The sequence below is a fragment of the Hydra vulgaris genome, chromosome 12 (genome assembly GCF_038396675.1).
Source record: "Hydra vulgaris chromosome 12, alternate assembly HydraT2T_AEP".
Classification (NCBI taxonomy): domain Eukaryota; kingdom Metazoa; phylum Cnidaria; class Hydrozoa; order Anthoathecata; family Hydridae; genus Hydra; species Hydra vulgaris.
The window spans coordinates 52,161,811-52,300,000 of NC_088931.1; the positions used below are offsets into that span (position 1 = coordinate 52,161,811).

The 138,190-nt window shown below is 27.7% G+C and overlaps 6 protein-coding genes and 2 non-coding genes across 10 annotated transcripts in view; 6 read left to right on the forward strand and 2 right to left on the reverse strand.

The window, feature by feature from the left end:
- Window positions 1-6,048: 6,048 nt before the first annotated feature.
- Window positions 6,049-6,486, forward strand: LOC136088184 (uncharacterized). The gene has a single exon (XM_065811862.1). It carries the CDS (start codon window positions 6,049-6,051, stop codon window positions 6,484-6,486), a length of 438 nt encoding a protein of 145 aa, XP_065667934.1.
- An 11,712-nt stretch (window positions 6,487-18,198) lies between these two features.
- On the reverse strand, window positions 18,199-18,525 carry LOC136088185 (ELMO domain-containing protein C-like). Its single transcript, XM_065811864.1, has one exon. It carries the CDS (start codon window positions 18,523-18,525, stop codon window positions 18,199-18,201), a length of 327 nt encoding a protein of 108 aa, XP_065667936.1.
- Window positions 18,526-20,530: 2,005 nt separating this feature from the next.
- LOC100206534 (putative diacyglycerol O-acyltransferase MT1809) lies at window positions 20,531-24,422 on the forward strand. Of its 2 annotated transcripts, none has more exons than XM_065813650.1 (3): window positions 20,531-20,745; window positions 21,782-22,668; window positions 23,693-24,422. In XM_065813650.1, the coding sequence occupies exons 2-3, from the start codon at window positions 21,798-21,800 to the stop codon at window positions 24,295-24,297; spliced, it is 1,476 nt and encodes a 491-aa protein (XP_065669722.1). In that variant the 5' UTR covers window positions 20,531-20,745; window positions 21,782-21,797; the 3' UTR covers window positions 24,298-24,422. The 2 variants fall into 2 exon arrangements, with proteins under 2 accessions (XP_065669722.1, XP_065669723.1); XM_065813651.1 differs by having other exon boundaries at window positions 20,743-20,792.
- Window positions 24,423-29,301: 4,879 nt separating this feature from the next.
- LOC124807635 (zinc finger protein 616) lies at window positions 29,302-32,878 on the forward strand. The gene is made up of 3 exons (XM_065811364.1): window positions 29,302-29,474; window positions 31,736-31,826; window positions 31,904-32,878. Exons 1-3 carry the CDS (start codon window positions 29,445-29,447, stop codon window positions 32,515-32,517), a joined length of 735 nt encoding a protein of 244 aa, XP_065667436.1. The 5' UTR covers window positions 29,302-29,444; the 3' UTR covers window positions 32,518-32,878.
- A 59-nt stretch (window positions 32,879-32,937) lies between these two features.
- trnav-aac (transfer RNA valine (anticodon AAC)) lies at window positions 32,938-33,010 on the forward strand. The gene has a single exon. It is a non-coding gene; the product is annotated as a tRNA-Val (tRNA).
- Window positions 33,011-44,499: 11,489 nt separating this feature from the next.
- Window positions 44,500-44,572, forward strand: trnav-aac (transfer RNA valine (anticodon AAC)). The gene has a single exon. It is a non-coding gene; the product is annotated as a tRNA-Val (tRNA).
- Window positions 44,573-68,408: 23,836 nt separating this feature from the next.
- Window positions 68,409-119,730, reverse strand: LOC100207141 (probable sphingosine-1-phosphate phosphatase). Its single transcript, XM_065813652.1, has 13 exons — window positions 119,491-119,730; window positions 117,871-117,956; window positions 99,581-99,675; window positions 97,757-97,832; window positions 95,812-95,879; window positions 92,353-92,397; window positions 80,915-80,994; window positions 80,391-80,540; window positions 80,132-80,217; window positions 79,234-79,333; window positions 79,108-79,161; window positions 78,430-78,599; window positions 68,409-69,123 (listed from the first exon to the last, which is right to left on the reverse strand). The coding sequence occupies exons 1-13, from the start codon at window positions 119,726-119,728 to the stop codon at window positions 68,950-68,952; spliced, it is 1,422 nt and encodes a 473-aa protein (XP_065669724.1). The 5' UTR covers window positions 119,729-119,730; the 3' UTR covers window positions 68,409-68,949.
- Window positions 119,731-126,143: 6,413 nt separating this feature from the next.
- LOC100214115 (pre-mRNA 3'-end-processing factor FIP1) overlaps window positions 126,144-138,190 on the forward strand; it is a 21,024-nt gene continuing 8,977 nt past the window's right edge. The window contains exons 1-12 of one of the 2 annotated variants that reach the window (XM_065813653.1): window positions 126,144-126,325; window positions 127,486-127,513; window positions 128,274-128,370; window positions 128,461-128,564; window positions 129,070-129,248; window positions 134,019-134,125; window positions 134,863-134,923; window positions 135,074-135,148; window positions 135,355-135,462; window positions 135,734-135,799; window positions 136,130-136,189; window positions 136,374-136,430. In XM_065813653.1, coding sequence (XP_065669725.1) covers window positions 126,244-126,325; window positions 127,486-127,513; window positions 128,274-128,370; window positions 128,461-128,564; window positions 129,070-129,248; window positions 134,019-134,125; window positions 134,863-134,923; window positions 135,074-135,148; window positions 135,355-135,462; window positions 135,734-135,799; window positions 136,130-136,189; window positions 136,374-136,430 — 1,024 coding nt within the window. In that variant the 5' untranslated portion in view covers window positions 126,144-126,243. The remainder of the gene's footprint in view (window positions 126,326-127,485; window positions 127,514-128,273; window positions 128,371-128,460; window positions 128,565-129,069; window positions 129,249-134,018; window positions 134,126-134,862; window positions 134,924-135,073; window positions 135,149-135,354; window positions 135,463-135,733; window positions 135,800-136,129; window positions 136,190-136,373; window positions 136,431-138,190) is intronic. The other variant, XM_065813654.1, reaches the window with a different exon arrangement.

A 138,190-nucleotide genomic window follows, 5' to 3' on the forward strand; every position in this document is an offset into this window, starting at 1 on the left:
AGTTCTTAAAATAAGAATGAAGTTCTTAAAATAAGAATGAAGTTCTTAAAATTAGAATGAAGTTCTTAAAATAAGAATCAAGTTCTTATAATAAGAATTAATTTTTTTTAAATAAGAATGAAGTTCTTAAAACAAGAATGATGTTCTTAAAATAAGAATGAAGTTCTTAAAATAAGAATAAAGTTCTTAAAATAAGAATTAAGTTCTTAAAATAAGAATGAAGTTCTTATAATAAGAATTAATTTTTTAAAATAAGAATGAAGTTCTTAAAACAAGAATGATGTTGTTAAAATTAGAATGAAGTTCTTAAAACAAGAATAAAGTTCTTAAAATTAGAATGAAGTTCTTAAAATAAGAATGAAGTTCTTAAAATAAGAATCAAGTTCTTATAATAAGAATGAATTTTTTAAAATAAGAATGAAGTTCTTAAAACAAAAATGAAGTTCTTAAAACAAGAATAAAGTTCTCAAAATTAGAATAAAGTTCTTAAAATAAGAATGAAGTTTTTAAAATACGAATGAAGTTCTTAAAACAAGAATCAAAATCTTAAAATAAGAATGAAGTTCTTAAAATAAGAATCTAGTTCTCAAAATAAGAATCAAGTTCTTATAATAAGAATCAAGTTCTTAAAACAAAAATGAAGTTCTTAAAACAAGAATAAAGTTCTCAAAATTAGAATAAAGTTCTTAAAATAAGAATGAAGTTTTTAAAATACGAATGAAGTTCTTAAAACAAGAATCAAAATCTTAAAATAAGAATGAAGTTCTTAAAATAGGAATGAAGTTCTTAAAATAAGAATCAAGTTCTTAAAATAAGAACAAAAACTCTTAAAATAAGAACATAAATTCTTAACCTAGAATCTTCGATTTTGCTGTGTAGAAAAAATAAATTATTAGGGTGTAACTAACAAAAAATTTTCTTGAATAAAAAGCTTACTGACTGAAAACAATATGTGGTAAATCCGGATTCTGGTACATTAAATATTCTGTGTGGAGTACCACAAGGTTCAATTGTCGGCCCTCTTCTTTTTTTAATATATATAAAGGACTTCTGTAATGTATCTGAAAACTTAAATTCAATTATGTATGCTGATGACACTAATTTGTTTATGTCCTATAGTGATATTATTCAGCTAAATGGTGAAATGAATATTGAGCTGTTAAAAGTAAGTAAATGGTTCAGAGCTAATAAACTCTAAATAAACATAGACAAAACTTAATATACATTATTTTACAAAAAAAAAGCAGAAAGAAAACCTGCCATTTAATTTACCCCTTCTTTCTATAAATAGTAAACAAATTAAAAAATAAGAATGTTTAAAATACCTAGGAGTCTATGTAGCTGAAAACTTATCTTGGTTTTCCCACATAAAATTAATTGCATCAAAAGTTAAAAAAACAATTGGTATAACGTATAGAGTTAGTCCTTTAATTAATACTCAAAGTCTTAAATTAATATACTTCAGCCTAATTCATAGCTATATTAATTATGGTACGTTGCGTGGGCTAGCACTCAACCTTCTAAACTTAAAAGGATATTTAGTGTACAAAAACATGCTTGCAGAATTATATACGGAAAAAACAAATTTGAGCATGCAAAGCCATTAATGAGGGAAATGAAGATAATGAATGTATACGAGATAAATACATTTCAACACATGATCTTATGTATAATCATTTAAAAAACTTTGAAACAAAATTTAAGATAAATCAAAACAATGACTATTCTCTGAGATCAAACGAGAGGCTCACATACACACAACCTCGTAAACTAACTAAATACAAAGAATATAGTATAAAATATCGAGGGCCTAAGATATGGAACAGTTTTAAAAGTAACCACACCAATATGGTGAAAACAGTAAATTCCTTTAAGTTTCATATAAAAATAGAAACTTTGAAATCAAATGACTGCTTTGAAACTTAATATATACACTATCGTTTTTTAACATCATTTTTTGATATATTTATAGGAATTTATTCCTCTCGTTGTCTTTTTATTACTATTACTTTTACGGAGTTTTGTTATTTATTTAAAGATTTTAACGGATTTTTTTTTTTTTTAATTTTGTTATACAAACTTTATTTTCTTTTGCACTTGTTAAAGCTCACAAAGGGGTTCTATGAAAAGATTGTGGTGACTCTGGTCATCCATATCTTCTTTAAGCCCCTGTCTGTTTATATAAATATATAAAGTAAACTGGAGTAAGAGTAAACGAAAAAAAAAGTGAACGGTTTAGCAATTTTGTTTCTTTTGCATTTATTTAAAGCTAAAACAAAAAATCTTTAAAAAGACGAGGCACCGTTTTGTAGAGAATTTTGTGCTCTATCTAAAGGTGTAAAAATTATTTTTTTAAAAAATTTAATTTTGCCTTAGCAAACCTCAAAACTCTCACTCTCGTAAAAAAAAAGTTTTTTTTCTAAAAAATCAACTTCTAAACTTCCAAAACTAAAATTAAATTTTACTAGACAAAAAGGCCATTTTGTAGAAAATTTTATGGCGATCAAGATTCTCTTTTCAAAATTGAGTTTGCTAGTTCCGGAAAAATGTTATGAGCAAAAAATCAATATAAACGTTTTTTGGGGGAAGAGTAAACATGCTAATTGCTCAGACTTATGCATTAAGGTGAGCGCTGTTAAAGTAATTAATAATTATTAATTATTTAAAACGTAAATAAATATGGCAGCCTTTGCTATTTATCTAAAAAATTTTGCTATTTATCTAAAAAATTACAAATTGCTCAAATATTTCATGTACCAGCCTGCTTCATTATCTTCATCCGAGCCTGTTTCATCATCTTCGACTGAGCTTTTTCATCATCCTCATCCTAGCCTATATCATAATCTAACATCAGTCAGCATCAAACTCTAACAATTCGCCAACTTCAAAATTTAATAACAACACAGTGACTCCTGCTCAAACATATAAAATTTTACAACACTTCACAGAAAGGCTCGAAGGCAATTTGAAAATTTTTTTTACCGCGTTACCATATTGACACGCAAAAAAAAACCAAAAGAGTTAGCATTTTAAGAGTTGAAGGCCAGTGTCTAAGTACATCGCTATTAAACGCTATTAAATCCTTGGATAACAAAGGGTATTCTAAAGTCGTCCAAAAAAAAACAGCGTTTATATAATAAATTTATCAAAAAAAGAACACTTGAAAATGAAACCAAGTATAAAAACTATAAACATCTTTTTTAATCAATTTTAAGACGTCCAAAAAAATATTATTATTCTGAACAGTTAAGTAAACACAAAAATGAAACGCAAAAGATCTAGAGCATAATTAAAGAAGTAGTTGGAAAAAAAATCTTGACCGTAATAGCCTTCCAATCAATCTTAAATCAAGTAATGAACTTATGACAGAAAAATCTTTAATTGCAGAACAATTTAATCAGTACTTTGTTAATGTAGGTTCTAACTTAGCATAAAAAATAAAAAACACAAAAGTAAAATTCGAATCTTTTTTAAATTCTAGTAATACCAATGTTATGGACAATAATGAACTTACGGAAAGAGAACTGTTGAATGCAATGTTTTCGTTAAAACCTAAAAAAAGTTTAGGATATGATGATATTAGTAGTCGCGTCATTATAAAATCAATAGAATATAACTATTCCACTATAGCACATTTTTAATCTATCTTTAAAACAAGGCGTTTGTCCTGAAAATTTTAAAATTGCAAAAACTGCACCAATTTTCAAATGGTAATGTTTCAAACGTTGTAACCTATAGGCCGATCTCAATTCTTCCTTGTTTCTCAAAAGTGCTAGAAAGAATTATGTATAATAGACTTTATTCCTTACTAAATAGTAATAACATTCTTTACAACAAACAATTCGAATTTAAGTCAAGACATTCCACTGACCATGCCATTATTCACCTTGTTCATGACATACTTAAAGCGTTTGATGAAAAAAAATATATAGTAGGAGCTTTTATAGATCTCAGCAAAGCGTTTGACACAGTTGATCATAACATTCTTCTAGCTAAACTAAAACATTATGGCATAAAAAACTCAAACATTGATTGGTTTAAAAGTTACTTAACAAATAGAAAACAATATATATCGAATAACGAAGGAAAATTAAAATATGCGACAGTCACATGCGGTGCTCCTCAAGGATCAATACTTGGACCACTACTCTTTCTTGTTTATATAAACGACTTACATAGGTTTTCTAATATTTTAACTTCAATTTTATTCGCTGATGAAACTTGTTTTATTCTAATAGTAACATCGACTTCTTATTTGAAACAGTCATTAAGGAACTGACAAAGTTAACTGAATGGTTTAAGTCGAATAAACTATCCTTAAATTAAAAAAAAAAAAAATACACTCTTTTTCATAAACTCCACGAAAAAAAAAAATTATTCCATTAAAACTTCCCTATCTTTGTATTGATAAATCTATTATAAAAAGAGAGCACTTTTTTATCTTGGTTGCGTTAAAAAACTACTCAGTAGACAAAAAATGCTATACGAATTATTTCAAACGTGAACAGTTTAACGCCCTCAAAAGGTTTATTTAACAAACTAAATATACTCAATGTTTATCAACTAAACATTTATCAGATACTGAATTTTACGTATAAAATTGATAATAAAATGACACCTCTAATATTTAATACCTTTTTTAACAAAATAAATCATGTTTACTCTACTAGATTTTCAAATCAAAACTACATTCAACCCAAAATCTATTATAAGGCCACCAAATTCTCTATTGCAAATAGAGGACCCAAGTTATGGAATTCTAAATTTATTAACGACATCAAAAGTACTACTTCCTTTCACAAATTTAAAATAAAACTTAAACAAAAACTTCTTACTATTGACAATGAATTGAGTTATTTCTAATTTTTTTTTTTTAAACTTTATCTTTATTTTTTTTATTATTTTCTGGTTTTTATTTTCTTTATTTATCTTTTTAATTTCCTTATGCGAACAAGCCACCTGGTTTGCTTTTTTCTGTTCTTGATATTATTAACTTAAACAGTGTAAAAAATAACTCTTAATCCTAATAATAATTATTGATTAACAATCAATAAAATTTTTTCAACAAATAGTTTTTTTTATAACTTTATTTCAAATCAGCTCTTATATATAATTTTGTTTTGTTTTGTTTTTTGTACACCTTGAGGTTTTTATTGTCTTTTATTAAATTGCGTCATATTTTTTTTGTTTTTTGGCTTTTTAAGTTAATTAAATAAAAAAATATTTCAATTAATTTTTAACGATATAATAAAATATTTATCTTATAAAACTACTGCTTTATAATGTAAAAATACGATGTAAACTACGGGCCTTAGTCAAAGACTTTTTGTCTTCTTTTTTTTTCCCGGCCATGTAATTATTTATTTATACATTTTGGTATTGTAGCATTTTTTAAAAGGCGAAATTTATACATAAAAAAAAAAAAGGATTGTCCAAAAGGAATATGTTGTGCAGCAAACATTACAGAGGATATTTTTATGTTTTTTTTTTTAAATAGTATGGCAGCAGTTCAAACATCATTGTTGTTTGTATGTCAAGACACAATCAAAGTTGCGTTTTTTTCAACGCAAGCATTCAACAAGAGCGGACGCAATTTTACTACGAAGAGAATTTAAAAAAAAAAAAAAAAAAAAAAAAAAAAACATTTACATTTGTACTTTGCATTTGGAAAAATATTCAAGTTTAATCTTAAGAAAAACTTATTTCTATTTTTATCACACGTATATACTATGGCAGTAACACTTAAAGAAATAAAAACAATGTTAAAAGAAATGTTTAAAGAATTCAAAAAAGAAACTGAAGAAATGTTTCGTAAACAAAAGAAAACTGTTATCGATATTATAGGCGCTAATATAAAAATCATTAACGACAGATTAGACAAAGCTGAGATAAATATCACGTGAATGTAAACAAAATTAAAGAACTCTCAAAGGAATTGGAAGATATTAAGGTTAGTCTAAACTACAACGAAGAACTAGTTGACAAAAAAATACGTACAACAATAAACAACTTGATAAAAAATTCGAACATACTAATATTGAAAAATATATGAAGGAAAAGCAACGAAACCTGGAAGATAGATCAAGAAGAAATAACCTACGAATCGATGGAATTGATGAAAATGGACAAGAATCATGGGGGAACTCTGAAGAAAAAGTTTACGCATTCTTCTGGCAAAATCTTGGACTGAAAAATATCGAAATTGAGCGTGCCCACCGCACTGGATTGAAGAAAGATGGACGACCGAGGACAATAGTTCTTAACCTGCAGAAATATAAAGACAAAATAAGAATCTTGAAAGAATCTCATCGACTTAAAGGCACAAATTGCTTCATTAACGAAGACTTTTCTCGTGAGACCGTTGTCATTCGGAAAAAGTTATTTGCGGAAGTTAAACAAAGGCGCTCAAATGGTGAAAATGTATCGGTAAGATATGACAAAATTGTTTATCTTAATAAAAATTTTGAAAACAATCTTAACAAATAACTAGCACTTCTAAAAAGAAATCCTTTTTTTTTTTTTTTTTTTTTTTTATTTCCATTTATTATCATGGCTATGACTAATAACTATGAATCCCTTTTTTTAAATTTATATGAAACAAATCTCTTTTCTTCAGAAGAAAACCTAGACCCTGAAAATAATTTTTATCGCAGTATTTTATCCGATTGTTCTTATCATTTTCCGAACCAACTAGAAGGGTTTCTTTTTAAGAATGCTCGCGAAAAAAGTAATGAGCAAATTGTAATTCTCCACCTCAATATAAGAAGTTTGAAATGCAATTATGAAAAACTTTTAGATCTATTAGAAGAAGCTAAACACATTTTTAATATTATTTGTTTAACTGAAACTTGGATCACAGTAGATGAAATAAATAGTAATTTTGATATTCCTCACTTTAATATAATTTCTATGGAGAGAAAAACGAATAAGCGCGGCGGTGGAGTATTTATTTATGTTCACGAAAATTTTTAGTATTGTTTTAGGAAAGATTTGAGCGTTTCTGACAGCGATAAAGAAGTTGTAACTATTGAAATTACAAATAATCAAACTAAAAACATTTTACTAAACTGTTGTTATCGGCCACCTGACGGCGTGAGCGAAAACCTGAGCATGTTCTTACAACAAATCGTAAAAAAAGGAAATAATGATAAAAAAGAAAACTATATAGTCGGAGACTTAAATATGAACTGTTTTCTCTATAATGACGACCATAAAATTAAGAATTTTTATGACGCAATTTTTGAAACAGGGTCAGTTACTTTAATAAATCGACCCACAAGAGTTACAATAAATACAGCGACTCTTATAGATAATATTTTAACTACTGATATTCTCAATAATAATATACAATTAGGTATCATAAAAACTGATATATCAGATCATTTTCCTCTATTTCTGAAACTTAATAAAATAAACTCAGAAAGAAACATCAATACCAAAAAAGTAATAAGAAAACGCATTTATAATGAGACTAATATTAAGTTATTTAAAGACCAACTATCATTACTGCATTGGAAAAATATAAATTTTGATGATAACGCTAATAATATTTATGAAACTTTTTTCAAAACTTTTTTTTCTGTTTATGAAGTTAATTTCCCAATCATAGAAAAAGCAATAACAACAAAGAATATCAATACACCCTGGATTACTAAAGGTTTTAAAAAATCATCCAGAATAAAACAAAAATTATATATAAATTTTTTAAAAACAAAAACAGCTTCAAGCGAAAAAATTTATAAGAACTACAAAAACCTATTTGAAAAAATTCGCAAAAACTTGAAGAAAAATTATTACTCCCAATTATTCAATACATTTAAAAACGACACAAAGCGCACGTGGCAAATAATGAAGGAAATTATTGGCAAAAAAAAATCATGCTCCGGTTTCCTGCCACAAATGGTTAGAGTCGATAACAAAAGTTTACATGAACCAAAAACTATAGCTCAAGAATTTAACAAATACTTCACTCATATAGGACCACCACTGTCTGAAAAAATCCCTAAAACCAAATCTTTGTTTACTGATTATTTAGAATCTCTGGATAATTGCATTTGTTCAGATGAGTTATCTTCCGAATTAAGTTTTGATGAGTTCGAAAGAGCCTTCAAATCTGTTAAAAAAAATAAGGCAATTGGAGCAGATCAAATTAATGGAAACGTGATTATAGATTGCTTTGAACAAATTAAAGATGTTCTATTTAAAATCTTTAAGGCTTCTATCCATCAAGGAGTATTCCCAGAACAATTAAAAATTGCCAAAATTATTCCTATTTTTAAAGAAGGGGACAAATCTGAAATCAGTAATTATCGCCCCATCTCTGTTCTCTCCACATTTTCGAAAATCCTAGAAAAAATTATGTTCAACAGATTATATAAATACTTTCATGATAATAATCTACTTTACATTAATCAATTTGGTTTCAAGAAAGATAACTCAACTGAACATGTTATTATCCAATTTGTACGTGAAATCTCAAAATCATTTGAAAAATCACAATATACACTAGGAATTTTTATTGACCTATCAAAAGCTTTTGATACGGTCGATCACCATATTTTGATTCATAAACTCAAATACTACGGAATAAAAAATAAAATTTTAAAATGGTTTAAAAGTTATCTATCTAATCGAAAACAGTTTGTATTATTTAACAATGGTTATCAATCCACTTTTCTTAATACTTGTGGAGTTCCACAAGGTTCAATTCTTGGAGCTCTCCTTTTTTTAATTTATATAAATGACTTAAATAAAGCTTCAAAACTAATGAGCATTATGTATGCAGATGATACAAACCTATTCCTTTCTAACTATGATATCGCTGAACTTTTTAAAACAATGAACGAAGAACTCAGACATATATCTAATTAGTTTAAGTGTAATAAGTTAACCTTAAATATTAATAAAACAAAATGGGTTTTATTTCATTCGATTACAAAAAAACGATTTCTCCCTACAAATTTACCTCAAATTTTTATCGATCAAAAGGAAATCAAAAGAGATTCTGTTACAAAATTTTTAGGTGTTTATCTTGATGAAAATATTACTTGGAATCACCATATTGATTATATAAGCACAAAAATTTCTAAAAACATGGGGATCCTATATAAATTACGAATCTATCTCAATAAGAAAGTCTTAATACAACTTTATTACTCATTTACACATAGTTATTTAAATTATGCCAATATTGCTTGGGGAAGTACTGAAAAAAGTAAGTTGCAACGTCTTTATCTCCGTCAGAAACGCGCAATCCGTATCAATTTTGCAAATCGCTTCTCTCATTCGAAGCATTATTTTATGGAAATGAGAATTTTGAATATATACGAGTTAAATGTTAGTAGTAAAAGTTAAAAATATTTTTTGGTCTACTTTTTTATTGTTTATATACATGTTTACGTTTATAGAATTTTATTCCTACTAATTTTATTTATTGTTCATATACTTTTTACTTTTTAACTTCCACATTGGTTTACTCTTGTATACAATTCTGATGACAAGATCATCTTGATCTTTCTTCAGATCAGATTACACTGCCCAACAGTGATTTTGTATCGGAACCAAAATTAGTTATTTCTTATGCGTTTCCACCTGCTGAATTCGAAAATGACATTAAAAATGACATATTAGCTCTAGTTTAAGAAATAAAAGCAAAAATTTTCTCTCAAGGCAAGGGTTGAATTAAATGATCGCGAAATGAAAAATCCGGAAAAATATCTGGTCTTCAAAATTTTTGTTTATGCAAAACCGTGTACTTTGTTTTCAAGGGCGAATCAACTTAAATTTGTTAGCGAAAAAGTTATAAAGTATAAAATAACAAACTTACAAAAGTAATAACACTCTAGTAACTTCATTATAAAAGTAATAACACTATATAAGTGTAATACTTTTACAACGGACTCATAACTTTCATAATTCATTCTTAGATCAAACAACATAAGTAATCCCAAATTTTAATTGAAGTAGAAAAGCATCTAAAAAAATAGAGTGGATATTTAAATAATATTTATAACGTATTAAAGAACTAAACAACTTCATAAAAACGCACTTTATAAAAAGATTAGCATTACGAAAAAAGCTTCTAATGGTCCGTAAAAGCGCGCGATTTAAAAATCAACCAAAAAAAACTTTTTATTGGTTGATTTTTAAATTAGCGCGCGTTTTTACGGACTGTTCGTAACGTTTCATAATGCTTAACCCTTTTATAAAGTTTGTTTTTATAAAGTTGTTTAAGTGTATTGTGGAAGTTCATGAAGTTTTTAATAATATTATATTATCCACTTCATTTTTTCAGATATTTTTTTACTTTGATTAAAGTTTGGAATTACTAATGTTGTTTGAACAATGAATGAACTTTAAAAGTTATAAGTGCTTTATAAAAATAATAATACTATTATAGTTTTATTACTTATATAATGCAGTTAGTGACTGGAGTGTTATTGCATTTGTAATCGCAAGTTTATTGTTTTGTTTTGCTTTTTTTTTTATAACTTTTTCGCTAACATAATAATTTGCTCTTTAAAAAGAAAGTAAACGGCTTTGCATAAACTAAAATTTTAAAGACCAGATATTTTTCCAGATTTTGTAAATCGCGATCGCTTATTCAACCATTGCAAGGGTAGAAATTTTCATTTTTTTTTTTTTTTTAATTTTTGTTTTTGACTATCCAAAATGTTTTGTTCATGTTTAAAACTTGTGATACTAATTATGTGTGTTTGCTAAAGTTTCTGGTCTAATCTATTCTTAGTTTTTTTATTTTATTTACTAGTGTAAAATTTTACAAATCAACATGCCAAGGAAATGTGTAAATTTAGTGGACAATTTTTGTTACATTTGTGGTGAAATAACATTTTCTTCACAGAAAAGAACTATGACAACTCTTGTGCAGACTGGTTACCAGCATTATTTCAATATGAAGGTAGGTTGAAAAATAAAAAAAGATCTTTGGCTTTTCCTGTTCCTATGGTATGGAGAGAGCCTAAAAACCATACAGATGACTGCTATTTCTGCTTGACCCCACCCATTAAAGCAGGTTTGTCAATGAAAAAAGTAGGAACAGTTAAATGTCCGAATCTTCCGTCTGCCATTCGACCTATTCCACATTCAGGTAATTAACCAGTTCCTACTCCACCACAAAGTTGTGAGTTAAAAGCAGAAAATTACAGATGTTGTGCCACACAGATTGAGTCAAGCAGAATTAAGTGATCTTGTTCGAGATCTGGACTTGTCACAGGAAAAGGCAGAACTTCTAAGGTCAAGACTAAAGCAGTGGAATCTTCTCCAACTTGATGTCAAGGTTTACAGAAAACAGCAGCAGAATCTGCTTTCTTTTTTTGAGAAAAAAAATAATCTTGCTGTTTGCATTGATGTTTTTGGATTAATGCTTTTTCTTAATTTGAACTGGATTTGAATGGAGATTATTCATAGACTCATCTAAGCTAAGCTTGAAAGCTGTATTACTGCACAATGGAAACCGTCTTCCTTCTGTTCCTATTGGCCATGCAGTTTACATGAAAGAGACTTATATAAACATGAAAGTTCTCCTCAACTCAATTAATTACAATAAACACAAATGGAAAATTGTGGTGATCTAAAAGTCATTGCTATACTTTTAGGAATGCAATTAGGGTATACTAAATACTGCTGCTTTTTCTGTATGTGGGACAGTAGAGACAGAAGTTCACATTATATAAAAGAAGACTGGTCTGCAAGAAATCTCAACACAGAAGAAAAAAGTGTTATTGCTGAACCACTTGTGGATTCAAAAGATGTTCTTCTTCCACCATTACATATTAAGTTGGGTTTGATGAAAAATTTCGTCAAAGGTATGAACAAAGAAGGACAGGCTTTTAGGTATTTAAGAAATAAGTTTCCGAAAATAAGTGATACAAAAGTTAAAGAAGGTATTTTTGTTGGGCCACAAATACGTCATCTTATGAAGGATTCTGCATTTGACGAAGTTTTGAAGAGGCCAGAAAAGGAAAGTTGAGAAGCTCTTAAGGGAGTGATTTGTGGATTTTTAGGCAACAAACGAGATTATAACTACATTCAATTGGTAGCAGTACTTCTGTAAAAATACCATCAACTTGGATGTAACATGTCCCTCAAGATTCATTTCCTCCACTCACATCTAGACCTCTCCCCCCCCCCCCAATTGTGGAGCTGTTAGTGATGAACATGGGGAAAGGTTTCACCAAGTTATTTCTGTAATGGAAAAAAGATAACATAGGGTCGTTGGAATGAGGCCGTGCTTGCAGATTACTGTTGGTTTGTGTGTAGGGATGCTCCAGAAAAGGAAAGCAAAAAAATAACGATTTTGTGACGATACCCCATAATCATCTTTAACCCCATCAACTTGATGATCATGATTTCTTTGTTTAAAACTATTAGAATATATCTGTAATAAAAAAATACCAAATGTACTTTAAATGTTATTAGAATATGTAAATTATATGTCATATTGCTCTGTTGCAAATTAACTGAGATATAAATTTATTGCTATTGTATATCTCAGAAACTAGAGCTAATAAAAAATTTTCGTTGTCATTTTCTTTTTTCTCAGCCCAAAAATAGTATAATTTGAATAAAATTGCTTGAGATACAAAAAAAAAATATTTTTTTGTTGCCCAGTGTTATTTACCTTGTAGTTTTGTAAAAGTTTATTAACTTTTTTTTATCTTATCTTTGTTAAATGCTTATTTGAGGTTCTGACGACAAGATCCTTGTGATCTTCTTTCAGATACCTTGTTTATATTTATTATTTTTTTATCATTGTAAGTTTATATTATTATTTTTACTATTTTTTATTTTAAGCTGTACAACGATTAACAAATGTAAACCGAAAAAAAAAAAAAAAAAAAAAAAAGCAGAGATTGTCGTTTTGAATCAAGAAATAGTTGCTATGAGAAGGAGGAAAAAAAGTAGCCTTTACCGATGCTGATAAAGAAACCATTAAAAAAAAAAAGACCAGGGTCCAGGAGCTCACGACTAATTTGAACAAGTTGATTGGCGATACGAAGTCAAAATAAAAATCAGGGTCTGAAAAGAAAACCGTCATGAATCAGACAATATTATCGCATCATATAGTAATAAGTTAGAATAATAATATTTTATAAAATGAGTAATAACTAATTTTTATAGATCTTTTTGAAGACAAGCTGTTATTTTATTTTTAGACTTCAACAAATTTGCATAACATACAAGCATATTATTACTAAATTTAAATATAAGATGTTATCTGTATATTATTCCTATTTAACTATAAAATTTTATTTATATTTCATATTACACTTGAGATAAAATTTATGCTTTAATTTTTATTTCACAACGTTTTGCGTTGCAACCGATTCTGAAAAATATTTATTTAACACCCTGTGATAAAATAATCAAACATTCTATTATACATAAAATGTTTAATTATTTATGTAGTGTCGAACTGCTGCTAGGTAAATAAAATATGATCCTATCACTTGCTATGGTTTACAAGATTTTTGGAAACGGACGTAACGAAAACAGTTTTTTACATTTTTATTTTATTAGATTTTTTACGCGCCAAGTAAACAAATTTGCTCTAAATAAAAATTCAAAATGGTTTCTGAACCATCTTTTTACCGATAAAGTAACCTACTATCAAATTCGTGGATAGACTCGATCCATGATGCATCTTATAATATAAAAATTCACACATGGGTATATCTAGGATTCCAGTTTACAACATATACCTTCTGATAACTGATGTCGTAAACATATATGTGTTTTATTAAAAAGCAATGATTTCTATGTCTGTTTTGCTTAAAACTACTATTTAACTGTAATTTAAACTTATAGTTGTAAACTGGAATTTGAGATCCAATTGAAATTTATCTTTATAAGTAATAATATTGATAGTTAAAGACACCGTGGTGCAAATGTAGCCTATAGCCACATCAAACTCTTGACAAAATTTCAGTCTAATTGGTTCACTGGTTTAGGGTTTATGGCAGTTTTAGTCTAAATTTTGTCAGTTTTTTGCTACTTATATCACAAAGCGTTACCGATTACTTTGATATTCGGTCACTATTTTTAAAATAATGGTTACATGAGTGTTCTACTATGTAATACCAACAATTTTTGTTATAAATATTTTTTGGTACATGTACCATTTTTATTTTATAGACCAAAATATTGATTTGCTACTTAAAGCGTGGCTTGAATCCGTCGACACGGCAAAGCTTGTGTGTGAGTGTGTGGGGGGGGGGGGGGGAGGATGAGGGAGGGGGGCAACTCCTCTAATTCTAAAAACAACATTTCTAAAAAAAGAGCCTACATTTGTCAAACAAAAGATCCTCAAAAAAAAAGTTGTCAGGCTATGGCCCCCTGGTCATGAATGCATAGCTTGAACATATTAACATTTCCTAAGGTATAAACTACATCTAAAATGCTATAAAAAGTGCAAAACCTGGTCAAATGACTACCAGTTGGTAAAACAAACAAAAAAGCAGATCTCTTAAATTTTTTTGTATTGACTCTTGAAACCATCTTAAATACATTTACTTTCAAAATTAAGTGAAAAAATAACTATTTAAACCCTATTTATTATATTGTATTACCATAAAATAGTATCTGATCACATTTTAAGTTTTTTGAATTTCTCCACAAAATATTTATTAATAAATAGCTCAATGTACTCTTTTTATACAAATACTCTATAATACTATTTTTAAGGATGGTAAAAATGTTCATTATAAGCCGTATGCTATGAATTTTAGCTGTCCAATCTTTAATAACTCAAATTGCTTTAGCAGTTCTTTAAAGATGCTTACTGTTTAGATCAATTATACAGCGCAACAATCTTTCTTTGTACTCTGAATGATTATTGTTTCGCTTATACCTCGACCAATGTTGATAAAAATTTTGATGAGAAGTTTCGACAGCTTGTTCACTATAGGGCCCCAAGGGGGATTCTTTGTGATAGATAAAATCCTTGATGTGGTAGGAGACAGCGTGAATTTTAGTTGGTAACTTCCACCAGTTATCATTAACTAACACCTTTTGAAATTTTTAATTTTTTCAGCGAAATCCGGCTGAAGGATGTATCCGAAGCAACTAAACTGATTTGAATGCTTCAATTATGCACAAAATGTTGGGAACCATGTTTGTACCAGCAAGTTGCTGCAGCACCTCCCCATTTTTAAGAAGTTTCCTGCATTCATTTCCCTAAAAAATGGCCCCTATGATATGGTCTCAGTTGAATGAGGAGGGCGGCTGGCCACTTAACCGCTTCTATCCAAGCAGTTTTAAAGATCTTGAAAAGATGGTTGATGACTCCTAAGAGGAGATGTAATTCCATCGGTAGGATGATTTCCAAAATTAGAACATTGACAGGCCCGCTGATGATTGGCTTTCGAATGATATTGCCGAACAGCTTTGCATTAGTAACAACCCCGCTAGATTGCTGAAAAGACTCGAGGCTTGAATTGATTGAGCCCAGTGTTCGCAAGTTTCCAGATTTGGAACGACACTTGGATTTGATATCACACCATGTGCACGGGTGCGCACTTAAATGGGTTTGAAGACCACAAATTATATTTGCAACTTTCATATCACAAGCCAAAATTAGTTCAACTCAATTTGCATTAATCAGTGACCAGATTTGTTCAATATTGGAATGTGTTTTTGGCAAATCTTCTGATACTCCAACAAGAGTTTGTCTCTTGACTCCAGTGTCTTTACCAGTCCTTTGAGTGAGAGGCTGTTGTTGTCGCGGTGAGCTGGTTTATTCTCGTTACGCAGTACCGACAATGTTTAGTTTGATGTATGATATTTGGTTTACTGTTTTAACAAGTTTCTTTAATTCGTTATTTGATAGGCCCGTATTTAATTGTACATTTACAAGGGCTATAGTGGTCAATTTTGGAGCGCTTGATGGTGGCTGAGCACTACTTTGACCTAAAACCAAAACATACATATTTTATAGTTACAATAAACTTTGTTTATAAACAAAGTTTATGGTGGCTATAGCAGATCAATATTTTGGTCTGTAAAATAAAAATGGTACATGTACCAAAAAAATATTTATAATAAAAATTGTTGGTATTACATAGTAGAACACTCATGTAACCATTATTTTAAAAGTACTGACCGAATATCAAAGTAATCGGTAACGCTTTGAGGCATGAGTAGCAAAAAACTGACAAAATTTAAACTTAAACTACCATAAATCCTAAACCAGTCAACCAATTAGACTGAAATTTTGTCAAGAGTTTGGTGCGGCTGTAGGCTACATTTTCACCAATTTTTATCAAGTTATATAGAGTAGTTCATATTCTTCAAGTGTTTTTATTGGCGCACTATGAAGTCAAAATTTTACTCAATTTGAACATTTAAATTAAATTTTTTTTCGCGGATAAAATTAGAAGATTTCAAAATTTGCATCACAGGGTACCTTGATGTGTACGCTATATTTCCGTATAAGTGGCGTTCTTGGGTAAGCTAGGTAGGCATTATCAGGATCCGTGCTAACCGTGTACATGCAAAGGTGCTTTTAAAGCAATTAAAAAAAAAGAATTAGTTGGAGTTTATATTTATAGACAATGGAACATCTCGCAAATTAAAATTTTTATAATTTCATTAACAATATCTTACCATTTTATTGAACTTTTTTCCCTGGAAGTTTTCTTCACTTATTTTTAGTCTAACAACACGTCTAATACAAAATCTTATTTATTTAACAAACAAATTGACTTGCAATAATTTATTTAGAAATTATTTTAAAAACATAAATCTCCTTTAATAAAATATTAACTCTAAAATTTAACTAGAAATTATTATGTATTCAAATAGAATATACCAAACAGAATACACGGCGATTTTTTTTACCTAAAAAGCTCCCAAAGCTTTTTTTGAAGAAATACGAAATTTGGTCCAAAACGTCCGCAATTTTTTAATTTTATGAAAAGTTGCAAAAAATTACCATCTTTAGCATTGAATTTGGGCTATAAATATAAACTTATGTATTTTTTTTAAATTTTTATTAAAGTGTAAATATATATCATGCGTTTTTTTATAAAATCTCCTCTTTAAAAGTAATATAGATATTAAAATTCAATTTATTAAAAAAAGTAGTACAAAAACTAGAAATAATCAGCTGGATAGACTAAATGACGGTTTCTTTAACTATCAATGTATTACTTATAAAGATAAATTTCAATTGGATCTCAAATTCCAGTTTACAACTATATGTTTAAATTACAGTTAAATAGTAGTTTTAAGCAAAACAGACATAAAAATCAATGCTTTTTAATGAAATACATATATATTTACGACATCAGTTATCAGAAGGTATATGTTGTAAACTGGAATCCTAGATATACACATTATGAATCCATGTGTGAATTTTTATATTATAAGATGCATCATGGATCGACTCTATCCACGAGTTTGATAGTAGGTTACTTTATCGGTAAAAAGATGGTTCAGAAACCATTTTGAACTTTTATTTAGAGAAAATTTGTTTACTTGGCGCGTAAAAAATATTAAAAAAATAATAATATAAAAAACTGTTTTCGTTACGTCCGTTTCCAAAAATCTCGTAAACCATAGCAAGTGGGAGAAAATCAATAAAAAAAAATCGCCGAGATAGATTCTTTCCCGAAAGTATTTTTTTTAAACGATAAAGTTCTTAGAATATATTTGCATGAAAAAGGAAAAAAACAGCCTTCAAGATGGGTGCGAAAATTTACGCTGTAAACGCAAACGATAGCGCTAGTTTATATAAATTTTAGTTTAAATTCACCAGTAATGGGCCAGCATTGACCCGATGTCCGTTGTTCTGCTTCGGCAAATCTTTGTTGGACCATTTATAGCTTTTTTGCGGCTACCCAGCTTAGGCAATTTTATGAAGGCTTGGATATGGCCCTGTTATGGCTTCCCAGAACTGACAATCCAAGAACGGAACTTTATCGCTCTTTTATAAACTTGCTGGCGTTGACTAGCCATTATTATTATTTTTTTTTAATTATTATTATCGGGATATTGATATTATATTATTTTTTATTATTATTATTAGTGTAAAATAATATATTATTTTGTTATTATTATTATTATTATTTTTTTTGTTATTATTATTATTGTTGTTATTATTATTATTGTTGTTATTATTATTGTTGTTGTTATTATTATTGTTGTTGTTGTTGCTGTTGTTTATGTTGTTTATGTTGTTTATGTTGTTGTTGTTGTTGTTGTTGTTGTTGTTGTTGTTGTTGTTGTTGTTGTTGTTGTTGTTATTGTTGTCGTTGTTGTTGTTATCATGATTTTATAATACAACAGTAAATTGCTTACATCGCTTAGTGCGTTTTTTGACGTAAAGTTTTTTAAACAAATGCAAACGGCGAGAAAATATCGCTTAAGAGAAAACACTTTGTCGTTGTTGATTTTGATAACAAATTTTGCAACCTTTTTGCAATTTTTTATGTTATTTCTGATGTAACTTTGTTGAGTTGTTTTATACTTTGGACTGTTATTTGTTATATAAAATATAAAAAACATAATAATAAAAAAGCAGGCTGATTTTTTTTTTAATTATTTTATTGTATTAACCTTAAGTTATATACAATTTTTTAATGTTTTGATTCAACTTTATGTACCATGGCATTTTGCAAAACAAATTTAGTAAGTTTTAAAGTGGATCTATTTCAAGTTTTAATTCATATAACACACTGGTTTAAGTTTACATTTCAATTCCTTACTATACAATTTATTTGTGTATTGCAAACTAAAGTATATTTAGCAACATAATTTATTTATTTTGTTTTTTTTTTAGATTTATTTAAACAAGTTTTAACCACGTTAGTACGTGTAAAATGATTGGGGTAAATATATATATATATATATATATATATATATATATATATATATATATATATATATATATATATATATATATATATATATATATATATATATATACCCAGACAGTAAAGATAGACTGGTCCGATAATAATAAAAAATAATAATAATAAAATAATAATATAGATAATAATAAAAATAATAATAATAATAACGATAATGATAATCAGTGACGAGTCCAACATTTTTTCGTGTTTGAGCTAACTTCCAGACGTGGAGCAAACTCCAAACATTTATATGTTTATACTTATATCAAATAAACAATTTTGATAGATAAGGCGCTGAAGTTTGGAAACGAGTTTTATTTAAAAAAAATTTTGTGGTGTCCAGGGCAGACTGATCCCAGTTAACACAAAGACGTTTAAAAAACGTACTAAGACGTACCAAGACGTTTAAAAAACGTCTTAGTACGAGACGTAACATTTGTAGAAACGCGTAGCATTTTAAAAAATAAATAAGTATCACTTTTTTTCAATTTTTAAACAAAGATATAATATTAAAACGAATGAAACAAAACACATAATCAAAATAAATTAAAAGTAATAAAAAATAATAACAAAACCACCATAGCAAATTAAGATGTTATTGTGGTTACGCTAATTCACGGTGTTTGCGATAAGACAAAAAAAATGTCTTCTTCTTACTCCGGCCATTATTTTATTTGTAAATTCATGTAGGTTGCAACATTTATTCAACGGTAAAATATAAAATTTATAAAGTATATTCATATTTACACACACACACACACACACACACACACACACACACACACACACACACACACACACACACACACACACACACACACACACACACACACAGTTTATATAAATTTTAGTTTAAATACATATATATATATATATATATATATATGTATATATATATATATATATATATATATATATATGTATATATATATATATATGTATATATATATATATATATATATATATATATATATATATATATATATATATATATATATATATATATATATATATATATATATATATATATATATATATATATATATATATATGTATATATATAAAATATCATTAAATAAAAATCTTTAAATTTATTTTTTAACACATATCACCATAAAACAGCCTTGGCGTAGTGGTTAAAGCGCTTGCTTTAGAAGCAAAGAGATCCAGGGTTTAAAGCGAGTTCTGGTAATATTTCGCTCAATCGGTAAAGAAGGAGGCGTAAATGTCCTAATTAAATGCTCTTCCGCGACGTTCTGTAACAAGACCGTTAGATCTTCTTGGGGTATCTAAAACAAAAATAAAAAATAGTAATAAATAAATGAATAAACTAAATAGCAAAAAATAAAGAATTGGAAATTATAAAGATATTTTATTTTATTTATGTGACCAAAAAATTTAATTTTGACATGCTCTGAATTTTGTGGTTATGTGTTGCCTAAAATAACGGATTTTATAAAATATTTAATTGATAAATGATGTATGAAATTACGAATAAAGTCAACAATATTTTATGGAAAATATTTACCTTGAATTTTGATTTGTTGTATAACAAAATAAAACGTTGAAGATTATTACAAAGAAAACGTTATCTTTAAAAGTTCTTATTAAAGAGTCGTAAAATCCGTTTTAATAATATCAATTTTAAGTTTCCGTTCAAATAAAAAAATATTTATAGATGTGAAAGTCTGCTTTTTTTTTTTTTTTCATTTAATTTTTTCGTTTTTCAATCTTGTTTATTTCCTCAAGTAACGCTTAAAAAGTTAGTAAATATTTAACAAACATCTTAAATAAACATCCGTTCTCAGTTGTTTTGTAATTAAATGATGACAGCAAAAAATTGAAAAGGGCAATACAGATGACAATAGAAGAGGTAAAAAATTTACATTTAATAGGGTAATAAACGTGACAACAGAAGAGGTAATAAGTTTACATTGAAAAGGTTGATAAACATGACAATAGAAGTTTAAATTGAATTTAATACATTTTATGAATACTTCTTTGTAAAAAATTTAATGTTTTAAATTTACATATGTATTATTGGATGTATGTACAAGGTTTATAAAAGTATTATTTTGAAGTGATTTGCCTGAATAGCTAAATGTTAATTAACTATTATAACGAATATCATTTTATATTACCGCTAAAAATAGGCACCAGAATTTAAATTGTGTACTATGCATAATTATAACCCTGGTTTTATTAATATTTAGTACACAATTATAAAGTAATTTCATAGATCACACTAAATTGTATAGTTTATTCAAATTGTCAAAATGCTATTTTTGCTTACTGTATACGATGAAACTCAACTTTTTTTTAAACAAAGAAGTGTTTACTTAGTTATTCTGTTATTTATAATTGACCACCCATACATCAAAGTTTTATCTTATCATAAAGTTTTATCATAAAACTTTGAAAAAACCGACATTACTAGCTTTCTTCAGATGTTTCTTTAAGTTTTATTTTTAGTTGTTATTGTAATTACTTAAAATTTAACAAATTTTTTTTATAGTCAACAGTGCATTTAAATATTGTTAATCTACATACATAAAAAATAAATTAAAAAAGAAGTTAGGTTACTTTTTGTTTTTTAGATACTATATAAATATATTAAATATATATATATATATATATATATATATATATATATATATATATATATATATATATATATACATATATATATACATATATATATATATATATATATATATATATATATATATATATATATATATATATATATATATATATATATATATATATATATATATATATATATATATATATATATATATATATATATATATATATATATATACACTGAATTTACAACATTTAATATTTCTGTTAAACAATTTTTATATATTTTTTTACATTAATCTGGCATTAAACATTTTTTTCAGAAAAATTCGGTAAAAAATGGCTGTGTTATACTTAAAATATATTGAGGGAAGTATTCCATTATTTATTCATGGTATTTTGTGTGCACTTGCATACGGTGTCTGGTTGCTATTTGCTGCGGTGTGCCTTCCACTCATTCTTGTGTTTCGATTTTATAGTACCTTAGAAAATTTTCTTATTACGTATAGAAAGTTAGGAACTGTGTTTACTCCATTCGACAAAGCATTCATTCACGAAAGTAAAGAAAATAGAAATTTTATTATTGGGATTTTTGAACTTGAAGGAGAACCAAATATTGAAAAGATTCGAAAGTGTGTTATTGCTCGCTTTCTTAACAAACGGCGTCTTCTTGATAAAACCTATGAACGTTTGTCACAGAGAGTTACAAAACGATATTTTTCATATGTATGGGAAGAGGAATCAAATTTTAACATTAGACAACATATTCCAATTTATAAAGGGGTTTTGCCGGAAACAAAAAAGGATATTGAACAGCTGTGTTCTAGATTAACAGATGAGGAATTTCCTAAGGATATATCGCCTTGGATGTTAAAAATAATTCCTAAAAAAGACAAGTCAGGATTTATTATTTTTGCTAAAGTACATCACGTTATTGGGGATGGGTATGCTCTGATAGGATTATTATCGGAACTTGTTGATCAAAAACCACAGTTTATGGATTTTCCACCGAGACCTCAGGGTTATTTGTCAAATAAAGTTGTCAAGATATTATCAATTGTCCTTACAGGTCCATTAGCTTTATTAACGATAGCTTTTTCACAGAATCTTAGAAACCCATTTAAAGCAACGAAGGGGCTAACTAGCAAAACAATAAGTTGGACCAACCCAATAAGTTTGAAGACGATAAAGAGGATAAAATCAAAAACAAGTAAACTTTTTATATATGTTTTAATATATAAGTTATAAAAAAAAAAATTTAAAGTAATATTTTTTATTAGTATAAGATTCATAACTTACATATATATTACAAATATAATATATTTTTTATTAAGTATATTCAATTAAAAAAAATCTTAACAAATTTTTCAAATAAATTTATTTTGTTAAAAATTGTTTTTATATATAAAGTTATACTTCAATTTACATACATTTAAATAATTTGTTTAACTATGAGTTTTCATCATTCAAGTTTATTTGTTAAGTATACTATATTTGTTAAGTATACTATATATTGTCAATTCAAAGTAAAAATCCGTTTTGATTGCTTGTTTTGTTAAGAACATTGGAGAGCAAAGTTTTTATGTACATGTAATTTATGCTCAATACATAATTTTTCTATCAAAAAGCTTGTAACAAGTAATAAGTCTCAGTGGTACCATGTTTTTTGCGCATGGCAAATAACTTAATAGTTATAAAAATAAAAAAACTTTTTATATTAATAATAACATAGTAATTTTACATAATAATTTAAAACTTGTTATTTTTAACCAAAAAAATGCTTTTCTGGTGGTGATGTTTTCCATTTGGCGTAATAGTATCTACTAAAAAAAATTAGCTATATCAATAAGCCATTCGCAACTGAATCTTGTTTAGTTTTTTGTCAACGTGCAAGTTTTTACACGTTGCAAACCAAAATCAAACAGTCACCAATGGTTCATTAGTTACCTTCAAGACCAATAAAAATTAAAATGCAAATAACCTCTATGCACAGATTGCTTCCATACAACTAAAGCATTTTTGACACGTTTATAGATAGTTAAAAAGAGTTAACTTCAAATATAGATAATTAAAAATACTTGTAAACTTTATTTTTCACATACTTTAAATTTTCTTAAAGCATAAAAATTAATATTATATTTATATATACCCCCGTTTAAATTTTGTGCAAACTTTTTATATTTTAAGATAAATATATTTATATTTTTAAAGATTAATGTTTAAATTAATTTTAGATACTACAGTTAATGATGTAATGATGTCTACATTAGGTGGGGCACTTCGAAGATATTTAACAGAGAGGGGCATATTTCCCGATGACCAACCTGTTGCTATGACTTTTAATTTGCGGTCAACGTCGGAAATGATGAAAACTAACATTCCTTTGGGAAATAATTCTGGTGGTTTGTTTCTGAACTTACCGCTTTCAGTTTCAGATCCTGTAGAAAGACTTGAAGTAACAAAAAATCGGATTGTATTGCTTAAAAAGCTCTCCCATGAACAAATGTTTTCATTTTTTTTCTACAACGTTGCAAGTATACTACCAGATTTTTTTAGTCGCATTACAGCTTTTGCCCTGCGACGAAATACAACACTAATTGTTTCTAATGTCCCGGGTCCAACCACACCATTGCATATTCTTGGATCACGCTTGAAATCAATTGTTTTTACACCCCCACTTCATGGTGGAGTTGGTCTTGTTGTATCTGTTTTCAGCTATAATGAAAAACTGCAGTTAGCTGTAATGACAGATGAAACTATCATTGCTAAGCCTGCTGAGCTTACAGATGCCTTTGAAAAAGAAATTACTTTGTTAGAAAATCGCGTATTAATAGAATGAAAAAATTCAAAAGATTCAATTTACCATTACACGAAAGTACTATAGAATTCTACTTTTTGTAAAGTAAAAATTTTTTATATTATTTAAATGATAACTATGCAAATATATGTGAACATGCGTACAAACCGTTTTGCATTAAAGGGTTTTAAGCGCTTTTATTTTCAATAAATATTTTTCAGAAAAAAACAACACAGTTTTATGAACACAATAATGAATAAGGATTTTACGAGGATTTATATTGAGCCCCAAAATAATCATAATCAATGATTTTATATAACTTAAAACAACATGAAAATATAGAATTAATAAATTGATATAAAAACATTTTAAAATAAAAAACGTTAATTTTTTTATTTTAAAATGTTTTCAAATCAAAACCCATTTTCTTTAACATTAAAGTAGAGAAAACGAGAACATTTCAAGATTTTCTAAAATCTTAAGCTCTGCTTATTCAGAAAATTTCAAAAATCATGGGAAGTTCTTTTTCCTAAACGTTAGGGTTCGTGATTTTTTAAAAAGTAGTATTTTTTAATACCTAATGTAAAATTTTAGCCATTACAAAGATTTTTTGCTAAACATTCTTTATGCTATGGTGAAAACTTTTGATGTTTGAGTTAAATTTAATGCAGGTGCTTATGTTCTCTACATACGGTCTTAGTGGTTTTAATATGTCTTTACATGCCCTTTACAATAAAATTTTATTAAGCTTGAATGCTGTCTCATATTTATCTGATAACAGATATCAGTAAACGACAATAAAATTTTATTGAGTTTAAATGCTGTTTCGTATTTATCTGATAACAGATATTAGTAAATGACAATAGAATTTATTGAGCCTAATTGCTATCTCATATTTATCTGATAACAGATATCAGTAAATGACAATCAAATTTGAATCATTAGAAGAAAAAAAAATTATTTGTGGGATAAAAAAACAACGCATTTTAGCAGACCATTTTGACATTGAGGGTTAAATTACCGTAAGTTAAGAATATTTTATAATGTATAGAGGATAATATATTAAGGATAAATTGATATAGTATATTAAGGATAAATTAATCCAAGTTAAAAATACTTTAAACTAAAGTGCCATAAATTCATATTTGTTTCCGTGTTCAAAGTTTATATGTTATTTGTGATACAAAAAACATTATTTTCGTTTAATTCTTTCGTTACTTCCAATTAATTATAAACTTTTCCTGTGCATATATTCTTCGCAATGTGAATAACTGACTTTCTGCTATTCTTTTTTTCCTGTGTCCTTTAACTTATTGAGTGTTTTGTCTGACATTAAAATGGTTTTGTATTATCTTTGTGTTGGTATCAGGTTTATCAAGTTAGTTTGAATAACAGGATTCTTATTTGAAAATTACTTATTAGTTTTTTTCTAAAACTGTGTTTTGTTTTTGCGATTTCGGTATTACCTTAATATTTACCGTATTTTAATTTAGTATTTGTAATATATTCGTATTTTAGCATGTTTTTCAAGACTATTTTGCGTGCTTGCTGCTTGTTTATTTAAAGTACAATTTTTTGTATTTACAGAACTTAGTTTACTAATTTGAAAATGTTTTCATATATTAGAACATTAGGTGGCGTGTTGCAGAAAATGCATAATCTACTGAACAGAGATCCATATGCGTGTTTGTCAAAATTGGGTTTCTAGTCAGACCTTTTTTAAATTTTTACTTTACTTTTAAAACATCTTTTTTGAAAGATGAGTTATCTGGATTAGCTGGAGCAACATTCAAGTTTTGATTTTTTTTTTTTTGGCTCTTACTGATTTGACTTTGATATAACTTATTCTATTGGAATATTTTTATCTTTTTGTAATTTTTGATACTATTTCTGCAAGGCATGTGCGCGGGTTAATTTTAAAATTGTTGTCATTGTATTCTTATAATGTTTTAGATAACGAAAAATTTACTTTGTTTGCCAAACTCAACTGGGCATTAGCTATAATTTTTACGTTATGTCTCTCCTACAAAAAGTAAAATAGCAGAACGAGCAATGCGGATTCAAAATTTTCTAAATAAGCTCTTACTTATACTCTATTGCTATCTGGATGTGTTTTAACAGATATAACCCAGAAGATACGTCCTTAAAACGCTCATACATTTGCCTTTGACATCTTAAGATTTTCAACATTGCATTAGTAAATTCTTTTCTCTCACATTAAACTTAGCTCCTCTTTTATTTCTTTAATTTCTTTTTGAATTATTTTTAGAATAAAAATTTGTCACTAAAATTATGAGATGACGGCTATTTCATTGTGAAAATATATTTCACTTATTTTCATCAAAGACAAGTTTTCTCTCTCTCCGTTGTTATAAATCTTTTGCAAAGATTTTTTTTTCAGCTGAATTTTTGAAGTTAAAAACTATAATATATTACTCTAAACTATAATTTATTTTGTATTTAACTGTTTGACCAACATTTATACGTTTGACCACCGTTTAAACGTTCGATCAACGTTTATACGTTTGACCGTTATTTTAGATTTAGAAACCTCAGATAAAAGAATTTTGTTTCTATAAATAAAATTTACATTTAAATTATATTTATATTTGGTAAAAACGAATACATACTGTTTGCAACGTTTTCAATTAAATTTTAATTGATATTAATAAAGTTATCTTTTTAGGAAGTTGAAGATTCAAAATATGTCATAACTTAAGTATTCTTGTTTTAAATATTTTGGACGCATAAAGTTAAAAGTTTTAAAGTGAATAATCGAATGCCTGAGATTGTACATTAAAGTTCATGAGTTTTAATGTAAATTCTCAGGCACTTAATTATTTACTAAGAGATAAATATCTAAACATATATCACTGTGTCTAAACAACGTTAACAATTCAGCATTATAAGCTTATATAATTCAAATTGTTTATTATTATTGTTGTCTAAACGCAGCATGAGTAGACCAAATTAATAAAGATGTGGTGATAATTTCTTAAAATCAAATTATTAATGTAGATTTGGTACTTAGATTATTACATCCTGATAAAAGTGCTTAGAATGACACCCAGCTTCGTTTCTTGTTTGATATTAAGTGTATTGCATCTGCATGTAAGTTTTAAAAATAAGATAATTTCCATATGTCAAAATACATCTGTAATGATGTAAGTAATATGTGTCTCGCCCATCCATGACTATAGTGTGAACTCTTTTAATTGAAAACTAAATTTAAGAAGCTCAAACTAGTTTCCAAGAACTAACTTACTTGCTGTTTTGAATACTTTAGTAAGCTATTGAATAAACTATTTTATACTCTTCTTTTTATAGACGCAATAATGGTTCGTAAACTACAAATCGTGACAGAATGACACTAATAGCGTTGACACATTTAACGACTATGTAATTAATTTTTTTGTTGCCACCACCAGTTCTAAAAAACGTCTTTTTTTAATTATATTGAAATAACTTGTTATTTTTTTTTTGTTACAACACAAAAAATCTGAGAGACAAAATGCTTGCTACTCTGACTCTTAAGACATCGTCGCTACGTGAAACCTTTATGCTGTTATCGTTTCGGTGTTTTGTTTGGTGAAAACATATTACTATGAATTGTAGATACGTAATGACTCCTAACTACTGCAATGATGTATGCTAATTTTTTACCAAACTTTCAATCAGATAAACTGATAAGTACTGAAATAGGAACAAATATTAATGTTGTAACCTTGCAACGGTTACTGTATCTCTACAATGTGACTGGAATTTGTTGTGAACACGCTTTTGCAAAAGAATCTTTTGACATGTTGTATACCTCAAAAACCTTTTGTCTTTTTTGATTTTTTTTAGTGTAATTTACAATTGCTCCTCAGTGTAAATTGTTTGCATTTTACAACTTAATTATGAGTAACTTGCTAACTTAAGTAAAACTGTGATTTTCAAAATCCACGGATAGCAACTACTTTTAACTAAACTATTTATAAATACCACGTGGGAAATACTAATCTGAATTAAAGTATTATAAAAAAATGAAAATGCACTAATTACGTCTATGGTGGTATACAGAAAACTCCGGTCCTACAGCACACTTTAGTTTTACAGAACACTCTAAGCTTACAGAACACTCCGGTCTTACATAACACTTTAGTCTCACAGAACACTTTGGTCTTACATACCACTTTAGTCTTACAGAACATTCTGGTCACAGAACACTCCGGTCTTACATAACACTTTAGTCTTACAGAACATTCTAGTGTTACATAACACTCTGGGCTTACAGAACACTCCGGTCTTAGAGAACACTCTAATCTTACAGAACACTCCGTAAGCAACTATTCTATTGTGTTTGGAATAGTTTATATTTTCCAAACGCTCTGTCTCTCTCTGTGAAAACGCTCCATTTAATATCCTAATATAGATACGCAGATGTATAGAATTTAAAATCTATTTTCAAAATTTCAGGAGATCCCCTGAAATTTTGACAGCTAATTTTACAATTAGCATTTGTCAACATTTTAACCTATTAAAGAAACCGAATCTGAAAAATTATGAATTTGAAGTTGAATTTAGTAAGACTAATAAAGTTCAATAGTTTGACTTGATTTATTGAACAAATACTAAAAGAAATTTGTGAGAAAACTAAACCTGGGATTTTATAACAATTTCTGTATTATTATTATTTTTTTATTAATAAACGCTTTATATATTTTTACCTTATATAACATTTATAATTTGAAAATAAAATGTCTTTAACAAATGCATCCGTTAGTTAAAATCATAAATCAAATACAATAAAATAATCCCGTTCTGACTTATAAATTGGAAAAAAGACCATGAAAATAAAATTTCTTAAAACTAACAAAAGAAAAATGTTTATATTATACGACCATTTTCAAACAGATGTATCCTAATATCATTGTTGTGTTTTTATATTGTTTTAAAATATCGTTTCGTTTAACATCGTGATTTTCTTAATTAGCAAATATGGCTTTTTATTTTGCCAAATTCTTCTTGATGTGAACTAAACATTTGCTAAAAATTTATTTTTAAAAAGGAAAGAAAAAAATGACGTTTTCTTTTAATATGAAAAATACCTATAAAAGCGATTTTAGTTGTAAAGTCTTCAGGGCAAGAGATAGGACTTTTTCAGACTATTCTGTTATTCGAGTATTCAAGGTGAGAAATAAGAAATCATGGAGTTCAGAAAAATTATGCATCAAAAGGTATCTATTTTAATTCTTTTATATTATGTAAGATTTTACGTATTCAAAAGACATTCTTTAACTAATAATTGAAATAAAGTTGTTTGTCGGGATAAAGCCGTTTGTCGTGATAATGTTGTATGGGTTTACATAAAACCCTGTAGTTTGATGGGATTGTAAACTTTACACGTTCATAAAATCTGAGCACTAATTGATTGTTAAACAAAATTTGAATTTTGTTTTATTATTTGTATTTTTTGATTTTGCTGTTTATACATAAGATAAATTACAAATAAATCTCAGAAAAAACAAAATTTAAGTAGAAATATATATAATAAACAAAGAAGAATATGGGCGGCTCAATACCATTAGGGGAGAGTGGGGTAATGGTGAACGCGGGGTAACTCCGAACATGGTCAAAACGGCACGATAAAAAAAAATAGTTGAGAATTTCTTTGTGCCTGCTAAGAAGGGGTCCCATACTCAGTTCCAGACGTGCAGTAGTGTAGCGATGCTGCGCTCGTTGTTCCCAATAAATTGATCCTAACTTTTTCTGATAGTTTCATGTAATTTTTTGCTTGAGAAATATTCCTGTTATAGCCACTATGGATATAAAATCCACTCTTTTTGTTGTTATTGTTATTGAATAGTACCATAATCAAGGAGTTTTTAACACGTATTATATTATGTGTCAATACAGCCACAATACACCAGTTTTTAACACGTATTATATTTTATGTCAATGCAGCCGCAATAGATTAATCGTATTTCATGTCTTTGTGTCCGCGGAGAAATAACGAACAATCTTAGTGGGATAATACAAAGATAGAATATAACTAAATCGTTTATATTAATTCTTTGTGGTAATAAAGAAGCCTTTATCTTATTTCTGCCGATTAATTATGAATTAATGGCCATGTTTATTTAATATCAAATTTGCGTTATGAATTTTTTTAAACTAACACAAATTTTTTGCGTTGAAAGTTTTAATTAAAATACTTATAACTTTTCTATAATTTTCATTCTATATATTTTGATTTTTAGAAATTTCTTATTGGTATTTCGTCGACTTACTATCAAAACCTCCTATTTTTTCATTTTTGAGGTTTTGACTTAAATTGACATAATCTAATTTTGACTTAAATTGACATAAATCTAATTGCCTCGGAAAATTTCCGAGGCAATTAGATTTATGTGGTTTTGCATAGAGCTGCGCATTAAGAAAACTAACCAATTTAAGTCAAAACCTCAAAAATGAAAAAATCGGACTTAGGAGGTTTTGATAGAAAGCCGACGATTTGTTTGCTTTGGGAACAATTTTTGAGTTCAGATGAAAAAAAGTTGTTAAATATAAATCTAGTTCGGAATTAATACTAAAAACATGTATGATATTATTCTATTTAACAATAATAACGCAATTTGTAAATGCAATATTTATTATATCTTACGCAATTTGTAGATAGAATATAAATCAGATTTATTTGGTTTTTTATGTATATATGAACGGACCGATATTTGAGTGTATGTATGTGTGTGTGTGTGTGTGTGTGTGTGTGTGTGTGTGTGTGTGTGTGTGTGTGTGAGTGGGTGTATAATGAAAATAAAAGTAGAATGAAATAGAGAATTAAAAATGCAAATAGTAAACTGATTGTTAAACCAGTTTTCTCTTTAGTTTCTTTTTTCCTTTTTCATTTTTATTGGCTGAACTTTTCAGTTATATTAATGGGGCTGGATGATAAGACCATGTCTTCTGCCAGCTCCGGTCGAAACTTTAATGTTATATTTTTACGTTGTAAAAACATTGTAAAAGCTTATTTTTTAATGACAAAATTAAAAAAATTAAAAAAAAAATTTGTTTTTAAATAGTAAAAATAATTTGTTTTCCTTGTTTTACATTTAGGATTAACCTAAAATGTGAGCTGCGAGCTCACATTTTAGCGTTTTGTTGTTTCCACCACCGCAATTGTTTTGTGAAGTATCTTTATTCCGTCTAAGGCATTAACATACCTTAATTTGAAATTTACTTAATGCCTATAAGATAATTATTTAACAATCTTTTTATCTGACAATCATAATTCTCTGGTCGTTTTTTTTCAAGTTTTCTGCTGTAATTCTATTGGTGCGCGAGCTGTGCAACCTTCTTTATTAAAACATAAAGTTTATTATTTTCTTACTAAATACTCACACATCTTTTTTATTGAAAAAATTTTAACTAATTTTTGACATTGTACACATCAAAGTATTTAATTAGTCATAATTTGGTGATACGCGTATTTTTTTAGATGGAAGATCTTAGAAGAACTTATGGATTAAATAGAACCTTTTACCGGAGTCCCAACCATTGCATATGTACTTGTACTAAGTCGAATCGAGGTAAATAAACGTTGCTTGGCCATTTTAACTGTGTTTTACTGTTTATCAGCAAAAATAAGCGTACAATTTTATTTTAGATCGCACTTTTTTTGAAGAAACCTTTGGAAAAATTCACCAGCATTTACATCCAAAAGAAACTTATGCAAAAGCAATTTTTCGAAAAAGAATTCTACCTCGTCAACTACACTATAATAACAATGTCTCATTTGCAGAACCTTTAGAAAAAAGTAAACGATTAAATAGATCAGTAAATAATGGATTTTATAGGAGTATTGTTTTGATTCAAAATGACGTAGCAACGGATTTCCGTATTGCTGCACGAGAAAATGAACGCATTAAAATAAATCACTTAACTAACGAACAAAACAGCCTTCAAATAAAACCCACAGTTTCATCTATAAAAAAGTCTAGGAGTGATCAAGCTTCTGTTGTCAATCAGAGAGGAAAAAGATTTCAATGTTTATATTGTGTAAAAAGTTTTAGCAAATCGTCACATCTTCGTGATCACCATCGTACACACAGCGGAGAAAAACCGTTTGTATGCCAATTCTGTGAAAAAGCGTTTTCTCAGTTTTCTAACTTGCGGACACACATACGCATTCACACAGGAGAGAAGCCGTACGAATGCTTTATTTGTAAAAAATCGTTTACACAAAGAGTGACATTAAAGAGTCATTTAAAAGTACATTAACATAATTAAACTTGACACTTAGTTTTTGTACTTTAGCGAACCCTTCTTATAAACCCGTGTCGCTTTAAAAAACCCGTGTTTAGTGCAGAAAACGTTTTGTTAATTATGCAGTATATACTATATGTGCACTTATAAGATAATATTCAGGTATTAGGACTATAATACGTTAAATTGTATTATGACCTATTGTGAAAGTATTTTTGTTTTTTCTAAAAACAACTTAAAACTAAAAGTTATTTTTATAATATAATAAAGAACTTTAAAAAAATTCTGTTTATTTACACAAATATAAATTATATATATAAACTTATTGTACATATTTAAATTGTTTATTGTATAAAAATATATCGTATAAAAAGTTTATTCATTATTATATATGTATAAATATATATACAATAAAAATTTTCCAAATGATCGTCAAGTTCCATAGTGTAGTGGTTATCACGTTCGCCTAACACGCGAAAGGTCCCCGGTTCAAGCCCGGGTGGAACTATTTTGCTTTAAACTACGTACAAATGGTCGACCAAATTTTGGCATTTTTTTTATTTTTTATTTTCTATATTATTTCATTAATTATTTATCTAATAGTTAACTTAATACAGTAACCTCTCATATACCGGGAATATGCAAATTGTAGAAATGCGAAAATGCTGACATTTTTAATGGGTAAACTTACCCATAAAAATGTCAGCATTTTCGCACTTTCTATATTCAGCAAATTCGCACTTTCAATCCCAGGACTTTAAAATGCTGGGATAAAGTGTGGAAATACGGTTAGAGGCTTGGAAGCTTCAATAAACACATCGACTGATTTAAGGAGAATATGGAAAGGAGTGCTGCTACAAAGCTGAGAGTTTGGGTTGGGACATCAGAATGGTTATGGGTGGTTAATGGGTTAGGAGAAATTTTCTGCACTTGATTTTTGCAATTTACTTGTCGAAAATTTCCGCATTTGCACATTACCTAGGTTAGGAAAAGAAGTAGATATTTTATATAAGATGCATGCTAAGTCCTTGTAAAATATCAAAAGATTACCAATTTTTTAGATTTTAAAATTTTTTATATAATACATAATATGTATTATATAAAATTTTTTGACTATACAAAGTTTGAACCTCAATTTGAGGGGATTACAAATTTTATGTCATAGCTTTTGAACATTAAGAAATTACTGCATGAAATTTAAAATTTGTTTGAAATTTAGGATTGAGTGGATTTTGTCTCTGTAAGTGCGTTAACTACTTTATTATCAAACATTGTAAGATCAACTCTATAGCTAATATTAAAGGTCACCTTTCTTCCGGCAATATCAAAAACTTTGCAAAACGTCTTTAAGGTATTTATTTAATTTTTAGATAGAGTATTTACATTGAGAATATACATTTTGCAGAAATTTCAGAAAAGTGTATATTCTCAGGATAGCATTTCAATTTTTCCTCAAAATATCGTGCAAGGTAGGATAAATATGTACATTGTGTACAAGAGCTGAGTTTTTGATCATTTGATATTGTTTATCGCTGAGATCAGTGTTCATTTTAACGCAAGAGCTTCCTCTACACTCATATAAATGGGAAAGGTTTTATACAAAGTTTCATCTCTAAAACATTAGAAATATTGTTTTTTTAAATAGAGGCTTTTTTTTCTTCAGCATCATTTTCACTTTTTGCAGAAGCTAGAAATTGAGCTTCATGATGTTCAGTGGCTAGTTCTTTTATTTTTTTTCTTTTGCTTTGCTCTCCAAGAACACTCCATTGTTTATGGGGCCTTCCGGAACCAAAATGGCTATTTTTATTGTCCATAAGATTTCTTTAAAGCCAACGATTTTATTTTTGTATAAATGTATCATAATTTCGTCCATATTGTTTTAGTTTTTTCTTCACCATTGAAATAAATATAACTAAAGCAACCTTTACTTTATTTAAGTTTTCTTTGCGAATTTCTTCAGTATTGAATCCTTCCATAATCTTAATTTATCCACTCCTAATTCACGTATAATTGAGATAAGATCTAATCATTTCATTGTTATTGTTTTTAAGAACCATCAATATAATAAAACTAATATATCAGAAACACTTTAAATTACATTATATATTTTTTATTTACACTGTTTAAAATTTTATTTTGTTATGGCTTTAACAATTGTCACATTGTTACATCCTGTAAAAGCACTATATTACTAAGCTAACTTTATATTACAGGAAATAATAAAGTTGTTCAGTTAAGCTTTTTCAAACATGTTGTACTTATCGAGTAATAAATCGTTCTTTAAAATTTTCAATAAATATCTTAACAAACTATCAAATAGTATATAATGATTAAAGCATGTTTTTTAAAACTATATTTAATATTTATGATTTAAAAACTATATTAGAGCAAGTAATACAAGTAAAAAATTAAAATGTAAGTTTCCCGCCATTTTCATTTGTTTTAATTATAACAAAATACTTTCAATAATGGCGGAAAATAAGGTTTTTAAGTGTTTAACAACATTTGTATTTCTTTAATAACTTCCGATACCGCAGGAGACCGCAGTAATCCCTTTATATTTTAAAAGTAGAAATGTTAATTAACTAGAAAATATATGTATGTTTTTAAAACTCGGTGGAACATTTTTTTAGCTGATATATAAATCAAAAAAATACAATTACTTAAAAAAAGTCTTTAAACTTAAACAAAAAAATAAGACTTTTTTTTTTCTTTTTAATAAATTTGAAATATATAGAGCCAAAAGATTATCTTCAAAATAAATATACACTTTTATTTAAATTAAAAGTACTCTATTTTAGTTAAATAAAAATCTCACATTTTTCAGATTTCTTTGAAAATAGTAAGAAATTTGTTCACTTCTTTTTACTATAAAATACAAAATAAAAGTTTTATGAAACAATTTTTTATACTTTTGAAATAAAAAATTATTTCAATTTAATATTATTTAAAAAGGGGCACTTAATTTATAGAAAAGTTGTGAAGGGTTTATTACCATTTTTTTGTTGTTTTGAGTCACTGTGCAGCGCTTGAATCGAAACTGATATAAAAATAATTTTAGCACATTCTTTTTGGAAATTTAATTTTAATTCTGATAGTGTAATTTGTATGCAGCTAGAACAAAAAGTTAAATCAAAAATCAAAAAAGTAAAAAAAAATATTTTTTCTGATAAAACCGCACACTCGATTAATTACTTAGTTTAGTTTTTCGCAAGTGACTAAGCGTCTATCTTTATCTAATTAACTTAGTGTTAATTCCGGTTTAATTATGAATAAAATATAATGTTATTTGTTAATATAATAAACTCTTACTTATTAAAAACCAATTATTATATTATTTCTCAATATAATTACACTCACTCAACTCAATTTAACTCACTCACTTTAACATGCCAACTAAAAAAAAACAAAAGCATACAAGGAAGACGATATACTAGCCGCATTAACTGATATGAAAGAAAATAAAACATCACTGAGAAAAGCTGCATTCAAACATGGCGTTCCAGTTTCAACGCTTAAAGATCGCAAAAATAACAACAACAAAGGCTTCCATGGCTCAGGTACATCAACGGTACTCTCAAATGAAACTGAAAGATTGATGGTGCATGCGTTCCAATTACTTGGTGATTGGGGTTATAGTTTAACCCGAAATGAAATTTTAACCCAAATGAAATTGGTTTTATGTCTTTATGAAAAGATGATTAAAAGAAATTTCAACAAGAAAAGCGGATAACTTAGCATCTAAAAGAGCCGCTTCTTGTACGCCAGAAATAATTGATCGTTATTTTGAATGCGTCGCCAAGCAATACCAACAGACTGGTATAACTTCTGAGTCGCATATTTGAAATTGTGATGAAACAGGTTTTACGGGTGATCAAGGCAAAGCAACCGCAGTGTATCGAAAAGGGACAAGACGTGCATTTAACTTACTGGCAACAATGAAAAAAATTATTATACTGTGAACAATTGCTTCAACGCTGATGGGCATTTTGCACCATCATTTGTGATATACAAATCAAAAAGAAACTTTCGTCCTGACTGGGCAAGAGGAGGTCTAGTTGACACCAAATATTCAATTTCAAAATAAAATTGGATGGAGCACGATACGTTTATTGAATGGCTGAAAAAAGAATATATACCCGAAACTGAGCAATTTGGTGGTATTCATATTTTAGTATTAGATGGGCATATAACTCACATAGCTTTGGAAGCGGTATTGCTGTGTAAAAAGTACGATATAATCTTGGTTTGTTTACCAGAGCATTTTTCATATATTCTACAACCATTGGATAGAGGTGTCTAACGTTTTTAAAACGTGATTAAACAAACGTTTAATCAACCTTCATCAACTTTAGCAGCCTCCACAGCACCTACACCACCTTGCTTAGATACAGCTTTTTCATCTTCAACAGCCACCGCAGCACCTACTCCAACTACACACCAATTACCATCTTTCTCAACTACACCAGCTTCAAGTTTTGATAGGTATCAAGCATGTGTTGAGCGTTGCAAAAATAGTATTAAGATTGAAGCAGTTTTTTCAAGCAAGAAATCAATCGCATTTTAAGAAATCGAAGCAGTGCAACATGTCAAAACTTGGCATAGTATTACCGAAGAAAATGTGACCGAGTTCATCAAACAAAAAGATAAAGAAAAAGCAACAAAGAAAGCCATGAAAATTGCTAAACTTAACGCAAAGCGTAGACCCTCTATACCAAGTACTCAAATGCCTGAGTTTTACAATGCTGAGCAACCTCAGCAAAACAATAATAAAGAACAAGTAACAAAAGCCAAACGATTAAAAGTTGCAAAATGTAAAAAGTGTAGTTTACAGTTACACACAGAAATGTTGCAATGCGAAAATTTGATCTGTCGGGAACGGTTGTGCAAAGAAACATGTTTACCAAAGAAGTGTGTAGTTGGAACTAAATATTTTTGCTGCAAAAAATGTAAAAACTTTAATTTAATTTCATAAATATAAGTTGTGTTAAAAAAAATAATAAAAAAAAGTTAAAATTTAACAATTTGCGGTTTTATCAGAATGTCGTCTAAAACTGCACAGTTTTTTTTCTTTACATTTAAAATTTTCGATAATTTAATTTTTTTTTTTATATTTTATATTATCTTATGTAGTTTTTTATTACATATCTAATAAAAAATAAATAAAGACAAAAAATGAATAATAAAAAAATTATTTAATTTTTATTGATAAGTGTGCGGTTTGACCCGATTTTATTCTAATATTTTTAGTAATTACATGCTTTTTTTTAGTTATTAACCGCTAAGCTGTTATTTACAGCGTTACGGAACCAGGAATTCAGTGGTCTGGATAATTATATGTTAATATATTCAAAGATTATTCTTAAAATAGGTATGATAATGATTCTGTGATAGTTATCTGGATTATCAAGAAATTTTTTTATAAGATTTGACTATTGGAACAACAATGGATTTTGATAAGAACCGCTTCATTATTAAAGATATTATTATTAAACTTTGAAAGCCATATAAGGTGGTTAAAAGAGTACTTAAGATATTCTGCAGCAATTCCATAGGAACTATGTGTTCGATTAGACCTTAGTTTAAGAATACAAGTTTCTATTACGGAGCTTGGTGTGAGTAAGGAAGACCGGGACTAGTTGACCGAAGGGGTAAGTTGACGAACTGCGTTTATCTTCAGAGCCATTCATCAGAAAGTGACAAAAATGATACAGAACCTTCCTAATTGGCCATTTCATCATTCACTATAGTATTGTCAGGATTCGCGCATGCGCATAAGAGAAATTAAAATTTATGTGTTTTTCGGAAAAAAACGTAGTATTTGGAACATCACTTCCTTTTTACAAAGAAAATAGTTGGTCGAATGAAAAAAAAAATTATTGTAAAAGTTCCAGTCACAATTGGTTTACTATATGCAGTCAGACTTTTTTTCAAAGTTGCCGTTTTTCAAAATCTATAGACTGTTTATTGAAAAAAAGGCTTTCGGGGTAAGTTGACAAAATTTTCACTGGGTAAGTTAGCTCAGAGCATTTACTATGAAAAAAAAACATATATTTTTATAAAATTAATTTCTTTTTAACTTTTAACGATATTGAAAAAACTTACTCTTACAAAAAAATTAAAAAAAATTTTTTTTTAGCTTTTTTCACAGATAAAAAGTGGGCTACTGTTTTGGCTGTTATACGTACTAATATTTGGTACCAGCTAAAAGTAGTATTAAATTTTTGGCTTAAATTTGTTGCCAAAATTAATAGTAAAAAAGTATTTATTAGTTTTGCACTTAATAATACATTATTAATCATTTTTATAGTTTGCGTCAACTTACCACGTGGTGGGGTAAGTTTGCAAAACTTTTTTTTTTTTTGAGGGCCCGGGAAGTTCCCAAGAATTTTTTTTGTAAATGAATGCAAAATTTATCAGTTACCCAAATTCATACTCTTTGAGACTACACTGTAATACTTTTGAAAAAATGTGCTGTTTGGGCTACAAAGCTCATAGAGTAAAAACCGAGCCAACTAGCCCTGGCCTCCCCTACTTTTTTAGGCTCATCTATGAGTAATGGAAGATGACAGTTCTTAATTTTTGTTCGTGATTGTGGAGCAATTAAAAATTGTATTAAATTTTTGTCAAAATTAATAGTGAAAGCACAAACTTTTGAATTTGTTTTAATTCTTCGGATACTATTTCAAAACCATGGATGAGCAGTTTTTTGAGGATATTCAATGTTTTTGATAATTTTATTGATTTTTAAGTTAAAAGCTACTTTTAAAGTTTTATGGAAATTTTCAAAAGCTTGTATATACTAAATGAAATATATTTCTACAGTTTGTTTCTATTGCTTCTCCAATAAAAGTATAATCTTTGAAATAATCAGAGAGATTCTGATAGTAAATTTTGATAAATTTCTTATCTAGTAGGGATTGTATAGTATTTTTTAAGTATATTATTTATAACTGGTGTTAAATTTTTACTAGTACTTCAGATTATTTCATCACGATGTACACGACATATTGGAGGATTTAAAACCACCAACTTTTTTTTTTAAATAAATGTTTTATATCTATTATTTATATCTATTATCTATTAATACTGCATTTCATAAACTGTAGCCACGCTTCCAAAGTCGCAAACAGGTTACTGATTTTTTATACTTTTGAATTTTCAATTTTTTTGAAATCTTTCATCTCAAGAATTTTCACATTTTGAAGCAAAAATAGTATTTTCATGTATGCTTTTATTATTAGAGTATATTATTAAAAAGTATGAGATAAATTTAGATACAAGGTCCGTTGGTCCATTATCCACATTATTTTTATAGGATAAACGCAATAAAAATTTAACTTTAATTAGCTTAGCGCCGCGCACTTCACGGAAAAAAAGGGCATGGATATTTGTATTTAATTGCAGTTTTAAATAAGTATTTTCTGCGTAACTAAGAGCTGGGTTGCAACACAGCTTTAAGAGTAACGTCATTATAGTTATTTAAGCGGCTATCATTTTAAAGTGGCGGCAAATATTGCGTTTAAAATTGGCAAAAAGACGCTGTGACGATCATTTTTTTACAAATTGTAAAAGCTATCCCAACTGAAGTTTCATATTTTACTAGCTAATTCAAAAAGAAGAAGATTGTGACTCAAAGGTATAAAAAAAGTTGATCTATCTTGTAAATATAAACGCAGGTTACCAATTGCAAAACGTGTCATCTCTTCTGCGTGCATCTTTATTAGGGCAATTTTAATACTTAAAATTTAACATACAATTTGAAATTTGACTAATAAGTAACCCGTCAGCTAACCAACAGTACATTACATTACATTCAAAATCAGCAATAACTAATTTATTGTTAACAACAGCTACATGTTTGTTTTATATGTAGTTGTTAAATCGTAGCTGTTGTTCTTAGCGTGTAGATAAAATTATTGTTAAACAACAGCTTCATACTTTTATTGTTACAACAAAAACATGTTGCAGTCTCCTCTAACAAATTTTCTTGGTAATCCTAAGGTAGTTCAAGTTTAAAATTACATTCACGATTCAAATACTGTTTCCACTGATATCGACGCACTTGTTTGCCGTCATCTAATAAAGACAGGTTTTTTAAGCCATGATCACGTGATCAATTATTGCAAAAATTACTTTAAATGATTTGAACCAAAGATGGCAAGAGAATCTTGTTAATTTTCAAAACTGGTAGTAATTATACAATTATTTTACATTACCATAAGCATCTAATTAAATTTAATTTAAGATTAAATTTCATTTACTTGTGCCATTGAAATCAAAAGCTTTAAAAATAGTAGCTCAAAATTTATTGAACATTTTTCTTGAATATGATACGACAAATACCTTGTAGTCTGACAATGAGAAAGAATTTACAGCTGGAATTATACAAGAGCTCTCTACTCTCTAGCTCGGTTTAATTTTTAAAATGAAAGACACCCTCAGTCACAAGGGTCTGTTGAAAGAATTAATGCTACTCTGAGAATTTCTCTTTTAGCTTGAATATAAAACAATAAATTATCTGCTTGGAGTTTAGGAGTAAAAATTGTTCTGTGGAATATGAACACGAACTTTCATAAAAAAAAGTAACCGTATAAATCTCTTTTGAAATCAAATCAAAAATTGGAAAAAAAAATAAAAATTGACAATTTTTTAAACGTCTCTGTACCATTTTTAGATAAATGAAAAGATGATCCTGCTAATCTGGCGTCGTTTTAAAAGTTTAAGATATGAAATATACAATTGGTACAAAAGGTGGTATAACTGATCTTTTGTTGGAAAGAAACAGCTTCAAGAGTGTTTTATTTATTTGATTAACAGTTAGTTAGGTGCTTACTGAAGTATTCGAGGATTCGTTTAAAAATGTTCTCTTAGTCATGGCCAAAGTTTAAAAAGATGCACTTACAAATCCCAATGTGACAGTAAAATATTGTCTGAAATTGATAATTTGAAAACATCATTTCCAAGTAGTGTTATCAAATTGTCTCAATTTTAAGATATTTTGTACAAAAGCAATAAAATTGAGGATTTACTTGAAAACATTTTAATTCTATGGTGGAAAAATTTGGTAAGTACAAAGGTCTAGGAATGATTGTCCCTAAAAGCAAAAAATAGTTTTTGCGTTCAGTGTGGCATATAAAGTAATTTATATCAGTGGCGACCATAAGTATGTTATGAAAATAAAATGTCGTTTGGTATACTTATGCTTACTTACATATTTCGCTTATGTAAAAAAAGCTCAATTTCTTAAGAATGGGTAGGAAATATCCAAATTAAAGCAACAAGCGCCGAATTTCATTATTCTGTTTGAAATATCTTAAAATGTTATTTCTTTATCTAATTTTATTTTTTATCTATATTATACAAAAAAGAGTTTAATTATGAATTTCACTCAATTCCTGAAATATGCAATAGCCTGTGTCATTTTGTAACTAAAGTCAAAAATTAGTAACACTATACTTTGTAATATTTGTCATTCACATCAAATTGATCTGTAAAAATTAATTTAATGATCGATTTGATTAGAGATTAAAGTTTTCATTAAAGATCTTCAGCTTGTGAGGTCATGTTTTGAGTTTGTAAGGTCAATTACGTAAAACTTGATTTTTTTAATTTTTCATGCTTTTTATGGAAAATACTACTTATTAAATTAGGTTTGTAATAATAATTTATAATAAAAAAGTATTGAAAACTTAATAATTTAGAAAAATAAGTTTTATCTGCTGAAAAGTCTCTTCTTACTTGCTGCCAGCATTTCATTTCTTGAGTCTCAATCTTGAGTAAGGCAAATATTTCTCTCGGCACAGTCATGTTACTTGTAATGTAACAAATGGCTCTGAACGTTGTTTCTTCTCTTCTCATTCTTTCAATTTAATTTAATTTTTAAAGCATAAACATAACACGTTTACATACAAACAACATACATACAAACAATACATACAATACATACAACAATACATACAAACATACATACAACATACATACAAACAACATACATACAAACATAAACATAAACATAAAGCATAAACATAAAATGTTTAAATTATAAATATTACAAAGAAACAAGACATACAAAAAATAAAAATAAATAACCTTATGATAGAGCCGGTCTAAATTTCAGGAAGTAATACACTCTCCTTAGATTGGTTGAAAAACATAATTTTTTTTAACCTTGCCCATTTTATTTACCTTGAAAAATAAAACTAGTCAATATTTATACAATTTAGAATTGTATTGGGAAGTGAACTTGGGAAGTGAGTTAGGCAGTGACTAGTTGTGAAGTAAATAAAGTTCAACAAAAAAATCGACAATTTATTTAAATACTTTATAAATTTTATTCCAAAAAAGGACAAGAAAAACATTTTATAATAAGTTTATAAAAAATGTCAGAAATAAACAATTTGTGCATGAGAAAGAGTGCTACTAAACACAGTGTAAGCAAATCAAGATTTTTTGACCATTTCAAAAAGATTAAACATCAGTATATAAATTTAATAGTTGTTGGTGTAACAACTAATTTTAATAAAAAGTCAAGTTTTTTCTCCATTAATGAATAATTAATTAAATGCTCACCAATTAAGTTCCCCGGTCAAACTGTTAGCATTTATGATATCCCACAAATTTTATCTCCGAACTTGGGATAGAACTGCTACTCCTACAAATATAAAATCAGGATTTAGATATGCTTTGGTCTTTTGAACTAGGATTGAACTTTGATCTTTTGAAAATCAGGATTTAGATATGCTTTGGTCTTTTGAACTTTTGAACGTAAACTATATTTACGGATGAAGATTACTTATCATCTTATATGACAAATTGACCAAAAACTGCTCAATCAAATAGTCATATAACATTTCGTAACGGCGTTGATCAATGTGCATCATTTTAACTAATTGGTCAACCGCTAACAATAGCTCCGTTAGGTGATGAGGATAATGTTGAACTGATGCGAGTAACTACAACTGCTAATAATACTCATATTGAAACACAACCGAATTTCTCATCTCATGTTAGTCATAACATGTGAATGCCATCAACTCATTCTAATTTTCCAAAAACATTTGATAACAATGAGCTTTCAAATTTATCAAAGCAACGCATCTCTATTAATTCACATGTTACGCCAAAACAAATTTATCCTTATCCTAAATCAAACACTAATAATCGAGACACTAATAATAACCTTGTAAGGTTAGACCTTATAATAGTCACAGAAACCCCGGAAAAAAAGCACTTGTAACTGCTAAAAAAAAAGAAAGAACGGCGCAGAAGCTTACAGAAAAGGCAATCAAGAAAAAGATTCTAAATGGAAAAACCTCCTTAAAAGCAATCCTTAAAGAATCATTGTTAGATGAATCAAAAAACCTACAATTTCCAACAAATAAGAGTACATGTAACCTTGATAACAACGGAACCAATTGCAATAATTTATAAATTGAAAACAAACTATTATTGTTGAAATTGCGTATTTATTTATTTGATGTCCATTATCTCCCCTATACATGTCTAGTGTCCAAAGTCACTACGCATGCAGTGAGACTTTGGACCCTGTCGACCTAGTGACTCTGCCCAAAGGGCACTGATGAAATAAAACTTTCAACTTTACTATCTAAACTAAACTAAGTTTTATTTTGTACCACATTTGCGTCTCCCAAAAAAAAAAAAAGTCCTCAATTTTTAAGATATTTTAGGAATTTCAAATTCTGGTAGTGGAGGGGGAGAGAGATGCATTCCCCATTCCCCCACCCTCCTTAATCCAGATTCAGGATCCTGAAAATAAAGATCAGTGACAGATATCCGTCACTGATCATTACTTAGAAATTTATTTTGAAAATCTGCTTGACTTTAATTATATTTTTCAATAAATGTGCAAATAAATTGTCTCTCTTTCAAAATCAGCGAATCAGTTTGCTCATATTTCTGCCTATTCTCAGCCTGTATAGTTTAAAAGTGGTAAATAGTTAAAAAAATATTTATTAAATTACGTAAAACGACAACAGTTCCATAGTGTAGTGGTTATCACGTTCGCCTAACACGCGAAAGGTCCCCGGTTCAAGCCCGGGTGGAACTAGCAAAATGCTTTATTTACATTTTTAATTATAGTCAAAAGAAACAATATAAGTTTTTTAATTAACATTTAGGTTTTTAAAAAGATAAAAAATTTTGTTTCTAAGTTTTAATTTCGGATGGAACTAATTCTAACTAAACTGTTTGTTTAACTTTTTACTTAAAATTTTGTGTTGTACAGACGGCTCACAGTGACTGTGACATCCGTTAATTATGTCAACAGTTTCAGTCGAAAATTGTTTGTGATCCCCTAATAAAATTATTTCAAATTTTTGTGCCCCTCTTACCATACTAACTAACAATCTTCAAATGGCTGGTGTTTATGCTAAAAAAGGATTTTAGAAATTAAAAAGTCTACTGCCAAATAAATTTTAATACATTTTTTAACTTGCATATTCAGGGGGAGTAGAAACTGAATATGCCATTGTTGTGCACGGCCTGCGAATAAAGTCTGGACACGCCTATGACTGTAATTTTTTTTTATTTTGTTATTTAAGTGCCCCAAGAAGACCTCACGATCTTGTTGCATAGCACCGCGGAAGTGCATTTAACTAGGAGGTTCACGCTTCCTTCCTTACCGCGACGCGAATATATGTCCAGAGTTTGTTTCAAACCTGGATCTCCTGCTTCTTAAGCAAGCGCTCTAACCACAGCGCCACGGCCGCATATGATTATAAGTTATATGACTATAAGCATATGACTATAAGTTATAGTTTTAAATCTAATAGCAAGTTAAAAAATGTATGAATTTTCATAGAAAATTCAAAGTGTTATAGTATAACACTTTAAACTTTTGAAAAAATCAAGACTTATTATTTTATCTATATTCTATCATATCTATAACTTCCTATGGGAAAGCCAAATGTTCCTTCAATTGTTATGATGGGTAACCCTTCGTGGACTGACGGGACTTTTTTGTCCCACTGTACATTGGGCCAGAATCGTTTAAAAATGGCAAAACTATTTATGGGTTAAATATAGACATGATACATGTTTATAGAGGTTTTTGGGGCTAAAAATTTCCATTTTAATTTTGAGGTGGTCATGACCACGCAAGTGGTTATTTAAAGGGTTGTCAAGGGTGGTCATCGGGTTTCTCGATGGTTTTTAAGTTAGATGGGACATGCTGTATATCTAAATATAGGTAACTGTTTTGAAGAAATATAAATCTGGGTATATTCGGTCTTTAGAAGTGGTCATGATTGCTTAAATGGTCATTTTAGTAGTGGTCAAGGGTGGTCATGAGATGTCCCGCTGTTTTTCAATTAGATGGGACATATTGTATGACTAAATATAGGTTTTTCAGGTTAATTGAAGTCTTTGATTTTTCCCTGACTCCTTCTTATTCTTGAAACCTAAGTAACGTAGCTGCAAAGTATTTTCATCATAAGATCATAATTTTTTTTGGCCAGGAGAATTTCATTGAGTGCTCTCTGTTGTCTAAGATATTTATATTAGGGAGTATGAAATGACTATTTTTCACAACTAAATTACTGTTTTTCCATTTTATGGGCATTATTTAAATGAACAAAACACATTTGACATATTTAAAGTACAATTTTCTTGATTAAAACGGCATTTTAGAAAAGTTATTTAGACGACATAAAACTGAAAATACTAGATGATGTAGTTTTCTCGCTTTCAACACAACGAGAAATTAAAAAACTTTTTTTCTCGTAAACAAGCTAATTTTAACTCTTTACTAAACTAAATTCTTCTTTTTACATAAATAAAAACTTTTTGCATACATAAATACAAATAATAAATATTCTCTTCAGTGACGGATCAAGCATTTTTTGGTGTTTGAAATAGCTAAAGACGGAGCAAATTCCAAACATTTGTATGTTTATACTTATGTCAAATAATGGTTTGCAAAAAATTGCGATGATTGGAGGCTGGGAACAATTAAGCCCAAAAATTTCGTCACTCAAAATGTGAGGGCAACAAGTTGATAAAATATTTTTTGTACTATTCCAGACTAGACTTGCACTGTGTCAAAAAAGTTTTCATCCACCTGTCCTGTTCATTTTTCAGACGCGATAACTTTTTATTGAACAAAGATATAAAAATTTTATTGAACAAAGATATAAGCAATATTCCAACTAAATGATATCAGTTAACCATTCAAGATTGTAAAAAAAGATTTTACAAAATAAAGTATAGAAAATTAAATATCGCATTTTAAACAACACAATACCTGTTTTTTGCGCCAAAAAAGTTTTCATCCACCCTGCACTCCAACCTCAATTTGTTATGTAATCAGTATTAAAGTAACGTTTTTTAAATAGAAATTAGATTTTGTAAGATTTTTGTATTATTTTTTCTTTATATGAATCTTTTATATTTTTAATTTTTGTTAGAATAATTATTAAAAATGAGAGTTGCAGGGGAAATTCAATCACTTATTGTTAGACTATGGAAGAAGGGAAAACCACAGCGAAATATCGGAGAAATAGTAAAGAAACCACGTTTAACTGTGCAGCCCATTATTAAGAAATACCAAACCACCAAAAAAATTACTGATAAGCCACGTATAGGATGTCCAAATAAGATTCAAGTATTGCATCGATGAGCTATAGAAGAGTCATCCAGAATCCTAAATTAAGTGCTCCAAAACTTGCTGGAATGCTGCAAAATAATTACAATTTAAAAGTGGATCCTGAAACTATTAGAATAACCTTAAGAAGAGTTGGTTACAATGGTAGAGTACCATTGAAAAAGCCCTACATCAGCAAAGTAAACAAAGCCAAACGACTTCACTTTGCAAAGCTTTATATTAATGAACCACAAACATTCTGGGAATCTGTCCTTTTCACCGATGAGTCAAAATTTAATGTATTTTCATCAGATGGAAGAGTTAAGTTTCGGAGAAAACCAAATGAAGCATTAAAAAACAAAACTTGTGTCCAACGGTGAAGCATGGTGGAGGAAGCGTTTTAGTGTGGGAGTGTATGAGTGCTTCAGGTGTAGAAAACTTGGTTTTCATTGATGGAAATATGGATCAAAATGTGTATTTAAACATTCTAAAAAATAATCTGGAAGAAAGTGCCCACAAATTGGGACTTACTAAGTAATTTATTTTTCAGCAAGATAACAATCCAAAACATACAGCTAAACGTGTCAAGGAATGGTTTATATTTAAAATAGCTAAGCAACTTCATACACCCCCACAATCTCCAGATTTAAATCCTATCGAACATCTGTGGGATGAATTGGGTAGAAGAATTAGAAACGATGATGTGAGGAATCGGCAACAACTACAATCAGTAATTATGAACGAGTGGGGCTCAATCACTCCATAAATTACCCAAAAATTAGTTGATACTATGAAAAACAGACTGCATGAGGTAATAAAAGCTCGTGGTGAAAACAAAAGATATTAAAACACTAGCAAATTGAGTTTGCATAACAATTTTATTTGATTTTTGTAAAGTGGATAAAAACTTTTTTGGCGCAAAAAAAAAGGCATTGTGTAGATTAAAATGCGATATTTAATTTTCTATTCTTTATTTTGTAAAATCTTTTTTACAATATTTCTTGAATGGTTAACTGATATCATTTAGTTGAAATTTTGCTTATATCTTTGTTCAATAAAAAGTTATTGCGTCTGAAAAATGAACTAGGACAGGTGGATGAAAACTTTTTGACACTGTATATTCATTGATAAATTTTAAGTTTCATAGTATTATTTCTTAGGGTTCTAAAGTTATGACGGTATAAAGTTTAAACTCGCCTCAATTTGAGGGGGATACAAATTTTACACAAACACAATTTTTGAACGCTGAGATAACACTATGAAACTTAAATTTTATTGATGAATATAAGACTAGTCGAAAATAGTACAAAAATATTTTATCAATTTGTTGCCTTCACGTTTGGGGTGAAGGAGGGATGAGATTTTTGGGGTTTATTTGTTCCGAGCCTTGAAATCCTTATTTGTTCCCTTCTCTTTCATAAAATGTTCCGTAACTTTTCACAATAACATTAAAAGTGCCATTTAAAAAAGATTTTAACAAGATTTAAATGATTAAAACTGTTCTATATATGTCTTCTTCAATTTTAAAGCAAAATCTTCGATTGGATATCCTTTGTAATAAAAAGCCTAGCACCTACTGCGCTCAGCTGAGCCCAGAAAATTCGTTTGTAAATTTTTATCTACATATGAGTGTGTAATTTAAAAGAGATCAATGGGCGGCCTAGTGTTTTTCGGCTTGTGTAAAAGTAAGTGTTAAAAATAAATGTTGTGCATTTTAATGGGTTTTATTGAAAAACACTATTGAAAAAAAGCAAGCATAAAAAATAAATTTTCATATTTTTCTTCTTGTTTCAATATATGATGTCAATGGACTAATATAAACTTTTAAAGAATTAAAATTTTGTGTGTAAGTAAAAAAGTGTCTTGCTGCCCTCATATTTCATTTTTATATGATTTTTTACATTTTCACCAATATTTGAATTATTAATATTGCTGTAGTAAAATTGACATACTGAACTCAAAAACCACAGTAGGGAATAAATTATAAAATTGTATCTTCAACGGCTATATTTAAGGTGGTAGTACCCCAAAAAACATGCTAAATTTTTTTTTTTTAAATTTTAATCTTAACAATTTTCATTCATTTATCATGTCTACTCTTATAATAATTTAAAAAAGTAAAAAAAAAATAATCAAAAGGCCTAAATTATCCTTATTAGATTTGGTACTGGAAAATTAATCGCCTTAGCAACAATCCTTAGAGATTTCTTGCTATATCTTAAAAAATACAAGTCTAATTTGTATACTTTTTTGGTGTGTTTATGACCAGAGAGCCTTTTTACTCAGAGAGAAAACTCATACGGAAAACGGCGGCCATGTTTTTGCCAAATTAGCGTACGACATACACTGCAGGCCAAAAGTTTCCGGACACTTGATATTTTTGTATAAAAAGCTAAAATCTATCCTGTATCATAAAACTAATCAATAATATTAATTTATAATACATAAACCTACTAATTTTAAGTGTTTATGTAAGTTTGAGGTCAGTAATTGAGTATTACTGACCTCAAACTCACATAAATAAGTTTGTTTTTTTAATTGTTTATTTTAACTTGATATATAGCGTTACATTACTCTTAAGAGTTTGGTCTTGTTAAAGTTATTTACTTGTTGAAACATGAAGTAAATATTTAAAACATAATGATAGCCGATTAAAATGATTAAGAATATTTAGTTTTGTTTAGTTTTCATTTGGTATTAATGATGGTTGCATTAAAAAATCTTGAAAAAAATTTAAAAATTTAATAATTCAACTATTTAATTAAAAATATGGGTAAAAAATCTTCTTTAACGGTTGCAAAACGTTCTGAAATAATTACATTACATAAAAAAAGTTATTCAATTTGTAAAATTTGCAAAAAATTAAAAGTTGCCAGAAGTACTGTGCAAGACACCATCAAACAATTTAAAGAAACAGGCATTTTTGAAGACAAAAAAAGATCTGGTAGACCACGGAAGACAACAAAAGCAGAAGATAATAGTATAATATTGTTGAGTAAAAGAAATCGAAGACTTACAGTCCTGGAAATAACTTCAGGCTTTAATAGGAGTCATTCAAAATCTATTTCATTAACCACCACGAAACGACGTCTTAGACAAGCAGGACTTTCTGGCCGTATAGCGGTCAGGAAACCGTTGCTACAAATTGGAAATAAAAAGAAAAGGTTACAATGGGCTATAGACCACCAAAATTGGACAGAAGAAGACTGGGGAAAAGTACTATGGATCAACGAGTCCAAATTTGAACTGTTTAAGCAAAGACGTAGAATTTACATCAGAAGAACAACAAAAGAAAAATTTGATCCCAGAGTGTTTCGTGCCAACAATCAAGCATGGTGGTGGGTCAGTTATGGTACGGGGATGTTTTTCTTTACCTGGTGTAGGTGACTTAGTTAAAATTGAGGGTAATATGAAAAAAGAACAATATAGAACAGTTCTAGAAAACAATGCTATACCTTCTGGCTAAAGAACTATTGGTCGTGGTTTTGTTTTTATGCCGGACATTGACCCTAAACACACCTCAAAATTATGTAAGAACTATATAAAGAAACAAGAGGATAATGGTGTCCTCAAAAACATGACCTGGCCGGCCCAAATAACCAGATTTGAACCCAATAGAGTTACTGTGGGAAGAATTAGACAGAAAGGCCAGACGAAAATGCCCAACATCCAAAGAGCACCTGTGGCAGATATTAGAAGAACCCTGGTTATCAATTACACCCGAAATAATAAATAAATTAATAAATAGGATACCATGGATCGCAAAAAAAGTGATAAAAACTCGTGGGTTATTTTTTGACGAAAAGACAGTTTAATAATAATAGTGTTGTTAGTATTTTTTTTTATTTCATTTTTCGGCTTTTTTTTCTTTCTTAAATAGTATGTGTATCTTTTATAAAATAAATATATTTGAGTTTTTTTGAAATAATTAAACAAAATCCAAGTGTCCGCAAGCTTCTAGCCTGCAGTGTACATGAATTCAAGTAAAATCAATTGAAACTTAAAAACATAATAAAAAACAATTAAACACATAATTTTTATTTTAAATAAAAAAAAAATGTTTTAAAAAATAAAACTTTTTATGTTTTTTTTCAAAATTTTTTTTGACAAAAATTTATTTGGCAAATACTTAAAAAAAACATAGCAAAATAATAGTTCTAATCTATAAAATAACTTGATAAAGTTTTAACAATTTTTTAAAATAAATTAGTTCTCAAGTTGAACCTAAACTTTCAGCGCCATTGCATGAATTGTTATACTCTTGCTGCCAAGTTCACAAGAACTTTTTTTGTTTCTTTTCTTTTTACATAATAAACGCTTTTTTTTATGGCTTAATATTTTAAGTCTGAATGTTAAAAATCTGTTTTCTAGCTTCAATTTAATTTGATGACAATTAGGATACAAAGTTAAACTTTTAATTTGTTCATCAGAATTAATTTTCTCTATTAGCATAGTATTACAATTCTTTTGGGAAACAAGGTATGGCTCAAATGATCTGAATATAAACTCCATTTGTAAAATAATTCAAATGTTGTTTCATTAGCAAAAAATAAACTTTTACTTTGTGCTCTTTGTCTATAACAAACTGTGTATAATCAGCATTTACTCTATTTTTAGAACCTAGAGATTCAAAACAAATTGTGCGAATTTTTCAATTTTTTTAATTCTAGAAATTATGTACCCTGCAATATTAAACAAACAATTTTTCTTAGCATTACTTAGTATTAGGCTGGAGGTTTTATCCCAATCTTTGGGTAACACAATGCACTCTTTCTGCTGTGGCTTAAGCACCTTATTATTAACTATATCAAGAAAACCTGATAAGAGTTGACGATCATCTACATCATAACTGCTCTTTTACGATTTTTTTAAGAATTGGGCAACGCAAATAAGTTTCAAGTTATTTTTGAATTGAAGAGCTGTAGGAATTACTTGTTTTGCACGTACCAGTGAAAAAAAGATTCTCTAAGCAGTCCTGGGTAAATCGTGGTGTCATTAGAAAATCAAACTTTTTTTCTAGAAGAAACTTATTTTGCAAGTTAATAACTGATGTTGTTGATAATATAACACCAGATTGAATAGGTCTCCATCTTATTTTTCCACTTTGGCTTAATACTTTTAAGCAACGGCTTAATACTTTTAAACAATTTTTTATCAACGGCGGTATATTATACGTGATCAATACTCCGAGTATTTACAATACTAGATATGCCGACTGGGAATCTTCCTTTAATCTTCCATATAATGATCTTGAAATACAAAGTATTCAAATGCTTGTACAATAGTTTCTGTGGTGTATTTTTTTTTTCCAACTGTAATAGAACTCATATCACGGATGCGTTGCAAAAGATTTAATTGGATTTTGATGCGTTGTAAAAGATTTTATTGGATTTTGTTAAGTTGTTTAAAAAATTAATAGCTTCTTGTAATTTTGAGCAAGAATCGATTGTGGAAATCTTGTTTTTAGATAGATTTTAGATAGACTCAATTTTATGTTTAATCCCACAAAAGTATCCCTCAAAAGTAAAATCAATCTTTATTTTAAGCATAAATTTGACAATTGAATAGTTTTCTTCAAAATCTGTTGACTGAATGATCAGCAACTTTTCACCAGCTAAATACCAAGTTACAATAACTGTACCAAAATTAATATCTTTATTTTGAAACTTTTGATGTAATGAGCTAAAGGATGTAATTTTATCACCAGCTAAAAATATATCGTACACCCAGATCAAGGGTGCCACAAGTCAAAAATTATGGAAATTGAGTTATGAATGTCATTTGATAGTGTGTTATGTGTTGTACATGAGGACAAAATACCACAAGTCTAAAACGAATGTTTACAAAATGACAGATACAAATGGCACTGTTAGTTGGAAAAAAGATTAAAAACTTAAAACTTCAACCGTGATTTTCTCAGTTTGACACTTTTTGACTTGTGGCACCCTTGATCTGGATGTACGATATCAAGTTCGTCGGACATAATGTTACGGACAGATGAAGATGCTTTAAAAGTTGTTCTTAATGGAGTTGGAAGAGTAGGTATTAAACTAGGTTTGATACATGTAAAAAAACGGCTATGGATAATATGATGATATCCGCACGGTGATTCGATACTTACTAAAAATGGGCTTTTATTATGCGCATGCGTTAGCTGCAAATATATAAATATCATTATATTGATTTACCATGTAAAGCTTGCATTGTATATTGTTTACCAGTTTGCTTGTGTTTTATATAGTTGGTAAACTATTTCTTGTGAAATGAAGCAAAACAGATCATAAATGATTTGATTAAGTATAAGATTTAATAGATTTTGAAGTAGTAAGTTCGCTCTACTGTGATCAACAAATTTTGTTATTATCAAATTTAACACATTATATTAATTTATATTTTAGAAGAATTAAAATTTTTGAAAGATTTTGGTAAGTTGTTAATAATACTCCTCCTTTTTATCCTTTCGAAAATAGTAATCTCTATTACCTGTCATTTTTTTATAAAAAAAAAAATAATGGTTTTGAATAGGGCAGTTTTCACAAAAGTAGATCCGCAAATAATTGCGAGTAATTATCAACAAAAGTTATCAAGAGCATGTAGAATATGTGGAAACCTTTTAGCAAAAGACAGTTTAAAAAGTGACAGTAAAATTGATCAAATATATAAATATATGGAATAAATATATTATAGATTCTCAGTGTATTTATCTATAGAAAATGTGTGTGAAGTGTCATACTACTCTTAGAAACATCAAAAGTAACAACGTTTCAAAGCTCCAAATAATTGGGTAAAATGTCTAACAATTGAATACAAATCTACTTGAAATTTTTTATTATGTTAGATGATATATGTCATTTAATTGATATAAAACTTGTTCGAGAATTTGTATTAAAAAGTAAAACTATTAGTAAAGCAGAATTTAACAAATGCAATTTCAAGCATGTCCAATCATGTTTTTTAAATAGCATTATTACAGATCTCGAAAAAATTGCTCTTCTGCAAGATACAGTTGGAATACAAGTTTTGTGTGGACCAGAAAGTGCAGAAAATGTTTTGAAAGTTTATAAACCAAGAATACTTTATTATGAATTGAAAAAAACAAGAAGGTATTGTATTGAAATAAAAATATTATTCATTAAAATTACTCATAACTAAAATTGATACATAAAACTTGCTTTTAAATTTTGTACAAAATAGGATGATAAAGTTTAACAAACAGAATGAAGTTTTTGTTTTTTTAAGTTATGAATAATTTTATAATTATATTCATATATATGTATATATATATATATATATATATATATATATATATATATATATATATATATATATATATATATATATATATATATATATATATATATATATATATATATATATATATATATATATATATATATATATATATATATATATATATATATATATATATATATATATATATATATATATATATATACAACAAAGTGTTTAATCAAATATAAGAAAAAAATTTTATTATATATAATATTATATTTGAATCCCAATTTTTATAATACCTGAATTTATGAATTGATTTGGCTTATTTGATATTTTTAAATTTATTTATAGCATCAATCATTGCATGAATTATGCAATTCGATTCCTAACCTAGTTATAGACCTTGAATTTATAGATACTGGCATTTACTTACTTTCTATCGAAGTAAGCCAGAAATTTTAAAAGTTTTTTTCAGATCATTGTAAGTGTCATAGTATTATAAATAGTTCATATTATTTCTAGGATAATGATATTAAGGAACTTGATAAAAATTTAACTAACTTTTAAGCAATGTAAATATTGAATTAAAATGCCTTTATAACTTAAAAGCTAAGTATATATTTTTATAACTTATTAGGATTATGGCCTTTTAATTCAAAATCAAAATTTAATTTTTAGATGGTGCAGATAATCATTGCTAGAATTTAGATTGCTTTTTTTTTTGTTGTTGCTTGGTATTTTAAATTTTAAACTGTTACTTAGCTTAAAATGTTGCTAAAGCTAAATGTGGAAAAAAAAAGTTTGTGTTTTATTATAAAATACCTTCGCTCTGCTCTAACCTATATATTATTAAATTGGTAACTACTTCTATATTCAAAATTAAACAAAAAATATTATGAATCACATGAATCACACAAAAAATATCCTGAAACTATTTGGTAACATTTTTGATGAGCTGGCTCACTTATTAGCAATATGCCAATGTAGAGCAAACTTAAAAATGCCATATCAGCAGCTTTTCTAGTTCTAAGTTCCTTTTTACTCACAGCTAAAACTGCATTTCATCCCATTTTGGATGATTGATCTTTTATATATAATTTCTTACCATCGTTGTTTACATTAAACACTATTAATAATTAGGTTAAGTTATAAAAATAAGAATTTCTTTGGATTACTAATATTGCTTTTCTAAATAAGGAAAATAATACTTTAGAGTAATAATAAAATCATCAAACAGTAAACAGCTACATGAAATGGTAGTAATATAGTCAATTATATAAATAACTTGTTGTTCCGAAACGCACCACAAAAAACATTTTACTGAAATTAATACTATTCAAAAAGTTTAATTCCAGATATTTTTTTAAAACCAGATTCAAAAAGAGGATAAAATATACTCTCTGAATAATATAAACATTTTATAAATAAAGCAAATTAGCAATAGTTCAAGATAAATCTTTTGTCGTTGTTGCGCTTAAGAAAATACGCAAATTTTATTTTTCACAAACTTATAATTATAAAACTAAAACGCATCAGTTTTAGTACTTTTAATGTATTTTGATATTTCTAAAATTAATCTTTTTTTCACAATAATAAAGCACAATAATTTAAAATATTTTATCAAAAAACATTTTTGAAAAAAAAATTTTTTTTAGCTGAGATGCAAGACTTCAGGCATAATTGTAGTGTTATGCCCCACTCAGATATGCCCCGCTCTACCCTATCTCGATTTTAAAAAATGACTGGTAAAAATGAATAACTTTTTCCTTTTACTGTACTTTATTTTACCTAAAAACATTTTGATTAATTATTTTAATTATTTCAAATAAAAAATTTTCTTTCTTTACGACTTGAGTTTTCTTTTTTTTTTAATATAATGAAGAGCATATCAATTATACATTTTAAAAACTTTTCTTCTTTTTTTGATTGCGAAGACTAATTATATATTTAAAAAAGAAATCAACCTCATGCGCATTAAATTAGCTTTTTAAAAAAACAGCTTCGCCGTTTTTTTAAAAAGCTAGTTTAATGCGCATGCTCACAATAAAATCCTATGCTAGAATCACCGTGTCCGATTAGCACAAATGTTGTAATCGATTCCTACAATTTTATAACAGATACTCTTTATAAAATCTGTACAGAATCCATTGCAAAAAGTTCATTCCCAGATAAAATAAAAAATTGCAAAAAAAACTCTAATCTTTAAGACAGGGGATTATGCAAACTTAAAAAACTATTGCCCTATTTCAGTTTTTTCAGTTTTTCTTAGAGTTTTTTCAAAAATTTTAGGAAGAATTAAAAACCGAATCTACTCTTACCTTATTAAAAACGAAAATTTCTCGCAGGTTATTTGTAAAGGTTGAGTTAAGTGGTGAGAAATTTTTTTTTTATAAAGGTTAAGTTAAGTGGTGAGATAATTCTTTTTATACAGATTGAGTTAAGTGGTGAGATATTTTTTTTATAATGGTTTAGTTAAGTGGTGAGGTTTTTCTTTTTATAAAGGTTGAGTTAAGTGGTGAGGTATTTCTTTTTTATAAAGGTTGAGTTAAATGATATTTCTTTTTAGATGGTATTCTTATTAAAAATTTCAGTATTTTGTTAAGAACACTTTCCTCTGGCTATGATATTAATTATAAAGAATTTGTTCTAAAACCAAATTTGTCTTAATCTAAACTGGTGGTCTATATGCCTTTTACTGTGCACAAAATGCTTGCACATAGCACGGAAGTTATTAAAACACGCCTTCTTCCAATCGGACAGTTACCGGAAGAGTCTTAAGAAACCCCCGATAAAGATTTTTTTTCAGATTCCGCGAGCATCATGCAACAAAAAAAATCACGTATTTCTACAAATATAGATTTGCTCAATATGCTTTTGGTAACATCAGATCCTATCATCAACTCATACCAAGAATTGACAAGTAAAAAAACCAGTAAATTGCCGTTAGAAGTTTTAAATCTATTTGTCCCACCTGAAATACCACTACATCTGGTTGGAAATACAATTCTATGTGACGATGAAGATTATTTAGGATCCGATTCTTTGGATAGTAGAACTAACAATTTTTTTCTTAACCATTGTTAAGAAAAAAAATTTTTTATATTAACGGGTGATGCGGAAGTTATCGGACAAAATAAAAACGTCAATAACTTACTTATAAATAAAAAAACAAACTACTATTATATTTTTTTTAAATAAAGCATTTATCTTTTAATAAAAATATATTATTTTTTATATAGAAAAACACCACCATCTGCAATTGATCTCAATTTTGCTCTGACGCCTTTCATATGCCACTGTAAAAAGTTTAAATCAATTTCTTGTAGTTTTAGTTTAATGCGATCAATCAAAACTTGCTCTGTTGAAGCTTGCCAATCTCCCTCAAAAATCTTCTGTGCCAAATGTCCCCAAAAATTTTCAATTGGTCGTGCTTAAGGCACATTTGGGGGATTAGATTCTTTATCAACGTAATAGACATATTGGTCCATCCAATTTAGAGAATCTTTAGAATAATGAGAACTTGCTAAATCTGGCCAAAAATAAATAGTTAAAGTCTCCATGATACTTGTGAATAAATGAAAGAAGTCGTTTTTCTAAACATTCATTAATATAGATTGATGAATTGATCGCTACAGCCTTGGAAGTGCGAAACAACGGCTCGGACGTACCACGGTCAGATATGGCTATCCTCATTAATAATTTTTTTGGAAATTTCTCTATTCCTATAAAACGAACACTTTCTGGGCATGTCTTTTTGTTGTTTGTGTAGTATCCAGAATTTCCAGGCATGTTGTCCCCTGCAAAACAAAAGTATTTTTCGTCATCGATGACTAGAAGCGATTTTGTGTTATAGAGTTGGTTAACTAGTTTCCTGCTCCTTTTCTTTGCCTTTATTTGTTGTTCTATAGTGTATTTTGGAGTCTTTTCACGTTTTCTATATTTAATATTCATTTTTTTTAACTGACGACCAATTGTCGATTGATTTACACCGAATTTAAAACCTATTTTTCTCTGACTGACCCCTTTTCGATTGTTGACAATCTCGTTGATTCGGCTTTCTTTTCTCTAATCCAGGATGTCGGACGACCAGGGTGCTTTCTATCAGAAAACGATTGAACAGTTTCAAGTGTTTTTAGGTTATCGTATATTGTACTTCGAGCAAATCCTTCCTTTTCAAAATGATTTACAATTTTTTTTTTTTATATATTAGGTTTATTTACAAAAAACATTTTACGTTGCTTTCGAAAAGATTCTCGTTCAGCTGCATTTAACCTCATTTTAAATAATTGTGTTTCAAATAATAAAGTTTATATTTTATAGAACGTTTATGCTTACGCATAAAACCACAAAAACTAATTATTATGCTCAAATAATGAAGTTAGGATTTGTCCGATAACTTCCGCATCACCCGTTACCTTGTAAGCTGAATTATAGTTAGTATATTTTTTAATTTTTTGTTAGTAGAATTATAGTTATATTTTTATTTTTGACAAAATTTATTACGTAGTTTGTGTTTAGATAAAGTATTTATTTTTGTAACCTAATTAACTTGTTTCATTACTAATATTTAAAAATACTTAAAACTACAAAAAATATTTACATATAAAAACTTAAAAATAAATAATAAAGCGTAACTAATCAATAAAGCAGAAAAGTATTATCAATTACATTCTTACGAATCAATTTTTTTTTGCATTCATACATGGGGCCTATCCTATAAAACAAATTTACAATATAAATTTCTACAATGTAGCTACATTTAATACAGTGTAAAGTTACACAGTCCTATAAATAATTTACGGTGATTTTTTGTGTAAAGTAGTTGAACAATTATGTAAGCTACAATTTTACATACCAGAAAGGTATGTAAAATTGCCATTTACATTGAATTTTATCCAGTTAGAAACGTAAAAATATGTCAAAGATATTGAAAATATGTAAATAACTGAAAATAATTATCATTTTGTATTTGGTTTACTTATTTTAAACTTTCAAAATATGTAATAATTTATAAAGTCATTTTAAAAGTAAAACGGTTTTTTAAACTGCAAATTATATTAAACATTTTGCTAATCGAATTGCTAAGAGTACGTATACATATTTTTTAAAATTTAAAACTCTTTTTAGAAATTCTTATGTATGTAGAGTTTCAGGTCTTTTGTTTCTTTAGTGTTTGTTAATAAATACTTTACTATTTTATAATAAATACTATTTGTAAATACTTTAATGAGATGCGCATCTCTCTAAAGTATTAACAAATATTTGTTATTATTAATATTAGTATTAAACAATATTAATAGTATATTATTTTATTTATATTAATAGAAAATATTATTTTATAATATTAGCATATATTTAATATTAAATAGTAAAGTATGCATAAGCAAGCATATGCTTTAAGAATAACATATTTTATAACTATTTATTTTTTTCTAAACAAAACTACAGAATGCATGTTATTTCTTGTGTCTATAAATATTCTTTAGTTAGTTTCTTTTATATTCTTTATCTGTTGATTCTATTTCAGGAATCTGGTCAGTGCAAAAGAATCTTTTGCACTGGAATTTGACAAATAAAGAGACAAACAAAAAATATAACTTGACTCAGATACCTTTTGAAAAGATATCTGAGTCAAATTATATTTCTTGTTTGTTTCTTCATTTGCCATATTTCAATTCTTAGTAAAAAATAAAAGGCTAATGAATAACTAAACTCTTGTATTTTCTGCATAAAAGTTCTTTAATAGTTTATAAAAAACTTCAAACAAAAACAAACAAACAGAAAAAACAAAAAAAGTGTATAACAAACTTCAAGCATGTAAAATAAACAATTCTGAGTCAGAGTCAGATGTTGAAGATTTCTTGGATTTTCAAAAAAGTGTCACCAACAAACAACCTCGACAGGTAAAAACCGATTGTGTTTTGTTCTTAGATTTCAATTTTTTAATTATAAAGAATAATTTTTATTTAGAATTCAAAGACATTGCAATAGTTTTGATAAAGATAATCAACCTTTTATATATAATTTTTAATGTATAAATGTATATATATATCTTTAGTGTTGACATCGTGTATTAGAGTATATGTTATATTAGTAAGAAAACATCAATTAATACGAATTCTCTTAATACAATTAATAGTTTGTTATTAGAAATTTTCGCTGGATTATGGTTATCAGCATCATCAGCTCGTAAAATATTTATACAAAAAATTTTTTTGTAACGTTAGAAACAGTTTAAAATTAACTGACGTCAGAAACTGAATGGCTTCTTTCTTGCTTACGTAAAAATGTAAAAAACGGAGTCCAAAATTTAGTTTTCACAAACTACCTGTTATCTAAATTAATTCCGCCATGTAAAGGTGAACATTGCAACCTCTGTATTTTAAGAGCTTCGCGCACTTTTCGATCAAATTTTTTTGTTTCAACTTTAATTGTTTTTACGTTTTCCTACTTTACTTCTTGTGAGCAAAACTTATTATGGGTGGCTATTGCAGACTGATAATGTTTCCCCTTGTTTAAACTTTTTAGATGTTGCTGTGTTCGAGTCGTAATTTGAAGTTTAGTTTTGCCCACGTATCTCTTTGAGCATTTACATTCATTCAAATAAGTTCCGGGTTGACTATTATTAGCAGTTTAGTTTTGTTTTTTGACGTAAGTAACGTTCTTATATTTGGATTTGATTTGAAGACTACTCTATAGCCAGCTTTTCGAAATATTTTCCTTAGTTTCGGAGATAGTGATGGTATCCACGGTATCGATACAGTAGGGAGGTTAAGAGAGTCTGATTAAATTTTGTTTATTTTTAGGGACCGTTTATTTCCAATTAAATTTGCAATCCGTTTAAGTTGGCATAAGTATTTTAGTTAAACATTTGAATAAGGAAACTAATCTCATCATGTAAATATAAATTACTGCATACAGATTAAGCCCTGTGAACGTAACCTTTAAATATTGCGTTTAGAATCTTAGGGTCATGATTTGAGTGAGGTTTAATTTAGATATTAGTAATGGCTTCCTTTCTGTAAACTTTAAACTCGTATTTTCCTTTGATATTATTTATTATGGTTAAATCAAGGAAGTTTAGAGTTCTATTTTCGCTTTCAGTTTCGATCGTATATTGTATTGTAGGGTGTTGTTTGTTTAAGATAATTAGGAATTGTTCTGCTTCTCGAGTGTTGGAAAATCTAGCGTGACTATCGTCGAAAAATCTTAGATAGGATTTTAGGTCAAGAGAAAGATTTACTTTCGTTGAAATTTTGAAAGCGTTTTGTTCATGATGTTGTAAAAATGATTCTGCAAGTACGACCATGAATGAAAGACCTAAAGGACCAGAATTCTCAAGCTCATGGTTTTTGTTGTTTTAACGGAAATAACAACGGTGTAAACAAAGGTCTATGAGTTGTCTTGTTTCAGTTATAGTAAGCTTAGTAGAATATTTGTAGAAATCATCTTTATTTAATTGGTTTATAATAATTAAAGTGGCTTCCTTTAGTGGTATTGATGGATAAAAGTTTGCTTCATAAAATGAAACTTGGACCTCGTTTTTGTCAATCTCCTATGAACTTGCTTTATTAATAAAATCAAAAGAATTTTTCAGACGTGTTTGGTTTTTGTTTAAGACAGGTTGTATTTTCTCTTTCGTAGTTCGAAACTCCATAATTAGGAGTGCCGATATTTGATATAACTATTCTCATAGGATAGAATTTTTCATAGAAAAAATTTAGATTTCTTATTTTCGGTGTTACGTCAATCAGCACTTTGGGATGCTTTTGAGGCCCGGGATAAGCAAATTTTTCCTGGAGCAATTGTCTTAGGTGACCATGGCTACCCCTGCAACAACTGACTTATCACACCTTACAGTGACAACTAAACAGCCTCCAAGCGTCGGTTCAATAATGCGCACCGAAAAACCAGAAATGTTTTCGAGCGATGTTTTGAAAAACAGGTTTTACTTTCTGCAAGTACCAATTCGATTTTTTAAAGTAGAAAATGCTGCAAAACTTGTTGTGTGTGCTTGTATAATTCACAACATATGCCTTAAAGTTGGTGGTAAGGGAGAAGATCTTCCAGTTTTACCTGCTACAACTTTGCCCTTTCAAGCTAGAGACAATACTCAAGCTGAAATTCAATCAGGGACTCGCAGGGATCAAATACTGCAGTTTTTTAACTGACTTGTTAATATCTTATTAGGTTATTAGATTTACATTATATTGGACAGCTGATAACCAAGTTCAACCCTATGGAATATAAAGCTTAATTTCTAAGAAAGTAGCCGTATACTTGGAGCGTCGTTTTTCTTGATACCATTGGTATTGGAATGGAAAGTAAAAAGCTGTCTTATATAATATAACATCTAGAAAATTTTATATTTACTTATTTTTGTCCTGTTCAGGAAGGTCGGAATTGAGGAGTTTCGACATTTGCCTAATTTTCACCTGCCCCTGATTTGAGTAACTTATATTGAAATATTCTTTAGCCACTAATCAGCAGCTCTCAAATTTTGCATGTTTTTCAATCTAAAGTTAGTACATAAAATATTCCTTAATAAAAATAAAAAAAATTTTAAACTTGTTTAGGCAATAATTTTTTGTCGGTTTAAATGATGCTTGCTGCAACAATTTCTTGTCGGTTTAAATGGTGCTTGCTGCAACAATTTAATAAAGTTCCGTAATAAAACTTTATTAAAAAATTTTTTACGGTTCATTAAAACTGAAAGTGTTTGGTTCGGATGTTTGGGCGTCTTGAGGCGTAAAAGACTGGATCTGAGCTCGGAGAAGTTATTGCTCAAGAATAACTTTTTCCGTTTCCGCCTTGATTGAATTTTCTCCATCAGATAACGTTCAGCTCTGTACTCAGCCTCTTTATTTAACCTATCCAGTTGCTGCTTGATTTTAGCTTTAATGTGCCGTACTCAATATCCGAAAAGATGTTAGATGATGATGATGCCGGTCGTTTTGCAGGACTCTGCTTTCAAAAAAAAAAGTGAAAGTGGAGACTTACATTATGTTTTATGACGTTTACAATTTTAAATAAATTTTTGCATGCATATGATAATATCAATTAATGAAAAGTATTTAATAAATTAAAAAGTTACACTAATATTTTAGTGACTACTTAACCCAAACTAGATTGTTATTAACTGGGACTACATTAACTGGGAAGATACAGTAATAAATTATTATAGCAAAGGTTAAATGATTATTGTAAAATAAACCTCTTACAGAACGTTTAGAGATACTTGTAAATATAGCTGGTATATTCTGGGCAATCGATCTTACAGCTAAAGACTTTGGAACTGTTTCGAAAGACGTTTTAGAGACAGACTCTAGGCTATAGGCTGGATTAACTTGAACAACAATGCAAGAGCTTGATGAGCTAGCGTCTTGCCCAATTGAGATTTCTATTAAGTAGAGTTTGTTTTAACTTAAAATAAAAACATTGAAAATTTTAATTTTATATATATGTTGCATTTATCAACCACCGTACAACTTTAACATCTACTTTGCAGTTTTTATTTAGAACTTTTATCAACAACTGTTATAACTGATTCAAATAACTTTTTAAAACGTCTAAGAAAACATTTATTGATTTTTAAATATGATACAAAACTACCTGGGTCTGGGATATCTACAAAATTATTTAAAGAAATATTTTCATTTAGAACGGCATTGCCGGCAATTTTTTTGGTCAATACTTTCTTTCCAACTCTCATGTCATCAACATTAACTGGGAGAATATGCGCTGATTCTTTCCCAATCATCTCCATCACAGTGCATTCATAATCGGATAGTTGACCACCTTCAGCACCAGATTTGCTGAGTTTTTTAAACTTATCCATTGTTGATTTTCTCAGGTTTTGCCATTCAGTTGTCCGAATCTGTTCAACTGAGACGGTGGAAGAAAGACCGTGATCTACAAGAAGATTTCTATCTTCTTGCCATTTTTCTTTTCGATCTTGATTGTTGCATAATAGAGAAAAAGAACCGATCATTTTCTCTTTGTTTTTCAAAATGAAATTAGCCATAACAGTCTTCTGTTCTTTAGTAGGCATTTCCATAAAAATTAGTTTTCTTATTAAAAATTTAATTTTTTTTATGTAATCATTTCATAGAAAACAATCTCCTTTATATAGGATTATAAAAATATTAAATTATGCTTTTGGTTTTTGTAAAAATTGCCAAGAATTTGCCTCAAGGAAGTAAAGCTATAATTAAAACCAAAATGGTTACTTTAAAATTTATAAATAAATTTAACAATGATAACAATTAAAAAGGCCCTTCAAAGCAAGTTACTCAGAAGCTAGCCCTTTTCTCACTTAACTTAAGGTAAAGTGTAATTAATGTTTCAACCATACAGAGCTCATTTGAAAATTGAAACATCATTATTTTCATTCCCATCCACTAACTTTGCTGGTAGTGTATTATTCTTTTTTTCTTAAGGTTTTAATCTTATTTATCTGTAGGCTAAATAAAAATTTTGTTTTCGAAAAAACCGAATCATTTTAATGTTTTTATCATTGCAGAAATGATGCAAATTTTTAAATAAAATTCATTTTAAAAATAGGTCATTAGTTTTTTTTTTTAATTTTCCTATTTTGTTTTAATAAAGCGATATGTTGGGTTGTAGTTATCGTTCAAAGTTAAATTAGCGCGCAATTTCAAATTGCTTTTGCGAGATTTATTTTTAGATTTTATGAAAATAAATTGCTTGTTAGTATTTCAAGTGAAATAATATATTCCTACAACTCATTTTTCTTTTGAATGAGATATAACAATATATAGTAGTGATCGACCGAAACCAAAGTTTGAGCCGAAACCGAAAGTACCGAAATTTCGGTTCAGTGAAGCCATACCCGAAATTTCCGAACCGAACCCGAAATTTCTGCTTCAACAATTTTTTACTTTTCCTGTTTCTGTCAAAATTTCGGTCCAAACCGCTACCGAAATGAACCGAAACTTTTATGAGATTTTTTTTAAGTTTAGATAACTTTTTTTTAATTTAGAGTGGGATCATGACAATTTCCTAATTGTAATCGTTCGTTAGTAAATCAATTTTTAATTATAACAATTGTAGAAATTTTAATTGAAATCACGTTACATAATAGCTTCAAGTTACTATTCTCAAATCATTCTTTAAATAAATTAACATTTAAGTGAAGCAACCAAAATCAATAATTTCATCAAAAGTTTCTCAGTACTAAATTTTACAATGGAAAATAAGTTAAAGAAAAGCTATTTGTGGAATCATTTTACCAAAACAGCCAGTGATTCCAAATACGCAACTTGCAATACTTGCAATTTGAATCCAAAACTTCAATCACTTAGCGGACTTTCATCACATTTAAGAATTCGACACCCACAGCTTACTCTAAAAATCTCCTGACTGAAAATGCAATACTCACAACTACCGGCAGTCCAGAAAATATACCAACTTCAGATCAACTTGAGCCTATTACAGTTAAAAAAAGAACAATACCCTTATCAGATCAAAACGGTAGAGGACTAAAATGTTGCAATTTACAATGCCTGGCTGGGTTGACAATATCTCAAAAATGATTATTCTTGACTTACAGCCTCGGTTGATTGTAAGTCGGGGAGACAAGATCACAGTCTGCTTAAGAGACAATGCTGCAAATATAAAAGCAGCTTTCAAAGATCCACAGCGTATATACAAGTCTGTGGGGTGTCAAAATTATTCACTTTAACTAGTAACTAAAAAAGAACTTTTTTCACTCCAGAGCGCTGTAAGCTTGATAGAAAAATGTCGAAAGCTTTGCACTCGTGCCTTTTTTTCAAACTCCTTCTTTGCTGAGCTTTACAAACAACAAGAGGTTCAAATGAACAATTTTGACAGGCTCGGGCTCAAAAATGATGTCCTAACACGCTGGAATTCAACTTATTACATGCTTGAAAGAATTCTGTACTTGAAATCTGCAATTGCTACCACATTGCTAATCCGTCCTTCCAGCGGCATTGAGTTCACTGCACAGGATTGGAACCTGTGTGAAAAGCTGGTAAACATCTTAGCGATTTTTCGAAGAAGCCACCAAATTGCTCTCTGGAAACGATGCTTGTATCAGCGCGTGCATTCCAATTGTGACAACTATTCTGAAGTCATTTGAAGTTCCCTCTGATGACGAGAAATAATGGGCATGAAAAAAATGCTTTGAAGAAAGCAATGGAGGCACGTATTTTTGACTTAGAAACCATTGATTATTTTGCAATAGCAGCACTTCTTGATCCCAAACTCAAGCACCACTTCTTTAGATCCCAAGCAGCCTTTCAAGCTGCTAAAAAACAAGTTTTTTTGGAATTAGACAGCTCCAATTTGAGCCAAAATGAAACTATTCCTGTAATGAAAATTACGTCTATTGAGAAAACTGAGTTTTCTTCAACGATGCAAAATATTATTGCACAGTCACAAAGTACAAGATCCGCAAAGGAAGTTTTAAACGATTACTTAGAAAGCCCAACATCTTCATGCTGTTTAGAGTTTTGGAAAGGGTATGAAGAGAAAACAACATTAAAAGCAAAGTTTAGTTTGGCAAAAGTAGCAAAGAGATTCCTTACACCTCCACCAACATCTACCGAAGTTGAAAGGTTGTTTTTAACTGCTGGAGACGTTCTTTCAAATGAAAGAGACTTTTGCCAGAAAACATGAAAAGAATTTTATTCTGCAGAGAAAATATTTCAATTATTAACTTTAAAAATTGAAATGTCTTGACATATTATAGTTTTTATCAAATTATGTTACATGGTGATTGTTTAGATATATGTTAAATAGTTTTTTTTGCTTTAACTCGGTGATCACGAAAGGTTCAGGGATTTATAACATTTTTTTTTAAATTTCGGCTACGGCTTCACTGAACCGAAATTTCGGTACTTTCGGTTTCGGTCGATCACTAGCTATAAATTTCAATGCCCTTTTTTATTGTCATTATTAGGTACATTTTATGAATCCTAGAATAAACTACATTACCTTGCTTTGAGAGATACTAAACTAAAGTTTTCGGTTTTTAGCTCTTTTGGTACCAAGTTTTAAAATCACGGCATTACTAAAAGCACCATATGGATGGTTAAGCGCCAAACCAGCCTACATAACAAAGTTGAAAAAAATTAGTTTATATTAAAAAATGATTTATGTAGTGTTTCTTTGCAAACACCAAAATACTTTAGTTAAAATGCACAGAACTGCAATTACTTTTAATTTTTTCGATTTAATGGCTTTTGTTAAAGACTTTTGTTAAACTTTGCGTCAAATGATCTCATTTCAACATATTCGTTATAGGCTGATTTGGCGCTAAGTCATCCATATAAGGGTAATAATAAACGGAAACATTTTTGGCACTTTTCAGTCAAAATCCAACAAACTTTAAGTTGCTGTAAATCTAAGCGGATAAGAATGTTATAAAAAAAATTTAAAGTCTTTCCTAAGTTATGTCTATAAACATTTGTGCCAAATTTCAGAAAACTTGGTGATGTAGGGTGCAGATTTGTGTTTTTTGAAATTTTTTACTAAAAATCAAGTTTAGACGCCAATAAACTTTAAGACGAAACTCGAGGATTGTTAACCGCAACAAGTAACTGATGTGCTACAGGACTGTTACGTACATAATTTAAATAATCTTAATAAGTTTTATAAAAACGTAAAACAGACACTATTAAAATAATTAGAATTCTTTGCTTTAAAAGAATGTCTTGATAGAATTTTGCTATTGGCAATGCTCAGCAATATTTTAGTTGATTTTGAATTATAACTTAATCAAAATTTAAAATTTCCCCCATTTAAAAAAAAAAAACCAACTGGAAACTATTTAAATACAATATCCCCTGTATATATGTATACATCTTCTCTCTCTATATATGAAATACATATATTCTATATGTATTTTTTAAAACACACATATATACATATATACTTAAAACACACATATATACTTAAATAAGAAAAAGGCATTACAAAATATATATATATATATATATATATATATATATATATATATATATATATATATATATATATATATATATATATATATATATATATATAACTATAGATAATAATAGGTGTTATTGGAAAATGATAATTCAAAAAATGCGCTAAATATATTGAAAAAAATTAAAATATTATATACTTTATAGTAAAAAGAATATATAAACAAAACGATTGGAATATAATAAATTGAAGGTCATTTTTAACAAAATCTTATCCAAATACAAAGATAAAATATTGCTTTTTGAAAATCAAAATATTTCAAATATAAAATTAAGATTTTTAAATTAATTTGAATAGACTTAAACATTAAAAAATTAGGAAATATCACTATCTGTGAATCTAACACATACATACTCTATTATATGAACATATACAAAGTCTTTTTTTATTTCATTCACACACGCGCGCGCACACATACTCGTAATTCTATAAAATCGTTGAAATGCCTGCTGATTATTTCAAACTTTGATAAAGTATTTAAAAAAAGACAACGTGCCTTTCAGACGATGAGAAAATAAATATCACCTGCAAATTGCTACAAAACTAAAGCTGCAATCAATTCGTTTTCGAATAGAAAATTTTTTTCTATTGTTGTTCTTAGAAACCATTACAAACTATAACACGAGACCCAAATACTGATATAAAACTGGGTTACCATAGTATACTACAAAACCAAGACCAATGTAATTAAAAAAACGCACGACGTGACTTATATTCCAAGGTTCTTGTTGCTTTAGTTGGGAAATATTTCTTAACCGAACATCTTGATCGTCGTCGTTTTCTTTCTTCTAAATGAATATAAATTGAAAATCTATTAAATAATTGTTTAGGAAAAATGATAATTATATCAACTAATTTTTAACAAGTTTTTAATAAAACTTGTCCCTACAGCCCTAACTACATTCAAAATACACCAGCCTAACATTCTGTATTTTCGCCGAAAAAACAGAAGGGTATCAGAAAAGGCATAGCCATTAGAAATACATAGCCTGAAAGGCTATTTTTTTATTTTTAACAAACCGTTTCTATTATTTTGTCGTTTTAAGTTGAACTTCGTAAATCGGCCTGTTCACCAGGCATAAGTTTAAATAACGAGACAATGACATGGAATTTGAACAAAATCTAGATGTACTATTATTTAAAGGTTATTTGGTATTTTATGAGCAACTTGTATTGTAATGTTTACAAAAGTACATTGGCGACAAAAAAAATAACACATATTGATGTTCAATATGTAATCATATATTTTCCAGAGAGTTTTTGAGATCTAAACTTTTTAAGTCTAAAAATTTTAGTTTTAGAAAATAATTTTACTGAGTTAGAAAAGAAAGCAACTTAAATAAATTAAAAGATATCTAGTAATTAATTTTTGGTGCGCCAGCAAAAAGATTCAGCTGAGTAATAAATAAATTTATTAATTGCTAAACAAATTAGTAGAATTTAAGTGTGACTTTCTTATGGGAAAAACCCAATCTTTAAGCTATTTCAGAATTGTTCAATCATTGATCTCGAAATACCTATACATGTCCTCAAAATCTGTTCCATGTTTTACCACGTCCCATAGTTGATATATAATGAATTTTTGCTCAATGAATTACAAGAATATTCTTAACCCATTGACTGCACAATAAAGTTAAAAGATGTTTAGAAAAATTCTAAACTAAAAAAAACCAAAACGATCACTCGTTTTCACAGTAAAACATTTATAAATAATTTATCAAAAGAAAAAAAAATTATGCACCATTCAGTGATACCATTTATAAATTACTGAAACCGATCTTTTAGCGTTGAAGCCACAGTTTTGAAGATCACTTTAAATGCACGATCGTTGCTCGCATAACTTCAACGGAAGAGCCGCAGTCAAAGGAATAAAATACTGAACAGAATGATTTTCTTTTGATATAATGCAAGAATTCAGGCTTTTTTAAAAAGCAGATCTGTGCTATTTAAAATGACCGTAAAAATGGAAACAGAACCGCTAAAATGATCAAAACAATCAACTTTGATCGTTCTAAATAGGGTTAGGACTATTGTAATTGTAATAAAAACAATAACAATAACAATAATTATTGTTATTGTTTTAACTTTATTTAGAAACAATAACAATACTTGTGATTTACAACTATTGTAATTCTGTAATACAATAACAATAAATATTGTATTACAATTCATCTTTGTAAAACAATAACAATATCTGAAAAAAAATGTATTGTAATGACCCACTACAATAACAATAAATATTGTATTGTAATTCGTCTTTGTAATACAATAATAATATATTGTTATTGTAATAAAAGTCATTAACATTTTTATTTAAGAAGAATTATTATGTTTAACTGCTTGTGTTACTAAAGTTAATTTTCATATATATTTTAAGTTCCTTTGCAGCATTAAAATCAAGAGGAAAAAATAAAAGGGTTGAATAAAATAATTTATGAATGTTATTTTTCATAATAGTAAGGCTATCATCAGTCAGGCAATATTTTGCAGCCATTTAGAGCTTAGAAATACATAACAATATAGGTGATGCGAAATCTAAATAAGTAAAAAATAAAATTTGCAATATATTGCAAATCCGTAAAAAAAAAATAGCAAAAATAATAGTAAGTTCGTCAGAGATTAATATAAATACGTTAAAATACGTTAGCTTTTCTACTTTAATGTAAAGTAATTCACTACAATAGTTATTGTAATTGTATTCATCAAAACAATACAATAGTTATTGTAATTTTATTTCATTATAATAGTACAATACAATAGTTCTCCAATTTTATTGTATTGTTAGAAAAAAAACAATACAATACTTATTGTAATTGTTTTTCATCATAGCAATACAATACCAAAATAAATTTTTTTAATTATTTCTGTAATATTACAATACAATACTATTGTATTGTAATGTGTAATTGTATTTAATTTTTACAATTACAATTACAATAGTCTTAACCCTAGTTCTAAATGTCAAATGAGTTCAAAAAAGTAAACATTATTGATGATATAAAAAATAATAATTTCGCTATAAAAACATAAAACATGGTATCAAAAAGGAAAATTAACTAGTCAGGAAAGGTTGCTTTTTATGTAACTTTATAATGAAAACAAAAAAATTCATAAAGATATAATTAGTTTCTAACAAAGATCAACTTGAGATATTGAGTGGTGTCAATTTTTTTTTTAACATTGTTTTTAACAACAAGGCTGCAAGCAACCACTATTAGAGATGATTTGGAAAGCGAGTTGGAAAGTTGACTATTTGAGTTAGAGAGGTTGAGAAAGACAGTTTGCAGGCCTAAACGCCTGCAGAGTCACTGACACTAGAGCCAAGCCATTCAGTGTGATGAGCATTAAAGTTACCAACAACATTTTATATTGGCTGAAGGATAAAAAGAAAGGGCTTGGTCAATTTGATCAGAAATAACATCAAGAAGAGTGCAGTCTTGAGAGGAAGGATAGCAATATAGAACAAAGCGAAAGGTGATAGAGTGAAGTAGTGCTAAACAAAAGCACATAAAAAAATAAAGTATGTGTATTCAAACCTAGTTTCCCGACAAATGGCTGAATTCTTACGAGTGTAAATGCCCAGGCCAAGCATATGGATTAGAGTCTTTACAAATTAAAGGAAGATAACCAACAACACTACAATTACAAGATGTGACAGCTGAATTCAAATCGGTCTCAGAGCAAATAGGTCTGGTGAACTTTGCAAAAGACCCAGCAAAAGAAAAGTTACTTTGAAGACGATAATGCACACCAAAAGTATGTACAGGGACGTTATCCATGCAAAATATGGCACTGTTAGTACTCTGATACTTTACAGCTGTTGATGAAATCAGCCTCTCTGAGAGCTACCACAGAGTTCAGAAAAACTGACTACTAAACTGCTTCAAAACCATAGTTCGGTTCAGTATCAACACAACTGTTTTTTTTAATTAGTTTTATTAGTTACATTCACAATGATAAAACAATATCAAGTAAAAATCAATAAATATCAATATCAAATATAAAAGTAATATCAAGTAGTTTAAGCATCACAAATTAATTTGCAACTTTAACTACTGCAACTTCAAAAGTTCAAAAAACAAAACGCTGCAGTTAAAGTGTGCAAAACATAAAAGCAGTAACTTTTTGAACACAGGTAGCTTAAGTAGCTTACTGTCAGTCTATTAATCAGGGCTGCATGTTATATTTGAGAAATATCAGCATTTCTAATGTTTCCAGGTTTAGACAAGCCCTGCGATTATTCATTATCACCCCACACACTGAAAAGACTCTTTCACTAGCAGTACTTGTAGCAGGAATAGCTAATAACTTTCTAGCAATCAATGTGATCATCGGAAGCTTATGTTACAATGCATCACACCCTGTCACAGGCAGAGCCAAGTATTTGTCAAATTCATATTTTGTGTCATTACTGCCAGCCTTAGACAATGGAGTGGCAGCTGTTTTAAAGTTTGCCAGCAAATCATACAATTCAGGGTCAGTTCTACTCTTTTTTGAAGGAGGCAGTTGATCTGAATGACTCAAGGCAATCTATATTGAAGGCCTATTCATCGTGCAACTGTAAGCCGTGACTGGGGGCCTATTATTTTTACGGATTATCAGCTATAAAATTATATTTTGGAGTCAAAATATGACTGTTATTGAGTTTAATTAGTTAAATTTAAAAAAAAATTAAAACAAAGAAAATATTTGCATATATTTTAATAACAACAGATACAAATTATTCTTTTCTAAACAAATTTATGATAACTTTAAAACTTTTAATGTAGGTTTTTTATTAGATCTTGGTGTAATTTGTGCACAAAAATTGTTTAAAATATATTAGCAAGTGTGTTGCAATGTTTTTGATTAATTTCAAAATAGTAAAATTCAGAAACCAGCAAAAAGATGTCACTTATGACTTTCTCTTTTATCGAATGGAATAAGACTAAGCAAAAAAAACCCCATTGGCAAACATTGTCAGGTGGAATTTTGAGACCATCACGATTTATAGACTTATGGTACTCACCAAACTTTTCATAATAAAGTAATGTTTGATTGAACAAATCATTTTCATTATATTCATTTCTACATACATAACCGGCAATATAAATCAGAGGCATTTTGGTAGTATCAGAAATTGATAACTCTAGTTTTTCTAAATTGTCAAATATTTCACTACCTGCTTCACATAAAATATATGTACAAGAAGCAGACTCATGACCTGAACTAAAATCAAAAGAGTCTATGTCAATATTTAAAGATAACAACAGTGATGCGTGATTTATATGCAATTTTTCTATAGTTTGTTAAGCATTTGTAAAGTAGGCAGCCCGGAACCTTGTTTCAATTTCCTAAATTCTTTTTCTATGTGGTCACTTGTAAACATACCCGGAACGTAACCATGACTTGTTGCTAATAAATATTTACATAGCTCAACAATACCATAGCAAGTATGGTGAATTGATTTTGCAGTATCATTAAATAACTGCTTCACTCTTTTGCCATTTTTACATTTCAAGACACATTTCAAGAGCCATTAAACTGAAGTAGAGTATTAGGACGGCAATCATAAGGACTACAAATAGGAGCTTCTAGTGGATCATTGTGTCTTACATCAGCTCCACGACCTTTCACATTCAAAATTTTCCACCAGGTTATTACTTTATTTATAAATATTGCAGTATCCTTAGATTTTGAAATTATTTGAGAATAGGTCAGCAAGGCATGATATGTCTTATCCGAAAAAATTTTAAGGCAAGTAGATATATTTTGTCGTTCAATTGGCTTGGGAGCTATTGTAATTTCATTCAAGTTTGACAATTTGACTAACTTTTCTGATTCTAATTGATATAAGCATTTAAGGTGCTCCCATTTAGCTGTTCTTTGAATACCATTATTACTGTACACTAGTATATTATCACTGTACACTAGTTCCCCAGTTTTTTCTGTAAGCCATAGATTCCTAATGTTTTTCAAAAGATAAACAAAGTCAAACATTAAACACATCCCATCTTCCATTTTCCAAGGTTTTTCCGGAATAGTACGATATAATTTTAAAAATGCTTGTTTTACACAATTATTATCACAGATAACAACTTTTCTATCGCCAGATTATGATTTTATAAGTTTTATGCTGGAGTTTAATGTTCAAACAGAAAATTTGAACTTAATTTTGAAATTGGAACCACCTTATACAGAAATTTAGGACCACCTTTGAGACATATCATAATTCTCAACACAGTTTTAGCCATTAATGATGGATCATCTAAAGATTTACCAAACAATGTTCCACTATGGCAAAGCATCATTTTTTTGACATATACTTCATCATGAATAATTATACAAATTTTTTGTTTTTCTTCAATGTTTTTGAAAACTCATTCTAAGAAACTAGCATCATCAATTTTGCAAACTTTTGATGTTATGCGTGTCAAAGTACTAACTGATGGCAATTGAAAATCGTTTCTTAGTTTATTGTATAAAGCATGATGTTGAAAAATATTCATAACTACATATAGTTGTATCTGATTCTTTTTTTTTTTTTTTTCCAATAAGCTTTGCAGACATAACTGATATTTGTTGCTAAATAATGTTTTTTTTATGATCTATTTCCATGACATTTAAAAAATGTAGTATTTTCTCAAACTTTGACAAAGAATCAACAATATTTATACGATTTTTACACAAACTTTTTATAAAACCTTTTATTCCACAATGAAATGTTTCAAAATGTAAATTCTCAAAAATTTTAACAAGAAATAAAGGAATACCATCATAAAGTGCAATAGATTGAACATTAATTGCTTTTTCAATCATATATGTTATTAGTGAAACTGAAAAAACCCTGAGATTATTTAACAAAACATTTTTAAAATCAATATGTTGTCGTATCAACCAATAAAAAAGTGCTAAGTTCATCAGTTCTAACATTTCTAACAACGGTTAAAGATTTCTGTGTTGTGCGATGACGTGGTAATGGAGTAGGTATTTGACATGAAGGCATTCCTGGCCATATAGATGGTGGCATTTTCAGTCTTTGTTTTCCTTGAACAGTAACTTTTTCGAAAACTATTGGCCAATGTAATTGGCAAAAAACAGTTTTATCTGAAACTAAAAGATTGGAATTTAGAAAGCGATAAACTAGTATTTTTTCAAAGCTTTTATTGTTTTTGGTACTTTGATAATTAGTTTTGCAGCCATATACACAACACTTTTTTGCAGCCATATACACAATGCTTTTTTGCAGCAATATACACAACACTTTTATGACATCTATAAAGTATAATTATTTAAAAGAATATAAAAATATGCAAACCATAACATAAGATTTTCAAACACTTTTTTGTCGAATATAATAAACCACTACCCATATCAGTCATAATGAATGTATATATATATATATATATATATATATATATATATAAATATATATATATATATATATATATAACTATTAACATTGTATATTATATACAATGTTAGGAGTTGTATATAACAATATATAGAGTTATATATATATATATATATATATATATATATATATATATATATATATATATATATATATATATATATATATATATATATATATATATATTATATATAACTCTTAACACTCTTAGGAGTTAAAAGTAAGTAAAAATACAGTGTTTATTTATAATTATTTACAAAAATTATTTGCAAAAATTTATAATTTAAAAAACATTAATAATACAAAGTTATTGGAAATATAAAAGAATAAACAAGATTAATTTGAAAAAGTTAAAAATTCTCTGGCAAGTTTTTCAATGTGAGCTTTTCAATCTTAACAATTTTTAGATAATTAAAATAGGTCCCCAGTCACAGCTTACGGTTGCACAATGAATAGGCCTTCAGTATAGATTGCCTTGGAATGATTGCATTTACTAAAGTTGTCTATATATGTACTGCCTAAGTCCTTACATATCACCTAAGGTGTTAAAAAAGAAATAATTGTCTACCATACTATGCATCTCTGAATAAACAATATCATGATCTTCTGCATTGACAAAAGATAAGTATTTCTAAGAAGGAACAATAAGTTTTGATAGCTTGCGCAAAGAATAAATAATATATTTTTCATTCAAGCTGAACAGAAAAGCTGCCTTGAAATTACACAAACTGTCACTGTTTGAACCATTGCGCTTACAGACCATAACCGAATTAGTATTATGTATTACTACATAATTACACATATGTACATAATTATGTGATGTACTATGTTATGTATTGTAGGCTTATCGTGATATTAGAATTATCTTGTTCTATCTCCACTTTAAAAAAAAATAGAAGAGTTATAGATAGTGTTGCGTACTTCACTTGTTGTTTTTCTACTGTATCAAAACTTAAGTTATAACTAAAAAAGTTGCAAAGAAAACATAAGTTATAAAAAAAAACTTTATATGCCGCCCCTTAAAGTCTTTCTTTTTTAAATTATTTTATCTCAAAATTAAAAAATGTGGAGATATAAATCTTTTTTTGGTGGCGGTTAGGGTAAGGACAGTTTGTTTGGTTTGGTTTGTTACCAAAAATTTCAAAGTTTGGGTTCAGTTTGGTAAGAAGTAAAGTCCAGGTTTGGTTTAGCTTGGTTTGTTCGGGTTCAGTTCATTTCCCATTTCTAGTTTTGGAGCTGCACCCTCATTAGTAGATAACAGAATGAGTTGGTTCAGTTCGGTTGTAGGTAAGGTTCTAGTTTGGTTAGTTCAGGTTCGGTTCGTTTCCCTTTTCTAGTTTTAGAGCTGTACTCTCATTAGAAGATAATAGAATAAGTTGCCAAGTTATAAGAACACAACAATAGACAGAGAACACAAGTAGAATCTATGCATTGAGCCAAGAAGATCCAGCATTCAACATTTGAAACTAGAAATAATGTATTGTAAATAAATCTACACCAACCTAACGAAAAAGGGGTGCAAAGCTGGTTAACAGATAAAATGTGTTTACCCTTTAAGTCTTTGCATAGGAGGCCTTCTACAAGACAGTAGCCAAATGCATTCAACACCTGCCCAAAATGAGTATTTTTATGGAGACATCATCTCTAGCCTTTAATTTTTTTAATTATTTCTTTAAATTGATTCATCAATGTTGAGTGATGAATAATGATCAGTTTAAAAGAAAAAATAGTAAAGTAAGGGATAAAACCTACCATAACACATTTTGCAGGGTTTTTCTGCTAGTTATATTATCATTAAATGTGAGGTAATCATGGATAAAGAGATGATAATGTCATCAATCAGTTGCTGCAGAACGATCATTGAATTTCAGTTTTTCTATTTAATAAAATAAGGATAATGTTGAAAACATGCTACAGTTTTTGTATACATCTTTAAATCAGTATATCTTTATAAAAATTATTCAAAGCAATTCTTTTCAAAACTTGCAAATCTTAACTAATTTACTTATATTCTTGTAAGAAACAAGCTTCAAAAGTTTTCAAAAAGATGTTCACACTTCTGTAGAAGATGAAACCACAATGAAAATAATGAGGAAATTCGAGCAAAGACAATGTGCATTTATATCTTCTCAATAATATAAATGCACATTGAGACACCTTTGAATCGCTGGATATCATACTTCAATAAAAAACAAAAATCAATCTTGCTTGTTAAAAACATGTTTGCAAAATTTAAAAAAAACTATTATACAAAGACAATTATACAGAATTATCTGGTCAAATGAACATAGAAACTGCTTAATAGTTTTTCAAGTATTTTGCTGAAAAAGGAATCATCGATTTAACACTTTAAAAAGAAATTAAAAAACTCAAGTTACAATCTGTAGCTTTGGCAGAAATTTGCAATTGTTAATTACAATTTATAACTGTGACCAAATTTTTAAACTTTTTAAGGTTATTGAAGGTTTTTTGATGAGGCTTTTGTTTTGCTTTAAAGGATTTTTAAGGAACAGTAGCAACCCTATAAACTATATATTTTATCTGATAACAGAAGTGAGAAACAACTTCTCATAATAAGATTATTTTAACAGACAACTTGCATAATCACTGCACTACATAATTAATTTGACTAATGAGCTTGTATTCCATTAAATAAAAAAAACAATTTGCAAACATATAAAAAAAAATCAGATGGACTTACTTTATTATGCCAAATGGGTGGAAGTCTGTAGTTTTTTGAAAATCCAGTATAATAGACACTAGTTTTGGACTTAGAATAATATCTTATATCAGTTAGTTTCAGAAGAACCTCAATAACAGTCTGAATAACTATTTTTAATACAACACGAGTAACAAGGACCACCAAAATTCCTAAAATAAAATAGTATATCTACACATATTCATATAAAATTTAAAGACTTGAACCTCAGTATCTTGTAGGATAAGTTAACACACTTGTATGATCTTTTACAATAAGAAAGCATCGAATCCAGTTTACTAAAACGTAGAATATAGTGAAACAAATAAAATGTTTTAATGTTGTTTGCATTTTATTAAAATTTATTAAAAACTTTAAAAAAGATTTTCATATTATAAAATTTTTCTTAAGACTTGTATGATTGACCTGATATATAATTAAGTATCTGCGCCTTCTCATATCCTCGCAGAAGCTCTTTTTGAAATATACAAAACAATACTTATCATTTTTTATTATTTTTACAAAGTAAAAAAATCTTATTAAGTTTCATATTGGTTTTATTAAAACAATATTTTTTTACTATTTCATGCTGTTTTGTATCATATCATTTTAAGACATTTAATCATAATACCAGTTTATTGTTAAAAAAATAAAGCAACAAAAATTTATTGTAAAACTTACCTAGAACAAATCGACATACTCCTACAGCCACAGCGCTCATAAGTGGTGTTTTACCTAAATAAAAAGTTAAAAATAAAAAAAAAAGGAACAAAATTATTCTTATTACCTTCATCACTAAAACCATACCATACTTATACATTTCCATTAAAGATTTTAAAGGTGCAGAGCGTCCATATGAAGCAGCACGGCCAAGAACAACTCCAACCATACTTGATACCATTGCAGTCTAAATGAGTAAAATAACCCAATTATAGAGCCGATAACAACAGGGCATAAAGCAAAACAGACAGAAATAAATAACATCAAAACATACAGACATGTTTTATGAGATAAAAATACTACAGACATGTTTTATGAATAAAAATAATCAAAAATTTATAAAAAACAAAAACTTGAAAAAAAATGTTTAATTATATATGACAAAATCTTTCCGAAAGCTGTCCCTGATCCCTGACAAATCATTGATTCAAGACATTTTTGAAGTTTACTTAGTTTTTACATAACAATTGTTGTCTACCAGACAAAACTTTATTGATATTTCAAATTAATCTTGATTGAGATTAAAAATATACTTAAATTTCTTTCTGCATCATTATATTATTTTTAATGTTTTTGAAAAACACATATATGTTTATAGAAACTAATTAATTTATAAAAATAAAGTATTAAGACTAAACCCTGCTGATTTAAAAAATGAAATTTATACTATCACCAACAAATCAAATATTTTAATAAATTCATTTTCATTGATTTTATGGTAGAGTAATTTTATGTACATTTAAAATATCTTAAGGCTTTTTATCGATTCTGAGTATATTCCATCTCTACAACTCAAACTGCACACACACATGTACAATAATTTCTGATTAATGCTATTAGCACCAACGATAATGTGTAGTAAATGTAGTGATTATGATAATTTATGATTATAAAGTGAGTAAATGTAGTTTTATTTGTAATAACAATCTTGATTGAAAAAAATAGAAGAAAAATTAAAGAAAACGATATAATTTTTTTTTTTTACCGTTTCAACAAAAGCTGCCAACCCAATTTCATTAAATGGATGGATTATGATAAGTACTGCTGAATAAACTGGGACAAGAAGAACACCTTTAAAAACAAGTTTCACAAAGAGTAAAAAATAAACAACACAACTAATTAAATGTTTATTATTAAATGTTCAAACTATATTTTTAACAGAACATGTAAACAGAACATGCTTATTAATTTTTTTTTCATTAAAAAAAAGGAAAAAAATGTTTGAGTATTTTATAAAAAGTTACCTTGACCAGTCATCATACTTGATAGATCAAGCTGGTTGTCAAACCTGTTCATAAAACTAACTATTAAGCAACCAATTAAGCTTCCAGTAATGACATCAGCAGGACTATGTACACCATTGTATATGCGACAAAACATTACATTAAATGACCCTGTAAACATTATAGCCATATAAAAGCTTTTAAAATGAAACCCATGTTTTGTACTTAAAAATTTTATTTTCCCCCAAAAAAGATTTATGCATAATATTAAAAAAGTAACTACATGGTCTTATGTTTAAAAGAAATGTAACATGCAAATGATTTGTTAAAAAATACCTTTTTTAAAAAAAAAAAACTAAATGATACACCTTAAACTCAATATATATAAAACTCATTTTAATAATTTTAAATCCTAATGCATATCAAAATCTAGCAACTTTTTTTTAATTCATTGAGAAAGTCATAAATAAATGAATAAATGGATTAAACAAATAATAAGGGTTGACATGGTTTAACAAAGTTTTAAAAAGTGAATAAAAACCTACATGCAGTAATGATCATAAAGAGACAAACAAGTGAGGCAAACTGTAAATGATAATGCATCCAACAATAAAACCATAAATACCTAAAAAAAAAGTAATAGCAAAATTAAAAAACATTCTGTATGTTAAGCCACTGTCATGTAAGGAATAGCACTTAGTTCAGTGTGCAGTTTATTGTGGATATGTTAATTAATAGTTGCCTTAAAAAAATTTCTTTCTAGGAAACACAAAAGAAAAACTTGCAACTTTGACAGTGGAGACATTAAAGGTAACACTTTCAGATTTTAATAGAGATAATATATATATATATATATATATATATATATATATATATATATATATATATATATATATATATATATAAATTTAAATGAACAGCTAAAATCCAATCTAAAACTTGATCAGCCCTTTCGATATGTTGTCCGCAGAGATACAGTTTGCTGTAACGACATCACCAAAATAATCTTAATTCGTAGAGTTAATAAGCATCCCTTTGTAGACAAAAAAAATACAATTAGAGCAATGCCCTCCAAATCATATAAACTATCAGTTACACACCCAACAATTAAAAAAAACTTATCATCTGTCAGTTATCGAAACTGTTTTTATATCAATGCTACATCATTGAACCACCAAAAACTCTTAGAGATTTTTCTAGCTGCTACTAATTTTGAATATGATGTCATATTTATTACAGAAACTTGGTTTAATGGATTTTCAGCATCTTTTTTTAATTACAATATTTACAGAAAAGATCGACCTACTCATGGTGGTGGTATTGCAATATATGTAAAAAAAAATTATAGCATAAATGAATGCACAAAATATAAATTGCATAAAGGAATTAAACATTCAGAATACACTTGCCATTCTTGCTTTTGTTCTTATCTGCAGAAAATCTGCAGATTTATTTTGTGCGACTGGGCAAAGTATAAGTTTACTGATCAATTTTACAACAAGATAGACTAATGTAACTTGTCACAAATACTGAAACCTCACAAGAAAGGATTACAGGTGTTGGAGAAAATCAGAAAACAGATACCATCAGTACCAAAGATACCAAGAGGCAACCAGTGTGCGGAACGTGCAATAAAAGTGCTGCAAAAACTGTATTCAGTCTGCAGAAAAAAAAGACAAAATGCAATCTAGATTTATTTTAAGTAATACACAGGATGTACTGATATATATTAATTATAAATATAGACAATACGAAGCATATGCGATGCTCTAGTAACTATAATACTAGAGCATTGCATATGCTTTGTATTATAGTTAAGTGACTAGACATATCATAATTATTTAACAAAGTTCATTGTTTTAACACCTAATTTGATATGGGGTAAAATATTTTATATATATATATATATATATATATATATATATATATATATATATATATATATATATATATATATATATATATATATATATATATATATATATATATATATATATATATATATATATATATATATACACTGGCGAGCAAAAAAAAGTGAACAGTACAATTTTTCAGTAAATTATGTATTATTAATCAATTAAAAATATAATACATAAAATATAACATATCGCTTATGTTAAATACATATACATACACATATATACGACTCATTTTGAAAAAAAAAATTAATATTTTGTGTGACCATCGCCATTTTTCATCACTTCATTTAATGGACGCGGCATCGACTCAATTAAATTTGCTATCAAACGGTCAGGTATCGTAACCCAAACTTGTTTTAAGGCTGCCCAAAGATCATCCAAAGATAAAATATTGTTTTTATGGACCTCTTTATCCATATAGTCCCACAAATTTTCAATGGGATTAAGGTCTGGACTTTGGGCAGGCCAATTTTCAAAAAGGAAGATATTGTTATCCTTGAGCCATTTTTTAACTTGTTTAGACGTATGGTAAGGAGCATTGTCATGTTGAAATTTAATTTCATCCTCTTCTAATTCTTCCAGCGTGGGCAGCAAAGATTTTTGTAGAATACTAATAAGAAGACGTAAGAAGAGCTACTTTTTTACATGGGTGTATTTTGAACCCCTGATCTTTAAGACGCCTCGAAATTGTCTTACAGCACGCCAATAAAAGGCAAGGTTAGCTTGGGTAAAATATAATAAAAACACAGACTGGACAAAAATATTATGGTCAGATGAATCACGATTTTGTTTGCATTCAGATCGTCCACAGATGTGCATTAGACGTAAGAACAAACAATTAAATCCAGATTGTATTCACCAAATGGTAAAGGGTAATCTTGGAAATATGGTTTGGGGTTGTTTTTCTGCCAAAGGTGTAGGCAGATTGCATAGAGTCGAAGATGGATTACGAATAAATTCAAAAGAATGCATTAGTATTCTACAAAAATCTTTGCTGCCCACACTGGAAGAATTAGAAGAGGATGAAATTAAATTTCGACTATATGGATAAAGAGGTCCATAAAAATAATATTTCATCTTTGGATGATCTTTGGGCAGCCATAAAACAAGTTTGGGTTACGATACCTTACCGTTTGATAGCAAATTTAATTGAGTCGATGCCGCGTCGATTAAATGAAGTGATGAAAAATGGTGGTGGCCACACAAAATATTAATTTTTTTTTTCAAAATGAGTCGTATATATGTGTATGTATATGTATTTAACATAAGCGATATGTTATATTTTATGTATTATATTTTTAATTGATTAATAATACATAATTTACTGAAAAATTGTACTGTTCACTTTTTTTTGCTCGCCAGTGTATATATATATATATAATTTCATTATGAGAGTAAAAAACCGTGCTCGTCTAGGGCTGTTTCAAGTAACTTAATTACATAAGTAATTGTTCTAACGATTCAATTACTTTAGTAAATTTATATTACTTAAGTAATACCAAGTATTTTTTTTCAAATTAATAAACAGAAAATTGGTATTTTATTAAAATTTGTAAAAAAGTAGTCTGATTTTCAATTGTATATACAGTAGGACTATGATTTTTGACTTTTTTTAAAAAAAAAAAATTTCCTGTGTCATAAATCGATGAACTTTTGTTAGAAAACATTGAAAACATGTTCAATTCCTCTAGGTTGTGAAAAAGGTCACCCTGCAATTAAAATTATGAATCGTCATTTATTTAATCTTACTGCTATTACTAATACGTGTGGATTTGCTGAAAATCATTTAAAGCTTGTATAGATAAGAAGTGTTAAGAACTTTAGAACATTTTGGAAAATTCCAGAATATTTTAGACAATTTTAAAACATTCTAGAACTATTTAGAACATTCTGGAATAATTAAGAATATTCTAGAACAATTTAGAATATTCTAGAACAATTTATAACATTCTGGAACAATTTAGAACATTCTGGAACAATTTAAGAATATTCTAGAACAATTTAGAACGTTCTGGAACAATTTAGAACATTCTAGAACAATTTAGAATATTCTAGAACAACTTAGACTGTGTATATATAGCTGCTTATCTAATTTTATAGTTATTACAGAAGCAACACATGACGACATACAAGTCTAGCGATAGTAACATTCAGAAGAACAAGGATGTCTGGACCAATAATCTGGTAAAATTTGAAGACCCTCATAAAAGAAGAAGAATGGTCCCTTTGAAAGAATATTCACTGGAAGAAAAGTGCAGAATGCCTCTCCAAAAGCAAATTATCAGATGCTACCAATTCCTTGGACCATAAATCAAAGGAAGAAAGGAGTGAATAGAGGAAATTTCTAAAGAAGTCACGAAATTGTGGAAGAATAAACTGAATTTTCCTCATGTATCTGATCAAGTTATACGAAGCAAAGCTTGATAAAATACTGAAATATTATGATGAATGTGTCAAGCATGGAAGCTACAAACCCTTTGATGAAATTTTTGATATTTCTAAAGTGGATAGAACATGGTTATCTTCTGAGGACAAGCAACTGTACCATCTCCAAGCGGAAAGCAAAGGAACAGTGGGATGCCCTACAGGCCAATCGCCCAGTAAACAAACGATCCATCTAAAAGATAAAAACTTTCTAATAGGTCATCCAAGACATCATCTTAATATCCTGGTTTTAGTAATTCCGACTCTGAGGCTGACAACAGTGAATATTAAAACGATGATGATGAAGAAGATGAGACTACTCCTACACCAAGCAGAAAACATCATAAAAGCAAAATTGCAGTCAACTTGGTGATCTAAATAAGAGTATCAACAAACAAAGCTGCTAACATATGCAAGCAATTGGCTTGTGAAGTCATTGACATCCCAACTTCATGTCAATCAGCTATTTACAATTCAATAATCAAAGAGGCAATCAAGAAATGATTGAAAAGTTGCATATGGAAAATTGAACCTAACACTTTGATGGCAAGCATATCAACGGAATCTATCAAGTGGTCGTCCCTAAAAATGAAAGAAAAGAAATCAAACTGGATGTCCTAGGCTTGGTAGATGGCATGGGAAAAACTACTGCTCAAAGAATTTCTAAAGTCCTCAATGAATTTCACCTATGGAATTCAATACAGATGATTGTTGCAGATACCACCAGCGTTAACACTGGAAAAAAGAATGGTGGTGTTGTAACATTGCAATGAATGTTCACAGAGAAATGCATCAACAAACCTCAGTTCATCAGTTGTCAACACCATGTATTAGGTAGAATCCTTCGTTTGGTGATGGATGAAGATCTTGGAAGTAAAACACAATTGCCAAACATCGAATATCCATTTGTATCTCCACTGTTGAAGGAGTACGAACAACTGAAAACACAGTTTGATAACGGAATAGAAGTAATTCTCAAAATATCAGGCTGGAGAGATGATATGAAATTTTTATTTCATCTCGCTCGAGTGTTCCAATTTTTTGATGAAAAGGGACATTTTCCATTGATTAGGATTCAGAAATTACCCAACATCAGCAATGCCAGGTGGAATTCCAGAGCCATACTAGCAATCCTGGCCTTCATTTTAATTTCTTCAACAAGGACGGCTCTGCAGAGATGTCGATTTATATCGTATGGCTGGGCAGACCATTGGTTTACAGACCAACTATACAATGAAAACGACTTTAATAACTTGGCTGAAGTACTGAATCCATACAAAAAGGCTTTAATCTCTTTGAAAAATCACTGGAAGCGAGAGCAATCCATACTACAGATCCCCAGAAATAATCAATGCGTAGAGCGCGCAATCAAAGTAACAAAGGAAATGTATTCATCATGCAAAAATAAAGACAAACCATACCTTCTATTCCTTCTATGCAACAAGCAAGAGCAAGGTCAACGGTCTGAGTCATTGTTGGATTGAAACTTTATTGTATTACATAACTATGACATTCTAAATACATTTATACATAGTAGTACAAAATCGATTTTGGCATAAGTAGTACTTATGTCAAAATCGATTTTTCAATGGCGGGGTGAACTATTTTCAAAAGATATGCAAAAAATAGTTCATTTCTTGCTTTTTAGGTAAAAGTTCATCAAACTACAGTACAGGAGCATGGGGTTGAAAAAAAGTTTTAATGGCATTACAATAGTGAAAGATAACTGCTATTTTATATTATTTTAAAATAATATCAACTTTGCAGTGGTTTCTTTTTAATTGACTTTGCTTAAATTTGACATTAAAACTACATGTGTTCGATTTTTAAACAACCAATGCAATTGAATTTTGCTTAAAGTAAAATATTAATGTTTTTTTAGTTTACATTTTGATGATTTCTTGGCTTTGTTTTACCAAATTTGTCAACTTCAATGGATTTTAAGGAACTTGTTGCTGGCTATCTCAACATTTCTTAATTTTTTTTTGTTTTCAATTTGTTTCTAGTACAGATTTTATATATATATATATATATATATATATATATATATATATATATATATATATATATATATATATATATATATATAAATATATATATATATATTATTTTTGATCATCTAGTTTTGTTTCACTTGCATTTTTAGTAATATTTGAAAATAAAAAATTGAAAGGGAACAGGTGGAACCTTAAAAGATGTCTGAAATTTGGAAACACGTTTTAAATTCAACAAAAGACAAAAATATTGTTAAGTGTAAATATTGTCCATCATTTTTTAAAGCAAAACAAGCAACAATAGCTTTTTTTTTTCTTCTTTCAAATTCACCCCCCAAAGGTCAAGAAGGCCGCTACAGATGAGGAGGCTACTTGTGGTTATAACCCTCTCCCAACTCTATAACTCCAAAATACCAACCTTGACAAACAAGGCCGCTGCGCGGAGAAACAAGTTGAGCGTGGTACTACCAGGGATCTGGTGGGAATCAAACTGGAAACCTCTAGCTTATGAAGTGAGCACTCTACCACTACACCACTACCGCTATATCATTTAGAAAAAGTAGAACATATAAAAATAAAAAAAGTAACGGGCATTTCTCGCCAAACTTCATTATCAGGATCAACTACTTTATGTTCAAGTTCAAACCCTAATCCAAGACAGCTTTCAATTATTGCTACCAGGTAGACATGGAAAAATCTGGTCAACTTTAAATTGAGATTTTTCTAAAACCATAAATGCTTTCAATTTCAATTTTTTTAATTATTAAACGTGTTCACATAAACTAGAGTTTCAACTTAATTTAGGGGCTTGATGGGTTGTTTTGCAAGAGATTAAACTTTATAGCGGGTTGATGCCATCATTTTGCAGATTTTTTCCTTTTTCACCTTATCAGTAGCATTAATCCACTTTTTTTGGAAGTCCTTTTTATTATTTGTTCCTCCACCTGTCTTACGAAGAACTCCTTTAACTATTGCCCAAAAATCTTCAATCTTGCGCTCTTCAGGACGATTTGGAGGATTCGCATCTTTAGGAACTATTTTCACATTATTATCTTTGCACCACTGTAGAACTTTTTTAGAATAATGAGAGGCAGCAAGGTCTGGCCAAAAGAGACATCGGTATTTGTGTTTTTTTCATAAATGGCAAAAATATTTTTTGGAGGCATTCTTTGATGTAGAGATTGGCACTCAAGGTCTTCTTAGTGACAAAACAAGAAGACTGCATACCACAACTACAAATTGCTTGCCACACGAGGAACTTGGATGCAAATTTTTCTCATCGAATATATTTAAATTGATCATTGACAGGTTTATCTTTGTTCTCATAGTAAAATTGTTGACCAGGAAGTTGTGAAAAATCCGCCTTGCAATATGTTTCGACATGTTTAATTATGCATATACTTTTATCCGCCATTATTTTAACCAACTTCTTTGTGCGCCAAATTTCTTTAATTTCACCATTTAAGCTTGTCTTAGGTGTATTTTTCTTATGAAATGCTTTAATTCCAGCATTTTTAAGTACTTTTTTGATATAAGAACAAGAAGTCTTGAACTTTATTTGGTTTGGATTTCTTACTATTGAATTTAAAATAGACTTTACCTTTTTAGATTCATGGAAAGTTTTCTTTCTTCCACTTCCAAGTTCTCTTTCGAAGCTTTGAGTAGTCTTGAACTTATTTATAATATCCATAACTGTAGATTTTGGGACATTAGTATGTTTAGCAATCAAGTGATAAGAAGTCGATGGATTTTTGCAAAAAAAATTCACAACTTTTTTACGCACCTCAATTTGTTTCCGAAACATTTTGCAAATCATTTTGCTGGATTTTTCCGTGTCCACCTGATAGTTTTTCCAAGAAAGATTCTTCTAAATTTGTTTTGCTCAAATGGTTGCCATTGATCTTATTCCCATTTATAAATTGTCAAAAAGTATCGATATTCAAAAAGGTTGGGGCCGCCTAAGGTCTTAAAATTCCAAGTTCAAGGCAAGCTAGAACTTCAATGTTTTTGGAATATGGAGCAAAACTTTAAAAAAAGATGATTTATATATTGTTAAAAATGATTAAAAATGGTCATAGAACTTCATTGACTCTAGATGAATAGACTTCCGATAGAAATCAAAGATATATGTGCCTAAACTTACACATGTCAGATAAATCAGTTCAATGCCTTGGAATGATGAGGATTGTGGGCTCAATGTAGGCTGATAATGGTCTTAAATTGATTGAAACAAAGCTTAAAGACATTGAGTTAAATCTAAACAACCATATTTTTGGAATGGTTACAGATGGAGCCAGTGTAGTGAAAAAAACTAGATGATTGTCTCAAATAATTCATCAACTATGTTTTTCTCATGGAACCCATTTGGCTGTAGTTAATGTACTTTATAAAAAAGCAAATGATCTAGTAGAAGATAAAGATTCTTGTTGTTACAACTTAGATGAGGATACTGAAGAAGTCGATGATGGTGATAATGAAACCAATTATGAAACTTCTGTCAATTGGGAATAACTACTACTTAATAAAGAACCTGTTGAGCTATGCGAGCTTGATGGAATTAAAACCACTATCCAAAAATGATTGTAAAGTTTTTTAAAAGGTCACCTCTAAGAAATGATAATCTTCAACACTGTTGCCTTAATGAGTTTGAAAAAGAGTTGGCTTTAATTTTGGATACAAAAACACATTGAAACTCTAAAATGTCTAAAATGATTTTGAGATTTCTTAAAATTGAACCAGCAGTTTAATTTTAAGAAATCTTAAAATCATTTTATTATTTTTAGTTTAGTTATACTTTTATAGAACTATAACACAAAAATGTATGTAAAACTTAAGTTTTAAAAATAACTAAAATTACTTAAAATTACTTAAGTTACTTAAGCAATTTGAAAAAAATTGCTTAAAATTACTTAAGTAATTTTTTCCCATTACTTGAACACCCTTACGCTCATCTGAAGAACTTGTGAGGGAGAAAACATAAATTGATTTTTAAGAAAATATTTATAGTAAAAATTTTTTGTTGAAGTAAATATGTTTAAACAGTAGAGTTTGCATATTGTTAAACAAAGAAGTTATTTTGTAATAAAGTATGTCACACATAATTTACATGTGATGTAATTTAATTTTAATTTACGTGGTATAAGTTCAAATTTAAAATGATTTATCTCTTCTCTTTCTATGCTATGTTCAGTCTATATATTTTTAATTTTTTCCATTTGAACTTTATCATATTATCCGCTTAATAGTACCCTGGTTTAATTGAACCATTCACACAGTTTTTTACTGTCCATTTGACAAAAAAAACTTCGCTTAACTAGAGTTTTTACTTTGAATTGCATTAAAGTCCATTTAATAAAATATCAAAACTTGCAACACTTCAATGAATATTCCAAACTTAAATGTAAAAAAAATTAAATATATCTAGCACAATATTTATAAATATATAGCGTAATATTTGTAAATATTTTGTAAATAAATATCTAACGTAAAAAATTCAAAGTAAAACTTCACTTATAGCTTATATGAAATCAAAGGATTTCATACAGGTTCGATCATATTCTATTAATTAATGACTATTATATTTAAAATTCAAAAACATCAAAACATTGGAATCAAATATTTTTTTGTCAAATATAAATTAATAAACTAAATATTTTCATTCATATCTACAAATCAGTTAAGCTTATATTAAAGCCTATTTATTAAAAAAGTCAAAGCTAAACAAAATTAAAAGGAAAAAGTTTCAATAAACAATACCTATAACAAGTATATTTGTTATATAACTTTGAATTAAAACTTTTGGAAGCGTGATCACAAACAACAAAAGAAAAAATGTAACGCCGCTATTTTCACAAAGGCATTTCTCAAAACATACATCAGTATATAAGTTATTTATATATTATATTAGTATAAGTCTATTATATATTTATTAAGTATATAATCAAGTAAATAAAAAATTATTCACTTGATAATAATTAAATCGCGCATTCAGTTTAAATTAGAATGCAGTTTTCTGTTTTGTACAAACAATGAATAGAAAGCTATAAGTCATTACTGCTAACAGATAGAATGGAACATTTACCATTTTCAAAACCTTTTGTCCCAATAAGAATAGAAAATTTAAATTAAAAAACTTGATTGAATTTTGAAAAATCAAAAGTTTTAATCCACAAGATTTTGTAAAAACGTAAGATTCTTTTGCTTTATTTTTTATAACTTTTCACACATCTTTTGTAAATAAAAGAAATCTTATTAATCTTATTTTTCATTACTATTTACTTTAAATTAAATTTAAAACGTTTCTGTTGTTTAGAATGTCCGCAATCAAGCTTGTTAGTTCAACTCCAATAAGAATCAATGTTGTCATATTTTTTTTTAAGTCATTTTATGTGTTCAACTTTTAGTAAATGGCGATTGTTCATTGTTTTTATTTAATATTAAAGCTGCAGTAAAAAATTTTTTCCGGTAGATAGACAAATGCATTAACTAAAAAACCAAAGTTTTTTTGTCTGATTTCCTGGACTACACATGGAAAAAAATTCAAACAAAAAATTTCCACCTTTTTCCTTGTACGCACTGGTATGCTTTTGAGTGACCCTGTCCCCATACTTGTGTACGTAATTTATGGATGGCCCCATGGCAACCAATTTCCAACTCTGAATATCGCTCTTAAAGGCTTGATGCAGAATGACAAAAATTGCGGTTGTTGATAACATGTTTCTGTATTACAAGCGCAAAATATCGCGCTGGGCAATTTTATTCATCACATGCACTGTATATATATAAGCATAAACTTAAAAGTGGTTAACAAATGATTATTTTCAACTGTTTATTTGGAAAGAAAGAACATTTTTTTTGGTAAATTGATCTAAAATAAGAAACATCTACTTACTAATTAGTATAAATGATGTCCTACTGAGGCCTAAATTGTTTTCAATCGATTAATGTTCTTATCATTTTTGAAGGATTTTTTCATATTTGACATTTTCACAGTGATTTCATAGGATTTATGACATTTTCATAATGATTTATATTTTAACCAATTATAGAGATTTTCATATGTAAGCAATTTGAGATAATGTAATTTTCAACTGTTTATAGATCATTTCCATTTCAACTTACTGGTTTGTGTTTTTAATGTTTTTTCCATGCGCTTTTGAATTATTATTTTTTTAATAAAATTAACAATAAATCAATAAGACAAATTTTTCTAGCAGGCATCGAACCTAATACCTGAAGCCATAAATTCTGAAGCCAGCGCTCCAACCATCGCGTCACAGCTGATTAAATTAGAATCAACAAAAAATATACAGAATACATACCGGAAAAAGTGTAGTTCTAAAGTTGATAAAAAAAAAAACAGTAGGTTGGTTAAAAATACAGTAGGTTGAAAAAACTGTAGGTCAGAAATACATAAGGTTGAAAATTCAGTTGATCAAAATCTCACTAGGGTAAAATCAATTAGGTGTAAATTTGAAAAAACTAAAGTTGTCAGTTGCAAGTCAAAGTAATAATCTACAATTTTAGAAACTTTAAAAATAGATTATAAGATATTATAAGATTATAAGATATTATAATATATTATAAGATAGAGTTATAAGCAACTTTTTTTTCTACTTGTTATTGTGAAATAAACAAACTCACCATGGGCATACAACTGCCAACACGGAATGATGACTTGGCAAGCCCCTAAAAATAATAGTTTATAAGTTAAGGCAATATAATAAACAGTAATAATAAATTAACAATAACAATATTAAGAACTTAAAAATTAAATAATAGAATACAAATAAATTTTTGTTTGTTTCCAAGCTAATGGGTTGGGAATGCCAAAATGAAAAAAATGTTGGAAATTGAGTAGCCTCCTTTAGGCAACTTCAATCTTTAGACAACCTCACCCATGGTTTAGTGGTAACCTCAACCATGGTTTAGTAGCAACCTCAGCCATGGGGTGTAATATAGTGAAAAAAAAAGAAAAAATGCAAAGTTGCATTCTTTTTTCTTCTTCTGAATAATAATGTACTAAAGTATATTCCTTCCACATAGTAAAAAAGATAAAATAATAAAAACTGATAACTAAATAATAGGTGTAATAATAGAATTATAGAAAATTGCTGAAAATTTATAAAATAAAATTTATTTAATTTTTAGAAAACTTGACTACTATATAAAATAATATAATTTAAATGATTAAATTAATGTAATTTACTTTTTAAACACTTTCATAGTTTTAATAAAAGTTTTTCACAAAAGATATATATATATATATATATATATATATATATATATATATATATATATATATATATATATATATATATATATATATATATATATATATATATATATATATATATATATATATATATATTATAACATCTTCACTTCCAACAAGGCTGCAAGCAACCACTATTAGAGTTGGAAGTTACTGGAAGAGAAAATATGAAGTTTATAAAGCAAGATAACAAAAACCATATAGAGAAATAGAATAGAAAATAGATAAAAACTAGAAATAGAATACTTTCTAATAAACAACTTTTGTTTTTCCTTAATTATAGAGGATTTTTATACACCTGGTACACTAAAATGTTTTTAAAATCTTCTGATTAAATTTGAGTTGAACTTATGTTGTAAAATTACAATTCACTTATATTTTTTAAACAGTTAAATTGTTGAACTGTTGTCTAACACGTTGCAGAATTTTAAGAAAACATCAATATTCACTCAGAATCATTAATCACCTGCTCACCACAACCTTTTAACACTCTAGAGTTTAATACTTAAAATTTTAGTCCTAAACTCTGTTTAATACTAAAATGCTACTTTTATTAACAAAAACAAAACAGAGACATTTACAATTCTTTTACATGATTCTAAAAGTTTAAGTAAAAAAAATCTTTAATTTTACACAGCTGTCTCATGAAATGGAATTAATATAATTTAAATAGCATTTGAACAATTAGAAATAATAAGATATATTAATTAATAGAGTAAAACAAGAAATAAGTAAAAAAATATATAAAATTGGCAATTAGGTCCACATTTTTACAGAATTTACACCTAAGTTTTATTCTTTATAACTTATTTTAAGCAACAAATTAAACTCTGAAAAAAAAATCTTCTACTTCAACATTTTTGACCACATTTTTTTTCTTTACTTTTAACAAGACTGCAAGCAACCACTATTAGAATTAGAAGTTACTAGAAGAGAAAAGATGAAGTTTATAAAGCGAGATAAGGACTAACAGATGACTTTAAAGATAACAAATTGTATGAATTAGGAAAACAAGAAGAAGAGAGTAAACTGATGTTCGAGGAAAAAAACTAGATGAAAAAGAAATTGGAGCACTTAGGAATACTCACAGTGAAGGACGAGACTTAATTGAATGACAAGTAACACAAGAATGAATTTTAATAGATGGCAAAAGAGACGCTAGCTCTTTAGAGCAGCACCCATTATAGTATTTATAAAAAAGAGAAAGAGTAGCAACATTAGGACAATGTGAAAATGATTGGAGGTTGGCTGCAAGAGCAGGTCCAACTATGTTTACAATGCGTTTTTCCACCTTGTCTAAAAGAGTAAGGGTATCATTTAAAGATCTGCTCTAGATATGCCAATAGTATTCCATACAAGGACAGATTAGAGATTTATAAAGATAAAGAAAAGAACCCAGAGTAAGAAAGTGGTGAGCACAATAAAGAGATGAAACCCTAGCAGATGCCAATTTTGCAATGGAGCACATTGATAGAATGAACCATAAATTTGTTTATATAATATTATGGTATGTATAATGTATATACGTATATATATATATATATATATACATATATATATATACACATATATATATATATATACGTATATATATATATATATATACGTATATATATATATATATATATATATATATATATATATATATATATATATATATATATATATATATATATATATACATATATATATATACACACATATATATATATATATATACGTATATATATATATATATATATATATACATATATATATATACACACATATATATATATATATACGTATAAATATATATATATATATATATATATATATATATATATATATTTGAGTATAAACATTGTGTGTAAGAGTGTATGTTATATTAATAAGAAAACATCAAACAATACGAATTCTCTTAATACAAATAATAATTTATTTTGAGAAATTTTCACTGGGTTATGGACACCAGCATCATCAGCTCGTAAAATATTACAAAATTTTTTGAACGTTAAAAAAACAGTTTAATAAATTTTTTAACTGGCATCAGCAGTTGAATGGCTTCTTTTTTCTTTACGCAAGAATATAAAAAATGAAGTCCAAAATTTAGTTTTGACAAATTGCTCATTATCGAGATTTATTCCGCCATTTGATGTGAAACATTGGTGCCTCTGTATTTCGAGTGCTTCATATACTTTACAGTCGAATTACCTAAGCACTTGAAATACAGAGACACCAATGTTTCCCATTGAATGACGGAATAAATCTCGATAATGGGCAATTTGTCAAAAGTAAATTTTGGACTCCATTTTTTATATTCTTGCGTAAAGAAAAAAGAAGCCATTCAACTGCTGACGCCAGTTAAAAAATTTATTAAACTGTTTTTTTAACATTCAAAAAATTTTGTAATATTTTACGAGCTGATGATGCTGGTGTCCATAACCCAGTGAAAATTTCTCAAAATAAATTATTATTTGTGTTAAGAGAATTTGCATTGTTTGATGTTTTCTTATTTATATATATATATATATATATATATATATATATATATATATATATATATATATATATATATATATATATATATATATACACACACATATATATATACACATACACATACATAGGTCAACAGTTAGGTCAGCATTTCCAAATGTTGACCCTATTTTCGAGTGCTTATATACACAAATATATATATATATATATATATATATATATATATATATATATATATATATATATATATATATATATATATATATATATATATATATATATATTTACATGTATATATATAAATTATTATTACTACTGTGTTTTTAATGTATATTAAGAAAAATACTTACCATGTATAATAAGCATTTTCTAATGGTTTTACAGGTGGACTTGGAGGACGAGGTAAACATAATGAATTCTAAGAAAGAGATAATGTTGCTACAATGTAGTATAAAAAACTTGAACTTTATTTTAAAAAAATTATAAATACTATTTAAATTTTTAAGTAAAGAACCTTTGACATAAAGAGTTGGGATCAAGGAATATATGCTATTTCTAAAAAAATTTGTTGATTTTCAGAAATGTCTTTATTATTGCATCATTTTTAAAAAGAAATTATTAGAAATGTCTTATTTAAGTTATGAAATTTATATAATTATTATAAACTTTTTGCTTTTTTCATGCTTTATAATGATCAATTACAACTAACATTATTAACCACTTATTATTTTGTTTATGTATAATATAATTAACAACAAATTATTTTTTCATGATTTTTTTTCTCCCCCATTTTTAACACCTTGTTGAAATTCAGTTTGTATAAATGAAGACAAAAATTAGGTATTAAGCAAATAAATACTATAAAAACTATATCTTTTCTGAGAAAATACATTGCTCTCAAAGTTTACTAATTTCCAATAATTTAGGTCACTTTTTAAATATTTATTAGGCCACTAAATATTTCTTGATACTAAAATATTATATTTTTGGCTTGTACTAAAAATAACTTTTTTTTAATGTTAATTCAAGACTGAGAAGGCTACTACAGTTGAGGAGGCTACTATTATTGTCATTACAACCCTCTCTCAACTCTATAACTCTGAAACATGAACTTTGATGAACTAGGCCTCTGCCCAGAGAAACAAGTTGAAACAAAAGGATTGGCAAATTCTCATTAAAGCTTGCCTGCTATGATTATCAGTGGTTTGATACAATTTTAATTTTTTGTATGTACTTTCACATTTTCAGCTACTAAATAAATATATTTGGTGTTACACTTTTTGTTGTTGTTGTTGTTTTAAATCAAAACCATGGCAACTTACTGTGTATAGTTTAATCTAACCATTATATAGCCAAAAAAATCTTATTTTATTTCCAAATGTTGGTTTGAAAAGCTTTCAATAAATTGAGTGGTAAAACCTTCTAAAGTTCATCAATATTGAATCTCAACTACAAAGTGAGCAACTTACTACCGTAGACTTCACTTTTAGTCAATTTCACACTTTTTACTGTGCTAAAGCCGTGATTTACATCTATTTAAAAGTGATATATAAAATATATACTCATATTTTAGGTATTTAGTCCCAAAATGATATTGGTCAAAATAGTAATGAGGTGACATTACTATTTTGATTGTCAAAATACCCCAAACCATATATTCAAATTATATTTATTATTATTCAATTTTAATTAAATTGATATTTGAATCAGCTTTGTGAAAGACTGTCTATGTACTAAATTTCAGGGTAAAATCTCACTCCATTAAATTTCAAAAAACGCTTAGTTAGCACAAATCAGCAAAATTAAAATCTTAATATTTCTGTTGGATAAGTTGGATACTTAAACTTTTAGGCTTTCTTAATTTTCATAAACACTTTAATATTTATATAGAAATTATAAAACTCAAAATATAGTGCCATTTTTTGGTTTTTCTGATAATTTGACATCAAATGCTCCAGATATTAAAAGTGACTTTACATTAAATGTTACTGACAAAATTCTCATGTGTACAAAACATCGAAAATTCAACAGCTGTCTTGCAATAAAAAAATTGTACTTTTAAAAAACATTTAAATATTTCTTGTTCCACTTCTTAGATAACTTTATAGATAGGTTTATACTTTTGAACTGAAGGCTGTGTTTATACTTTTGAACACACAAATTGGGTTGTTTTTGAATGGGTTATCTTCAATCAATAATTTAATTTAAGTTAAACCAATAATAGCTAAATGGCAATTTTCAATCTTTAATATGCAAAATTAAAAAAATTAAAAAAATAAAACTACAATTATATACTTTCACTGCATTGGCTATATAGAACCCCATTGCCATAGCAATACAAGATAAACGAGCCAGACGCATGTCAACAATCCTAAAACAATAAAGATAATCACTAAAAAAACACAGAATGAACTGAAAAACTGAATGAACTGACAAATTGAGTGGATAAATGCAATTAAAGTATGAAATGTTACCAAAAAAATTGTTTTTAACACTAACCTCCTAATTATTCTTATACTTGAATCTACAATAAGAAAGGAGTCTTAGGATTCTTCATAAGAAAAATTTTAGTTATGATTTATCAAAGCATTTTGTCAATCAAGATTTTGTTGCGAAGTTAAAGGAAGGGTAAACAAAAAATTATGCATACAATATGTTAGTACTGCATTGTCATTAAATTGTCATCAATAGGTCCTACATATTTTATTTAACTTTAGAAAGCCTCTTCCTCCATCAATTCTGAGTTTGACTGTTTGATTGCTTAGGTTCTCTTCTTTAATCACACTTTTTTTTACTTTCAAATTTTTAACATCAAATTCTTGATAATTTATTAAAAAACCTACAAGTGCACTGTCAATAACTGCTAGTGCTTTTTTCAGGTTTGCTTGTATGCAAGTTTTCCTTTTAATTGATGTTCTATTCAAAATTAAACTTTAAACCCTTATCAAATCAATCAAAATAAAAAGCCTAGACTATTGTTTCTGTCTATTTTTAAAGGCTTCTACTAATACTTTTAAAGGTTTTTCACCTGTAGCAAGTTCAATTCTTTTTGATCTGTGTTCATACAAACTTTTTGTGTTGGAGATTTGTGTTTGTAATTGGAGATGCAATTGTTAACATCAGAGATTTGACAGTTTTCAAATACTTTTACTGCTAACATTTTGCACACAACTTGAAAAACTTTTAACTTTGTTGTTTGGGGTGTTTCCCATAAACTTAATAATTTGCAAATTTTACACTGATAAATAGTAAAACTTCTGGTTAAAGCAGTAACAGTGTTTTTAGTGTAGTATATTTAGTAACAGTGGTTTTAGTCTAGTCTTTAGTCTATTTCTAAATTTGGTAAGTAGTTTTTTTTATCACATTTATTAAATTTTCCAAGTCTTTGAATCATTGTAATCTAAATTATAAGCTTTCTTTTTTATCACTTAAATGATCTTGAGGTTTTGTGTGGCATAGAAGAGGAAAGATGATACCCTTGCACCTTTTTATATCTTTTTTTATTAAAAAATGATTAAGCAGGATAGTATTTAAAATTATTGAAAACCATTGAAATTTTTTTTTTCCATCATTGTGATATGCACTGCAAACAAAATCACACCACAGTGCACTTCATATTGTGGCATGATAATTCTACTGCTTTGAATTTAGGGCAAAAAGTACTGAATCAATATTACATATTAAAACATTCATTGTGTTATATATGTTATTCATGAGTAAACTCTTCATTCAGCCATTCTTCAATTCATTGGGAAAGATCATTTTTATGATGTTATTAAATAAAATAAAATGTTAGATAAAGAAAGATTGTAGATGGTTGAAAATAAATAAAACTGATCATAAAACTGTAAAATCTTTTTAATAAAAATTTTAAAAGGTTGTCATATTTGACCCAAATTGTTCTGCTTATTTTATTTCTTGTCATTTGACTTAAATATACCACTGAGCCTACATTTTAGGATTGAGTCATTTTACTAAAAATAAACTAGAATATTTATAAAAATTCTATAAGGCCCATTTCTGTTGAGAATATTTATAATTTTTTTTTTAGCATGGATCTATTATTAAGAGTAATTACAAAAATTAAACTACTATAAATAAATAAGTTAAGGCACTTACCAGACTAGAAAACAAATATATAAAACATAAAACTCCTCACAACCAAGCAAACTAACAAACTTCATTAACCGCGTCACATGCTTGTTACGAAGATGCTAAAATGATATACAAAAAAAAAAAAACTTTTATATTCTAATTTATACACAGAACTGTGCTAGCACAACAAGCCACAGAGAATCCCATTTAGGTCTTATACCTTTTGTAAATAATGATTCTAGACATTTTTTATTTTTTTGATTACTTGTATCTTTAGTCTTCTTTTAATTAAAGTTTCACAAATTTTAATACTTAATTTTAAAATTAATTTTGTTTTTAATAATAGATTAAAATGAATGAATTCAGTCAAAATACAAGAACACAGTTAAATCATATTGAGCAAACAGTTAAGAAGCAGTTGATAAAAAAAGTTGATAAAAAAAAAGAAAAAAAGTTTTGTAGCCATGGAAAACCCATTGTAGATCCATCTAAAACACACAAGTGTGGATTTTAAACTTCAAAAATATATACTGAAAGTATTATATTATAATTCAGGGCTTGAATTAAGCGTATCGCTAACGCGCTTTTCACATCTACATGATTAGTTTTTTTCTTAAAATAAAATTTTTGCGATTTGTTTATTTTTTGTTTTTTTGTTTATTTTTTTATCTTTTCTAATTTTGTATTTTTTTTTGGCCATTCTTAAAAGTAATTTGTCTAAGTTTTTTATTAGGAGTCATAAATTCAAAAGATAAAATCAATTTATCTTTTGAATAGAAGTATGATCTTTGCTCTCTTGCACTGAGATTTTATTCAACATAAATTTCATCAGATAAAATAGCTTAAAAAAGATTGCGAACGTTTTTAAGAAAGTTACTTGGAGACTTTTTAGAAAAGAAGAGGTTTTTTTTTGTATAATTAAAGTTACTTTTAGAAATACTGTTACCATAATTCTTATTCATAAGAGTGTTATTATTATTAGTTCCTGAATTTAGTTATTATTACTTAATAGTGATATTTACAACAATAATAATTACAACAACAATAATATTAATATTGTAATAACTAATTTAATTAGTTTTAGTTGATGGAACTAGAGATAGCTCCTTTCAACAGTGATGTACTGCGTTAAAATAAAACATTCTTGTAATTAGAAATTAGGCAGGTGTGTTTTGTTTTGATGCAGTACATCACTGCTCAAAGGACTCCTTTGGGCAGTGATGTACTGCATTAAAGTGAAACATATTTGCCTTATTGCTAATTACTAGTATGTTTTATTTTCATGCTTCTTTAAGGAGCTATCATCTCTAGTTCCATCAACTAAAACTCATTCTTGCTTGACTTGTCATTTATCAAAGTCTCATTCTTTTACTGTATCTGTCCCTGCATGCTCCAAAAACTTTTATTAGTCTAGTTTTTTTCCCCGCACTACAACCCTTTGGAACTCTCTTTCATCTTCATGTTTTCCTGACTCATACAACCTTCAATTTTTTTAAGTCAACCGTTTCCTTGCTCTATAACTCTATTATTTTTTCCCAATAACTCCCAAGTTAATAGTGGTTACTTGTAGCCTTGTTGGGAGTGAATCAGAATAAAATTAAAAAAAAAATCTTTAGTTATTTTATTTTATTATATAATTATTTATAAAAAAGTTCTTTTGAATTTAAATTAATTCAAATCTCTGCGTGGAAGCCAATATTATTTTAAAGTTATATCTAGTTTGATTTATTAAATGGATAGAGTACATCATAGTAAATTTACATTTAAACTAAATCAAAACAACCAGTTAAGTTACTACAGTAACTTACAGTTACTCAACTATTAAACTTACTTAAGTACTCAAAGACTTGCAAAAATTAGCCATACAAATGTTTCTAGTTATATCTTATATGTTGTTTACACATAATATAAGCTTCTAAATGAAAATTATTTTAAATAGTACGCTAGATCAAAACAATAAATTATAAAAAACGTTGTATCTAATACTTTTTTGCTTTGATCTTACTCATTTGGTCTATAGATAATGGTCTATACGCACGTTTTTGTGCAAATATGAAGTTTAAAGTTTTATTACGATAATGTTTTAAGTAATTAAAACAATTCTATTTATTTACTTTGCTTCATTTTAAACACGTTTTATTTTATTAAGGTTATTAACTGTAATAACAGCAATAAAACAGTGTCACAAATTTGTTTTACATTAACATAAGCTTTTTTAACATAAGTTTTTACTCTTACTTTTTTACAATCATGTTAAGTAAAAACAATTACTAAAAGTATAAAACTATAACTGCAACTTAAACTTTAAATTATAACTTAAATTTTAAATTATAACTTATGCTGTAAATTATGACAGTAACTTACGCTATTTTAAACTCCGCTAAACAAGAAAATCATAAGATAATATTTAAATATAAGAGATAATATGTTAAATAAATAACAACTATGAACTAATGTACAAAATAGTGATGTACCGATTAAGCGGCATCAGCTAAATCGGCCACTTTTTGCACAATCGGAATTGGTATCGGCGTCGACCTTTTTTTATTAATTTACCAATTTGCATTACCGATGGCATTTTAATATTTTTATCCTGCATTATGATAATAATTAAATAATAAATAATCTAAACTTTATGCATTACTTAGAATTTTTTGAGAAATTGTTCATTTTGACTTTGTTTACAGGCAAATTTATTTATTCTTAAAATGATGTGTATAAGCTTTAGTTTAACAGCTGAATGTATTTATACTTTTATTACTATAATGTTGTTTGTAGTACTATTTTATTTTGTATTGTTTTATTGTTATACTGAAAAGTAACCTATTTAAGCATTGTTACCTATCTATATTTCTATATGATTGTTATTTAGATATATAAATTACTAATAAGTTAATAAAGTTGCAGAATCAAATATATATTCAGAATGGCAGCAGCTTTGCTTGGAAAAGGTATTCCAATAAAACCACGCAGTTGGGTGTGGAAATATTTTACTATTTCTCCTGAAGATATTTCAATTGCAATATGTGGCATATGCAAACTGAAGATTACAAGAGGTAACAAAGAAAAAAATCAAAGTCTTTTAACACAACAAATATGCTGTCTCATATTAATACAAAACATAAAGAAATAGCAAGCAAAGAGTTGAAACTTAATGAAGAAGAAAACAAAAGGAGAGCAGAAAGTGAACAAAACATGTTCAAGAAAATCAAGTCAACTGATGCAAGCTGCTCAAAACAGTCTCAACAAACTTTGTTTGAAACACTTGAGAGAAAAAAGCCCAGGGACATGAATGATCACAGGTCTAAATTGATTAATAAATATATTCCAGAAATGATTGCAGTTGATATTTAACCTTTTTCTATAGTAGAACAAGACATAACAACAAGATGGAATAGTCAATACTTTATGTTTGAAAGAATTTTTGATCAGAAGCGTGCTTTGATCCCATTTTGTTATGATAATGACAACTCTAAACTAAAGTGACTGGAAAACAATGAATGGATTATTTTAGAAAAATTACTATGACTTTTAAAAATGTTTAATGATGTAACAAATTTGTTAAGTAAGCATGAAGCAATTGCATTGCTATGATTCCAACAATACAAGTTATAAAAACCATGCTTTTTTAAGCTGAAAAGTCTCCCTTGTTTTTAAGATTAGGGACAGCTTTAAAAGAATGTAAAAAATCAGCGAATGAAAGATTTAAAAAATATTTCAATGACAAAAATCTCATTTTAGCCACATTTTTAGATCTGAGGTATATAAATAATTTTTTTCCAAACGAAGAAACTGATAGTTATTTTAAAAATATTATTAAATGGCTTGTAGATTGCTCAAAAAGTCTTTAACAAAAAGATCATATGAAATTTAAACCTGAGGTCAGTTTGTCATCAAGTACAATAAATCTAGATTTCGATTTTTCAAAATGCTTTGAAAATTTTATTAAAAATAAAAACACTTTAATCAAAAACACATCTGAATATCTGAAGTTCTGCAAGAAACAGAAAACAAGCATTATTTAAAATTGAAAAATGAAGTTTTAATTTATTTGAGCTAAGACATTATCATGCAACAAGAGAGTCCTATAGTATGATGGAGAGCAAATAGAAATAACTTCAAGCAATTAGCTCCAATAGCTCAGAAGTATTTATCATGCCCTCCATCTTCTGTTGAAAATGAACGGTTGTTCAGTTGTGGAGGACAAGTTTATTCTTCAAGACGAAATAAGTTAACTCCGGAAACAGGAGAAATGTTTATGTTTTTACATTACAATATTTGTATACACAATTTTAAATACTAAACATTGTGACAACTGCTATTGATGCTTTCTTTAGAATCTTAAAGTTATTATTTTTTTTGGTATTTCATTTTGAAGTCTCTTATTTTATTTTATATTGAGAATATATATATATATATATATATATATATATATATATATATATATATATATATATATATATATATATATATATATATATATATATATATATATATATATATATATATATATATATATATATATATACACATATATATATATATATATATATATATATATATATATATATATTTATAAAGGTTTTTTTTTATTTACTTTTTATAAAGAGATTAAAATTCTAAACTGCTTATCATAATACCATTTTCTTTTTAAAATTGAAATAAAAAGCATTCCTCTAAAATTGTATTTACTTTTTTGAAAGTTTTCTTTTCATAGTAAAAAAAATAAAAAATGTATATTTTTTAAGTTTTTCTAATATCTTTTAAAATAATTTTTTGGCTATTGTTAAGTATTTGTTTACCAGTACTGATTCCATGAAAAAATTTACCTGATTTAAAGTTCTATGGCTTTATATTTTCAAAACTTTAATAATTAGTTAATTCATCAGTAACGGCATCGGTATCGGCCTTTTCCCATCCATCGGCATGGGTATCAACATTGGCCAAAAAAGTGTTATTGGTATACCACTAGTACAAAAGATTCAACTTTATACTAACGCAATCCCCCACCCCCATTACCGCAAAGCGGTGCCAGGGATAAGTGGGGCAAAAAATATTTATATAGTTTTTTTTTGGCGATAATTTGAGCCCTTTTTTTTGATAATTCAAGTCCTGTAATTTATAATACAATATACATTAATACTATGAAAATTGTATAACAAAAAAAAAAGTACAAGATTTTCTTTTTACATTAGACTTTATACAAAATTTTCTTATTTACTTTCAATAAAACTACATTTTATTGAAAAAAAAAACATTTTTAGAATTTTATTAATAAGCTACAACACTATAAAATAATAACTTTCCCATATTTTGGATTGAGTAATATGAACAAAGAATAATAAAGTTCTAAAGATTTTTTTGATATTACAAAAGTTAACGATCCGTGTTCATCTGGTTAATTGTGCTCTGAAGACAAACACTTGTAACATGTGAAAAGCAAGAGCTTTTATGTTACAGCTGTTTGTTCTGAGAAGCTTTCACATGTTAATATGAATGTCAATGGGTTTGATTTTATTAACTCTCTTAAGAATAAGACAGAATTAATTGCAAAGAACTTTTTCTTTAATTTATCTATTGAATTCAATAACCATGCTTTTCTTAAGAAAACAAATTGATCCACTGTTAGGCACCCAAATCACTTCTAATTTTGTTGCAAAAGTTATTTCTTACTTAAACTTTTTTGCAGCTTGTGGTCCTGACAAAACTCCAGTAACTTCTAGGATACCACAAAATTTTATCTTAGGTACATTTTGCAGGGTTAGTAGCCAATTATTTATTTGAAATTCCCTGACTTTTCACTTACTTTTCACTGACTTTTTTTAAAAATCAGATGAACTTCCCTGACCATTTTTAACATTAGCAATATTTTATAAAATGTTTAAATTACTACCTACTTATAATGCTAAAATTGCTATGAATGACGAAACTTATAAAACTTAGTTATTAGTTAAGTTAGATGTTAGTATGGATCTTATTATTTAGATTGACTATGAATGAACGCAAAGAAAAACATAGGTTTTAGAAATAGTTTCAGATGATCTTCAAAAAACTAAAAATTATGCACATAAAATATTTTTAAATCATCTTTCACACAAAAATTAACTGAAATATGTATTAAATATAAAGTTGTAAACAAAATCTTTCAACATTTTATGCAATAGTTAGTCTATAACAGAGGCTACTTTGGGTTAGTGATTTGTTATTATTATTTGTAGCTGTACCTTCGTTATCACTAATTTAAGCTGTACCTTTGTTATCACTATTTGTAGCTGTACCTTTGTTATCACAGTTTGTAATTTTATATTTGCTAATCCAACAATATATTCAGATAAAAATAGCACAGTATAACAAAACAAAGCTTAGAAATATTAAAAAAATACTTTGAGCATTTATAGCCAGACTAACCTATCAAATTGCGCATGATCTAGTTCTTTCAATTAAATACATCATCAACTGAAAATGCAGAAATTTAAACAGATGTTGTTTTAAACAAGCTGTAACAGGGCATACAATCAGAAACTGACACATTGCAGGCTTGGCCAGGAAGGCGTTTAATTTCACTTCATAATATGACCACAAAAACTATTTGATTTTACTTAACTTGACCATGGGTGTAATATGTTTTTATTTTATATGAAAATTAGTGTGCGCTTTAAAAACGCGTTAAAAAAATTATCTTAACTATAAAGAAACTTAAAAAAAAACTTATCGTAAAAGAAGCAAATAAATCTTGGTAAAAAAAATAAAAAAAACAAAATAAAAATAACTTAATTAAAACTAAAATAGCAGAAACAAAATTAAAACTTAACTAAAATAAATAATAAAGTGTAACAATAAGACCTAAATTACGTTTGGAATAAATAACTTTGAATCGTTTATCTTTACTTATGTTTTTATAATATAATATTATGCGAAACGCTTTTTAAATAAAGTAACAACTTACAACTTACAATTGTTTAATAAACGCGCACATTTAAAAGTTTAAAAAAAGATTCTTAAACAATTTTTCGCACTAAAGAAAAAATAATTAAATCGTTAATTTAAAAAACTGATATAAATATTTTTTATTTAAAAATATCTATAATAAAAATACTTGTATAAATATAAAAAAATATATATTATTCATTAATGTTTTTATAAAAAATCATTAGCACTGATTTGTTACTTTATTTAAATCCGTTTCCATAATATAAAAACGTAAGTAAAGATCAGTTATTGAATTCAAAAAAGTTTGTCTTTATTTTTTTTTTTTCTCAACAAAAACTTTAATGATTCTAATATAAAGTTTATTAAAAAGATCTTCGCCATTTAAAGTCGTCGCTAATAAAATTTAATTTTTTTTTTTTTAAACTTTTACTTTTTTTATTTTTACTTATAGAAAAATCTTATATAACTAAATAATATAAATACAAATTATACAACTTTCTATGATACTTTAATTAAAATTGTTAGCTACTTTATTTAAAAGCGTTTTGCTCATACAAAAACGTTAGTAAAGATTAACGTGTCAAAGTTTTTTATCTTCAACATAACTAAAAACCAATTTTTTTAGCGCATTTTAAAAAACCGTGGTTAAATCATCAAAGCAAAATATTATTTGCGTGGTCATATAAAGACTTGAAATTGCATGCCTTCCTGGTCAAGCCTGCATTATCTGTTTAAAAAAATTATCATGAAAACCAATTTTCTGGATAAAATTGTCTAAATTGCAATACAAAAATCATAATGGATAAAACAAACCTTGACAAGTTTTTAAATTACTTTTAACATAATCCTTTTAAAAAAAACAGCTAAAAAAGTCTACTACATTATATGCGCTCCATTGAACACATAGAATATCTAAGCAAAATCTTTTATTAAGCAAAAAACAATTGAAGCTTTTCAACTGCAAACCAGCCATACTTGTATAAACATCATCATAAATAAGATTTTATATCAACAAACAAATTGTCAAAAAACAACAATTGTTAATTCAGTTTCATTCTCTTTTCCTCCATAGCAATGTTATTTGCAAACCTAGTAACCTCTCTCATTTTCTCATCACTTTTCCTTTCTAAAGCATTTGCTTTGCTGACCAATAATATAGTGTTTTTCTTTTCGGATTGTTCCACACTCAAGACAAACTCCTTTCGTAGCATCAATCAAGTTTTTGTAAAGAGACCAATTTGAGAATTTATTTTTTCAGTTTTAGACAAAATAATGGCTTTCTGACCTAGCATTGCATGCTTTTTATTCTTTGACTTCTCTTCCTCAAGCATGATTTGGTATTTTTGATGTGCAAATTTTAAAGGCAACTTTAATTTCTGATGTAATCTGGAGACATTTTACTCCAATTTTTTTTAGGTGTGACCTGATCATAAAAATTTGACAGCAAACAAGTACTCATGTTAACAACCACAGAATCAAGTGGACATCTTTTAAATAACTTTTCAGCAGCTAAAATCAAAATATGCATGCATTGAATTTTAAATTTTTCAATATCCTTCGAAATAACTGCATCATTCTTTCTGAGCTTTAACAATTTTGGTAAGTTTTGAGCAAGTTTTAATATTTTAGATTTAATGAACATTCTAAGAATCCCCTTAACCAACTGCACAAGATCACCACTCATGTGAGGTAACATTGGAGCATCTGTCTGATAGAGCTTTAGAAACAATTCAAATAAGCTCACCAGGAAGCGAAAGAACCGGAATCTTACAAGGGAAAGTTTCTTTTTAACAGCATTTACAACAAACTTATATGATTCGCCAGATAGCAGTTTACTTTTAGACAGAGCCTCCCAATAAATTACAATTTTTGTAATAGAAGGTCAAATACTAATTAATCTTTCTGCTACCTTTTTATCTTTAACTAAACCAATTTTTCTTAATTAAAGTATTGTAAAATAATATAACTCACCAAAACATTTAACAAAAAAAAAACAACTGTAATTAAGTGATTATGTTTTTGTTGGAGCAAATTATGGAGTATCTTTTTCAATAAACTTAAAACTAGTATCACAATAATATACCAAATCTAACTTTAAAAATATAAAACACTCAAAATGGATTGACTCTCAAATAATCAATGAACTTAAACTTAAATGAGAGAATTATCGTCAAGATATATTGAACAGAAATGTAGAAACATATGGGTCATTCCAGCTCAATTCAATTTATGCTCGGCACCATGCCATCTCAGATTTTGCTGATTTTTGGAATACAAGCTTGAATTAATGAAAGAAAACTTCACTCCAAATTTTAGCGTCTGACTCCTTACGGTTTCAGAGATATTGATACTTGGTCCCAATCTCTTTTTTAACTTTTTTTTTCAGCGCCATTTATTTTTTTGGCTCATTGCATGACACAGTTAGCTTTAACTTATGAAATACTTGTTTAATAGTGGTAAAAATTTCTAATTAACTATTTTTTAAGGTAAGGAACTTAAAAACGATGGCTAAAACACACAAAAATTAAAGCTACTATATGAAAATTCAATTTCAAAATGGTGTAACACTTTTTGTAAGATTTTTGATACCCCGTACAAAAAAATGTTTATCTTGAGATGCCTAAAAGATAAAATTCTGAAATTTTTTCCTAATGTTCTATATGTAACAAACTCCATAATACAAAAAAACTGCAGGGGTTTTCTTTTTTAAATCAGATTTATTTCTATTCAAAGTTTTATAAAAAAAATTAGGAAAAAGTTGTTATTTTATACAAAAAAATTATTTGCATTTATTTTTTGCATTTTTTTAAAAGATTTTTAGAATCTTGCTATCTTAGGTGCAGTTCTAACATATAAACTTGTTTGCATTTTCACATCTAAGATCATTATGTTTAATAGCTAAAGGATTTTCTATTTTCAAATCTTCAAACAATAATTATTTTAAAATTGTTTCTTACAGAACTAAAAAATATGAATGATAAAGAAATATGTTCAATTGGAATAACAAATAAAGAAATTTGTAACAAACAAACATATGTAAAATCCCATGATATCAAGAAAGTTTCAAGTCTTAATGATGTTGAAAAAGACTTGATAATTAGTCGTTCTGGCATTCAATTTGATGAAAATGCAACGGTTTGCCTACACCATGAATATGTTTATTTAAAACGTTATTCCGCAATCCACATAACTTGTTGTGATCCATTTAATTCACACAAAGGAAAAAGAAGAAAAGGTATTATTACTTAATCATGAAACTTTTTGAAAACTTTATTGTAATTTTATATAAATTATATATATTTTTACAAAATATTCACTGAAGCAGTAGTTATCACTCATGTTTTTAGGAGGATGTAAAGAAATTAATATGCAACTTGCTGGGAAATTGAAAAATATTGGTATTAATGTTATTCCTGGAGAAAAGATATGTCCCTCATGTATGATTAAATTGATGTCATTTAAGGATGATGGACAAAGAGAACCGACTTGTAGCCAGGTTTATGAAGATGAAGATAATGAACTTAATATAAACGAGTTGTTAAAAAAAAATCTTAATTCTTCTTTGACGACTATGAACATAAGTCCTCTCAAAATGCATGCAGTAAATAGTCACTCTAGAGTTGCTCTTGGCAAAAAAAAATTGTTACATGTTCAAAAAACAGTAAAGTTAGGCATTGCAAGGACTTTAAATATAGATCCTGAAGAGTTAAGCCAAGAAGATTCCTTCAATAAATTATCTAAGGAAGTCAAAGGTAAAGCAAATGACATAGATATACTTATTAGAAAAATCAAAGAAAAAATGTTAATTTCCAATCGTAATCAGAAAATTCAACTACTAACACTGGTTCCAATTTCTTGGTCTCACAAAGATATAGAAAAAGAATTGAATGTTACTAATTACATGGTGCAGATATCATGCAAATTGCTGCAGAAAAATGGTATTTTATCTTTTCCTGAAAAAAAAAGAGGAAAGAAAACACCTCAAGAATCAGTAGATAAAATTATTGAATTTTATTGTAATGATAAAAATAGCAGACTAATGTCTGGTAAAAAAGATTTTATTAGTATAGCTTGATGATCTCACATGCAAAAGCGTTTGATTCTCTCAAATCTAAAAGAGCTATATGCAAAGTTTAAAACCTGTTATCCAGATATAAAGACTTGTTTTTCTAACTTTTGCTCACATCGTCCAAAATGGTGCATTACAGTAGGAGCATCTGGTACGCGTACAGTATGTGTGTGCACCTACCATCAAAATGTTAAGTTAATGATTAGTGCAGTTGAATTATCAAAGGATTATCACGAACTTATTGATATGCTTGTTTGTAGTAGGGCTAACAAGAATTGCATGATACATTGTTGCCCTATGTGCCCATAAGATTCTGCATTAGTACATTATCTTGAAAATGAGTTATACTCTCAAGATGATATTGATGAAGATGATGATTATTGTATAGATTATAAACAATGGAAAACAACAGACCAATCTGAGCTATTAAGTCTAACAGAAACGACAAGTAGCTTTATTAATATTTTGAAAAATATGTTACAAAAACTTACTGTTCATTCTTACATTGCAAAAAGTAAAGCTGCTTCTTTAAGAAAGTTAAAAAATGAGTTAAGTAGTACTGAGGTTGTTGTCCTTTTAGATTTCTCAGAAAATTATGAGTTTGTTGTACAAGATGAAATACAAAGTTTTCACTGGAACAAAATTCAAGCAACATTGCATCCAACAGTAATTTATCATAAAGAAAATAATGTCCTCAAATGTGATTCATTATGTTTCATCTCAGATGATTTACTGCATGGTGTAGATATGGTTTATCATGTGATGAAGCTAGCAATTGAACATATTAAAAATAATATTTCTCATCAAATAGAAACTGTCCATTACTTTTCAGATAGGTGTGCTGGCCAGTACAAAAACTGCAAAAACTTCATAAATATATGCCACCATGAACAAGATTTTGCTATGAAATGTACATGGTCTTTCTTTGCAACAAGTCACGGTAAATCACCCTGTGATGGTATTGGCGGGACTGTAAAAAGACTAACTTCAATTGCTAGCCTTCATCGAACAACAACAAATCATATTCTTACAGCATCTGCAATGTTTAATTTTTGCCAAAATGAAATCATAGGAATTAATTTTTATTACATATCTAAGGAGTCAAACACAATAATTCGAAGTGAAATGGAGCAAAGATATGCAACTGCAAAAACGTTACCAGGCACTCGCACCTATCACAATTTTGTTCCAATAAGTAACACAAAAATTGGAACTAAAGTTGTTTCTGAACAATTGGAGTATTCATTTTTTTTTTTTTTTTTTTTTTTTAAACATCTTCGCTTCCAACAAGGCTGCAAGCAGCCACTAATTAAAGTTGGAAGTTACTGAAAGAGAAAAGATGAAGATTGTAGAGCAAGATAACGATTGACGGACGACTTAAAAGATTGCAAATTATATGAATCAGGAAAGCAAGATGAAGGAAGCGAATTCCAAAGAGCTGATGTTCGAGGAAAAAAACTAGACAAATAAGCGTTTTTGGAGCACTTAGGAACAGTCACAGAAAAAGGATGACACTTAATTGAATGACGAGTAACACGAGAATGAATTATAGTAGATGGCACAAGAGACGCTAGCTCCGTTATAGTATTTGTAAAAAAGAGAAAGAGAAGCAACATTACGACGATGTGATAATGGTTGGAGGTTGGCTGCAAGAGCAGGACCAACAATGTTTACAATGCGTTTTTGCAACTTGTCTAAAAGAGAAAGGGCATCATTAGAAGATCCGCCCCAGATATGGCAACAGTATTCCATGCAAGGCCGGATTTGAGAATTATAGAGATAGAGAATAGAATCCGAAGTAAGAAAGTGACGAGCTCGATAAAGAGATGCAACCTTAGCAGATGCTAATTTTGCAACTGATTTGATATATGGTTTCCAAGAAAGATTGGAAGTAAGAGTTAATCCTAGAAGATGAAGAGTAGGTGACTCATCGAGTACATTACCGTTCATAAATATAGGAAGATCTAAATTATTGCGATAACCATTGGCTGAAAAAAATTGAGTTTTATCTGAATTAAAGTTCACCAGCCACTGTGAGCCCCATGCTGTAGCAGAAGTGAGATCCTTTTCAAGCTCAAATGCCCCCTCCAAGCAATCAGATGGTGTTGGTTTCTTATCACGACAAGAGTAAATGGTAGTATCATCAGCAAACAATGCCACCTTAGATGTGACAATATCTGGAAGATCGTTAATGTAAATTAAAAAGAGTATAGGGCCAAGGATAGAACCTTGAGGAACCCCTGAAGTTACAGAATAAGAAGAGTGTTGTCCATCGAGGACAACTTTTATGCAACGATTGGAAAGGAAGGATTCAATGATCTTAAAGATGTTGCCGGATACACCATAAGAAGAAAGCTTATGGAGAAGACCAGCATGCCAAACTTTATCAAAAGCTTTTGAAATATCAAGAGCGATGGCCTTAACCTCTCCACCTTTATCTAATGCACGATAAAACCTGTCAGTTAATACTGTTAGCAAATCAGCTGTACAACGAGAAGATCGAAATCCATATTGATGGTCAGAAGTAAGTTATTAGATTCAAGATGAGAAATTAAGTGTTTGTTAATTAAAGATTCAAAAACCTTGCTTATGATAGGAAGAAGACTTATGGGACGGTAGTTAGACAAATCGGATCGCTCTCCAGAATTTTTGAAGATAGGGATAACAGATGCTGCTTTCCAGCAGGCTGGAAAGCAAGACTCTGATAAGCACTTATTGAATAGTTTTGAGAGTATAGACGACAGCTCCGGAGACAATAACAGGTATGTTGTCCGGGCCACAAGCTGTAGAAGAGTCTAGGCAGGAAATCACTTTAGATACAGATGCTGGAGTGATATGAATGTCAAGCAATGGATCAACCTGTTTGTTGGCAATATCAGGTAGAACGCAACTAGTGGAATCAAGAGATGATATTGATGAAAAGTTTTTAGCAAACAATTCGGCTTTGTCTTTAGGTGAGGTGACAAAGTCTAAACCATACAAGAGAGGTGGAATTATAGATTTGCCCTTATTATTGATATTATTAAAGATTCTCCAGAAGTCACGAGAGCCTAATTTTTGAGATGAGATACGAGATTTCATGAACTGAGAATAGCGGGTTTTGGCGTTAGACAAAACCTTTTTACAATTGTTTCTAGCAGTAATAAACAGACGTCTGTTTTCTGGAGAATTGTTTTGCTGATAAATATGGAAGTAACGGTTTCGATTGGCAATCGCAGCAGCACAGTGTGAAGAAAACCATGGAGGAGAGTGAGGCTTAACCTGGAATTGTCGAGAGGGAATAAAAGATTCCATGCCAGCCTGAATCCACGAAGTTATGTAAGAAGCACATTTGTTGACAGGAAGACGAAAGATTTCTACTCAAGGGCCATCACGAAGAAAATCACGGAAAGAATCCCAGTCAGCTTTACTGTAGTTGTAAGAGGTACGATAATAGGGGGATTCAGGTGATGAAGAAGAACGAGATATTAGTTTTAGAGAGATCAAACTGTGATCAAAAGAACCTAAGGGTGAATGTGGAGAAACTGAGCACTGACTAGGATCAGAAACAAGACATAAGTCGAGTAGAGAAGGTAAGTGATTCGGGTTGTCTGGAAAGCGAGTTGGAAAGTTGACTATTTGAGTTAGGGATTGAGAAAGGCAAAAGTTGTGGGCTTTAATGCCTGCCGAATCACTGATACTTGAGCCAAGCCATTCAGAGTGGTGAGCATTAAAGTCACCAACAACAACTATATTAGCTGATGGATAAAGAGAGAGGGCTTGGTCAATATGATCAGAAATAACATCAAAAAGTGTGCAGTCTTGAGATGAAGGAGAGCGATAGTAAACAAAGAGAAAGGCAATAGAGTGAAGTGGTGCTAAACGAAAGCACATAAAAGAATTGTCTGTGGATTCAAACCTAGTTTCACGACAAATGGGTGAATTCTTACGAATGTAAATGCCCAGGCCAAGCATGTGACTATTGGAGTCTTTGCGAATTAGAGGAAGATAACCATCAACACTAAGATCACAAGATGAGACAGCCGAACTCAAATTAGTCTCACAAAGAGCAAGTAGGTCTGGTGAACTTTGCATTTGTTTTTAATTTTCAAACTGATGAGATTATTAAAGAATTCTTGTCTAATATAAGCATTGGCGTGTTTGTATGTTTGATATATGATAACAATCCATGGATCGGACTAGTTGAGGAAACTGATGTTGAAAATAAAGACTTTCTAGTTAGATTCATGCATCCATGTTACCCTTCAAGGTCATATTATTGGCCTTCTAGAGATGATATTTGCTGGGTTCCATCGACAAACTTATTGTTAATAATTAATATTCCAACAACTGTTACAGGAAGACAATACAAAATCAGTGAAATAGATCACCAGAGCATTGAAGATAGCTGGGCAAACTTTAAACCAGAGAACTAATTTGTTATCTTTCAAAGATTTTTAATTTTTATTAAATGTCGAAGATTGTCAATGTTTATTGCCTTTTAGTTTCATTTTTCTCATTGCAATTTAATTATTTTCATGGTTTTAGTGTAATTTCGAAATTTTTTGGGTTTATTATTATAAGACTTTGAATGCGAATAAATCTGATTTAAAAAAAAAACCCTTGCAGTTTTTTTTGTATTATGAAGTTTGTTACATATAGAACATTAGGAAAAAATTTCAGAATTTTATCTTTTAGGCATCTCGAGATAAACATTTTTTTGTACGGGGCATCAAAAAACTTGCGAAAAGTGTTACACCATTTTGAAATTGAATTTTCATATAGAAGCTTAAATTTTTGTGTATTTTACCCATGATTTTTGAGTTCCTCTCCCTCAAAAATAGTTAGGTAGAAATTTTTACCACTATTAAACAAGTATTTCATAAGTTAAAGCTAATTGTGTCGTGCAATGAGCCTAAAAAATAAATGGCGCTGAAAAAAAAGTCAAAAAAGAGACTGGGACCAAGTATCAGTATCTCTGAAACCGTAAGGAGTCAGACACTAAAATTTGGAGTGAAGTTTTTTTTCATTAATTCAAGCTTGTATTCCAAAAATTAGCAAAATCTGAGATGGTATGGTGCCGAATTTTTTTTTTTTTTAGTTGATTTGACATGGAATGACCCATATGAGTACCGCATTTCATGAAACAAAACAAAAGCAGCGTGCAAAAAAGCAATTATTGAATTTGAAAAAAAACTTGTTAGAGACATAGACCAAAATTCAAAAGCATTTTACTCGAATGTCAAATCAAAACGAAAAAACAAAGAAATATTCTCTGACATCCAATACAATAATATTGTAGCAACTTCTGATCTAGATAAAACTCATCTATTTAATAGTTATTTTGCTAATACTTTTTCAAATGAAAAAATAACAGCAATACCACCATTTCACCTAACATAAAAATGTAAATCCACTTTCAAACAATATTAATCTAAGTCCAGAAATTATTGAAACATATCTCAAAAGTCTAAACTCATCTAAATCACTAGACCCTGACAAATTACACCCAATAATATTTAAGAAAACTTGCTTTCAAATGTCTAAACATCTATCTACTATTTTTAACAAAGTCCTTGAGAGTGGATCAATACCCCAAATATGGGAAGACACAACAATTATACCCATATTTAAAAAAGAAGACAGATTAAAAGCACTTAATTATAGACCTATCAGTATAGCTTGTACCTCAATAAAAATCTTAAAAAATTATAATTATATTTCATATTATGACACACCTGATTAACAATAACTTAATAAGTCCACACCAATATGGATTTTCTAGATCATTCCTGCTTAACTAACCTTTTAACTGTAATTAATTATTGAACATCATCACTTGATAATAATATTCCCATCAACTACATTTATCTTGATTTTGAAAAAGCCTTTGACAAAGTTCCACATAAATTTTTAATTTCTAAACTTATAGCTTATGGTATAAATGGATCAATACTATATTGGATTAAAAACTTTTTGAAAAACTGTAGACAAAGAGTTGTTGTTAATGGTAATTACTCAAACTAGGTACCCATTAAAAATGGAGTTCCCCAATGCTTAGTTCTTTCACCGTTACTTTTTATAAACATTAAACCCACAAATTGTGAACGAGATTTAGGTGTTCACATAGATTCGAACTTATTATTTTCCAAACATTCAAGTCAACAAAACAACACAAATAATGGGAATAATAAAAAGAACATTTACATCATATCCAGATTTATTATCCTTCAAAAAACTATTTTAAACTCTAGTCGATCCTCACCTAGAATACTGTGGATCAATTTGTAACCCTGGACTTCTCAAAGACAAATGGCAAATAGAAAATGTGTTAAGAAGAGCTTCGAAACAAATCAAAGGAATATATGACTTACCATATGAATAAAGATTGTTGGCGTTAAATATGACAACTGTAAAATACAGGCTACTTTGTGCAAATCTAATTAATATTTATAAATGGTGCAAAAATAACAACGGTGATAAAAGTCTATTTGAAATAGATAGCCTATTTATTACTTGTGGTCATGTATATAAACTAAAAAACATTCTTCACGATTAAATCTAGGTATGAACTTTTTTTCTCTAAGAATAATAAATAAATGGAACTCTCTCCCTAATGACATTGTATCAGTGTTATCCCTAAAAACATAATAGTGCCTTAAAATTGAAAAGATGAACTGGAATATCTCTAATTACTCATGACAAAATTATATACTTTAGTTTTGACAAAAAAAGCCATTACTTTTGATTGCAATACTGTTGATGTTGTTACATTAATGACTGACTACACTTTTACTGAGTCCACTACAGTATGTGATCTCAGATTATCCTTCAATACTTAACTCTTTTTATCTCTACAATTTTATTCTACAAATACTACATTAACACAATTGTTCATCTAGCTTTCTACTTAAACATTTTCACTTTGAAACTCTCTCATATTTTTAGAACTCATACAATTTACAGTTTTTTAAGTGATCTGCTTTCTTGCAATTTGCGATCTTGCTCTTAAACTCTATTCTTCACTTTTTTATTAGCAACTTTTAAACAGTGGATACTTACAGTCTTGTTGGAAGTAAACTTGAAATAAATACACAAATTTAAATTATAATTTAATTTAATTTATTATAAAATCTGATTTTTTTATAATACTTATACTGAATAGCACAAAGACATAAGATTACTTATGCGTTTATGATATTTAGACTTTAGTCTCAAAAAGCAATCAAACAAAATATTGACTACTAACATTTTTACTAAGTATTAACAGCAAATCAAAAAGACAATTTAATAACTATGTAAATACATGGTTTAACAAATATACAAATATACTTACTTGTATAGCAAGTAAAACTGGTGTTCCATAAAGAATGCTTTGTAACAACTTATGACGAACCCATCTACCAGGAGGGCCAAGAGCATCTATACAAACAAAAACTGATTATTATTTAACTTTAATATAATAATTTATTTAAAAGATATGCATTTATATAATAGATGGTCCAAAAACAAAAATTCTTTATTTAGAAATCAGGGATCCAGCCCATTAATGTATTCTATATAATAACATTGGATTTATAAATTTAGTTAACAATATTCATTTATTTTAGATATTATTTTATTAAAGCTGTTCTTTTTAACCAATAACAAAATTCAAAAACTATTTCTAAACTATTTTTTTAAATATTATGGACCACCTTAGCGTATACACAGCTTTTTCAAGATGTCTATACAAACATAAGTTGCAAGTTTTTAAAAAAACGTTTCCTGATTTAATTTAAATTTACATATTTTAACTTTTTTTATTAATTGTTCTTTTTTACTACTTTACAACAAGATTCACAAACAATTAAGATCCCTCAAAAATTTATGAAATCCAAAACTATGTTTGTTTACGTGTTTGTGTTATTTACTTAGAAAAAATTAACAATTTGAATTAAGTAAAATAGAACTACAATTACTCTGCTTCTAAAATTTTTAGATGAAAAGATAAAGTAACATTGCATTTAAAATCTTATGTTTGAAAGACAAACCAAATGTAAGAACAAACCTTATTCACAGAGTTCTTCAGCACTAAACTCTTAATATTGGGCTTATTCTCCAAACTTAGAATACTAATAGATAATAAATAATGGAAAATCAGAAAAAAATACCCCTCTGGCAGGAAAAATATGAAAGCTAAAACTAAATACAAGCTCAAAAATAACTTCTCAAAAAAAAAGTAATATAGTAAAAATTAATAATCAATCAATCAAATTTATTGACAGGCTCAAGGCCCAATATAATAAATATACAATGGGTAAAATAAAGTGGATTAGAATAAATTAAAGACTAACGCACTTGAATGGATTTAACTTTAAATGGATTAAACTTTAAATAGATGATGATGATGATGATGATGATGATGATGATGATGATGATGATGATGATGATCATCATCATCATCAGTGGTGGTGGTTGTATTTAAAACTTGGTGCTAACCAAGACATAAATTTTATGGCCATTTTTTACAATTCTGAAAATAATCTAGTGCCATGGCTGGAGTTTTAGTTCAAAAAAAAGGTCTTTTAAATTTAAGAAAAAGATCCTTAATTTTAGAAAAATCCTTCTTTTTGAGAAAGCCTGTTATTATATACCATTGGATTGGCTAACTAGCCATTACAATGTATTAACTAACACACTGTAATTATAATAATGTTAATAACAATAACAATATGATAAAAATAATAATATTAATGTTAATAATAATAACAGCAAAAGATCAATAATAATAATAAATTTTCTTAAAAGAATGGTATACACGATAAATGTCGATTAATTTAAATTAAACTATGAGAAGTCAAATCAAGAAAACAACGCATTCTTCTGTGTTTATTTAGAACGTTGGATTAATGGAATTATTTTTTAACTTAGAATAAATAAATAAAAAAAATAAATTATATAAACTATATTATACCAATAGGGGCTTGAACATATCCGATATCTTCATCATCGGAATTATTTCCTAATTCTCCTTTCATAATTTGTTCTGGATGAATAAGTTCTTTTTCTGTTTCTTCGTCATAATTAGCCCACTCCTGAGTGTCCTGAACCTCCATTCCTCTTTTTATGTCAATATTATATAGTGAAGGACATAAAAGTACCCTATTTAAAAAAGTAATGCATTCGGGAAAAATATTTTTAAATGTGTACATTGAAAACATTAATTGAGCCCAGTTCTCCTTTTTTTATATCAAATCAAATAAAAGTCAAATTTTAAGAATAGTCATATTTTAAAAAGTGATATTTATAAAGTAACTTCAAATTACATTAAAACCTTAAATTTTTTTGAATGAAATAAAAGCTATAATTAAAATTATGCATTATAAATATTCCAAATAGTATTTAAAAAGGGGGGCATATCTTTGTCGTCTTTTCCTTATTATAACGGGGAAAAGCCGACTTGTTAAAAATTGATATAATTACGCAAACAAATCTAACGCATTGGATTTGATTGCAATATCAATTTTTTCATACAGTGTGAAACTATATCGCAAAATAAAAGAAATGTGTGTGTATGTGTGTGTGTGTGTGTGTGTGTGTGTGTGTGTGTGTGTGTGTGTGTGTGTGTGTGTGTGTGTGTGTATGTGTGTGTGGTATGGTATGGTGTGGTATGTAATGTAATGTAAAACGACTTTACTGGAGAAAATCAGTCAAAAGGTTTAAATTATTTAATAGGTTTAATAAATGCAAATTTATAAAGATCTCTCTTTGATGTTTTAGTCGGATATTTTTATCAATGACGTACTATTCTGAGTAAAAGAAAAATGAATCTAAAACAATAAATGTAATAATATTGTTTATAAAAAAAAGTTTTTAAATAATTTAATTACTTACGAAAGTAATTATATATAAATGTATTTTGTATTTTTATTTTTTAAAGTAATCTGAAATAAAACAGAGTAGAATGAAACAGAGAATGAAATCGACAAATGTTTATTATTTTGATTTTGAGTATTGAATAAACATTATGAAAATATTTGTCAGAGAATCTTTGTCTCAATATGGTGATATGAAATTTAAAAAATATATATATTTTATATGTATACTTTTTTAAATAAAAAGTATATTCTTTAAAAAAGAATGTATTTTATATTTTAAAAGAATATATTTTGATGTTTAGATATAACATTTTCTGGCATCATGAAAACACCAAATTTAAATAGGTTTAACCAATTTTAAATGTGAATGTTATTAAAAAATTGCAGTGATTTGAAAAAAAAATACACCAAAATGATTGGTTATATATTTTTATAATATTTTTTAACTATTTTAAACGAAATTTAAATTCATTGACAGGAATTTAATTTCTAATTAATGATAACAATTTTAATTAATAATTAAAGTGTTATACTCAAGGGTACTAGGGCAACAAACCAGGTTTTTTTTTTTTTTTTTTTTTAAACAAAAGTCTTACTTATTCTATAGTTGATATTTTGTTAGAAAAGTAAACTAAATGAAACGTATTTGGTATTGTTGGAAATATTTTTTTATACTTTTTTTTTAGAAATAAAAAATTTATTTCATAAGCAACCGACAAGAAAAAATTCCTGCTAGATACAGAATAAATTTTGGAAGCAAAATGACTTGGAGTACGCCTCCAGTGGCTTCTGCCTCCCAGCAGGCTGCGACCGCCAAATCGAAAGCTGGAATATTTGCCTCCCGCCAGCGGATGTAATGAAAAATAATTTCACGTTTGTTTTAAAGTTAACGAGCAATTTAAATATTAATCATCAAAGTTTCTATGATTTATTGCAAAAGTTTTGACTATTTAAAAAAAATTCGAATTTTTTTAACTCTATTTTTAAACTTTTTCAATAAAAAAGTTAAAAATTGGAAATTTTACTTTTGTATTGAAAAAGTTTTACTTTTACAAAAAAAATTATATGTAATTAAATTGTGAGATTTTGATCAAAGTTTTTTTGAACAAGTCGACATCCTAAATTTTTTGTTCATTTTATTTAGTTAAAAGTTTAACACTTTTGAAAGTTTAACAACTACTCGGCAAAATAATGAAAATGAAACCTTTTTAAACTTAAAAGTTTAAAAATGTTTCCATCGAGTTTAAAAAGTTTTAAAAGATTTAAACGTTTTAATTGTTTCAGTGGCTTTTTTTTTTTTTTTAATACGTTTTCCAATCTATAAAATGCTTACAGGCATTATTTGTATATATACCCTCAGTCGATATATGTTTACTCAAATTTCAAAATCTTAAAAATGTATAAGTATGCATTGATTCACTTATTATATGAAACTTTAAAGTATGAGAACAATAAATAAGTATAATTAATTTTCAATAAACAACAATTATTGGAAAAGTGGTAATATTACTTCATAAGTTAGACTTTGTAACACCCAAGGAGCTGCACTCTCTTTAACTCAGAATCGCATTTGATAAATTTTATTTATTGGTAATTTTATTTGCTGCAGCCGTTTAAAATGTTGAAAAAATTTGATCGTCAAAAGTTTGTTGTTTTTTATTGTTTACGGTTTTTAATAAGGTTTATGTTAAAATGCCTTAGAAAAGGCATTTTAACATAAACCTTATTAAAAACCGCTAAAAAGGTAATCCAAAGATGACGTTAATAGAAATGATTCTGTTATTTTTAATCTTTCACTAAAAGTGATGTCCAACTGTTGCCCCATATCTTAAATCGTTTTTCCTGTCTAAAAACTACCAATACCGGTAGTACCGATACCGGAATACCAATATTACCGGGCTTTTTTAAGTGCCGAAATACCGGTATCGTGTTGGCTCAATATCGGTATTAAAAAATATTTGTACAGGGCTTGTGCGCAATCGCTTTCTTCACGTAAAACACAAAATGGAATATTTAAAACTTCTAGGCGCGTTAAACAACGTTTGCTCAGCTTGTAATAAGAATATAAAATCACGTTTGCTTAAGAGTTTGGGAAAAGGAAATAATAATTTTTTAATTGATTTTTATATAAAAATATATTGATAAAAATTTTTAGTTAAAGATTAAAACTCTTTCTTCCTTCCATTAACAAAGCAGGATATTTCCATTTCTGCGCGTGATTTTTTTTTTTTTTTAATTTTTTTTTTTTTTTTACAATTAGAAGCCAAGACTTATAGCAATATGCTATACTATTATAATTTTCTTAAAGAACAACTCTAATAAAAGTAACTTTTTCATATTTTAGGCTACCCGAATATTTAAATATATATATATATATATATATATATATATATATATATATATATATATATATATATATATATATATATATATATATATTTTACCATTTTATTTTGTGTGTGCGTGTGTTAATGGTGCGATAGTTTGAAAAATATACAGTATTTTACTAAACGCTTTATTCTAGCCAGAAATATTCGAGGACTGCTATTTCTCATTAAAAATATACTAAGTATAAGTTGTAGAGGTATAATGCTTCACTTGAAATACTCACAAGCAAGATATTTTTATAAATAACTACATGAACTTGACAAATTTTTAACTTCCGTGCGTGACCATACATGAACTGGATTTAAACGATTGCTGTAACTCTAATAATTTGATAATAGAAATTTTCTATTATCAAATTATTAGAGTAAATCTGGAAATTTTTTTTAATATTTAAAATGTTGCTTTAAAAAAAAGTATACTGCTGGATCTTATACTTTACGAGAAATTAAAGTTTATTTGTCTATTAACTAAAATTTGTGTTTTTCTGTTCAGTGCATGATTCCGCTTCAAACTTAATTTATTCTAATGAATACTATTCTTTGTAAACAAAATATTTATATAGATTAGAATTAAATAAGAGTAAATTGGAGATTTATTATTTTTTATTATTGTTAGTTTTATTATTATGAAAATAATAAATAAATTACAATTTATAAAATAACTTAAATAATAAAACAAATGGTTGAAGCAAGAAGAAGAATCAGTTTGTGTTATTACCGAGCCCCATTATGGCTATACTGCAGGTCGTTTTTTACAATAAAATATATAAAATCGTGATAAATGCTTGTGATAAAATAAATATAAAATGTGTAAAACAACGTTTCATAATTGATATAACTGTTAATATGTAAATTCTTTTTTAAAAATAAATTGAGAACAAATAAAAGTATTAGCAAACAAAAGAAATAAGTTGTGCTAGTTTATATTTTTTTATTAAAAAAGAAAAAGAAAATTTAAATTTGTAGATAATAGTAAATGCTTTAATTTAGATTTGAAATTTTTAAGTGTATTTCTCTTAATAGTAACAATCTGGGGGAAAATTTCATATATAAGGTTTGCAGTGTTGTACTGAGTATGAATTTAACTTTAATGTAAATTTTGGGATGACAAAATTGTTATATGAGAAGCTAATAGGGTATTTATGACTTATTTCGCTAAAATAGGGTTGAAATAAAAAAATGGTTGTAAATTAAAAAATTTAACATGATGGATGGGCGACAAAGTATCAAATTTTAATCATAAACTGACAATGTAACATTTTAGAATTTTTTTTTAAAGTTTGTAATTTATTACAAAATTTTTTTTCAATATGACTTTTTCGCCTAAAGCATAGAAATTAATTTTCCAGTTTTTAATATTCGTTTTAAATACGAAACTAATATTTTATTTAGTTAACTTAAAAATAAACGTGAAATTATTTTTAATTTACATCCGCCAGCGGGTGACCAGACGTCGCGTCGCGTTTTCCAAGATTGTCTCGACTTTAGGTAAGCTGCTCCGGCGTATCGAAAAAGGTCATCGGGACTGTCAATCGTCCCGGTTTTACAAAAAAAAATATATATGTTTTTGAAAAAAAAAAAAGACTTTTTAAATTTCTTCGTAACTAACTCATTAATTACCGTATATTATATTATATTTCGTAACAAATTCATTAATTACCGTATATTATACCGTATAGTATATTACTTGCAGTAAACATATGTATAAGTTTTTGATTAAAAAAAAAAAAAAAACTATGTGTATTTATTTATTTTTTAACTATTGATCATTAACGAGAGGCTATATAACTTCTTACTTTTAAAACTAACTTGAAACTTTGTTACTGGTATTTTTTTAAATTTAAAGAACTTCCATTTTTTAAATTTAAAAAAAATAAATTGAAAAATTTCCATTTTTTATATTTTTAACATTAAGGTTTAATGTTTTTTTTAACTATAGTTTCGTTAGAAAGCAGCCGTGGCGCTTAGAGTTCAGACTCAGAACCCAGCAGTCATAAGTCCGACGCCGGCTCAAGCTCAATAAAGCAAAATTAGTAAGGAAGGATACGTAAACTTCCTTGTTAAATGTTCTTGCACGGTACTCTGTATATAAGACCGTAAGGTCTTCTGGGAGCACTTTTATAACAAAAACAAAAACAAAAACAACAACAACAACAAAAAAGCCAAAGTGTAAATGCATTTACAACTAAAGTTTCTCCCGAAGAATGGAAGTTTATTGAAAAAAGCAACAACAGAAAAAGTAAAATGCTCAGTATGTATATCAGTTTTAAAAAAAAAAATCTTTTATCTTCTCGCTTCTATCGAGTCAACTGAATAATTCTTTTGGTGCACTTATAATAATTCGCACTTATGCCAGTTCACAATTATGCTAGTTTTTTCAATTCTTTTGCATTTATGTCAGTTTGCACCAATGCCAGTACGCACTTATGCCAATGTTTACAAATTTTTTTAGTGCACTTATGCCATTTCGGAAAATAATTCAGCAACTTATCAAAAAAAGTGCTTTGTTCAACTAAAAGCAGAGTTTTTCAGCTCTAGTGAAGCTTTTACAAGCACATAAATAGTATTTCAAAGTACCGGCGTTTTTTTATTTTACATCAATAAAATCGATTAGTCAAAATTATAAACTGTTAACATCTTAGAAAAACCATCATCTCAAACTGAGTCTTCGTCATCTAAGCCACCAAAATCGTTACCAGTACCACCATCAGAAACATCAATATATACAGTATCTTTGTCACTGCCTTCTGAATCTATAATACCAGCATCTAGCATTAGTACGCGTCGTATAGCATCAGCTTTAATGTGAACTTACCTGCAACCAACTTTCTATATTGAAGTAACTCCGGCTATTTAAAAATGATCAAACTGGGTGCGAAATATTTGTTGCAACGCTGCAGCGTTGCAACAGGTATTTTGCATATAAAAAATTATCACAAAAAAGGATAAAGCGCAGGTATACCAAGATTCAACGAGGAGTGTCATAATAAACTTGGAATATTCGAAGAGATTGAAAAATGCTGACAGCAGAATAGAAGCAGCAAAGCAAGCTTGTGTACTAAGAGTATTAAGGGTATTGTACTGTATTCTTCAAATGTTTTATCGCTACGGCTAGCCACTAACCGGATTAGGCTAGCATTCCTGGTGGCCTCGTGGCAAATCGCTGTCATTTTTTTTTTCTACCTAGTTTGAACGATACTTTTAATGGGGAAAAATCTTAAAAAATTAAAACTTACGTTTCACTCAAATGCTAATAATACTAATAAAGCGATAAGTTTCAACCAGAAATAAAATCAGGACATGTAAATTATGACATTATACATATATGTTATATAAAATCACGGCATGTTTTACCTAAGCGTAATTTGAATTAAAATAAAAAGTACCGTAATCTTCATTTTGCGATAGTATTTATTTCGCACACATTTTTAAAGAGAATCAGAAGACAAATGAGTTGAAGAAATGGCTGATGTTATAGCAGTAGCTAATGTAGGGTCTGTTTCTCCTGATGAAGAAGAGAGCTACTTATATGGTGAAACTTCTGGTAGCAATTAATTATAACATAGAAATTTAAAGTTATATGGTCTAAATTTTCAAAATTTGACTTTTTAAATTATTTTCATATTTACTGTTACTTACCTTTAGAGTAAGTGTAAATAAAAGTAAATAACTTTAAAAAACACAGTAAAAATGATTTAAAAAGTCAAGTAACGCTAAAACGTAGTGTTATTCCCCTTATACCACATGTTATTTCTTGCATAATGCTCTTCAGGCTCAAGAACATAAAGTATTATTTTTTAAAAAAGATTTTAATTTAATAACTTCATGACTATTAATACAAAGTCTCCATTAATGTTATATCCGATAAATATAATAATTTTAGATACTAAATAAGTATTGAAGCATTCAAAATAAAACCATTATGAAATCAAGTAAAATTTATAAAGCATTAATATGAAATCTACTTAGAAACTAAAATCTATATCAAATATACTTTAAAAAAAATTCAACTTCCTACCAATCATAGTAAATTTAAATTTAAAGAGTTATTATTCTAATCTAATATAATATGTTAACTTAAAGTGTAAGTTTTGAAGCTCTTTACTGCAACTTTTAATCTGTTTCAAGTGGTTACTTAACAACAAAAGTCTTTACTATCATGCTAAAAGTATATTTAAAGTTTTTGTGGTTTCAAAAGTTAACATTTCAAGATTCTACAAAAAATATTAGCGCGTTTAAGAAAAAGTTAGTTTGTTTTTAATTAACTTATTTTAAATTGAAATTTAACCTCCTTTTTTTAACTCATTAGTTCTTCAGCGCAGCTTTAAAAAAAAATAATTTTCCTAATTTGAAATAGTAAATAAAAATAAAATATATAATTTGATGAGTATATCTACCTTGTTTTATGTATGAGCATAATGAAAATAATATTTTTGTATAATAAATCTAGCAATAGGCACAGTCAGGGTTAAGGTTAGGGTTAGGTTTACTGACTACCTAGATTATAAGATACAGTGAAACATATATATTAAATGACCATCTAGTGATAGGCACAGTGCAAAAGTGATTACACAGTACGAATATCAACTAGAAGTTTAATAAATATAAATATATATGTACATATATATTTATATTTATGCATGTATATGCGTATATGCATACATGCATAAATACATATAAACATTTATCTTACTTTATGTTTAGAAGGAAGACAATCTGCACCAACAGCTAGGTAAAAATATAATGTTAAATACCATTTATATTTGCAATGCTCGAAATAAAAAATAATTAATGAATGAAACAAAGTTTTATTTTGGTTTCTATAAACAATTTGACAAACATTGTTTTTTTGTTTTGTTTTTTGTCAGTTATTGCTGTTTAGCATATTTGTATAATATAAATTTATAAAATTTCAACAAAGTTGTATAATATAAATATATTTATTTTATATCAATTAAAGTCATAAATTGAGTAATGACTAAACTTAGTGATAAACAAAAGAGTTTGGTTTAATGAGTAGCAAAACGATTAAAGAGTTAAGGAAATTTCCTGGCAAAACTAGATCAGCAAATTTTTTGAACTTTTATTTTGCTATCTTTTTTAGCTTTTCTTTGTTCTTATCAAATTTTGATGAAATCTTTTTGTATTATTATTATCAGCTCTTAAAATGACTTAAAAATTTTTAAAAAGATTAAATTTAATACTAACAGTGAAAAGATTAAATTTAATACTAACAGTGACAAAGTTGATAAAATAAGAAAATAAAATAATTTGAAATTATTAAGATAAGCTCAGTAATGTTATAAATAAAATAAATAAGGTAAAAATTTATTATTATTTTGATTGTCCAAAAGAAACTTTTTTTTTTTTAAACCAATCTTTAATCTTTTATTCATAGAGTTGTATATGTACATCATAAATAATGATAATAATTTTTTAACCTCATTTGCTAAATTTAATTATAATGCTGTATAGTTTTAGATTTTTTTTAGAGAGGATGAAGTATCTTCTAGGCTTGAGTTTGTTTCCAACGGTCATGTTGCAGAAGAAGATAACATTGTAGAAAATAACTCAGACAACAATGCAGAGGTACACAGTTTGTAATTCGATATCAATTTAAATCAGTTAGATGTTCGCCAAGTTTTGAAATATATAAATTTTTTTAATGGATTAAATAAGGATCAAAATGATGAAGATGGAGAATTTGAGGAGTCTGATGATGACGAAGATGACAATATTCAAGTTCATATTGGTGAAGTAAATACCAGTGGAACTAATCCTGGGTTAAACTATAAATTTTGTATTTGTATATAATTCAATGTTGACTATAATCAACATTTGTACTTAAAATGATTTGTATGTGTGATGTTTTTAGTACTTAAAATGATTTGTTTCCGTGATGTTTTGAGTATAATACTGTAAAAAAGTAAAATTCTTTAAACTAGTTAAGTATAAAGTTTTTTTGCATAAAGTTTCCCTCTTCAAACCAAAAGTTTTTTTTCATAGTTTTAACAGCTTAATATAATACTCTTGATAAGTTTTATACTTCAATTTTATTAAGGTAGCTATAAGAATTTTAGAAAGTATAAAAAGTTCAAATATGGTTTGGGATTTTTTTCCATAGTAGTTGGCTAAAGTTGATATTTTCGTTATCAAATTGAAATTTTTTGTGATTTTGTTGGTCTTCTCATTGTGGTTAAACATTAAAAAAAAATTCAGTTGATTAGAGAGCTTCATTCAATGAGTTTTATGTTAATTTTTTAAAAATAATAAATACTTTAAATTTAGCGTCTATGGTACACCAGTCAATTGGAAAAAAGATGCCACGGGTAATCTTAAATCTGCTGTTTTGCCAACGCAAGGTCAGAAAAAAATTGATGTTAATGCTGTAGGCTTAATAAATGGTCAGCCAATATATGAGTATGACATGGATAATGATCAAGATGATAAACCGTGGAGAAAACCAGGTTGGTGAGTTTTATTTCTTTAAAAGAATTCATTGAAACGGTAAAGTAAAGTTTATATTTATACAAATACATGAACTTATGCTGTTTTTAAAATTTTTTGCTAAATAGCTTGCATTGATTAAGTAGTTACTAATGGAAAGTTTTCAAATTGCTATGACAAATCTTTTTTTTTTTCAAAAAAGGTTATGTTCAGGTAAAATTTAAAGTTTCAACTGTTTAATTTAGCATATATATTGGATTGATAGCCAGGCCTAGAAAAAAATTTATAATACTTAATAATAATAAAGGATAGGGTTAAAAAGCTAGGAAATGGTTAACTGAAGACTTAAAATTGGAAGGTTGTATATACAAGGAAAACATGAAGATGGGTAAGAGTTATAAGGACAGATTAGAAAAAAATGTTGTATCGAACAACATTTTGTGACGTTAGAATAATAGGCTTCTATCTACATTTTTTGATGTTGTGAAAAATTAATTTTCAATTTTTAATTATTTAAATGTTTTACAGTTATTGTTGTTTATATTAATAAAATATATGTTTTTTATGTCATTTATGTTTTATAATTAATCTTACGTTATTGACTTCATAATTTTTAAAATTGCTTGACCACAAATCAATTGTTAATTTCAACTTTATAAAATAAGGATGAAATTGACAATGAAAAAATAATTTTTAAAGTTATATGAATAATGATAAAAATATTAATATATTAAAATTATAAGATTTTGAACACAAAAATAATATTATAATTAAAAACAGAAAATTAAATTTTTTTATCATGAAAGTTTTTATATATATATTTTTATATATATACCATGAAAGTTTGGAGAACCTTATTATTCTCACTCATCTACCAATATGCTATTTTGTCTTATACCAATTTATATTACTTAATAAATAATAAATAATGTGTGTTCTAAGCAATAAATTTAAAAAATTTGATATTTTGATCTTTTAATGAATTTAACAAATTTTTACTTATAATTTTAAAAATTTAAGAGAGTATAAAAAATTGTGTTAAATTGTCTTAACAGTACAAAAGGGAGATCGAACCCTATTATTCTAACATCACAATTTGTTAGAGAAAAATAAAGTGATTTAGGTATCAGTATGTAGAGAGGTAACACCTTCAGGATTAAATGGTAAAGGTAGAAGTAAGAAAAGTGGTCCTTATTAAATTTCAACCCTGGTTGCTTCCTATTCCTGCATAAAAGTTCGCTGAACTTTTTAAATAAAAATACTCTATGCTTTAAAATTAATAAGTTAATTAATTTGAAATAATTAAAAATTGATAAAAATTAGCTATTTAAAAATAATTAGTTTGTATTAATTAATCTAAAATAAATAAAAATTATTTAAAATTAACTAATTTGTATTAATTTAAAATATAAATAAATAAAAAATTGATAAAATTTTTTTATTTAAAATTAACTAGTTTGTATTAATGAATTTAAAATAATTAAAAATTAATAAAAGTTATTTTAAATCAACTAATTTGTTTTAATTTCATAATAATAATTTGAAATATAACTTTACCTTTTTAAATAAAAATTAAATAACTAAGGTTCTAAGAGTTACGCTTTATAACTTTGCTAAAACGTTTCAAACCTTTTTAAAAAGTTTAACAGTTTGAAATATCTCTTGTCCACAAAATTTAAAACGAATGTGTAAATAACATTAAAATGGTTTTAAATGTTCAATTGTTTTGTAAATTTAACTTTATTTTTAGTTATTTTGTTTAAATTTTATCTAATATAATTTATTTTTCAGAATATTATTTATTAAATATTTAAAGATATTCAATTTAAAAAGATTTCGCTACCTAACCCATTATCTTTAGCTTTGTTTGACTAAAATTGTTAGAAACTAAATCTTTTAAATTTAAAAGTTTATTACTAAGCTTGAGTGATTGTAATTGAATTTTTGTTTTAGTTAGCAACAAGGTTAAGTTCTTAGCAACAAGGTTAAATTGAAAAAATATACTTTTAGCATATAAAGTTTAACATTGAAGTTTGAAATAAGTTTTTATATAAAAGTCTAAGTTTTCTATGGAATGCTTTTTCCCTAAAACAAACAGATATTAGTAATCAATTGAAATTTAGTAGAAAAAATACTTTTTCAATTATTATAGTAATATCACTTATTTTTCGAGCCTTTGATAAAAAAGAGTATGCATAAGGTATTTTTATAGACCTTAGTAAAGGCTTCGACACAGTTGACCACCATTATTTATTAAAAAAACTAGTAAATTATGGAGTTGAGAATGCAAATGTAGTTTGGTTTAAAACTACTTGTCTAATAGAAAGCAGTATGTTTCTTATGATGGTGGTAAAACTGAAGATAAGACAATCACTTGTGGAGTTCCTCAAGGATCCATTTTAGGGCCGCTTTTGTTTTTAATATACATTAACGACTTAAGCAGAGCTTCAAATATTTTAGACTCTATTTTGTTTGCTGACGATACCGATTTATTTTATTCCCATAGTAACATAAAAACTCTATTTAAAACAGTCAACAAAGCACTGTTAATAGTAACTGCATGGTTTAATACAAACAAATTGTTATTAAACTTAACTAAAACTAAGTATATTTTTTTTCATCGCCTTTATCAAAAAGACAAAATTCCTCTAAAGCTTCTAAATGTTAGCATTGGGAATCAATTTATAAAAAGACAACACTCAATTAAGTTTCTAGGTGTTCTTCTTGACAAAAATGTCACGTGGATAAACCACTTAAAATTAATCGAAAATAAAATTTGTAAAAATATTTGCATATTTTATAAGGTAAAACCATATCTAAATAAAAATTGCTTAAAATATATCTACTTCTCTTTTATTCATTGTTATCTCAATTATGCTAACATTGCTTGGTGCAGCACCAATAAAAAAAAACTAAACAAGCTATTTAATAAACAAAAACGTGCCATAAGAATAATATCCAACGCAGACTGTCTCTCTCATTCACAACTACTATTTATTAATCTAAAAATTTTAAATGTTTACCAAATAAATATATATCATTTAATTTTTATGTATAAAATCAATAACTATACGATGCCAAATATTTTTAAAACGCTATTTAAAAAAATGCAGTACAAATATCTTACTAGACATGCAAACAATAATTATATTCAAGCTAAAACTCCCTTTAAAGCCACTAAGTTTTTTATCACAGCTAGAGGCCCCCAACTATGGAATATAGTAATTAGAAATAACATCAAAACGCTTGCAAACATAAAAATTTTTAAATCGAAACTAAAAGAAATAATTTTAATTAATCAAAACATGATGGATTTCTTCTAGAGCTATATTTATTTGTTGGCCTTTAAAATATTGTATAGTATATTTTTATTTTATTTGCAAAGGTTTAAAAATTTAGTTCTTTAAAAACTTATTTTTTATTTTCTTATTATGAAAAAAAAAATTTTTTTTCGTTAAAATTTCAAATTCTTTTCATTATATTTCCTAATTCTTAATCGCAATAATTAAAAACTTTTATATATAGTTTTGAATTATTTTTTTTCGTTTGTTTATTTTTTATTTTTGCTTTGTGTTCAATTATATTTGAAAATAAATTTTAGAATTTATTACCTTTATTTAAAAAAAACAAAAAATAAAAAATAAATGAATTTTTTTTTTTTTCTTTTTTATATTTTACAAAATTTTTAATGGCAAGATTTGATGGCTATATTATTTACGGATTATTGGGAGCTTAGCGATAAGACTATTTTGTCTTCTTCTTGTCCCCACCATGTGTACATTTTACCAATACGAGAGTTGTAATTATTTTAAACGGCAAATTTATAATAATAATAATAATCACTATTAGTTATTTTCAGTACAAAAAAAATATTAACACTGTTCATTTAAACTGAGTATTTAACACTACAAACACCATAATTTTAAATGCTAGAAGCAATATTGCAAATGTTACATAAAACAAATTTTTTTTTTGAAAATAGTTTAATAAAATAATGGTACAAACACATTATACATTATATAACATGTTATAAAGTTTAGTATTTTATAAATTTTATTTAAACAAAGTTATAAAGTTTTTCAAAATTGTCAAAATGACAAAAAAAATTGTTACTACAAAAGAAATTATAATTCTCTTTTATTGAACTTTTTTAGTATTTAAAACAATTAAAATGCTTATTTTTTTAAATATAAGTCTGTTGTAATAGTGTTAATATTGCAATTTAAAATAAGAGTTTTTAGAAAACTGTTTAAAATTTCAAGAAATCAATGAACAAAATGAATTTTTGATACTCTTATAGGTATCATAATCTGTTATTGTTCAATATATTTTCAATATATATTTTTATATATATAACATTATTAGAAAAAAAACTTGCATGAAAGGTGCACACTTTGGATGGGCTCACAAAAAGAGAGCTCTTTAGTAAAGTTTTTTAATTCTATTAACACAATTTGTAACAATTTGTCACAAACACAATTTGTCACTCATAACAGATAAAAGTAGAATATAATTAGAGATTGAAATAAAATAAAAGAGAAAACATTTCTATAACTTGTAATAGAGTTTGTCATTCATCCTAAAACTTGTAATAGAGTTTGTGATTCATCCTAAAAAGCCACAAATAGGATTAATAAAGCTTTTTTTTTAACATATGTTAAAGTAAGTCAAAGATTTTATCACTGTCGGGCTTAGTAGTAAATTATAGTAAGTTATTTATTTCAGTAATTTTTTTTTTTTAATTTAAAAAAAAATATATATAAACTAATTAAAGTATTTTTACTTGCCAGGTGCTGATATTTCAGATTACTTTAACTATGGTTTCACTGAAGACACATGGAAGCAATATTGTGAAAAACAAAGGCGCATGAGGCTTGAAACCAATCGTGGATCTTATGTATGTGAAAATTTGTATGTATATATATAAATATATATATATATATATATATATATATATATATATATATATATATATATATATATATATATATATATATATATATATATATATATATATATATGTATATATATATACAAGTTTATTTATGTATATATACAAGTTTATTTTTCTAAAAACAAGGGTAATGCTTTAGTCTATCCCTTTTTTTCATTAAATTAAATTAACTGTAAAAATTCAAAACATTATTCTTTGCTAAAAAATTGTTGTTTCACAAAGAAAGAAATTGAGCATATCAATACATTAATTCAGAGACCTCTGGGACAGAAAATTTTAAAGAGCTTTTGAACATATCGATGAAAGGCTTGAATCGATGATAAAAGTGTCGGTAATAAAAGACAGATTATGTCTACTTCTAGTATCCCATTTCTAACTGAAATAGAATTTCAATTAGACTTTTTTTTTATACAAGCTAATCGCCCTTTAAAAAGCGTTCCATTGTTATAGCACTTGTAAAGCTCATGTGCACATTTTGAGTTTAAACACTATCTCATCATCTTCCTGTAAAAACTTATCATTTTCAAGATTTTTGATTTGAAATGTTGGTGTGTTTTGAAAAAAAAGGCTACAAATTGTTAATACTCTTGGAAATTAGGAATTAGTATTATTAATTGATCTAGAAAACAATTTTCATTACAAAATTTTTTATTAGTATTATTGTATTTTTATTTTTTTAGATAGTTACAACAACTCCATCAATTACACCTGCTCAAGTTGAGATTGAAGTTCTACCTGATGGTAAACTTTTTTTAAAAGAGGAATATTGTATGAATAAATATGTTGTTGTTTTTATTTGTTGAGCAAAATTTTTCTTAAAAGTATTAAGCAGATTAGTATTTTAGATAATAATAAAGATATTAATAAAAAAAATTTAATCATTTGCTAAAGGCAGAACTCGTGTAAAAGCTGGCCCACCACCTGATAGGAAAGTAGAAGGATCGATTCATGTCATTGGATCAGATGGTATTTTTTACATGTTTAATTCTTTATTGTTGTTTTAGTACTTATTTATTAATTTATAAATAAATTTAGAATTTATAAATAAATATCAAAATAAAATTTATAAATAAGTATCAAAACAACATTTATAAATAAGTATTAAAATGAGAAAAAAATTTATATATTAATAGAATAATAGTTTTGAAATGGTTTTTAACGTTTTTTAACAGCTGATGCACGTCGCAAGCAAAAAGAGGATGAACTGTTGGCATTAGCTTTAGGATCTACTCGTGTGATAGCTCCATCAGGCTTTCCAGGTCAAAGACCAATTTACACTGGTATTTTCTTTAGTTTTTTTTTTAATTGTCTTCACTTACTTGTCTAATTGAATTGTTTTTGTATAGATATTGTTTATTTGTATTTTGAGTTTACTAATGGCAAAAAAGTTTATTAAATGATCAGTTATAGTTATTAATATGTCATTAACATTTTTTATTCTATATATTGTTTTTATTTTATTAGAGTTCTTTTATTTATTAGAGTTCTTTATTTTTATTTATTTATTTTTATTTATTAGAGTTCTTTTCACATGATTTTTATATTTTATAGCGTTACCAGGAGGCACAATGATGTTTAATCCTGAAACATCCCAACCACAACAGATTCAATCTATTGGTATGTTTTTTGTTGTTGTTGATGATGATATATGGTTAGTGATGTTTTTTTATTATATTGTTTAATTGTTTTTTTAAAGTTTATTTAAAAAAAGTTTTGAAAATTTTCTTAACTGGGTATTAGATTTATGATTGTTTTTTGCACTTGCATATATTGCATATGTATTGGATATGCAAAAGTTGCATATATTGCATATGTATTGGATATGTTATAGTTGTATATATTGCATATATTTAAAAGGTTGCATTTGGATATGCTAAATTATTAAAAATATTTTATCTCACAAAAAATTTATATTATTTACTTATTGTACATTACTTGTTTTGGCAGGTGGAGGTACAAGTGGACTACCTCCTGGTTTGCAGTTCTTACCTCATGTATCTCAATCTGGTTAGTTAAATTTGAACCATTATTCCAAAGTTTAATATATTATTTTTGTTTATTATTATGTTTGTTTTATGTTTGTGATTTTTTTTTTTAAATCTTATCATTTCAATATTTTGTTTACCTTAATAAATTTGTGTAATTTATTTAATTTTTTGTTTTCTTTCTTAAATTAATTTAAATAAATTAGGAATGCAGAGTATGAGTGGTGGCCCTCAAATGTATCCTCCATCTATGAGTCTTGGTGGTAAGTTTGTTTTTTATTTTTATGTATTTATTGACTGGTGTATCATTATTGTAATATATACATCTGTTATCTAAATAATAAGTGGGAAGTAATTGATACCCATTTTAGGCATTTTGAGACAATGATCAGAGGAAAAATTATCCCTGTTTCATTTTTTAACACATTCTTTTTTAAGTTGTGAGCATGATGTACACTAGAGATGTGCCTGAACCAGTTTATGCTGAGTCCCCAATTCTGGTTACCAGGAAGAAAATACCCGGTCCCAGTGCCCGGCATTGGATCCAATTTCAAAAGGTGGAATAAAAGCTTGTAAAATTTCTAGTGCTGAATTGTTTTCACAAAACAACGCTGATTAATTTGTGCTAATTAAGTTTGTCTAAGTATATCAAGTTTCTTTTTAATAAACAATTATATTTACACTCAAGGTCACAAATTCAAATTATGCAAACTAAAGTGTAAACTTGATGTTCGTAAATGTTCTTTCTCCCTTAAGGTTGTTAATATTTGGAATAACTTGCCATCTGATTTTGTTTAGACCAAAAACATCAAGAGCTTTAAAATTAAAGTTAACTCTATCAATTAAAAAAAAAAAAAAAAAAAAATTCTCAAGTGAAAAAACTCTCTCAAACAATAAAAAAAAGATATTCAGATAACTGTATAAATCAGTTTCCTTTTTACAATATATTCTGATTATTTTGCAAAAATATATTTTTAAAAATATTTCAAGTGAGAAACATCTATATTGAGTAAATAGGGCTTTTTGGTTATCGACACCATAACATTTTAGATTTATATTAAGAAGTTTATTGGTTGAAATTTAAACTAAAAGCAATCCTGTTAATAATATTTTGACACAATTTAAAGTACGACTAAAATAAATAGTTACAGCACCTAATGTTTATTAAAAATTTCTTTTAATAAACATAAACCTTATTTTAATTATGGGTACCCGGAGAAACAGTCGATTTACCGGGTACCTGGGTCCGAACCAGGTACCCAGCGCATCACTGATGTACTCATGCTCTGTTTTTAAATATATTCTATTTAGTATATTTTTTTTATTTTTTTAAAAGTGTCTTGATGCTTATTTATGCCTGAGGAATATTTTAGAACATATGTTAGTCTAAAAGCTGAGTTAAGATTACCAAGTTGTGAACTTTAATTTAGATAATTTTGCTCAAAAAAACAACTTTTTTTTTCTATAAAAGATATCCTTCACAAATATAGTTTGCCAGCCCAAACCTAGCCAACATATGTTGGCTGAAGGTTGAAAATTGCAATTCCAAAGTAAAATAAGAAAACATGTTGACAGAATAGTCTAGTTTGTTTTTTCTTTTAAAAGTCTGAAAAATTAAAAGTATAACTTTTGATTTTTCAGACTTTTAAGAGTGAGTAGGTAAAGTGAGTTGAACTCACTCTACCTCCTCACTCTTTTACATTTTTTCTTCTTGAGCAGCTGTTATTTCTAACCCTGACCATTTCTTTCATACTTTTCTCAAAAACAACTCTCTTGAGAATAAACATCTTTTTACCACTGCAAGAGACACAAAAAGTCTGATTTTCTAAACTATCAAAAAGTCATTTCTTTTTTATTCTTTTAAAACAGACAATTAATGTTGAATATAATCTCTCTTCTGAAGTTCACAGATCAGACATTTGAATCAATGTTTTTTAAAAGGGGGGACTAGCCCAAAACATTTTGAGCAAATCCACTTTTAAAAAACACTGATTCATTTCTAAATGCAAAAAACCTACTTTTT

Coding starts and splice junctions, on each gene's coding strand:
- LOC136088184 (XM_065811862.1), top strand. CDS start 6,049: ATGAAGGAAAAGCAACGAAACCTGGAAGATAGATCAAGAAGAAATAAC.
- LOC136088185 (XM_065811864.1), bottom strand. CDS start 18,525: ATGTTTTTTATATTTTATATAACAAATAACAGTCCAAAGTATAAAACA.
- LOC100206534 (XM_065813650.1), top strand. CDS start 21,798: ATGGCTGTGTTATACTTAAAATATATTGAGGGAAGTATTCCATTATTT. Junction 22,669..23,692: donor GAGGATAAAATCAAAAACAA/GTAAACTTTTTA, acceptor AATTAATTTTAG/ATACTACAGTTAATGATGTA.
- LOC124807635 (XM_065811364.1), top strand. CDS start 29,445: ATGGAGTTCAGAAAAATTATGCATCAAAAG. Junction 29,475..31,735: donor GAAAAATTATGCATCAAAAG/GTATCTATTTTA, acceptor GTATTTTTTTAG/ATGGAAGATCTTAGAAGAAC. Junction 31,827..31,903: donor TTGTACTAAGTCGAATCGAG/GTAAATAAACGT, acceptor ATTTTATTTTAG/ATCGCACTTTTTTTGAAGAA.
- LOC100207141 (XM_065813652.1), bottom strand. CDS start 119,728: ATGTACACATTTAAAAATATTTTTCCCGAATGCATTACTTTTTTAAAT. Junction 99,676..117,870: donor CAGTTTTACTTGCTATACAA/GTAAGTATATTT, acceptor ATATCATTTTAG/CATCTTCGTAACAAGCATGT. Junction 92,398..95,811: donor GAAAATGCTTATTATACATG/GTAAGTATTTTT, acceptor TATTATTTTTAG/GGGCTTGCCAAGTCATCATT.